The following is a 144,179-nucleotide window of genomic DNA, read 5'->3' as shown; positions in this document are numbered from 1 at the left end:
GCAGTACCATGAGATGGAATTTGCTGTGAGAATTAGGGGCTTAAATATATTGTAAAATTTTGTTTTTGTAAAACTCTTTAATAAAAAAAACCAACTCAATCGGTTATAGATTTAATGGAAATAATTTTACAATATGGACAAGTTTCTGGATTTAAGGTAAAAGGCAAAAATCTAAAATATTGTCTAAAAATATGACTAAAGAACAAAAGGAAGTTTTAGGAAAACTAACAGGATTTGAAATAGTTAAGAAGTTCAAATACTTGGGGGTATATCTTTCAGCTTCAAATGCAAAATTATATAAAAATAATTATGAATTGTTATGGTTAAAAATACAAAAAGAATTAGATAGTTGGAAAAAATTACAATTGTCCTTATTGGGAAGAATTGCAGCTGTGAAAATGAATGTTTTACCTAAATTCTTATTCTTGTTTCAAATGATACCTATAAGATTCAAATTTGGAGGAATGGCAGAGAGGTATTAATAAATTTATTTGGGCAGGGAAGAGACTGAGAGTTAAACTTAAGATAATGCAAGATGTACGTGAAAGAGGTGGTCTTAAAATGCCCAATTTTAAATTATATTATGAGGCTGCGGCATTATTATCAATTAGTAATTGGTTTAATTTAACACAAAGGAGATTATTGAATATTGAAGGATATGATTTGTTATATGGTTTGCATGCTTATTTATTGTATGACAAAAAAGTGGATAATGTTTTAAGACACATATATTAAGATATGCCCTGTTGCAAGTTTGGAAAAAATATTGTTATAAGCTGAATTTTAAAATTCCAATTTGGGCAATACCTAAACATGCGATAGAAAATATAAATGTGGGATTTAAGCATGATGTGACTACATATAAAGAAATTCTTAGATTGGAAAGAAATGTATGGCAATTAATCCATTTAATATTTTAAAAGAAGAAAAGATAGTACAAACTTGGTTTCAGTATGGGCAGTTACAAGCTAGATGGAAACAGGATCAGAAAATTGGTATTTCCATAGTAGATGAAAATTTGGTTAAACAAATTAGAGATCAAAGTCCTGCACATATAAGAAGGATATATAATGCATTGATAGAAATAGACTCAGAATTGGAACTTGTTAAAGATTGTATGATAAAATGGGCCCAGAATATTCAAGAACCAATAACGATGGATACTTGGGAAACAATCTGGGTCAGAAATGTAAAATTTACACAGGCACAAAATTTAAGAGAGAATTTTTATAAAATGTTTTATAGATGGCATTTGGATCCTAAGAAATTGGCATGTATGTATCCAAATTATCAGCCTAAATGCTGATGGTGTTGTTGTGATGATACAACCTATTATCATATATGGTGGACTTGTAAAAAAGTTAAAGCTTTTTGGATTAAAATTTGGTGGAATATGCAGAAGATTTTTAAGAAAAAGATAAAGTTTTCTCCACAATTATTTTTGCTGGGTATTACTATAGACTGTACTGCTATAGAAACTAAATTGATGTTGAATTTAATAACGGCAGCATGACCTTTGTTAGGCCAATATTGGAAGAAGGAGGATTTGCCTACTATAGAAGAATGGACTTTAAAAGTTTCGAACCTGGCAGAAATGGCGAAAATCTCAGCATATTTGAAAGACCATTCACAACAAAGATATATTTTGGAATGGAGAAGATGGATTGATTATATCCAGAATAAATATGGGACTAAAAAGTTTCATTTAGCATTTGAATGAGTATTAGATTTAGAAGATTTGTTATTATTTAGTTATTTTTAAGGAGAGTTAAAGTGCGATAGGACTCAAAGTGTTATTATAGTTAGTTTGCATATTATAGTTTAAGATTGTTAGGGTCAATACCCTGTATTTGCTCTGGGAAGTTGGGGGGGAGAGGGAGGGAGGGGTAATTGGGTGGGGGTGGGGGAGGGGTGGGTCTTATGTTTATAATGTATCTGTAAAACCTTTTAATAAAAAAAATAGTACACTTCTCTCAAGTCCAGTTTTGTGAACAACTTCCCCTTAGACCTGTGTCCCAGTATGTCTTACATATTTTCCACACACACACACACACACACACACACACACACACACACACACACACACACACACTAATCCCCTTAAAATCCACACATAGTCTCAATGATCCATCTTTTTTCTCTTTAAAGAGCACTGGTGCCACCACCTTGGATTTAGGTGGCTGAATTAAGCCCCTAGCTAAATTCTTGTCCACAAAGGCTCGGAGCTCCTCCATATCCCCCGGGGTCATAGAGTACATTTTTGGTTTGGGGAGTTTTGCCCCCAGCAGAAGCTCAATTGCACAGTCTGTGGGGCAGTGAGGGGAGAGCACATCTGATTCCTGCTTGCTAAACACTTCCGCTAGGTCTTGATACTATTTTGGAATACTTGGCTCTCCTAGGCTGCTCTCTGCTAGTGTATTAACTGGCTCCACTTTCATTTTTGTAGCAGATCACACTCTCCTAACTTTTGGTGGTTCCTCCACTCCCAGCACTTTCTCAGCTTTGCTCCTCAGTCACCACGTTGCTTCTCCAGTCAATTGACAGGTTCCACTTTTTTAACCATGACAACTCCAATATCATTGTCTCTGCCATCTTTGGGGCTACAATAAACCGGATAGTTTCTTTTTTTTTCTTTTAGAGAAAATTTTATTAAATGTGCATTTAAAAACAAAAGTGGACATGATTCAACTTCCCTGGCTACAACACTGCTATTAGTATTACCTTATGTTACAGAATAGGGACATGGTGGCTCAGTCGATTAGGACACTGAGCTTGTCGATCAGAAGGTCAGCAGTTTGGCGGGTGGAATCCTGAGTGCCGCATAACAGTTACTCGTCCCAGTTTCTGCCAACCTAGCAGTTCTAAAGCACGTAAAAATGCAAGTAGAAAAATAGGGACCACTATGGTGGGAAGGTAACAGCGTCCCATGTACCTTTGGCGTCGAGTCATGCCAGTCACATGACCATGGAGACATCCTCGGACAAGCGCTGACTCTTCAGCTTTGAAACGGAGATGAGCACCAGCCCCTAGAGTTGGAAATGACTAGCACGCATGTGTGGGGGAACCTTTACCTTTATGTTACAGAAAGAAAAACAGAAACTTAAAATACATTCTATGACGGGACAGAGTATAACAAAATGTACACATAACATCTGGAAGCAAGCTCTGGCAGGGCAGAACGGACTCTCTCTAGCGATTGGGGAGGAGCGCCTCCCCCTCTTTGGGTTGGCAGGTGTTTCTCTTGGCTCCATCAGGGGTGGTTCTCAGGTGCTGTGTGTCACTGATACTCCATTAGGTCCAATTCCATTGTAGTGGCTAGCTGGTACCACATCTGGAGGTTGTCAGGGATTCCCCTGGGCAGGCAATTCTGGTACACCTCTCTGCTTAGCCCATCTTGAAACTGGTAGACCAGTAGGTGTCATCCTCTCAGCTTCCTGGCCAGGCTGTGGAATTCCCAGATGTATTTGACCATGGACCAGTTCCTGTCTAATGGAGTGGATTTCGGATTCTGCCCAGCAGGCTTGTGTGGAGTCCCCAAATCTGATCCTGGGCCCCTCTAGGAAGGCATCGATGTTCCCCAACTCCAGAGCCTCCTCATTGTGGAGCTCCACCATCCACTCTGGCTTTTTCCAGATTTGCAGCAATGGCGTTCATACAAGCCCCTTCATCCAGGAACACCGCTCTGTGACCCTCCAGACAAATTCATACTTGGTTAAGGAAATAGGTGAGTTTCTCTGTCTATGTCAAATGTGGCTTTCAATAGCAGCAGCTCATGGTCATCATGGACCAACAAGTAACCCGGAAGTACCCCTACCACTTACTGGGTGGCATGGGCTGGAGCCCCTGCCACTGCCAGGGATGGCTGAGTCTGCAAGGCAGCTGCCGATTGGGTCCCAGCCATGCCCAGTCCTTTGCCACCCCCCTGGCCCACTCAAAAGCTCTTATTTCATCACCAGCTGTAGAAAGGAGCTGATAAGTTTGGTAAGATATTTCCCACAGAGCATGGATTTGTTTTTGAAACTCTTCCATTGTAAGCTTTCACATCTGATGTTCAAGGTTACTCTTTATCTTGTATTCTTAAATATTCTCTTGGTTTTTTTTAAAAGAGAAAGTCAGAATTGCAATTTCAAATTTAGCCACTGAGTGTCCCCCAAGTACTTTAAAAGTTCTTTTCTTTTGTTATTTCTTTCTTAAACGTTCTTTTGTTTCCAAAAAACACCCCTGAATTTGTTTGCCACCTTCTGAAGGGAGGGTTAAAATCCCCCTCCCTCTCCACAGGGGGAAAAGTACTTAGCAACTTAATTAGGTGAAAAAAGATGATTAAGGTACAAGAGAGGAATCTTACCCTCATCTCTTCCACGCTGCTTTAATGTTGCCTGATAGTGATTTGACTTCGGCTGTCTGCAGCCTAGGAGCTGGCCATATTCCTATGGTCAGTCTTTCGTCTGCTGGTACAAAGGGAATGCAGGCACTAACGAGGGGGTTGCTGTCCCACCGGAAAAGCCCCTTCTGTCTGGACACCCCTCCAGGGTGACTCTTCGGTCCTTTTAGGACCCCCCAGTGATGCGAATCTGGACGTGGAAGACGGGAGCCATCTTCCAGGTGTCCATTTACAGCTGTTGGCAAACCAGAAGCCCATATAGCTTTGGTTTGTTATGAAAACAGTCCACTTCTCTGTCAGACATCTGTGTTAGTGATCTTGGCATTCTTATAGGTTTTCACAGTCCATGGACAGCTTTTTAGACTCCCCTTTCCTCCTCTACCCTTTTCTCATTTCTATGGCAAGTTGAGCAGTGATAGAAGTTAGCAGGCATCTTAGTGATTCAACTTTGACAGGTTCACTTGCATTCCATAGCCTTCCTCCACCCTTAGTAATTCACCACTGTCGTCCTGTCTCTGTTTGGCAAAGCTGTGAGAGAAAGCAGTTACAGGCAACTATGGAGTTGAGTCAGGTTTGACATGCTGACCCTCCAGAAGAATGTTAGTCCTGGAAAATAAAACACAATAGTGCACACATGAGACATCACCATCCACTTCCAAGACCATCCTCACTTGGGCTGGCCTGGATGAAATCTGCGTGCTAACCTAGCTGCCTTCACAGCTATTGCTCTCACCCATTCAGCAGGCTACCATGAAATGCTGGGTGGACTTACTTATGGCTTTTTGGCAGCTGCAATTCTACAATAACTGGATTTACAGTCTGGGTAATTGGAAAAGCCTCTATATCAGACATGTCAAACACAAGGCCCGTGGGCCACAAATGGCCCTCCATATGATTGAATGTGCCCCACGCACCTGTCCTGGAAATAACAAAGGTCCAGCCCCTGCCACCTTGCCACCGGCCTGGCCTGGGTGAACACTAGCCCTTGGCATGTTTAAAGGAGGAGGCAAGCGCACGTGGGCTGGTGGAGCCCAGCAACAGTTGCAGCTCATTGGCCCCTCAACCACTCATTGGCCTGCAGTGATGGCCAGGGATGTCCAATAAGCTGCGCTTGGCCCCTGCAGCACATTCTTGCACCTCAGGACCCAGCAGTTGGGCTACTCCACCACTTAGCAGCAGCAGCAGCAACAGGAGCTCCACCGCCCCTCCACCCTCCTCTAGCCCAGAAAGGTTGTGAGCCTAGAGGTGAAGTTGCCATCACAGCTCGCTGGGCATATGGTAAGCCGCACTTGGCCTGTCCTGCCAAGTGCACATGGGGCCTGCAGCCAAGCCATTCTTTCCAGTGCTGCCTCTGGCAACAACCTTTCCACCCCTCCACTCCCCTCTAGCCCAGGAAGGCTGCCAAACCGAAGGAAGTTGCCATTGCAGCCCACTGGGCATCCCGTTAGCTGCAATCAGCCCATCTCGCCTGTAGCGCATTTGCGCACGTGGGGCCTTCAGCCAAGCCATCCCTGCCTATGCTGCCTAACCCTAACCCTAACCCTAACCCTAACCCTAACCGAAGGAAGTTGCCATTGCAGCCCACTGGGCATCCCGTTAGCTGCAATCAGCCCATCTCGCCTGTAGCACATTTGCACACATGGGTCCTGTAGCCCCATGGCGGCACTGACAGCAGCCTTGAGGAAGAGGTAAGCATGGCTGCACACCTCCTTGGGGAAGCGGAGCTGGGCTGGGCTGGAGGGGGCAGGCCAAGGATTTTCTTTCTCTGCAAACAGTTCTTAAAATTGCAGCTCAGTGTGTTGATAATCCCAGAAGGTCAACAGTTTCTAAACATATAGTTTCATTCTGTATTAGATAGCCCAATGCTTTGTTCCCAGCTGTTTTTTGCTATTTCTAGGTGTCTTGCCAAATTCTAAGTCTATGCAGCTATAGTTTTCTCTAGTCCTCCACTAGGGGTCAATAACTGTTTATTTTCCAACTTTAAAGCAAAGACATTTTTTTATAATTTCATCAATACTCTTTCAGTTTTAAAACTAATTTTAACAGTTTTCTTAGTTTTCAAATTTCTCCAGACTGTAGTATTTTTAACCTCATTTCAATATATTTTTGTTCCACACAAGAGTTTAATTCACTGCTTATGTCTATGGGAGAGTGGAGGTGTAGTTTCCTCCCTTCTCACTTTGGGAGGATTTTTGCTTCTTGGGCATTTTTTCCAGGAAATCAGATACAAAATAGGAGAGAGAAGATCAAATCTCTTGCCCAGTTTCAAGTATGTTCTAGTTGGTGCCTTTGGACTTGTTCAAGTTGGTGCCATTGTTCTAGTTGGTGCCTTTGGACTTCAGCTGCAAGTAGTTTGGGCTGGTCACTGAGGTGTGGTCAGCCTTTCTCCTGTTGGTTTAGAGGGCTTCCCTGGATCAAGTGGGAAAACCGCCATTGTTCCACAATCATCAGGGCATGCCTCTTTCTTTGTCACCTCTCTGGGATAACTTTAGACCCATTTAGGGTCCCCTGGCAGGGTGAAACGAGCCATGGGATGCGGAGCTCTGCAATCCCTTGGCTGTGCGCTATGGCACAAAACCGTACTTCCTAAATGTTAAATTTATTTGATCATCTTTTTTCTTTTTTTGTACAGTGGTTTTGTTGTTGTTGTTAATGTTGAATGTATGTGTCAGAACCCATATATTATTAAGGAAAACTTTCTCTCATTCTATCTCTTCTATTGCTCTGGGTTCTGTCATACTCCTGGAGGGAAGGGGGGAAAATCTCTGCGGGCTGTCTCTTAGTTTTCTCTGTTGCTACAATGTATCTCTTTTGCTCTCTCTACATTCCTGCTCTTTGAACTATTTCTCCCTTGATGTCACCATAGGAGGGGGAGAAAGAAATGAGTTTCCAGCCATCTGGCTTATCTCCCGTTATGGAAGGAAAGGTGCGAAGCCAAAACAACATCACTATGAGCCTGGGAATGACGGGTGTTATCAGTGACTTTCCCACAATGGACACCTGAGGATTGGACAGTTCGAACTGACTAGATGAACTATTGTGCTGGGGTTTGCTGGCGACTCTTTTAACCTATTGATCTGAGTGGGAAATCCTAAGATCCTGTCTATTAGGCCTACTATTAGTTTCTCTTAATAAAAGTTCCCTTTGGAATGAAGGGTTCTGGAACAAAGGGAAATTGTTTAGTCTAACTGTTGCTTTTTTGCTTTTTGTAATCAGCTTTCGCACGAGAGAAATTCCATGCAAGCTTGGGAAACATGTTGTCAGGTTCTACTTCAAACCCACATCTTAAGAAAGCAGAACTCTTGGAAACAATTTCTTCCAAACAGGAACTTTTATTAAAAGTAGGTGATAGCAGGCATAATAGACAGGATCTGAGATTTCCCGTGCAGTGCATTAGATTATAGTATTCCCAAGCAAGACCCCACCCCATAGATTGACTGCCCAATGTGGGATGGCCAATCTCCAAGTGTTAAGTCCATTGTGGGAACTGGGGAGATAACATTGGTCTGTCTTCAGCTCACACAGCGAGGTCATCAGCTTCTTCACACCTTCCTCTGAGAGCATAGACATAAACCAGGCACTGAGGCTACATTCCTTATTTCCTCCTTTGTTCTTAACTGACAGTTTAAAAGAAAGAGTTCAGAGATAACACAGGAAACAAATTGTTGAAGATACAGACCCAATAAACAAAGTAAAGAATTACATTTTAGCGAATAGAGGAAGTGAAAGTAATAGCCCTGCAGACACATCCCCCCTCCCCCTTGGGAATATGGCCAAACCCAAGGAAAGGTGGGATTTGTTCTTAGATCAGAGAGGATAGATAGAAATGAAATGAAGTGGGAATGGGTTCTGACACATGTACATGAATGGGATATACTGAAGGAGGGAATAAGGGAGTGTACAGGAATGATTGATGTCTTTCTTTGTTGTTGTTGTTGTTAGTTTCAAAGTCGTGTCTGACCCATCGCAACCCCATGAACAACATTCCTCCAGGTCTTCCTGTCCTCTACCATCTTCTGGAGTCCATTTATGCTCACACCTACTGCTTCAGTGACTCCATCCAGCCACCTCATTCTCTGTCGTCCTTCTCTTGCTCTCAACTTTTCCCAGCATTAGGCTCTTCTCCAGTGAGTCCTTCCTTCTCATTAGGTGGCCAAAGTATTTGAGTTTCAACTTCAGGATCTGGTCTTCTAAAGAGCAGTCAGGGTTGATCTCCTCTAAGACTGACCGGTTTGATTGCTTTGCAGTCCAAGGGATTCACAGGAGTCTTCTCCAGCTGTTCTGTACCAGCTTGCTACCGGCCCTGCAGAAAAGGCAGGGACAACCCCTTTACAAGAAGGCAAGAGGCTGGAACTAAGCCTGCCAAATTTATTGACACAAAAGCAAACAGAAGAAGACACGAACCATGAAACAGGAGCTATTCAAGCGGTTGCCTTCAGCAAACCAGCCCTCCCACGCATTCTTCTTTTATACAGTTCAGGGCGTGGCTTCTCTCTGCCTCCTTCCGAGGTGCCCCATTGTTTACTCCTGATTGACTGCCTCCTGCGTTGGCTATGTGGCCAGCTGTGGGTCATCTTCATCCACGCTGTCAGGCTCACACAGCTGGGTCTGCGTCGTGACCAGGTGGGAGGGGCCTGGCTGAGGGCTCTCATCAGCAAGCTCTCCAACCCCCTCAGCAACCTCTCCAACACCCCCCTCCTCCTCCTCTGAATCATCCGAGCCAAATGCCGAACCCACAGGCTGACCCTGAATCACAACACCAGCACCATGGTTCAAAGGCCTCAATTCTTTGGCGCTCAGCCTTTCTTATGGTCCAACTTTCACAGCCATACATTGCAACTAGCAATGGACCATAGCCTGGACTATGTGCACTTTTGTTGGCAGGGTGATGTCTCTGCTTTTTACTGTGCTATCTAGATTTCCAGAAGCAAGCTTTTAATTTCTTGGTTGCAGTCCCCATCTGCAGTGATTTTGGAGCCCAGGAAAATAAAATCTGTCACTACCTCTATTTCTTCCTCATCTATTTGCCAGGAATTGAGAGGGCCGGATGCCATGATCTTGGTTTTCTTAATGTTTAGTTTCAACCCAACATTTGCACTCTCCTTCTTCACTCACAACAAGAGGCTTTTTAGTTCCTCTTCACTTTCTACCATTAGAGTGGTATCATCTGCATATCTTAGGTTGTTGATATTTGTCCAAGCAATATTAATACTAACTTTTGATTCATCTAGCCCTACCTTTCTCATGATGTGTACTGCATATAAGTTAAACAGGCAGGGTGACAGTATACAGCCTTGCCAGACTCCTTTCCCAATTTTGAACCAATCAGTGGTTCCGTATCAGTTCTCACTGTTGCTTCTTTCTTATGATGTAATTTATGATGTCTTTCTTATTATGTAATAACTCTGTTGTCTGATTTTCATTGGCTAACAAAGTTTATAAAGCAATGCTACCAACTTTCTAATGCGTGGCACTTCTGGATGTAACTCTGCCAGCGTTCCAGATTGTTGGCCACCCAGCTGCTTAATTTGATCAGAACAAGTGCTGCTTGATCAAGAAATCTCCACTTGGGTTAACTGATTATATTGATATGGTATCTCAAATTTAAGTAAGTGACTGGGACCTTACAGGAAGAAACTGCTTCCATGAGTTCTGCTTTCTTAGGATGAAATAATGAAGTGGGCCCTGACATTAGACAGGATCTGCAGTAACAGTCAGCCCGGAAGGAAGTCCCTTACTGGGGAACTTAGCAAAACATGTCAGATATTTGAATGGAGAGAGAGGAGCCTGCAATGGGGGGGGGAACCTCCCACCAAGCAGACCCCTGCAAATACTCCAGCTCCGGATCCTTGAGCTCATCAGAAGAGGAAGCCGCCACAAGCCCAGGTGGTCAATGGGTGTTGGCAAGAAGAAGAAAGCCAGGAAGGTGTTCAGATGGAGTAGTCATCAACCAGGTTGGAAGGTTGAGATGGAGAGGCCCCTCCACCTTAGCGAAGATGAGGAGGACCAACTGATGTATTCCAACTGACTGTTGGAGCAAGCAATCGGCATGATGAAAATAGCTCTCAACTCCATGAGGGAAGAGAAAACTGAACCATACAGGGGCACCATTCCAGAACGCCAATGTGAATTGCACTCCCTTGTCTGATATGATGTGCTGGGGTGCTCCATGCAACCGATAAATGTGTTGGACAAACAGGGTTGCTAGGGTTTGCTAGGGTTTTTGCTGTAGGAATTTTTGTGCAGGGTATAAAATGTACTTGTTTGGAGAAGAGGTCTGTCATGACCCAGATAATGGTATTTCTGCTACTCTCTGGTAGTTTCACTATGAAGTCCATGGAAATCTCCTTCCAAGGTGCTGAGGGGGTCACTATGAGCTGTAGCAGTCCCAGTGATTTCCCTTGCAATCTTTTTGCTGCTGCACAATTCGGGCAGCTGGCCACATAGCTTTCAATGTCTTTTTTGATGGATGGCCACCAAAACTGTCTTTGGCTAAGTTCAATGTTTTCACAAACCGAAAGTGACCTGCCGATTTTGAGTTGTGGCAAAGCTGCATAAATGCAAGTCTCTGGCTTTTTGGTTTCTCCCCCACCCAGGGCAGTCCATCTGTGATGGTGCATAGGTTTTTGTGGCTGAGGAACCATTCGTCAGTTTGTAAGGCTTTTCTGAATTTAATCCCCAGATGGGTAGCTAACGGTGTTTTCAGCTTGGCTTGTGCTTGGGTAGTTATGCATGCTGCCAGCTGTGTTTCAGATGAGTGGTTTTGTTATGCTGGGTGGTATTGTATTGCGGCATTTGAGATAAAGCATTTGCTAGGAAATTCTTCCCCCACCCTAGTAGGTGTTTTATGGTGAAGTTAAACCAGTAGAAGTGTTGCAACCACCGGGCTTGTTTTTTTAATGTAAATTTAATTGTTTTTTGTAAGGGTTGGGAGGAAAATGAAGGGATAGGGTGTGGGGTTGGGATAGCAGGAAAGTTGGGGGAGGGGTTGGGGTTTTCCCCAATTACATTCAATATTTAGCAAATAGCATATTGTCTGGGTTGATATATATCAATAGAAGTAGTAAGAGTAATGATTGATAACAATAATAGATATAGCAAATTATAGGAAACAATGTTAAATTTTCAATCTATAATATTTTTCTTAGTAGAATAAAATCAGAAATAAGTATCACATTCCTTTTTCCCTAATTCGTTTGTCTAGCCATTGATAAAATTTATTCCAGGTTCTATAGTAGACTAAATGTTCATTTTTTTTAATCTCTAAACTTAATCTATCCATTTCTGCACAGTCTAATATTTTCTTGATTAGCATTTCTTCAGCTGGTAAACTCTCATTTTTCCATTATTGGGCATAAGTAATTCTCGCTGCTGTTAATACATATAAACTGATAACTGACTCGGGGAAAGGTCTCTTTCCTCTCTGGGTCCGAACTCTACCAGCTGGTGGGTCCAAATGGGATGAATGCTGCCCCAAAGGGTGAATGTCTGAGGACTGCGGTTACCTGGTAGCTAGACCGCTGGTCCCAACAGAGCCCCTGGAACTGGTAGGAAGAAAGGCAGATCGTACTTCATATGACCCGCCATTGCCAGCTGCTCAGCGGAGACAAAAGACTTCTAGTTTTCATGCAAATAGTCAGCTCAGTGAGGAATTTCCTTTTACTCTCTTTACAAGCCAAGACCCTTAGCGATTAGCACTTTTTCAGCCTTTGGGAGCAAAGCCCTTACTCGAGAAAGGGGGGTGGAATTCTCTTTTATCCCCCCTTCCAATTTACAAGCGGTGGTTTAAGCTTCCGGCAAAGTGAAAATGCTACTTTATCACAGGGCTGTTTTTGGCTAGAAGCTTGGGAAAGCTTTTGCTTCTATAAAATTGGGTGTTTGTGTGAAAGCCACTATGATTTTTACTTCTTATTTTTACTTTTACTTTTTACTTTTTAATTCTTTTTAAACTGGAAAGTTTTTTCCCCCTCCTCGCTCCTTCTTTTTTATTTTCCCTGCAAAGGGTGAGACTGGATAGATAATCCCATCTAGTGGTGAAACTTGAAAATTTCACCCACCCTCCTTGAACAGTTTTATCTCACACTGCAGTTTGGCTGTTTGCCCAGACATTGCCCTGAAGGTCTTTGGCATCTCTGTTTTCAAAAGAAGAAAGGACTCCCTTTGGTCTTTTTGGCCTGCTGTTTTTGAAGATTATTGTTTAAACAAGTCTGTCCTTGAAGCTATTTGATTCCCTTGGACTATACGTATACAGAGATTTGGAACTGCTACTACCTGCTTCTGAATATAACTTTTTGGATTATAACTTAGATACTTCTACCTAGTTTTATTGCATTTGATCAACTCATATCACTTTTACTATATTTTTATTGAAAGTTTTTGTTTTTTATTCTTTTTGTTGTTAGTTGCGAAGTCATGTCCGACCCATCGCGACCCCATAGACAATATTCCTCCAGGCCTTCCTGTCCTTTACCATCTTCTGGAGTCCATTTAGGCTCATGCCTACTCCTTCAGTGACTCCATCCAGCCACCTCATTCTCTGTCATCCCCTTCTTCTCTTCTTCTCTGTCGTCCCTTCTTTTATTCTTATCTCTTTTTATTATTAGCCCACATTTGTTCCATTTTGGTGAGTTTCCTGGAGGTATATGTGCAAGGTTATAATACCCGTTTGTCATTCTGTTGCTACATCACTGGCATCTGCTTGAATGACAAAAAGTTTGTTTGTGTCGGGGTTCAGCCAAGAACAGTCTCTTTAGTCTCTAAATTGTGGCTTGACATTCCACTGTCCACTTCAGTGGCTGGCTGGGTTTTGATTTGCCCTCCCCTTTGGTTTTTAGTAAATTCATGATCAGCAAGGCTATTTGAGCAAACAAGGGAATAAACTGGCAGTAGAAATTGGCAAACTCCAGGAAGCTTTGCAGTTGCCTTCTTGTGTGGGGTGGTGCCCATTTCAACACCACCCGGACCTTTTCCAGGTCAATTTCTATGCCCTCGGGGGAGATGTGGTACCCCAGGTAATATATTTTCTCTCTGTGGAACTCACATTTTGAGAGTTTGGCATAGAGATGGGCAGCTTGCAGCTTATTTAGGACTGCTCTAACCAGCTTCACATGCTCCTCCATAGTGTCTGTAAATATGAGGATGTTGTCCAAGTAAACTAGCATGCCCCTGTACAGGTGCTCCCATAGCACATCATTTATTAGTTGCATGAAAGCTATTGGGGCCCCCTGTAATCCAAAAGGTAGGACTCTGAACTGGTAGCACCCTAAGGCAGTTTTCAATTCATCCCCTTCTTTGATTCTGATTTGGTAGTAAGCTTCCCTCAAGTCTTCTATCTTGGCCCGTCTACCCTTCTGATTTGGTAGTAAGCTTCCCTCAATTTCTTCTATCTTGGCCCGTCTACCCTTCTGCCTGAATATATACATCTATTAACTTTGCCTACCTCCCCCTCTCCCCTTTGGATTCGGTCGGTCCTGGGTACCAGCCACGGTGGGAGAGTGGCTGACTTTTACATCTGCAGCCCCATAGAGGTGGGAGCTCTATGGGGCATGCCTACCCAGAGTATATCTTTGACCACCCCCAGGTACAGAGTTGCAACCTGCTGTGAGAGGGCGGGGGTGGCCTGTTTACCGGGGCACCCAACTGAGTGGCAGTGCAGTTGGGTGTGGATCCAGATATTTTCTTTTCCGGCCTTCGACCCTCCTATGGACATGATCACCTCCGGGACTGCCTATTCTGGACTTGCTGGACTAACATGCGACAATATACTAGCACGGACTTGCTCGCCCTCAGGGGTGCCCCCCTCGCCTGGGTGCGACCCGCCTCTTTAAATCCTAACCTCGATGAAGGGCCCGAGTTTTCGGTCTCTGAGAGATGGCTGGGCAGGGGCAGGGGCCGTCAACATAAATTTAATAAGAGGCCCCTGATTATGTTTTTATCAAAAATTTTTACGGGGTTGGGGAGAGGGGTGGGAGATGGGGGTTGTCTGGCTATGGGGGGCGGCCAATCAACCATAGTTCAGGCCAGACTTGGGTCTGACCGTGCGGGGGGAGAACGGGGGGTCGTTGTCTCCGGGGCTCATGAGCGGGTCGTGGGATTACCAATTCCCACGACGGGGAATGGCAGCAGGCGGATAGACAGGGGGCCATATCGTTACCGGGAGGGCCGTCTCCGCTATCTGCAAGCGGTGAGGCGCTCCGACCCTCTGCTTCTTTCCCGAGGTTCCGGGAGCGAGGATGTGCAGCCTCCTGAGCTCCGGCTGGTGTACCTGAATGCCAGGTCCGTGGTTAACAAAGCTCCCCTTGTTAGGGATTTAGTTGAGGGTGAGCATGCGGACCTGGCTTGCATCACGGAGACTTGGTTGGGCCCAGAGGGTGGGGTCCCTTTGGTTGACCTTTGCCCACCAGGCTTCCGGGTGCTACACCAGCCTCGAGCTCAAGGTAGGGGTGGGGGTGTGGCGGTGATCATTAGGGAGACCTTATGTCCGCGGGAGACCACCGTTCCTCAGATAGTCGGGTGTGAGTCTCTCTTTGTGAGATTTGGTTCTGGGGCGCAGTTGGGCTTGCTGCTCGTGTACATTTCGCCTAGTCGCGCAGCGGCAGCCCTGCCCGAGCTGCTCGATATCCTCTCGGGGTTGGTGGTTGAGTTCCCCAAACTTATAGTTTTGGGAGACTTCAATCTACCATCCCTGGGAGGCTCATCTGAGCTTGCTCAGGAGTTCATGGCTTCCATGACGGCCATGGACCTGACGCAGGTAATTTCTGAACCAACTCATGAGGGAGGCCACACCCTTGACCTGATTTTCTTATCTGGACGGTGGTTGGATGATCTTGGTGGGGGCTTTCCATTTATTATGCCCCTGTCATGGACCGATCATCACCTCCTGCGGCTGGTCTTCCATTTTGCCACCCCCCGCCGTGGGGGTACGGAGCCAATTAGATGGTACCGCCCCAGACGCCTAATGGATCCTGATAGATTCCAAGCGGCGCTGGGGTCCCCACCTGCCTCCATTGCTCACAACTCGGCGGATGCCTTAGTGGAAGCCTGGGAAAGGGCAGCCACTGAGGCACTTGACCGGGTTGTACCCTTGCGGCCCCTGACCCGGTGCAGATCCCAGCGAGCTCCATGGTTCTCCGCGGAGCTCCGGGAGATGAAGCGTCGGAAACGGGGCCTAGAGAGCTGCTGGAGGTCCAGCCAATCTGAACCCGACCGATTGCGGTTAAGAACCTACATTAGGTCTTATCTCGCTGCGATGAGGGAGGCGAGGTGTAATTACTTCTCCACCCTCATCGCGTCCGCAGATAATCGCCCGGCCGCCTTGTTTAGGGTGACTCGCTCCCTTCTTACTCAGGAGGTAAGGGAGGATCCCTTGCAGGGTCGTGCCGAGGAGTTTAGTCAACATCTGTCGGATAAAATCGCTCGGATTCGGACCGGTTTGGACTCCAGCTGGGCAGAGTCTGGCGATCAGGACACGGGCGGTCCTGTCAATGTTATCTGGGAGGAGTTTGATTCTGTGACCCCTGATGAAGTGGACAGGATTATGGGGAAGCTGAGTTCCACCACATGTTTATTGGATCCGTGCCCTTCTTGGCTGGTTTATGCAGCTAGGGAGAGGACACGAGGCTGGCTCCAGGCGGTTATATCTGCTTCTTTGAGCGAGGGTTATTTCCCCACCGTCTTGAAGGAGGCGGTGGTGAGACCTCTCCTCAAGAAGCCTGCCTTGGACCCAGCTGTATTGAACAACTTTCATCCAGTCTCCAACCTTCGCTTTCTTGCGAAGGTTGTTGAGAGTGTGGTGGCGCATCAGCTCCCTCTGGTCCTGGATGAAGCGGATTATCTGGACCCTTACCAATCGGGTTTCAGGCCCGGGCACAGCACGGAGACGGCATTGGTCGCTCTGGTGAATGATCTCTGGAGGGCTCGGGATAGGGGATATTCCTCTGTCCTAGTCCTATTAGACCTCTTGGCGGCTTTTGATACCATCGACCATGGTATCCTGCTGCGGCGTCTCAGGGGATTGGGAGTGGGAGGCACGGTTTTTCAGTGGTTCTCCTCCTATCTCCTGGGACGCTCGCAGTCGGTGTTGGCAGGGGGGCAGAGGTCGACCCCTAGGACTCTCGCTTGTGGAGTTCCTCAGGGGTCGGTCCTCTCGCCTCTCCTGTTCAACATCTATATGAAACCGCTGGGTGAGATCATTCGTGGTTTTGGAGTTGGGTATCATCAATATGCTGATGATACCCAACTTTTTATTTCGACCCCAAACCACCCCAGTGATGCCCTCGCTGTGATGTCCCGTTGCCTGGAGGCGGTTCGGGTCTGGATGGGGAGGAACAGACTTCAACTCAACCCTGACAGGACTGAGTGGCTGTGCATTCCGGCTTCCCGGGACACCTGGGATGTTCCATCTCTTTCTATGGGGGGTGAGCTTTTACCCCCTGTGGATAGGGCTCGCAACTTGGGAGTCCTCCTAGATTCACGACTCACTTTGGAGGATCATATAGTGGCCGTGACTAGGGGGGCTTTTGCCCAGGTTCGCCTGGTGCGCCAGTTGCGGCCCTATCTGGACCGGGAGGCCTTATGTACGGTCACTCATGCGCTCGTGACCTCTCGCCTAGACTACTGTAATGCTCTCTACATGGGGCTTCCCTTGAAGACTACTCGGAGGCTCCAACTGGTACAGAATGCGGCCGCGAGAGTTGTCTTGGGAGTTTCCCGGTACTCCCATGTTACACCTTTGCTCCGTGAGCTGCATTGGTTACCAGTTGTCTTCCGGGTAAGGTTCAAGGTTTTGGTTATGATCTTTAAGTCCCTACATGGCATGGGTCCGCGATACCTCGAGGACCACCTGCTGCCGGCGTCGACTCCCCTCCGCCCTGTGCGTGCCCACAGAGAGGGCCTCCTCAGGGTGCCTCCGGTCAAGGAATGTCGACTGGTGGCCCCCAGGGGGAGGGCCTTCTCTGTGGGTGCTCCGGCATTATGGAACCAACTGCCGGTTGAGCTCCGGACGGCATCAGACCTCCGATCCTTCTGTCGCGGGTTGAAGACCCATTTATTTGAACTAGCGGGTCTGGCCTGATGGGGGTATATGGGTTTTTATAGGCTTGTTTTATCATTCTTGTTTTAACTTGGGCATTGATTTAATTGTTTTTTAATTTTTGTATTGTTATTTATATATGCCCTGTGAACCGCCCTGAGTCCCCTAGGGAGAAGGGCGGTATAGAAATCTCAATAAATTAAATTAAATTAAATTAAATTAAAGTCTAGCTTAGTAAAGATCTGTTGTGATTCAGGGTCAGCCTGTGGGTTCGGCAGTTGGGTCGGACGACTCAGAGGAGGAGGAGGGGGGTGTTGAAGACCTTGCTGAGGGGGTTGAAGATCTTGCTGATGAGAGCCCTCAGCCAGGCCCCTCCCACTTGGTCACCACGGAGACCCAGCTGTGTGAGCCTGACAGCGTGGATGAAGATGACCCACAGCTGGCCCTGTTCAAGGACGCCCGACGCAGGAGGCAGTCAATTAGGAGTAAACAGAGGAAGGCAATGGGGCTTCTCAGAAGGAGGCAGAGAGAAGCCACGCCCTGAACTCTATATAAGGGGAATGTGTGGGGAGGGCTGGTTTGCTGAAGGCAACTGCTCGGATAGTTCATGTTTCTTAAAGCTCCTGTTTCTTGGTTTGTCTTGTTCCGTTTGTTTTTGTTGCAATAAATTTGGCAGGTGTAATTCCAGCCTCTTGCCTTCTTGAAAAAGGGGTTGTCCCTGCCTTTTCTGCAGGGCCGGTAGCAGGCTGGTACAGAACAAGATCTTTCCTTTTGAAAGATGGGACAACATGTCTTTCATGAGGGGGAGAGGGTACAGATTGCTTTCACTTATGGCGTTCAGAGCCCTATAGTTTATGCAAAGACGAAGAGTTCCATCTTTTTTCTCTTGGAACAGGACAGGAGCAGCTACTTTTGGTTTTGCTAGTTGGATGAAACCCCTCTCTATATTTTTATCTATAAACTTTTGCATCTCCTGTAATTCCTCAGGGCTCATGGAGTACAGTCTGGATTTTGGGAGTTTTGCCCTGGGTCTGATCTCTATTGCACAGTCTGTGGGCTGGTGCACAGGTAATTCATCTCATCTCTCCTTGCTGAACACTTCTGCTAGATCCCTGTATTTCTCAGGTATTTTGGGCAGTTCCTTCTAATCCCCTACTGCTGCTTTCTCAGTTGGGGTCTCTTGGAAGGGGTCCTGGGTTGGTGCCTTGGTTGATTACCCTTTGGGGAATCTAAGCTCTGCTGTTCTCCAATCCACCTGTGGGTTCCATTTAGCCAGCCACACCATGCCCAGGATTATGGGACATAATTATGGGTTACCATGAACATTACAGTCTCTATGTGGTCGCTTAGGGTGAGTTGAAATGACAGTGTGGCATCTCCCCTGCTATGGACCCAACTAATTGACTGAAAAAAATCAGTTTCTTCAGCCTCCTCACCAGAATGCCTAGGTTCCCTATTAGCGTTGGGCTGATAAGGCAACGAGCGCACCCAAAGTCAATTAGTGCCCTGACTTGTACAACTTCGGGCATGGAGGGGGCTAGTATGGTTACTGTCCTGGTGAGGGACATGATGGGTCCACTTACCAGGGGTTCATTTTCAGAGTTGCCATCAGACAAGTTGGACATTCCTGCAATGTAGGCTGGAGTTCCCTTTCCTCGTTGGGCAGTGGCAGGGAACTCAATAGTCTCTGTGCCCTTCATGGCTGGCTCCTTTGGCTTGGCTGGTGATCTCCAGGATTTCCCAGCCAGAGTCCAGTCTGCCATCTCGATTGGGGTGCAGGAGTGGCATTCCCTGGTGCGGTATTCCTTCTTCCCACATCTGAAACAGCCGGTGGGTCTTTTGGTAGTTGGTTGCTGTTTCATGGTCTCGTGGGGTGGCTTCGATGGTGTTTTCCCCCAGGGCTTCTCTCTGCGGTGTCTCTTGGCGAGGTCGATCTCAGCTTCCTCAGCCCAGATGTACCATTCCTGCAGCCAGTGAGGATCTCCTCAGGGGAGGAGGTGTCATATAGGTCGTAGTTCAAACCATCTTTGAAATGACTGAGTAAAATGTCCTCTGGCCAGTTCAGCTTGCTGGCGATGGTTCTGAACTCCTGGGTATACACTGCCACTAGTCACCTGTCTTGCTTCACAGTCTTTATTCTTTCACAGTCTTTTCGATTTGCCAAAGGGTCCTCGAATCTGCACCTGAGGGAGAACATGAACTGATTGAAGTTCAGCAGCCTTGGTGCATCAGCATCATATAGATCCACAACCCAGTCTGCTGCGATGCCATCCAGGGTGGCCTGCACGATGCAAATTCTGTCCCGGTCAGTGGGGATGTCTCAACTGTATTCTTCCATATAGTTCAGGACATGGGTTAGGAAAAATCCCAGCCATCATGGCTCCCCCTGGAACTTCATGTCATGTGGTGGGAACTTTTGGATAGAGCATTGTCTCTTCTTGCACTTGTGGCGTGTGCCCTCTCAGTTTGCTGCTTTCACATGTCGGGGGGTAGGAGCAGTGGTAGCAACTGTGGCAGGTTCCATTGTTTCACTGGACCATCCTGGGGCCTCAGCTTCAGACTCGCCCTCAATGTCCTTCTTACTGACACTCAGGCGGATGGTTCCAGTGTAGGGTTCAGGTTTCTCCTCCTTCAGGGAGTCCAAGGCTATTTTCATCATGTTGATCACTGATCTAGCATCCAACTTGAATTCCCTGGGCAATCTTCATCATCCTCACTGAGATGGAGGGATCTTTCCATCTCTTCCTTCCAACCTGGCTGGTGACTGCCTTGCTGGAGGGTCACTTTTCTTGCCTTCTTCTCCCAGTCGTCCTTCTTCCCAACACCCATCAACCACCGAGGTTTGTGGCTATGCACCTCCACTACTTCTTCTTCCAATGAATAGGAAGCCTCAGAGCTGGATAGTTTGCAGGGATCCGACCAGCAGGGGAGCTCCCCCTTTGTGGTGGATTCTTCCTTTCCTGCTCCATTGACATGGTCTTGCAAAGTCCCCCGGTAAGAGCTTTCCTTCTGGGCTGACTATTACTGCACATCCCGTCTAATGTCAGGGCCCACTTCAAAACCTCATCCCAAGAAAGTAGAAGTCATGGAAGCAGTTTCTTCCAAAAGGATTTTTTATTAGGAGAAGTTGATAGTAAGCATACTAGACAGGATCGGAGGATTTCCTGCTCAGATCGATAGGTTAAAGTGTCTCAAGCAAAACCCCACCCCATAGTTCATCCAGTCAGTTCAAACAGGCCAATCCCCAGGTGTTAAGTTCCTTGTGGGAAAAGGGAGATAACATCAGGCATCTCCATTTGCAGCAGCGATGTTTTGGTGGCTTTTCACACCTTCTTCTGGAAGCGCAGAGATAACACAGTTGCCGGAGGTTGCATTCCTTTCTTCTCCCCCCCTTTACTAGCTGAAAACAAGGGGAGAGATGATTCACAGAAGAAATCTGCAGGAAATATGTTACATTGTAGCAATAGAGGAAGTCAAGGCAATAAGCCACAAGCACTCCCCCTCCCCCCAGGAGCATGGCAGAACCCAGGAAGAGAAGAGTGAGTGTCAATGCTGCTAACATCAAATGTTCATGCTTAACAAGAGATGAAGAAGCAGCTATTTCATATGTTAAACTTGTGTATTGCTTTAAGAGATAGGGTTAAGGCTGGAAGGAAGGAGGAGGAAGATTGTGCTTCAAGGCCATATGACATTAAAGAAGATAAGATCTTGGTGGGTTGTCTAATGGAAGGGAACTGATTCTTTAAATTAATTGGAGAATACGATTAATGACAAAATTAGAAAGGTGGAGAATTGTGTTTAATATTTATTTATTTTATTTTAATTCCATTTGTATCCCGCCCTTCTCCGAAGACTCAGGGCAGCTTATATATTGTGCAAGGGGGCAGAGATTTCAGATTCCAGCTTCCGTCGAGCAAGCATTTGCTGGTGTATTAGGCTAATAAAGGACTTTTAAGGTAAACAATGCCTCAGAGTCACTTGAAAAGCCAATACGTTGGAAACTTGACATGAAGTTGGAATCCTTCTACTTTTTAAACTAATTAGGGAGTCCTGACCTCCTGTCGCTGTCTCCAAGTTTGGGAGGCAGTCTGGCAAAGAGTTGGGGAAGATCCCATCATGGAGGAAGAAAAATTGCCTGAAGCCAGTTCCCCGGCACCAGCAGCCATCCCAGCAGGGGAAGAGCCAGTGAAGAAGCTGGCAGGGAGAGTTTCAGCAATCCTCCCAGCTGGGAGCTAGACCCAAACAGCCAGGAGAATTGGTTTGGTCGTCAGGGTGGATTAAGCCCAGTGGAGACTCCAGGTGCCTCGAAGCAGCCTTGCCATCCCCAAGGGCTTCAAAGGCAGAGGAGGTGGGATAAGATCTTGGTGAGTTGTCTAATGGAAGGGAACTGATTCTTTAAATTAATTGGAGAATATGATTAATGACAAAATTAGAAAGGTGGAGAATTGTGTTTAATATATTGTGCAAGGGGGCGGAGATTTCAGATTCCAGATTCCTTCGAGCAAGCATTTGCCAGTGTATTAGGCTAATAAAGGACATTTAAGGTAAACAGAGTCACTTGAAAAGCCCATAAGTTGGAAACTTGATATAGAGATTCGGGTCAGGATGAAAAGAGGGAAGAAAAGGATTGGGTTAGGAGGGGGAAGGGGAACCCTGTGGATATGGGTTCTGACAGTCGATTGAGGACTACTCACTGAGTACAATTTGTCAGCCAGGTACAGATACATCTAGTGGTGATGTCGTCTATTCCACCTTTTTCTAGCTTACTAAGCAGCATGTTGTGATCTACTTTGTCAAATGCCTTACTGAAATCTAAGTATACTATGTCCACAGCATTTTCCTGGTGTACTAATTTAGTCACTTTATCAAAGAATGAAATAAGATTGGTTTGGCATGATCTGTTTTTAACACACCCATGCTGGCTGCTAGTTATAACTTTGTTTGCTTCTAGTTGTTTGCTAATCTGTTTTTTAATTATCTTTTCCAGGAGCTTCCCAGGTATTGATGTTAGACTGATTGGTCTGTAGTTTCCTAATTCTGTTTTCCCCCCCCCTTTTTTTGAAGATGGAAACCATATCAGCCATTTTGCAATCCTCAGGTACTCCCCCGTGCTCCAGGATTTTTGAAAGATATGGTACATATCTGATAACATCTGCCAGCTGATTCAGAACTCTGGGATGTAATCTGTCACGTCCCATCGATTTATATTCATCAAGGTTGGATAGTTCTCTTACCATTTTCTTGCTTATTTTAATTTTTGTTTCTGGTTTGTCTTTTGCAGTAGTTTTTTTGGTATGTTGGGCTATAATTTTTTTTGTGTGAAGACTGATGCAAAGAATGAGTTAAGCAGCTCTGCTTTCTCCCTACTGCCTGTTACTTTCTTGCCATCTTCTCTCTTTAGTGAACTTACAGTTTCCTTGACTTTCTTCTTGTTATTAATGTGTTGAAACTTTGTCCTTGATTTCTGTTGCAAGTCTTTGTTCATTCTGGACCTTTGCTTCATCTTTGCATGTTCTGGCTGTCTGCTGATAATCAGCCTTAGTTTCATTTTTTTGTACTTGTCCCTACCCCCAAAATAGGCTCTAGTTAAGACCCTGGCACTCTGTCCCACTGTCTGATTGCACAAGGTGGAGCAAGGCGCACACATAAAAATCAAGTTATGACAGGGGTGGGGGAGGTGGAGCTGCCTCATGCATCTTGCATCCACTTACCTCAGAGACCCCGTAGCCAGGCCTCCCATGCCTTGTCTCATGGCAGCAGCCCCAGCAGCAGCAGCCCCATCCAGGAGCCTCCGTGGTCACTGGCCAACTTCTAGTTGCTGATGGCTGCTCGTTGTAGGCCACATGGCACATCACGCTGGTGCCACTGCTCTCAGCAGGAGGCCACGTGGTGCATTGTGCCACTGCCACTACTCATGGCAGGAGGTCACATGGCATGTTGTGCCAGTGCCACCACTCATGGCAGGATGCCATCTGGTGCATTGCACCAGTGCCACTGCTTGTGGCAAGATGCCATGTGGTGCATAGCACCAGTGCCTCTGCTCGCAATCACCATAGCGCAATGTGCCATGTGGCATCCTGTTGCAAGTAGTGGCACCAGTGTGACATGCCATGTGGCCTCCGGCCTTGAGCAGCTCCTGTCCTTTGAAACTATATACCCTGAGATTAGATTGGTCTTGATCCCTGCCATTGTTTTAAAAAGTTTTAAAGATTTGGACATATTTCTGAGAATGTGGCTCAGGAGGTTAGTTGGGAGTCTCCAGGATTTTCTTAGCTTATTAAATTGGATTTTACCTTGGTTATCATTATAGACTTTAACTATTGATTAGTTTTTGTTGACATTTTGTATACAGTTTTTATATGTTGTTAGCTGCTCAGAGTTGCTATAGTAAGTATATAAATTGAATCAATCAATCATCTGTGCTAGTGGCTCAAATCTAACAGTTTTAGGAAAAAATATACAAAAATTGTGCTGTTTTTTGATATACTTAATGTGTAAATAATTGTAGCCTGAGTTAGCTGTATTATTAAACACCATTCCAGACTGAATTTCAGATTTTCAATTGTGTATTTATTTTACTAACAAAACTCTTACAAAAATCTAAAGCTGTCTTGGTTCATCACAGAGAAAGAATACATAGCACTATCTTTTACAAGCTGAAGCTAAGCAATGATGCCACAAAGCAATTAAACATATAAACACAGTAATTTATACATATGAAATGAGCAAACTAAAATTTCAGTAACATCCTTTAATGATTAGCAGCAGCATAGGGGATGTCAATGAACAGATGAGCATTTTATGCATTATGATTTAGATCATATGAGAAATAAATATAGAAAACTATTTAATGATTGATGGATAGCAATGAGAAGTATGTTAATTTAGATAAGAGATAGTATGTATTAAAGGAAAAAAAGAGAGAGGAAGTATTGGTTACAATAATTTGGAGATTTGTAATAATATATATTTGTCTGAAATGGAAATATTGTAACCCGGACACCACGTTGCTTTTTAAAGATACTACAGGTGAAACTCGAAAAATTAGAATATCGTGCAAAAGTTCATTTATTTCAGTAATGCAACTTAAAAGGGGGAACTAATATATGAGATAGACTCATTACATGCAAATGTTGGACAGGATTCACAACATGACTCCTAAAGATTCTCTGAATAATAAAGATGAGCAGTTTACTTCTGTTTGCTCATCATTACCAATCTGGAATTGGTACTGAAGGGAAATAATTCAGCATTAGAACAGAATCAACTATAGAAGTGGTATCCAGTTTTATTTTATTCTGAACCAAGCAAAAAAAAACTTAGTCCTCTGTCTAGCTCTGAATGTAGCACATTCCAGCAATTTCTTCTAGCAGTTTTCATCCTAAAGTTCTCTCAGCTCTGCCACTGTCCACTGCTATTTCCAAAAGTTATTAGAGTGATACTTTGAAGCAGGAGAAACAAAGAGTGTGTCAATTTCTATAATTTTACACACAGATACAATCTTTTAATATCCTCCAAGTTACCCTAAAACTAAGAAACATAAGATTCAACATAAAATGTCCTAGTTTTTCATTTTACTTGCCATTATAGAGTATAGGGAATACAACTATTAATTGTTTTAGAAACTGCTTTGCTTAGTTGAGCAAAATTTTTCTCAGACTTTAATCAGATTATGATTAAGCAGAAGTAGAGAAGTGTATGGAGAATAATTATCATAAAAGAATTATGTCATAAAAAAGTTGCAGGATGTATATTTCAGCAAGACTGTGGGTAAGTTAACTTCAGAAGTTTCATTCATAACACAGGTTTCAGTTGCTGTAACTGCGACCTAGATGGGTATAGTCTATACTAACAAAGCAAGGACACAGAACATCACAGAACAGTCATGCAATTAGTGAAGCTGTGTTAAGTATTGAATACCAAGGTCCAAATTCTGATTATATTGAGAGAAGAATGTGCTGTATACTTGAAGTTCATTTGAAATAACTAGGTAATTACTATGCACAACTTTCTTGATAACAAGAAGCAATAATATTTACTAGTGCAATATCTCAACTGAATTAAGGACAAGGGATTGTAATGTTTGTAATGATTTTAGAAAACAATAATTGATGATATGCCTCTTTTAAGCATTTGATGGATAGACAGGGCAGGAAAAAATATATTAAAATAAAGAACATTAATTCTGGGATGTTGAAGGAAAGGCCAATTGAGGTTGACTTATGCTATTATGGTGTTATGACTTGGCCTGGAAAATAATGGATTATATTGCTAGGGAATTTCTTGCCCACTCCTGCCTTTTCCTTATTCCTTCATGGTAAACTTATAGACATACCAGTTATAAAAATGGAAGTTGATGGAACATGACAAAATACCAACCATCAGATGGCTTTAAAACCCTTGCTCTTTTCTTATGATTCAATAATAGTAATTTATTAAAAAGTGCAAGAAATGATGACATGAAATACATGGTTTGTCATCCAGTTTCTTCTCCCATTTCTTGTTTTTGCTGGACACAAATTCCTTCCACAATAACCTTTCAGTCCAATCCATCTGTAAGGCTAGCAATGCATAGAATCACTTGCCATAAACACTTTCATCACTGTAAGCCACATAGAGAAAGTAATCTTCCTCATGATTATCCTATTGAAAGATTAAAAAGGGAGATAAGGAGAAACAGAAATCATAATCAGCCAAATACATAGAAGTAGGGATAGCATGTCAAACTTGGCATGAAACAGCTTATAACAATTTAAAATGTTTTTTTAAAGAATTTTATTTTTTAAGAAAGGTAAAGCAAGAATAGATTGGTGAAGCAGCTATAAAGGAAAATATCTATAAGGAAAATTTCCAGCCAGAAATGCAGGCTAAAAAAGAGGAAACTTTTTAAATGTTCTAATGTGTCCTGTTTTTACACTTTTCTTACATTAAAATCTTGTTTCTTAAAATCCCTGTGGCATCTGATCAACCCCGACTGATTTTGAAGACACTAAAGCAGTTTGGACTTAGTAGAGAAACAACCAGAAAATCCCAGCACTATGGAGTGACAAAAAAAAAATCATCCTGGAATATGGTGGGCTAATCACTTCCATATCATGCCATGAATAGAGGACAGGTCTACATAAGTCATTATAGGTGGAGTCTATTTTTTTTTAAAAAAATGTATATATCCCCTTCATGGATTACTGCCTTGTAATTGCATAATTCAATGAAGCTACGAGCTATGCTGTGCAGGGCCACCCAAGACGGACAGGTCATAGCAGAGAGTTCTGACAAAAGGTGATCCACTGGAGAAAGAAATGGCAACCCACTCCAGTATCTTTGCCATGAAAACCCTATGGACAGTACCAAAAGGCAAAAAGATATGATGCTGGAAGATGAGCCCCTCAGGTCGGAAGGTGTCCAATATGCTACTGGGGAAGAGCAGAGGGCTAGTACTAGTTGCGCCAGAATGAAGCGACTGGGCCAAAGCCGAAAGGACACTCAGCTGTGGATGTATCTGGTGGTGAAAGGAAAGTCTGATGCTGTAAAGATTTTTTCTCCGTAGGAACCTGGAATGTAAGATCCATGAATCAAGGGAAGCTGGATGTGGTCAAACAAGAGATGACAAGACTGAACACTGACATCTTAGAAATCAGCGAACTAAAATGGACAGGAATGGGTGAATTTAATTCAGATGACCATCAGGTATACTACTGTGGACAAGAATCCCTCAGATAAAATGGAGTAGCCTTTATAGTCAATAAAGAGTAGGAAAAGCAATACTGGGATACAATCCCCCAAATGACAGTAAGATCTCAGTTCAAATCCAAGGCAAACCATTCAATATCACAGTAGTCCAAGTCTATGCCCCAACCACTGGTGCTGAAGAGGATGAAATTGACTGGTTCTATGAAGCCCTACAGCACCTTATAGTACTAACACCAAAAAATGATGTCCTTATCATCATGGGGGATTGGAATCCTAAAGTAGGAAGCCAAATGATAACTGGAATAACAGGCAAGTTGGGCCTTAGAGTACAAAATGAAGCAGGGCACAGGCTGAGAGAATTTTGTCAAGAGAACATGATGGTCATAGCAAACAATCTTTTTCAACAACCAAGAGAAAGCTCTACACATGGACATCACCAGACGGTCAACACAGAAATCAGATTGACTATGTGCTCTGCAGCCAAAGATAGAGAAGCTCAGTATGAACTAAATCATATCCCTGATGAATATGCACCAGGGGTGACAAATAGATTTAAGGAATTAGATCTGATAGACAGACTGCCTGAAGAACTATGGACGGAGGTTTGCAACATTGTACAAGAGGTAGCAACTAAAACCATCCCAAAGAAAAAGAAATGAAAGAAAGCAAAATGGCTGTCTGAGGAAGCTTTGCAAATAGCTGAGGAAAGGAGGGTAGCGAAAGGCAAGGGAGAAAAAGATACACCCAATTGAATGCAGAATTCCAGAGAATAGCTAGAAGAGATAAGAATGCCTTCTTAAATGAACAGTGCAAAGAAATAGAAGAAAACAATAGAATAGGGAGGACCAGAGATCTCTTCAAGAAAATGCTTAAAATCCTACAAGCTAGACTCCAGCAGCATGTGGATCAAGAACTACCAGGCAGGATTTCGAAGAGGCAGAGGAACTAGAGATCAAATTGCCAACATAAGCTGGATCATGGAGAAAGCTAGGGAGTTCCAGAAAAACATCTACTTCTGCTTCATGCTAAAGCCTTTGATTGTGTGGCAAGTTCTTAAAGAGATGGGAGTACCAGACCATCTTATTTGTCTCTTCAGAAACCTATATGCGGGTCAAGAAGCAACAGTAAGAACTGGACACGGAACCACTGATTGGTTCAAAATTGGGAAAGGAGTCTGGCAAGGCTGTATGCTGCCTATTTAACTTATATGCAGAGCACATCATGAGAAAGGCAGAGCGAGATGAATCAAAAGTTGGAATTAAGATTGCCGGGAGAAATATCAACAACTTAAGGTATGCAGTTGATACCACTCTAATGGCAGAAAGTGAAGACGAACTAAAGAGCCTCTTGTTGCGAGTGAAGAAGGAGAGTGCAAAAGTTGGATTGAAACTCAATATTAAGAAAACCAAGATCATGGCATCCAGCCCTCACAATTCCTGGCAAATAGATGGAGAAGAAATGGAGGTGGTGACAGATTTTATTTTCTTGGGCTCCAAGATCACCACAGACGGGGACTGCAGCCAAGAAATTAAAAGACGCTTGCTCTCGGGGATGAAAGCCATGGCAAATCTAGAAGCACACTAAAAAGCAGAGACATCACCCTACCAACAAAAGTTCGTATAGTCAAGGCCATGCTCTTCCCAGTTGCAATGTATGGCTGTGAAAATTGGACCATAAGAAAGGCTGGTAGCCAAAGAATTGAGGCCTTTGAAGTATGGTGCTGGAGAAGACTCCTGCAAGTCCCTTGGACTGCAAGGTGATCAAACCGGTCAGTCCTAGAGGAGATCAACCCTGACTGCTCTTTAGAAGGCCAGATCCTGAAGTTGAAACTCAAATACTTTGGCCACAATGTGAAGGAAGGACTCAGTGGAGAAGAGCCTAATGCTGAGAAAGATTGAGGGCAACAGAAGAACAGGATGACAGAGAATGAGGTGGATGAATGGAGTCACTGAAGCAGTAGGTGTGAGCTTAAATGGACTCCAGAAGATGGTAGAGGACAAGAAGGCCTGGAGGAACATTGTCCATGGGGTTGCGATGGGTCAGACACAACTTCACAACTAACAACAACATTAGTATATATACATATATTTCAAAAATGGTTTATACAATAATACATTGGCATATAAAGTAGTTTTTAGATTAGAGGTCCCAACGTAAGCAAGCTTGGAATAAAACTGGGCTTTATACACTAGCCAAAATTTGCTCAAATTGATTGATACTATTGTTATTTTTAGCAGAGAATACTATGTGTGGCATGAATATGATTGAAGCTGATAACCAGAATAATTTACTTTCACTTTATTATTAAAAACATTGCAAAACTAAAAAATAACATGAGTTGGAAGAGACCTTGGCAGTCTTCTAAACCAAACCCCTGCTTAAGCAGGAGGTCCTATATGAATCTGGACAAATAGCTGTCCAATTTCTTCTTAAAAACCTCCAGTGGGGGAGTATCCACAACTTCTGCAGGCAAGCCCTTCCACTGATTAATTGTTCTCATGAACAATTAGATCTCTCTTTGATAAGCTTTCATCTGACACTTTTTCTATTGCCCCAGGTACTTAGGAGAATAGATAGACAACCCTCTTCTCTCTGACAGCCTCTAAAAATATTGGAAGATTGCTATTGTGCCACCTCCTAGTCCTTCTCTTTGTTAGACTAGACTTAGCCGGTTCCTAAAACCGTTCACCGTACATTTTAGCCTTCAGTCCCCTAATCATATATGTTGCTGTTCTCTGCACCCATTCTAGAGTCTCAACATCTTTTTTAAAAAAATGGTGACCAAAACTGGACTCAGTATTCCAAGTGTGGTTTTAGTATAAAGCAGTACTAACACTGTATTGGATTTTTGGCAGCTGCAGCACATTGCTAGCTCATACTTAGGTTAGTGTCCACTAGGATTCCTAGATCCTCTCACAATTAGTGTTCAGCCAGGTACCACCTATTCTATATCTACACATTTTGGGTTTTTTACCTGTGTAAAACCTTACTTTTCACACAACTGAATTTCATTTTGTTAGATAGGACCCAGTGTACAAATCTGTTGAGATCTTTTTGGATCTTGAGCCTATCTTCTAAACTGTTGGCTATTATCAACAGCTTTCTGTCATCTGGAAATTTAATGAGTTCATCTTACATCCCATCATCTGAATCATTTATGAAGATGTTGAAAATTACTAGGCCTAAGACAGAATGTTGGGGTACCCCACTGTATGCTTTCTTCCATGTAGATGTAATTCCACTAAAGACCACATTTTGAGCGTGGTTAGTCAGCCAGTTATAAGTCCATCTGTCTATCCCACATTTTTCTATCTTACCAAATAGGTTGTTGGTCTACTTTGTCAAATGCCTTACTGAAGTCCAAGTATATTATGTCCACAGCATTTCACTGATCCACTAATTAAGAATGCAGCAAGATTTGTCTGGCATGATCAGTTTTTGACAAACCCATGGTGGCTTCTAGTAATAGGATTGCTTGTTTCTAGGTATTCAGAGATCTATTGTTTCATTATCTTTTCCAGGCCTTTCCCAGATATTCATGTCAGGGTAATTGGTCTGTATTTTCCTGGATCCAGTCTTTCTCTTTTTTGAAGACTGGAACCACATCAGCTCTTTTCCAGTTCTGTGGCAGTTCTCCAGTGCTTCAGGATCTTTGAAAAATATGGTAAAGTGATTCTGAGATAACTTCTATCCGCTGCTTCAGATGGTCCTGGTGATTTGAACTCATATACTGTAGAGTGGATAGATGTTGTCTTACCATTTTCTTGCCTACTTTGACTTGTGTTCCTAATCTGTCTTTTATGGTACTGCTTTAGATACATTTGACTATTTTTTTCCTTTCTCCCTGCTGCCCATCATCTCCTTGCTACCTTCTCCCATTAGTGGATCAATTGTTTCTCTGACATTTTTCTTGTTTGTTACATGTTGAAGAATTTTAAATCATTGTGACATTTGTTGCAAGTCATAATTCATTCTGAGCCTTAGCATTCCTGACTTCATCTTTGCAGATTTGGGCTCTCTGTTAGTATTAAGTCCTCAAATTTCCTGAAATTTCAACCCCTTCTATTATGTCATGTGTTAATAAGAATTATAGCTGACCCTCTAGTTCCCTCCTCCTCCTTTGGGATGACAAAATTGTCAGCTAGGCAGGAACCTGTTTGCTGCAGAGTTTATCTCCCAGTTGATGTCAGGATAGTTAAAGTCCCCCATTACCACTGTGGTTTGTTTCCTACACCTATTAGTTAATTGATTAGCAAAAAGTTCATTTGTTTCCTCTGTTATCTGGAAAGCCTTGACTGACAAAGATTATGATCTTGACAGATCTTGACAGACTTGAACAATGAGCCCTATCCAACAAAACAAATTTAATATGGAGAAAAGCAAGGTTTTACACCTAGGCATGAAAAACCAAAGATACAAGTACAGATTAGGGCAAAACCTGGCTCAAAAACAGTAACTGTGAGAGGAACCTTGGAGTCCTAGTGGACAATCACTTAAACATGAGTCAGCAGTGTGCGGCAGAACTCAAAAATTCTAATAAAATATTTGGTTGTATAAACAGAGGCATAGAATCAAAATCATGTGAAGTATTATTACTGCTCTATAAAAATATTACTAAGACCACACCTGGAATACTGCATCCAGCATCCATTACAAAAAAGACTTTGAAAAAAAAGTGCAAAGAAGAGCAACTAAGATGATTAAGGGCCTGGAGACATAAACATATGAAGAATAGTTGTAGGATTGGGCATGGCTAGTCTAGAGAAAAGGACTAGGGGCGACATGATAGCAGTATTCAAGTATTTGAGGCGCTACCACAAAGATGAGGGGGTCAACTTATTTTCCAAAGCACCAGAAGGTAAGACAAGAAACAACAGATGGAAACTAATTAAGGAGAGAAGCAACCTGGAATTAAGGAGAAACTTCCTAACAGTGAGGACAATTAACCAGTGGAACCGCTTCTCTTAAGAACTGTAGGTGCTCCATCACTGGAAGTTTTTAAGAAAAGACTGGACAGCCATCTGTCTGAAATGATATAATGTCTCCTGCTTGAATAGGGGGCTGGACTGTAAGAGCTCCAAAGTCCCTTCCAGCTCTATTCTGATAAATAGTGGAGACTAAGATATATATCTCAATCTGGAGAAAAAATATGGACATTGCAGCTTGGATTATAAAAGATGTAAAAGGCAAAGTGTATGAAATAATAAATTTTATAAATTTATAAATAAATAAATTTTAAAAAGTATGTTTTGAATTTGTTAAACTCACAAGAAGGAAAAAGATGAAGAGCTGAATGAAGGTTACCCCATCTTATGGAGTCAATAAATATATTTCTGGAAATGAAATTTCATTATGAAAGAGGTAAATCTAATGTCAAAAATCAACTTATGACTACAACTGAAACCAGATTTTCTATTGTTAAGCATGGTGAGTTGCATCCAATCTTATGACCTTCTTTGCCACATTTGTTAATTAAGTCACTGTACTTGTTAAGTGAATCACACAGTTGTTAAATGAATCTGGCTCCTCCCATTGACTTTGCTTGCCAGAAACCAGCTGGAAATGTTGCAAATGATGAATATATAACCCCAGAACAGATAGATAGCATTGCCATCCATCACTAATATAATTCAGTTTAGCAAAAGAATAAGAATAGAACAGAAAATAGCCATATATAGTAAAGACAGGAAAAAAACTTGCTTATTAATACAATTTGGAACATTATCCTGTTACCAATCAGCAACACCTGGCCTTTTATTTACCCTCACACACACACACAACCAATAGGCATATATAGTAAAGACAGGAAAAAAACTTGCTTATTAATACAATTTGGAACATTATCCTGTTACCAATCAGCAACACCTGGCCTTTTATTTACCCTCACACACACACACAACCATTTTTCCCAAATATTTCTTCCTGTCAGATCATGACAGATTTACACAAGTAGTTGCAAAAATTGGGAATGTCCTTTGCTTCAGCCAATAAATAATATCGTATATTCTTAATTAAGCCATAATTATGATTGCACAATTCAAAAGGCCCTAAAGATTGAAATTTATCTTAGTGCTAGGCAGAATACTGCTCATAGGATTGACTTTCTTAATCTCTTTACTGCTTGAATAATCACCATACTTCAGGCATACAGAAGAGATTCTATTTGGAGGGCCAGCCCCTAATAGGCCTCATATAAGGTACATATATGTAATGAACCATAATTAGGCTCTGAAGCATAGACTGAAAAGGCCTTATTCCTGTCCTTTCTGGCTCTTAGCTCTCTTAGTTTGGTTTTAGTTTAGTATAGTATAGTTCTTAATAACATTTTAATTCTGTGTTGCTTTAATCTTTTAACTATTTTTACTTGTTTTATAACCTGTAAGCAGCCCAGAGTCACCTTGTAAGGGAAATGGGCAGCATAAAAATTTAATAAATAGATAATAAAAAGCTGTGGATCTGTAGATAAGAGACTGAGTGAGTCTTCCAGCACTAGATGCTTGAAGGTCCCTCAGAAAAAAACAGAAAAAGTTCAAAAATTAAACTTAAAGATACAATGGGGCAATGGGCAAGTGGAATTTAGTTTCATGTAGCAAGCAAAAGCACTGTACAAAAGATACAAATTCGTATTATTTACTATGCACTATTTCATCATTTCTATCATTACAAAAGAAGAAATTCTGGTACTTACTTCATACAGCTGACCCATTGTAGCACTGGTAGGAGGAATAGTGTTGTTGACAAAGAAGAACAGAGCATCCTCTGGCCTCAAGTGGATTCGCTTTCGAATCAAGAAATAGAATTGACCAACTAGAAAAGGTAGAAGAGGTAGGAAAGAGTGAAGAAAAAATGCATCAGATATAGATAACTGATAGATCTTTTTCCCACACACAGAAATCTTCCATAGAATAGTTGGTCTGGTTGCCTTTTCCATCTGAAATGAAACGAATGAGATATCTTTATGGTACTAAGTAAAGTATTTTAATTATTCTCTTTTATCATGAGCTTAACTAGATTGATGTAGTGGTAAGGCACCAGACTAGAAACCAGGAGACTTTGAATTCTACTTATGCCTTAGCCATTGAGGCTAGCTGGGTAACTTTGTGCTAATCACTGTTTTTTTCCCTTAGGAAGAAAGCAATGGCAAACCATTTCAGAAAAACTTTGTGTCAGAACCCACCTCTTCCCACTTCTTAAGAAAGCAGCACTCTTGGAGACAGGATTTTCCAAGCAGGATCTTTTACTAAGAAATAGGAGATAGCAGGCATAATAGACAGGATCTGAGGCATTCCCTTACATCTCAATAATTTTAAAGTGCCCCCAAGCAAACTCCACCCCACAGTTCACTTGGTCAGTTCCAGATCAGGCAATCTCCCGGTGGTAAGTCCATTGTGGGAAAAGAAAGATAACAATCTGTTTGCAGCACTATCATTTCCAAAGCTCCTCACACTTCCTTTGGAGAAACCAACCACATCCCAGAGGGTTGTAATTCTTCCACCCGTCCCCTTTTCTAGTTGCCCAGTAAGTTCAGAGAGAATGCCTAGTAAGAAGCAATTGGTTACATTGTAATGGATAGCAGACAGGCGGAATAAACAAATGGTTACATTTAATGGAGGAAGACAAAGCAATAATGCATGTTCCCTCTCCTCCTTGGGAATGGCAGAATCCAGGGAAAGATGAGATTGAGTTTTTCCACAAAGCAGATAGTAAGAAATGAAATATAAATGGATTCTGATATCCTGCCCCCCTTAAAAATAGAAAAGATCCACCTCCTATTGAAACAAAAATATATATGTTAGCCTGGTTTGCTGGGATATTCTGTATGAAACTTCTTTAGCAGCTTCGGTGCTCTGATGTGACGTTTATGGACCCACTCATTTTCTGAGGAGGGAAGGTGTTTCCAACCTACTAGGTATTGAATTGCTCTGTGATACTTTCCAGAATCTAGGATTTCTTTTAACTCAAAGTGTTGTTCCCCATCAACCATGATTGGAGGTGGTGGTTTTTGGCTGTAAGGGAGACTGTTGTTCCCTTTTCCGCAAGCTACAATAAAAATTGGGTGTATTTGCCTAAGACTTTTGGGTAGTTTTACTTCTACTGTTACTGGGATCTTTTAATTGGAAAAGGTCCTATATATTTTGGTCCAGGTTTTTAACAGGGCTGTAGGGATTTTAAGTATTTTGTAGATAAATATACCACACTGGTGTGAGTTTGACTCTCTTTTTGTCTGCTTGTGCTTTGTATGCTTGCCTAGCTTGGTCCAAAGCTTTCCTAACGATTGGCCAGGTGTTTTGCAATTGTGCAATCCATTCTTTCAGCGATGGGATTTCCGGTTCATTTGGGATTAGTTCTGGCATAGGGTTGAAACTTTTGTTGATGTTGTTCTTAGTTGCGAAGTCGTGTCCAACCCATCGCGACCCCATGGACAATGTTCCTCCAAGCCTTCCTGTCCTCTACCATCTTCTGGAGTCCATTTAGGCTCATGCCTACTGCTTCAATGACTCCATTCAGCCACCTCATTCTCTGTTGTCCCCTTCTTCTCTTGCCCTCAACCTTTCCCAGCATTAGGCTCTTCTCCAGTGAGAACTTCCTTCTCATTAGGTGGCCAAAGTATTTGAGTTTCAACTTCAGGATCTGGCCTTCTAAAGAGCAGTCAGGGTTGATCTCCTCTAGGACTGACCGGTTTGATCGCCTTGCAGTCCAAGGGACTCGCAGGAGTCTTCTCCAGCACCATAGTTCAAAGGCTTCAATTCTTTGGCGCTCAGCCTTTCTTATGGTCCAGCTTTCACTGCCATACATTGCAACTGGGAAGGCCATAGCCTTGACTATACGCACTTTTGTTGACAAGGTGATGTCTCTGCTGATCGCATTGCAGTTCAAGGGACTTGCAGAAGTCTTCTCCAGCACCATACTTCAAAAGCTTCAATTTTTTGCTGCTCAGCCTTTCTTATGGTCAAATTTTCACAGCCATACATTGCAACTGGGAAAACCATGGCCTTGACTATACGCACTTTTGTTGGCAGGGTCATGTCTCTGCTTTTCAGTGTGCTGTCTAGATTTGCCATGGATTTCCTCCCCAGGAGCAAGCGTCTTTTAATTTCTTGGCTGCAGTCCCCGTCTACGGTGATCTTGGAGCCCAGGAAAATAAAATCTGTCACTACCTCCATTTCTTCCCCATCTATTTGCCAGGAATTGAGAGGGCCAGATGCCATGATCTTGGTTTTCTTAATGTTGAGTTTCAATCCAACTTTTGCACTCTCCTTCTTCACTCGCAACAAGAGGCTCTTTAGTTCTTCTTCACTTTCTGCCATTAGAGTGGTATCATCTGCATATCTTAAATTGTTGATATTTCTCCCAATCTTAATTCCAACTTTTGATTCATCTCGCTCTGCCTTTCTCATGATGTGCTCTGCATGTAAGTTAAACAGGCAAGGTGACAGTATACAGCCTTGCCGGACTCCTTTCCCAATTTTGAACCAATCAGTGGTTCTGTGTCCAGTCCTCACTGTTGCTTCTTGACCCGCATATAGGTTTCTCAAGAGACAAATAAGATGGTCTGGTACTCCCATCTCTTTAAGAACTTGCCACAGTTTTTTGTGATCCACACAATCAAATGCTTTAGCATAATCAATGAAGCGAAAGTAGATGTTTTTCTGGAACTCCCTAGCTTTCTCCATGATCCAGCGTATGTTGGCAATTTGATCTCTAGTTCCTCTGCCTCTTTGAAATCCTGCCTGTACTTCTGGTAGTTCTCGATCCACATGCTGCTGGAGTCTAGCTTGTAGGATTTTAAGCATAACTTTACTGGCATGTGAAATGAGTGCAATGATGCGATAGTTTGAACATTCTTTGGCACTGCCTTTCTTTGGAATTGGAATGTAAACTGATCTTTTCCAATCTTGTGGCCACTGTTGAGTTTTCCAAATTTGCTGGAAAATTGAGTGTAGCAAAGTGTTGGAGTCATGCAGGTTCACCACCCAGTCTGCAGCCAGTCTGTTGAGGGTGGATTGCACAATCGGGATGTGGGCTTTGTCACTGGAGATGTCCTGTCCATATTCTTCCATATAACTGAGGACTTGAGTTAGGAAAACCCCCAAGTGTGGCGGCTCCCCCCTGAATTTTGCTTCCAGAGGCGGGAATCTTTGAATGGATTGGTGCCTTTGCCACTGGTGGTATTGCCCCCCATCCTGATCCCCATCTGCGGGTCGGTGGAAGGGGTGTGCTGCAGAAGTGGTAGCTCTAGGTTCAGCAGATGCCTCCATTGCTACAGGTTCCGGATCCCCCACACTGTCTCTCCAGCTGCAGCTCCAGGTGCTGATGCAGCTGTGGGACTCAGGTTTCTCCTCCCTTAGAGATCCAAGGTTTTTTTTCCCATCAGGATCCAGTGTGAGTGTGGTGCATAACTCCCATCCTCCCCACTGACGTGCAGGGAATTCTCCATCTCTTGCTTCCATTCAGGTTGGTGGCGGCCCCATATCAGGGTCACTTTCCTCCATGCCTTTTCCCACTCGCTTTTCCTTCCAATGCCCATTAACCATCGCGGTTTGTGGTTGCACGTCTCCACCACCTCTTCCCTGGAGGAATATGATACTTCAGCTCCCAATAGTTGGTGGGATTTCAGTCAGAGGGAAAGCTCCCTTTCCATGGGGTTTCCCTCTTTCCCTGCCTCATTGGTAGACATTCTATTTTTTGGAAAGTTCCCCAGTAAGGTTCTTCCTTCCAGGTTTACTCTTAATGCAGATCCTATCTAATGTCAGAACCCACTTCAGCCCATATCTTAAGAAAGAAGGACTCTTGGAGACAAGACTTTCCAAGCAGAAACTTTTACTAAGAAATAGGAGATAGCAGGCATAATAGACAGGATCTGAGGAATTCCCTCAGAGATCAATATTTTTAGAGTGTCCCCAAGCAAACCCCACCCCACAGTTCATTCCGTCAGTTCCGGATCAGCCAAGCTCCAGGTGGTAAGCCCATTGTGGAAGAGGAGAGATAACAGTCCGTTTGCAGCAGGATCATTTGCACCCCCCTCACACTTCATTCAGAGAAACAAACCAGATTCCGGAGAGTTTCATTCCTCCCTTTTCCACCCCCTTTCCTAGTTGCTGTAAGATGAGAGGGAATGCCTAGTGAGAAAGCAATTGATTATATTGTGATGGATAGCAGGCAGGCAGAATAAACAAAGGTTACATTTAAGGGAGGCAGTGAAAGCTGTCAAGCTCCATGCTTGTTCCCTCTCCCCCTTGGGAATGTCAGAATCCAGGGGAAGATGAGATTTGGGTTTAGCTCAGAGGATATAGTTAGAAATGAAATATAAATGGATTCTGACAGATATAATAAGTACAATTATTAAAACCAATTGTGGTTTTAAGTCAAGGGCTACCTGTATATATAATGGGCATCCTATAACTATCTTTGAAAGTGTACAGAATACAAAATAACAGTTGGAAGGGACCTTGGAGTCTTCTGGTCCAATCCACTACTCGAGGTGAAGACCCTATACCATTCTGAACAAATGATTGACCAATCTCTTCTTTAAAACCTCCAATGATGGACAGATAGAAAATCTTTATTGTCATTTTTTACTGTGAATGCACTGGAACACCTTAAAAATGAAATTCTGTTGCCTGCTCTCACAAGTATACACATACATAACATACATATAAATACAGACAACTTCTATAGGAGCACCCACAACTTCTATAGGCAAGCAGTTCCACTGATAAATTGTTCTTAATTTCTCCTTGATTCTAGGTTGGATCCTCTTTGATAAACTTCCATCAGTTACTTGTCCTGCCTTTAGATGCTTTGGAGGATAGGTTGGCTGCCCTGCAAATGTTAGAAAACTGCTATCGTATCACCCGTAGTCCTCTTATTCATTAGTCTAGACATACCCAGTTCCCACAGTTGTTCATCAAACATTTAGCCTCCATTCTCCTTATCATCTTTGTTGTTCTTTTCTGCACTCTTTCTAGAATCTCAATAACTTTTTTGTATCATGGTGACCAGAAATGGACACAGTATTCCAAATGCATACTAATATTGCTAGCCAATTATGATAGATTGAGAGAGGTTACTATTAAAAGAAGAATCTTTCAAGGAGACTCACTTTCATCATTCTTTGTCATTGCACTAATTCCTCTGTCAACAATACTGAATAAGTCAGGTCATCGCTATCAGAAACCAAAAACATCTGCCAGACTCTCCCACCTCCTTTACATGGACAATCTGGAGCTGTATGGAAAAACACCATCTGAAATAGAATCACTGCTCATTGTTGTCACTATATACAGCCAAGATGTTGCAATGGAATTTGAATTGGACAAATTTGCCATGTTTCTCATCAATCAGGGAAAAATAGTGAAAACTGACCCGTTTGCTGCTTTTATAGACCTTACAGCAGCATTTGATATGGTAAATAGAGACGCACTATGGAGTAAATTGACATCTCTTAAAATAGAATCCAGACTCCTGGCCTTGATTAAAGCCCTTTACACAAGTACCTGTTTGAGGGTGCGGTATGGGGTTAATGGGGCCCTGACTAACAGGATTCACACAAATAAAGGGATAAGGCAAGGGTGTATCCTGGCCCCATTATTATTTAATTTATACATCAATGACTTGCCAGGGTTAATGAAGGATACCATTGTACACATGCCAATGATCCTAAATACTTACTGTATCAGCTTGCTTTATGCTGATGATATGATTTTATTATTGTCACTGCACGTTTTTTTTTTGTTCGTCAGAAAAGTTCATTTCTAACTGTACATTTTCCCCTGCTCTCTGCACCTGTTGTGATAACTTATCTGGTAACCATAGTGAATCCCATATGACTAGTTATGTTATGGTTTCAGTCTGTTTAGTGCGCATGTCTAGAAAAAGTTCCCAGTGTTTATCTTTATTGTTTTATTCACTTTGCTGTTACTGTCTGTTACGTTAGGATGTAGTGAGCTAGCTCTCTTTATAATATATATTTGGTTTTTATATTTTTGTAAGTAAAAGGTATTTAGTAAGATTATGCGTCGTGTTTTTCTCGCCTTCCTGCATGCACATCATGCATTCTCTGAAGCAAGGTCCTTCGCCCTCTACAAAGGTGATTTTTACCTTGACATTTTGGTAGCAGAGGATGGTTTGATTTATGTTTTAGAGATGCATGTTTCTGCGGCTGTTACCAGCTAGTTAGTGCTAGCGAGGCAGCGGTGATTAACTGCTGAAACATGTCAGGAAGGAAGCCACGGCTGAAAAGGAGTCTGTCTGTTGGGCATCTCCCTTCAACTTTAAGAACTCTGATAGCTTCAGCCACACGCCTTGGAGAAGACACACCTGCTCCTGTCGACGATGCAAGGTCAGTCACTTCTTTTTTCTACTTTTCCAAGCTCCCTGGCAGCTGCTTTTGAAAATGTTCACACTCCAGGGGCTCAGGATGAAGTAGAAAAAAGAAGTGACTGACCTTGCATCGTCACGCCCATCATTGAGTGTCATGCAAGACGAATGGGAACCGGAGGCTCCTATGTCACATGATTATGGGCTGTCCCAAAGGCCATACAGAGCCACAGTGATGCCTGAAGCAAATGTTATAGCACCATCTACTGGTGAAGCTGCATTAAGACATGAATTGGAGCTCTCACTCTCGCAATTGTCTATGGAGGAGTCTTTGCTCAGAGATACAAGATTTCTGCCATTATCTGAGGCTCCAGCCCCTGATGGTGCTAGGATTCCTGTTACTATTGCTTCTCCTGTTAATATTGCTTCTATGCAAGCCCCTCTACCTGGCAGAACACAGCCATATTTAACCCACATGCAATTGCCACCGGGTTCTTATATGCGAAGGCCAGTGTCATCTGCAGGTTATGCTACTGCACCAGCCCCAGCGCCAGCGCCTCCTGCTGGCCAGGGTGGAATAGCAGCTCAAAGACAGTCACAGCCAGCACCAATACTACCGGCAGCTTCAATGCAACTGCCGCATGTCCAGGCACAGACGCCACTGGTGCCCCCTGCAGGTTATGGTCAGATTGCACAACCTGCACAGCCAGTACCTCAATTGTATATGCCTCATCAAACACCTTCCATTGTACCACTGCCTGGTGATTCAAAATTAAAGAAGTCAGGACAGAATTACAGGGCATGGGTCAGTGAGGTTGGACTTTTGCTACGCAGAGAAGGTACTCACATGATGGTGTTTAATCCTCCTGCCCAGCCATGGACTCCTGACATATGGGACTTGGATAATAGAGCATGCACAACATTATTGATGTCAATGGACACTGAATTGCAGCTCACCTTTTCACAAGATGCAACTGCCCAACAAATTTGGACTCAGTTAGAGACATGTTATCGGCCTACATCAATTGAGTCTACATGTTTACTTTTGTCTGAGTTCCATGGTTCCAGATTAAAACCTGGTGAACATATTGGAGCACATTTGACTAAAATGAAAGGCATTAGAAAAGAACTGGGTGAAAAAGGCTATCCTATTGATGATTTTCCAATGATCAGCATTATCATTAACTCTTTGAATCATGAGTGGAAAGATGCTATTTCCAAGATTAATCAAGTGCCTATTGCTCAACGCACAGTGGATCATGTATGCAGAATTTTAGCCGAAGAAGAGGCACTTATGCAAGCTGCGCCACATTTAAGGGAACCACCTGCATCAAGAGCTCCAGCGAGGCGTGCCTTCCGTGGAAGGACCTACGTTCCAAGGATGCCAAGATGCTACATCTGCAATCGTGTGGGACATGCCACCCGGGATTGTCCCCAACGAGTTCCAGCGCCCGTCACATACCAGCCCAGAGGAACAGATTCCAGAGGAGGCAGAGGTAGAGGCGGACGACAAGGTCGTGGTCGTGGTTCCAAGCGTGATCCACAAGCTCCACTTGTCACATTGGTTGTGGCCAACAATCCACAGCCTCAACCAGAGTACGACAGACGACTTCTTTGGACTTTGGACAGCGGAGCAGCATTACATGTTACCTACAGAAAAGAGCTTTACACAGAGATGCACGAGCCTGAACCTGAACTTCGTGAACTTTACTCTTTTTCCAATCATCCTGTTCAGGTCATGGGAAAAGGAACTGTTTATATTGAAGATCTTGGTGCTCTCATTCCAGACGTTTACTATGTTCCGTCTGCCAGTAGTAATTTGCTTAGTCAGAGTCATTTGTCTAGGTTTTCTCATTTTCAGGTCCACCATCTTGAAAAAGCAAGTTATATAGTCAAAGACGGAGATATTGTTGCTGAAACCATGTTGATTGGTGGTGTTTATTACTTAAAACCAAAGTCTAAGCAGCAAGAGCAGGCAAGTATACACGTTCCAAAGAGCACAGGCCCAGAGAGAGACGTCCCAGAGAGAGATCCTGTTGCTACTCCAAAGGTTCCTAATAATGATAAAAATAGAAAAAAGACACAGGTTGCTCACAGCAAGCCTGGGGTCCCTAATAAAAATGCTAATGTTGAGAATTCACTAACAGGTAAACCTTTGCATTCCAGGTGTATCCATAAGTGGCACAGAAGATTGGGTCATGCCAGTTTCCGTGTTCTGAAGAATATGCCAGAGTTCGCAAGAGGTTTGGATCTAAAGGGGTGTAAGGTGTTCTTGGACTGTGCTGTCTGCAAGAAAGCCAAATCTAAAGCAGCAGCAATTCCAAAACGCGCTACAGGCCTGTCAACACGCATTTTTTATTTGGTACACACTGACATAGTTGGTCCTTTTGCACCAACACTTGGTGGTAAAAGATATTTCTTGACAATCGTTGATAATTATTCTAGATATGGATATGTATATCCTATGAAAGAAAAATCTGAGACCTTTCAGATCTTTAAAGACTTTGCTAGTCTTGTCTATACCCAATTCGAGGTCAACATTGCCAGAATCCAGAGTGATCGCGGTGCTGAATTCATGTCTCAGCGTTTCCAGGACTGGATGCGTGAGAATGGGATAGTACATCAGACATCTGCTCCTTATACTCCAGATGAAAATGGGGTGGCAGAACGCAGAAATGGGGTTTTGCAAACCATGATGCGTTGCCTTCTTGAAGATGCTAACCTCAGTCTTCCATACTGGGGTGAAGCTATCAAATATGCTAACCATATCATCAACCGCACTTGGAGTAGTGTGATAAATCAGACCCCTTATTTCATGTTGTATGGACACAAGCCTGATCTCTCACATCTCCATGTTTTTGGTTCATATGCTATGGTGAATATTCCTTTAGCCCAAAGAAAGAAAGGGAGTCCTGCAGCAAAAAGGATGAGATTTATGGGCATTGATGATAATTCAAAATGGAGCAAATACATTGACTCTCATCATGTTATTGTGGTTTCACAATCTGCTACTTTTGAGGAAGATGCTGACTGGTCCAGGATTCATTCTAACGATCCTGGAGTTTATTTTCCTAGAGATGATGCTGCTGATGCCACACAACCTGATGATCAAGATTCACAGGAGAATGTTCCTTCCACGAGTTCTTCTCAACCTACTGTTCCGTCTTCACAAGCCGCTGATGTTGCTGCTGGCGACAATGATGAAGACGAGGACGACGCGGAAGAAGAATGGACGGTTGTCCCGAGACGTTCCAAGAGGACCACAAAGGGAATCCCTCCAAAACGTTATTCGTGGCAAGTGACAAAAACACCTGTACCTTTGATTTGTAATGTTACACTTCCACCTGAGAGGTTCACACAGATCAAACATCTTCCTGAATCAGAACAAGATAAATGGTTTGAGGCAATGCAGGCTGAAATGGACAGTCTAAAGAAACTTCAAGTGTTTACGCCTGCAAGCCCTCCAGCAAACAAGAAAGTTATTGGTACTCGATGGGTCTACAGGATCAAAAAGAAGCCAAATGGTGAGTCGTTGTACAAGGCCAGACTTGTAGCCCAGGGTTTCGCTCAACGTTATCCTGAGGACTATACAAATACATACTCACCCACAGTGTGGACTGAAAGCGTGAAGATTGCTTTGGCCACTGCAACTATCCTTGGCCTAGAGGTTTTCCAGTTCGACGTTGAAACGGCTTATCTACACGCTGATCTTGACGAGGACATCTACGTGAAAAGTCCTCCAGGTTTCAGACAGCAAGAAGGGGATACCTGGTTTCTACACAAAAGCCTTTATGGTCTGAAACAGTCTGGTTTAATGTGGTACTTATGTCTTTCTGACAAACTAAATTCAATGGGCTTTATTAAGTCCGAAACAGATGAATGTGTGTTTACTAAAAGATCCGGTAATAGGTATGAGATAATTCTTGTTTATGTCGATGATATTGTTTATATTGGTCCAAATAAGCAGATGAGTGAGGTTTTTGCTAAAGCTTTACAAAAGTTTTTCACATTGAAGTCTTTAGGATGTATTAACACTTATTTAGGTGTTCAAATTGCCAAAACTCAGAAGGCGTTCAGTCTTACACAAGAAGAGAAGATTGAACAACTGTTACATCACTGTAACATGGAGGACGCTAAGCCTGTGAGTATACCCATGCAAACTGACTTTCACATTTTGGCACATGAACCAAGTATCTAAAACACACCAAAGACATGAAGTTGTTGTTGGACCCAACACATACTGACTATGCAGAGTTATGTTGTTATGCAGATTCAGATTGGGCGAGTGATAAGAAGTCACGGAAAAGTACATCAGGTTACATGATGTTCTTAAATGGATGTCCTGTTTACTGGCATGTGCGTAAACAGAACTTTGTTTCTTGTTCCTCTACAGAAGCTGAGTATGCTTGTGTGTCTGATGCATGTAATTCTCTAACGTGGTTTGATGCCTTAGTCACAGATATCTGGACACCTCCGATTCAACCAATCACTGTGATGGAGGACAACGAATCTGTGGTTTATATTTCTGAAACACGTTTTACAGGTTCAAGGTCCAGACACATTGACATCCAATATCAAAACATAAGGCAACTGGTTAAACAAGGTTTTGTGACATTACAGTATGTGCCTACACGTGATCAAATTGCTGACATGCTGAACAAACCACTTCGTACAGCCCAGCATGAGTATCTGCGTGAGAAGATGTGCCTTACTTGAGTCTTCACTTTGCTGACGAAAGAAGGGGAATGTCACTGCACTTTTTTTTGTTCGTCAGAAAAGTTCATTTCTAACTGTACATTTTCCCCTGCTCTCTGCACCTGTTGTGATAACTTATCTGGTAACCATAGTGAATCCCATATGACTAGTTATGTTATGGTTTCAGTCTGTTTAGTGCGCATGTCTAGAAAAAGTTCCCAGTGTTTATCTTTATTGTTTTATTCACTTTGCTGTTACTGTCTGTTACGTTAGGATGTAGTGAGCTAGCTCTCTTTATAATATATATTTAGTTTTTATATTTTTGTAAGTAAAAGGTATTTAGTAAGATTATGCGTCGTGTTTTTCTTGCCTTCCTGCATGCACATCATGCATTCTCTGAAGCACGGTCCTTCACCCTCTACAAAGGTGATTTTTACCTTGACAATTATCATACTCACAAGTAGGATTACGTAGGCTATTAAGAAGATTCAGCTCTTATTGCCAGCATAACTCCCTAATCATTAGCAAATTTAAATAAAAAATAATGGTGTTTGGAAGAAACCATCAGAGACATAAGTGGCAATTAGATGGTGAACCAATTGAGCAGGTTAATACCTTTGTATATTTGGGCGTAACTTTTTCCAAGACTGGATCTTGGGCCTGCCATCATCAACGGAGTACATTTAGAGCAGACATGTCAAACACAAGGCCCGGGGGCCGGATCCGGCCCGCGAAGTGGTTGCATGCGGCCCGCGAAGCCATCCTGGAAACAGTGAGGGAACGGCCCCCACTGCCTTGGCCCTGGCCCAGAGACCCTCCTTCTGCCAGAGACCCCCAGATCTGTCCCACTCCTGCCCAGGCCCCCCTAGGCACCCTTGATGCCAACGATGTAGAGCTGGCCACGCCCACCCAGTAGGCCATACGCACTCTAGCCACGCCCACCCAGTAGGCCACGCCCACCCCTACCACACCCACCCGGCCCCCTGAGGGCAACCGCAATGCTGATGCGGCCCTCAATGAAATTGAGTTTGACACCCCTGATTTAGAGCAAAAGCCCATTTGAATTTATTGCTCAAACTAAAGAACCATAGTTACCCAAGGTCCCTAGCTCCATTACTCAAGGTTTATAAGGCTAAGGTTACGACAATGCTCTTGTATGGAGCAGAAATTTGTGGTCTTTATTCAACCACAGTTTTAGAACAAACACAGTCCCAGCATCTGAGATGTATTTTGGGTGTAGATCCAAGAACATTTGCTGCAGCAGTTAGAGCTGAATTGGGAATTCATACAATTCAGGCATTATCTAAAATTAGAGCTTAAAACTACTGGTGCAAAGTTAATGAAATGGAGACTGATAGATTCCCCAAATTATGCCTACTAGAGCAAATAAAACTACAATCACAAATCTCCTGGATCACCAAACTAACAAATTTTGTAAGAAGCTGTGGCCTTCCTGTTTCTTGCGTAACAGGAGAACAATCTAAAAAAAGAGTTGCCCAAAGAATTAAGGATATAGAAGCACAAACTGATATAGCTATCCTTAGTAAGGTGGGTAACTTGAAATGGCTGAGTAAATACAAATGTACTTTTCAAGTGGACAGTTATTTGAAGTTACAACTCCCAAAACATCTTAGGGAGATATTTACGAGAGCGAGATTCAAACAGCTTGATACAATGGCCAGATATGGGAGATTTCAACCTATACCGTACAATGAGCGTCTCTGCATTTGCGGAGCGGAAAAGGTAGAGGACCTGGCTCACATCCTATTTGACTGTTGTCTGTATAAGAGGGTGAGAGACAGGTATCTTGGTCTATATACCAAACGAATGACCCATTGGGATCCCCATATCAAAATAACTTATCTTATGTCCGGTCAGAACTTGAAAATAACATTTAACATAGCACAGTATTTAAACAAAATGATCCGGTTAAGATCTGCATATGTGGGACTGATTGGGGTAGATTGCAAGGGTGACGCCGAAATATAATGTTATCATATTTTATCTATATCTTAAATTTGTATTTTATTACTATTTCATCTTAAATTGTATTTTATTTTAATTCCATTTTAAATTGTATTTTATCAAATTCCATTTTGGATTGCTTTTATCAAGTTTTGGTGATGGTTTGTTGCTGGAACTTTGCACTTTGATATGGCCCAAGGGCTAATCAATAAAGTTGTTGTTGTTGTTGTGAAAACTGAAGGAATCAAGATGTCTTATAGAAATAACATCAAGAATCTGGATGATCACTATAAATATCTGGGCATCCTTGAAGCTGACAACATCAAGCATAGTGAAATCAAAAAAAAGGTTAGACATGAGTACATCAAGAGATGAAGAACATCTTAAAGTTCAAACTCAGTGAAGAAAGTACCTGGCCAATTCCAGTCATTAGATATACAGTTGGAATAGTGGACTGGACTCAAGCAGAATTAAAGGGATTGGATAGGAAGACTAGAAAAATAATGACAATGAATTGTGTCTTTCATCCTCAGAGTGATATTGTCAAACACTTCAAAGGAAAATGAATTGGTATAGAATATTGCAAGTATATCAGACAGATGAAGAAGTAAAAAGGGCGTTGGAAGAATATCTGAAGGTCAGTTAAGAAGAAACAATGATCAGAATTCTGGAGAGACCAAAATGGCCTACAAGGAGGACCAAATGAACAGAAAAGTAGCATGGGAAGATAAAAGTATTACATAGCCAGTACATTTAAAAATAACTGGTCCTTGAATGCACAGCATTGTTGTAGGCTACTTCAGCAAATGGTAGCAAGTCTTGTTGCTAGTTGATGAACAAAGGTACTGTTCTAGACTAGAGTTCATTCATTCTGTTCCCCCATTCATTTGAGGATGACTAGATGGCAGGCCTTGATCAGTGCCCAAGATGTTCAAAAAGGCTTTTCAGAACTTTGAAGTGAGTTAGTATAGTCACTGTCTTGAGGATGGGTGTGATGGGTCCACTTACCAGGGGTTTGCCCTCCGAGTTGTCGTCTGAGGCATCCACCAGACCTGTGGTGTATGCTGGAGTTCTTTCCCTGCGTTGATCAGAGGTTGGGGATTCCACAGCCTATATCACTCTCATGGCAGATTATTTTGTCTTTGCTGGGAACTTCCCAGATTTGCTGGCTGGTGATCTGCCTGGGTTGTGCTGGGGGGCTTTTGAGAGGCATTCTATGGCCCGATGCCCCTCTCTCCCACATTTGAAACATCCCGTTGGCTTCTTGGCCATAGCTGGTGGCTTCACTGGCTCACACGTTGGCTCAAGTGGTGAGTGGCTTCATTGTTTTCCTTGGTGCTGCCTCTTCAATAGGTCGATCTCTGTTTCCTCTGCCAGGACGTACCATTCGTTGAGTTGGTGTGGGTCCCCCCAGGGCGGGCAAGCATCATACAGGTCATAATTTAGGCCGTCTTTGAAATGTCTAAGGAGGATGTCTTTCGGCCAGTTCAGCTTGCTGGCGAGGGCCCAGAATTCTTGTGTATAAGGCATTTGCCTTATGGAAATAACATCAAGACTCTGGATGATCACTATAAATATTTGGGCATCCTTGAAGCTGACAACATCAAGCATAGTGAAATCAAGAAAAAGGTTAGACATGAGTACATCAAGAGATGAAGAACATCTTAAAGTTCAAACTCAGTGAAGTAAGTACCATCAAGGCAATTAACACCTGGGCAATTCCAGTCATTAGATATACAGTTGGAATAGTGGACTGGACTCAAGCAGAATTAAAGGGATTGGATAGGAAGACTAGAAAAATAAAGACAATGAATTGTATCTTTTATCCTCAGAGTGATATTTATTTATTTATTTATTTATTTATTTATCTATTTATTTATTTATTTATTTATTTATTAAATTTTTATACTGCCCTTCTCCCGAAGGACTCAGGGTGGTGTACAGGGCAATAAATATAAAAATGAAATACAAAAGTTAAAAAACAATTAAATATTATGCCCGAATATAAAACAGTAATTAAAAGGCATATTAAAACCCCAACCCTAACCCATCAAACCAGGTCAGATTGCTCGAATAAATAAGTTTTTAGATTGTGCCGGAAGGAGCGAAGGTCGGGGGCCATCCGGAGGTCAACCGGCAAGCGGTTCCACAGGTCTGGCCAAACATAGGACCAAATGAACAGAAAAGTAGCATGGGAAGATAAAAGTATTACATAGCCAGTACATTTAAAAATAACTGGTAAAGCAAATAATAACAAAATCTAGCAATGGCTAAGAGCAGAAAGAGACAAAGAGTCTAATTCTGACTGCACAAGACCAAACCTTAAGAACAATTGCGTACAAAGCCAGAATTGAGAAGACAGCAACGAATAGCAAGTGCCTCCTCTCCAAAGAAGATGAAGAAAAACAGTGGACCACCTGGTTAATTGGTGCAAGAAGGTCACATATATTGACTACAAACAACAGCATGACAAAGTAGCAACAATGGTGCACTAGAAGATCTACAAGAAATACTATTTGCTTGCAAGCTAGAATGGGTGGGACCATTAAAATAGCAAAAATAATCAAAAATGAAGAAGCTAAAGTGCTCTGGGACTTTAGACTACAGACAGACAGGCATCTGCCACATAACACCCCAGATGTAATAACTGTTGATAAGAAAGACAAAAAAGTCAGGAGGGTGGACATAGCAGTACCTGGAGACAGCAGAATAGAAGAGAAAGAACTGGAGAAGAAAACAAAATACAAAGACCTGCAAATAGAAATACCACCACTATGGCAAAAGAAAGCCAGTATTAATAGACAATCCCAAAACAACTGGAGCACCACTTGAACACCATTGACATTGACAGAATCACATTCAGTCGGTTGCAAAAGGTAGCTTTATTGGAACAGCTTACATCCTACATTGTTTGACAATACCTTTAACACCATCAAACATCCACCTTTGCCTATTCCAGGTTCTTGGGAAGGACTCAATAAGTCCACATCCAGTCTGAACATCTGGCTGACTCTGCACAAACTATAGTATGATGATGATAATAGTATTCCTAGTCTTTCTGGATAGCTAACAGTGGAAAGTGCTTATATAAAGTCATTTCTTGTATGAATCAATATCTGAAGGGGAAGGAGTTTCAGTGAGCACAGAGGAAGAAATAAGCCTTGTAAATGTTGGTTCATCTATATCAGGTGTGTCAAACTGCCAGCCCATGAGCCGGATGCTTCATGCCAAAACTGTGCCCACCCCATTGCTGGCAATGGGAAAAAAGTCACGATACATCACGACACTTCACGTGATGTCATGAGTTTGACACCTGTGATCTATATATTCCATGTAGATTTGTCAGAGTAAACAAATAATTGTTCAGAGAAATTCTGGCTTAATTGTGATTTCTCAAATAGTTCTGCATGCTCTCAGGAATGATTGGGTGGGAACTTCTGAATAGTGTAAACTGAGCCAATACAAGGATTCTAACATTGTATTTGAGACTGAAATATAGTGAAATGAAATGAATGAAATGAAAGCATTGTATTTCAGACAATGCTATAGAACAGCCTAAAAGCATTATCAGAAGGACATCCATAGAAAAAGTACCTCTGGATCTGCAGGGTCAAAGGTTGAGAATGTTAATGAAACTTTGCAGTAGCTTGCCCTGGATCTTTATTTAATATATTGACCTTCAAATACATTCTGAGACAGTAAGCATTTTTTAAGAAAAAAATCAGTATTAAGAATTAAGAATTAAGTATGTCATAAAAAGCAGCAGAAAAAGTAAGTTTCAACCCTATGCCAGAACTAATCCCAAACGAAATGGAAATCCCATCGCTGACAATTGGCCATGTGTTTTGCAGTTGCTTTACCTATTCCTTAAGGGAAGGGATGGTAGGTTCATTAGTGGACAGTTTGGGCATTGGGTTGAAACTCTGTCCTGTAGCCACTTGGAAAGGGGTATATCTGGTTCTTGAATGCACAGCATTGTTGTAGGCTACTTCAGCAAATGGTAGCAAGTCTTGTTGCTAGTTGATGAACCATCGAAGGTACTGTTCTAGACTAGAGTTCATTCATTCTATTCCCCCATTCATTTGAGGATGATGACTAGATGACAGGCCCTGATCAGTGCCCAAGAGGTTCAAAAAGGCTTTTCAGAACTTTGAAGTGAATTGGACCTCTCTATCTAAGATTATGTGTTTCGGGTTCCCATGCAATCAATAGATGTGTTGTACGAACATTTTAGCCAAATCTTTGCAGTTAGGATCTTTTGACATGGGATGAAGTGAACCTGTTTTGAAAATAGGTCAGTCACTACCTAGATGACAGTGTTTCCCATGCTTTCTGGCAAGTCTACACTAAAGTCCATAAAGATCTCTCTCCAGGTTGCTGAAGGGTTTGCTACCAGCTGTAAAAGGCCAGTGTTTTCCCTTGCTTTCATTTTGCTGCTGCACAAATGGGGCAACTGGCCAAGTAGCTTTCAATGTCCTTCTTTAAAGATGGTCACCAAAACTGCCTCTTCAGGAGTGGAGGTTTTTCACAAATCCAAAATGTCCTGCCAATTTTTAATCATGGCAGGCCTGCATGGTTTTCAGTTTCTGAATGGCTGGAATGTACAATTTCCCTCCCACCCAGGCCAACCCCTCTTACATTAAACAGAGGGCTTTATTGCTGAGGAACCACTCATCTTTCCCCAGAGCTTGTTTGAATTCAATGGCCACTGCATCGTCCAATAGTGGGGTGCTTTTTGTTTGTGCTCTCATGATCACTGGGGCTGCCAGTTGCTGCACAAGTAGCAGCAGTTTGACTATTTCTATTTTTCATTTATTGTATTGTGGCATCCTTGACAAAGCATCTGCTAGAAAGTTCTTTCCCCCTAGTAAGTACCAGAGGATAAAATTGAAATGGTGGAAGTGCTGGGCCCATCGTGGCCTGCTTTGGAGACAGTTTCCTGGGGGTTTTGAATGCTTCAAGGTTTTTATGATCAGTCCATACTAGGAAAGGGATATTGCTCCCTTCTAGGAAATGCCTCCAGGTAAGGAGGGCCCACTATACAGCATAAGCTTCTTTCTCCCAAACCACCCAGCATTGCTTGGTCTCTGTTAATTTCTTTGAGGCATAAGCACAGTGCTGCAATTGTCCTTTCTGGTTCTCCTAAAGTAGTACCATGCCTATGGCTACATTGCTGGCATTGGCCTGAATGACAAATGGTTTTTCTAGATCTGGGTGTTTCAATGGAGAAAAGTCTCTCTAGCTTTTCAAATGCAGTTTGGCATTCCATAGTTCATGACTGGGTTTTCAGTTTATTTTCCTCCTTGGTTTTTAGCAAATTTGTGATGGGTAGTGCAATCTGTGTGAAGGATGGGATGAATTGCCTGTAGAAGTTTGCAAAGCCCAGGAAACTCTATAATTACTTTCGGGTGCAGGGTGGGGCTCATTCCAGAATGGCCCACATCTTTCCTGGGTCTATCTCCACCCCCTTGTATGAAACCCAGTAGCCTAAATAATCAATCTTTTCCTTGTGGAACTCACATTTTGAAAGCTTGGCATACAGTTTAGCTGCACAGAACTTGTTTAAGACTGTTTTGACTAATTTCACATGCTAGCTTTTGTTTTGGTATAAATTAATATATCACCAAGTACACCAAAAGCATCTCATTTATCAGTTGCATAAACACTTCTGGGGGTCCTTGTACTCCAAATGGAAGCACTTTAAATTGGAAGCAGCCCCGGGGACAGTTGACAATGGTTTTCCACTCATCTCCCTCTTTGATCCTGACCTTGTAATAAGCCTCTCACAGGTCTAGCTTAGAAAAGATACTCCCTTTTAAGAGATGGGCTAGCATTGTCACTGCACGTTTTTTCCCTCACAGTTATTCTTTATTGTCTTTCACTTTGCTGTTACTGTCTGTTATGTTAGGATGTAGTCAGCTAGCTCTCTTTATAATATATATTTAGTTTTTATATTTTTGTAATTAAAAAGGTATTTAGTAAGGTTATGCGTCGTGTTTTATTTCCTTCCTTCATGCACATCATGCATCCTCTGAAGCACGGTCCTTCGCCCTCTACTAAGGTGATTTATACCTTGACATTTGGTATCGAGGATGGTTTGATTTATGTTTTTAGAGATGCATGTTTCTGCGGCTGTTATCAGTTAGTTAGTGCTAGTGAGGCAGCGATGATTAACTGCTGAAACATGTCAGGAAGGAAGCCATGGATGAAAAGGGAGGCTAGGAGCCTGTCTGTGGGGCATCTCCCTTCAACTTTACAAACTCCGATCGCTTCAGCCACATGCCTTGGAGAAGACGCACCTGCTCCTGTCGACGATGCAAGGTCAGTCACTCCTTTTTCTACTTTTCCAAGCTCCCTGGCAGCTGCTCTTGAAAATGTTCACACTCCAGGGGCTCAAGATGAATTTCAAGGGCTTGGAGTGAAACCTAAAGTTAAGCCGAAGAAAATTCCTTCTGCTCCTTCAAGCCCCAAGCGAACTATGCGAGGCTACTGTGAACAAATTGGGGTTTTTGAAAAGCGTTTGCAGCAGGCAAAGGAATATGTATCAATGGTTCAGCAATATGAGAGGAGTTATGAGCAAGAACCGGCCATATTGCCACACCCACAAGAAGAAGCCATATTGCCTCCTTCTTCCCCAAAGCCAAAGTCACGCCCATCATTGAGTGTCATGCCAAACGAATGGGAACTGGAGGCTCCTATGTCACATGATTATGGGCTGTCCCAAAGGACATACAGAGCCACAGTGATGCCTGAAGCAAATGTTATAGCACCTTCTACTGGTGAAGCTGAATTAAGACATGAATTGGAGCTCTCACTCTCGCAACTGTCCATGCAGGAATCTTTGCTCAGAGATGCAAGATATCTGCCGTTATCTGAGGCTCCAGCCCCTGATGGTGCTAGGATTCCTGTTACTATTGCTTCTCCTGTTAATATTGCTTCTATGCAAGTTCCTCTACCTGGCAGAGCACAGCCATAGTTAGCCCACACGCAATTGCCACCGGGTTCTTATATGCGAAGGCCAGTGTCATCTGCAGGTTATGCTACTGCACCAGCCCCAGCCCCAGCGCCTCCTGCTGGCCAGGGTGGAATAGCAGCTCAAAGACAGTCACAGCCAGCACCAATACTACCGGCAGCTTCAATGCAACTGCCGCATGTCCAGGCACAGGCACAGACGCCACTGGTGCCCCCTGCAGGTTATGGTCGGATTGCACAACCTGCACAGCCAGTACCTCAATTGTATAAAGGTAAAGGTTCCCCCGCACAATGTGTGCTAGTCGTTTCCGACTCTAGGGGCCGGCGCTCATCTCCGTTTCAAAGCCAAAGAGCCAGCGCTTGTCCAAGGACGTCTCCGTGGTCATGTGGCCGGCATGACTGGACGCCAAAGGCGCACGGAAAGCTGTTACCTTCCCACCGTAGTGGTCCCTATTTTTCTACTTGCATTTTTACGTGCTTTCGAACTGCTAGGTTGGCAGAAGCTGGGATGAATAACAGGCGCTCACTCTGTTACGCGGCACTCAGGATTCGACCTGCCAAACTGCCGATCCACTAAACACCTTCTATTGTACCACTGGCTGGTGACTCAAAATTAAAGAAGTCAGGACAGAATTACAGGGCATGGGTCAGTGAGCAGCCATGGACTCCTGACATATGGGACTTGGATAATAGAGCATGCACAACATTATTGATGTCAATGGACACTGAATTGCAGCTCACCTTTTCACAAGATGCAACTGCCCAACAAATTTGGACTCAGTTAGAGACATGTTATCGGCCTACATCAATTGAGTCTACATGTTTACTTTTGTCTGAGTTCCATGGTTCCAGATTAAAACCTGGTGAACATATTGGAGCACATCTGACTAAAATGAAAGGTATTAGAAAAGAACTGGGTGAAAAAGGCTATCCTATTGATGATTTTCAAGTGATCAGCATTATCATCAATTCTTTGAATCATGAGTGGAAAGATGCTATTTCCAAGTTCAATCAAGTGCCTATTGCTCAACGCACAGTGGATCATGTATGCAGAATTTTAACTGAAGAAGAGGCACTTATGCAAGCTGCGCCACATTTAAGGGAACCACCTGCATCAAGAGCTCCAGCGAGGCGTACCTTCCATGGAAGGACCTACGTTCCAAGGATGCCAAGATGCTACATCTGCAATCGTGTGGGACATGCCACCCAGGATTGTCCCCAACGAGTTTCAGCGCCCGACACGTACCAGCCCAGAGGAACAGATTCCAGAGGAGGCAGAGGTAGAGGCGGACGACAAGGTCGTGGTCGTGGTTCCAGGCGTGATCCACAAGCTCCACTTGTCACATTGGTTGTGACCAACGATCTACAGTCTCAACCAGAGTACGACAGATGACTTCTTTGGACTTTGGACAGTGGAGCAGCATTACATGTTACCTACAGAAAAGAGCTTTACACAGAGATGCACGAGCCTGAACCTGAACTTCGTGAACTTTACTCTTTTTCAAATCATCCTGTTCAGGTCATGGGAAAAGGAACTGTTTATATTGAAGAGCTTGGTGCTCTCATTCCTGATGTTTACTACGTTCTGTCTGCCAGTAGTAATTTGCTTAGTCAGAGTCATTTGTCTAGGTTTTCTCATTTTCAGGTCCATCATCTCGAAAAAGCAAGTTATATAGTTAAAGATGGAGATACTGTTGCTGAAACCATGGTGATTGGTGGTGTTTATTACATAAAACCAAAGTCTAAGCCGCAAGAGCAGGCAAGTATACCAGTTCCAAAAAGGGAGAGCACAGGCCCAGTGAGAGATGTCCCAGAGAGAGATCCTGTTGCTACTCCAAAGGCTCCTAAAGATAACAAAAAGACAGCTAAGACACAGGTTGCTCACAGCAAGCCTGAGGTTCCTAATAAACATGCTACTGTTGAGAATTCACTAACAGGTAAACCTTTGCATTCCAGGTGTATCCATAAGTAGCATAGAAGATTGGGTCATGCCAGTTTCCGTGTTCTGAAGAAGATGCCAGGGTTCGCAAGAGGTTTGGATCTAAAGGGGTGTAAGGTGTTCTTGGACTGTGCTGTCTGCAAGAAAGCCAAATCCAAAGCAGCAGCAATTCCAAAACGCGCTACACGCCTGTCAACATGCATTTTTTATTTGGTACACACTGATAGTGGGTCCTTTTGCACCAACACTTGGTGGTAAAAGATATTTCTTGACAATCGTTGATAATTATTCTAGATATGGATATGTATATTGTATGAAAGAAAAATCTGAGACCTTTCAGATCTTTAAAGACTTTGCTAGTCTTGTCTATACCCAATTCGAGGTCAACATTGCCAGAATCCAGAGTGATCGCGGTGCTGAATTCATGTCTCAGCGTTTCCAGGACTGGATGCATGAGAATGGGATGGTACATCAGACATCTGCTCCTTATACTCCAGCTGAAAATGGAGTGGCAGGACGCAGAAATGGAGTTCTGCAAACCATGATGCATTGCCTTCTTGAAGATGCTAACCTCAGTCTTCCATACTGGGGTGAAGCTATCAAATATGCTAACCATATCATCAACCGTACTTTATCAACCGTAGTGTGATAAATCTGACCCCTTATTTCATGTTGTATGGACACAAGCCTGATCTCTCACATCTCCATATTTTTGGTTCATACACTATGGTGAATATTCCCTTAGCCCAAAGAAAGAAAGGGGGTCCTGCAGCAAAAAGGATGAGATTTATGGGTATTGATGATAATTCAAAATGGAGCAAATACATTGACTCTCATCATGTTATTGTGGTTTCACAATCTGCTACTTTTGAGGAAGATGCTGACTGGTCCAGGATTCATTCTAACGATCCTGGAGTTTATTTTCCTAGAGATGATGTTGCTGATGCCACACAACCTGATGATCAAGATTCACAGGATAATGTTCCTTCCACGAGTTCTTCTCAACCTACTATTCCGTCTTCGCAAGCCGCCATTGCTGCCGCTGGCGATGATGATGAAGACGAGGACGACACGGAAGAAGAATGGACGGTTGTTCCGAGACGTTCCAAGAGGTCCACAAAGGGAATCCGTCTAAAACGTTATTTGTGGCAAGTAACAAAAACACCTGTACCTTTGATTTGATTTTAGTTCAAATGATACCGGTTCTTAAGAAAGATTCTAATCTGGAGGAATGGCAGCGAGGTATCAATAAATTTGTATGGGCAGGGAAAAGGCCACGAGTTAAACTAAAGATAATACAGGATACTCGTGAAAGAGGTGGTCTTAAAATGCCTAATTTTAAATTATATTATGAAGCTGCTGCTTTAGCAGGAATAAGTGATTGGATCAATTTGACACAAGAGAGATTATTAAATCTTGAGGGCCATGACTTGTTGTTTGGCTGGCATGCATATTTGTTGTATGATAAGAAGGTAGATAATGTTTTTAAAGTGCATATTTTAAGACAGGCATTGTTGAGGGTTTGGAAGAAGTATAGACATAAATTAGATTGTAAGATACCATTGTGGGCAATCCCAAAACACGCGATAGAAAACATACATGCTGGTTTCAAACATGATGTGACTACGTACAAGGAGATTCTAAGCTTGGAAAGAAATGTCTGGTGTTTGAAACCATATAGTCTCTTGCGAGATGAGAAGATTGTTCAGACTTGGTTTCAATATATTCAGCTACGGGCCAGGTGGAAAGAAGATCAGAAAAATGGTTTTACAGTGTCAGATGAAAACCTGATAAAGCAAATCAGAAATCAGGGTCCAGCACATATTAAACGGATATATCTTGCCTTGATAGAAATTGACTCAGAAACAGAACTCGTTAAGGATTGTATGATTAAATGGGCCCAAAATATCCAAGAAGTTATTACAATGGACACATGGGAAAGGATTTGGGTGAGGAACGTAAAATTTACACAAGCTCAAAATTTAAGAGAAAATTTTTATAAAATGTTTTACAGATGGCATTTAGATCCTAAAAAGCTGGCAAGTATGTATCCGAACTATCAGCCTAAATGCTGGAGGTGTGGTGAAGAAGATGCAACATATTTTCATATATGGTGGACTTGTAAAAAGGTTAAGGCCTTTTGGATAAAAATTTGGTGGAACATGCAGAAGATTTTCAAGCAAAGGATAAAGTTTTGTCCGCAACTTTTTTTGTTGGGTATAATTACAGATGCTACGGTTGTGGACATTAAGCTGATGTTGAATTTAATTACGGCAGCAAGACTCTTAATAGGCCAATATTGGAAGAAGGAGGAACTGCCGACTGCAGAAGAATGGACTTTAAAGGTTTCTGACCTGGCAGAGATGGCAAAGATCTCGGCTTATTTGAAAGATCAATCGCAAGAACGTTATGTTATGGAGTGGAGAAAATGGATTGAGTATATCCAGAACAAATATGGGACTAAGAAGTTTCATGTAGCATTTGAATAAGTCTTCCTTTTTTTCTCCTCTTTTTTTCTTTTTTCCTTTTTTTATATATCTTATATTAATAGTGTTTGTAATTACCCTATATGAGCTAGAGAGAGATGGATTTCAGAGTTTATGGTTGTTAGCATATGAATGTTTACGATTGGGTTTTTTTTCTTGTTCTTTATACCTTGTACTTAGCTCTGGGAAGTCGGGGGGGAGGGGGGAGGGGTAGGGAGGGAGGGATAGGGGAAGGTTAGGGGGGATTGTTAAAGATAAAATGTATGATAAAACTTTTCAATAAAAAAAAAGAAACTTCAAGTGTTTATGCCTGCAAGCCCTCCAGCCAACAAGAAAGTTGGGTCTACAGGATTAAGAAGAAGCCAAATGGTGAGTCGTTGTACAAGGCCAGACTTGTAGCCCAGGGTTTCGCTCAACGTTATCCTGAGGACTATACAAATACATACTCACCCACAGTGCGGACTGAGAGTGTGAAAATCACCTTAGCCACTGCAACTATCCTTGGCCTAGAAGTTTTCCAGTTTGATGTTGAAATGGCTTATCTACACACTGATCTTGATGAAGACATCTACGTGAAAGGTCCTCCAGGTTTCTGACAGCAAGAAGGGGATACCTGGTTTCTACACAAAAGTCTTTATGGTCTGAAACAGTCTGGTTTAATGTGGTACTTATGTCTTTCTGACAAACTAAATTCAATGGGCTTTATTAAGTCCAAAACAGATGAATGCGTGTTTACTAAAAGATCCGATAATAGGTATGAGATAATTCTTGTTTATGTCGATGATATTGTTTATATTGGTCCAAATAAGCAGATGAGTGAGGTTTTTGCTAAAGCTTTACAAAAGTTTTTCACATTGAAGTCTCTAGGATGTATTAACACTTATTTAGGTGTTCAAATTGCCAAAACTCAGAAGGGGTTTAGCCTCACACAAGAAGATAAGATTGAACAACTGTTACATCACTGCAACATGGAGGACGCTAAGCCTGTGAGTATACCCATGCAAACCGATTTTCACAATTTGGCACATGAACCAAGTCCTGAGTTCGAAGATCAAACACTATATCGCTCAGTCATTGGGTCGCTGCTGTATATTAGTAGTTGGACTAGACCCGACATTGCACTTAGCGTTAATCTTTTATCTTGACATGTAGGTAAGGCAAAACAGTTTCATTGGACATGTGTTAAAAAGTTATTGAGGTATCTAAAACACACAAAAGACATAAAGTTGTTGTTGGAACCAACACATACTGATTATGTAGAGTTATGTTGTTATGCAGATTCAGATTGGGCAAGTGATAAGAAGTCACGGAAAAGTACTTCAGGTTACATGATGTTCTTAAATGGATGTCCTGTTTACTGGCATGTGCGTAAATATAATTTTGTTTCTTGTTCCTCTACAGAAGCTGAGTATGCTTGTGTGTCTGATGCATGCAATTCTTTAACCTGGTTTGATGCTTTAGTCACAGATAGCTGGACACATCCGATTCGACCGATCACTGTGATGGAAGATAATGAATCTGTGGTTTATATTTCTGAAACACGTTTTACAGGTTCAAGGTCCAGACACATTGACATCCGATATCAAAACATAAGACAACTGGTTAAACAAGGTTTTGTGACATTACAGTATGTGCCTACACATGATCAAATTGCTGATATGTTGAACAAACCACTTCCTACAGCCCAGCATGAGTATCTGCGTGAGAAGATGTGCCTTACTTGAGTCTTCACTTTGCTGACGAAAGAAGGGGAATGTCACTGCACGTTCTTTTTGTTCGTCAGAAAAGTTCATTTCTAACTGTACATTTCCCCTGCTTTCTACACCTGTGGTGATAGCCTTATCTGGTAACCATAGTGAATCCCATATGACCAGTTATGTTATGGTTTCAGACTGTTATGTGCGCATGTCTAGAAAAGGTTCTCACAGTTATTCTTTATTGTCTTTCACTTTGCTGTTACTGTCTGTTATGTTAGGATGTAGTCAGCTAGCTCTCTTTATAATATATATTTAGTTTTTATATTTTTGTAATTAAAAAGGTATTTAGTAAGATTATGCGTCGTGTTTTATTTCCTTCCTTCATGCACATCATGCATCCTTTGAAGCACGGTCCTTCGCCCTCTACTAAGGTGATTTATATCTTGACAAGCATGTCCTTCATGAGGGGCAAGGGGTACACATTGTCAACGCTCATGCCATCCAAACATCTATAATCCAAACACAGATGAAGAGACCCATCTCCCCTCCCCCAAAACAGTACTGGAGCAACCATTTTCAGTCTGGCTGGTTGGATGAATCCCTGAGCCAAACTTTTATCTTTGAATTGACAAGTTCTTCTAACTCCCTGGGGGTCATCAAGTAGAGGTTTGGCAGTGTGGCCCTGGGGATAATCTCAATCATCCATGGGTCGATGGGGGGGGGGGTAGTCATTGGAGCCCTTTTCATTGAAAACTTCAGCTAGGTCATAGTACTTTCAGGGTATGCCTTGCAGCTCCTCATAGCTCATTGCCACCACTACCTCGTGGTTAGGTTCCTTTTGGGGGCTGCGATGGCTACAAGACAGAAAACTGTGTTCCCTGGGGAACTTCAAGCATCCTGTTCTCCAATCCACCAAAGGGTTCCATTTAGCCATGCCAATCCTAAAACAAGGGGCCATTCCACCCCAGGTGCCACTATAAAGGTTAGAGTCTTGGAGTGGTTCCCCATAGTTACCTTCACGGGTGTTGTGGTGAAAGTGCTGGGACACCCCCTGCAACAGACCCAGATTGGCTATTTTAACCTCCTTACATGGATCTCTAACTTTCCCACTAGGGTTGGATTTATTAAGCATCTAGTGCAGACATGTCAAACACAAGGCCCGGGGGCCGGATGCGGCCCGCAAAGTGGTTTCATGTGGCCTGCGAAGCCATCCTGGAAACAGTAAGGGAACAGCCCCCGCTGTCTTGGCCCCGGCCCAGGCTGGCCAGGAGCTAATGTACAATTTCGTGGTGGTCATCTATGCTGAAATACATTCAGTCTTAGTTCCACAAGGCCATCTGGAAACAGTGAGGGACCAGCCCGTGCCATGTCGGCACTGCCCCCTTGCCGCATGCTGGGGAGGTATCACCTTTTGTGAGGAATGAAGAAATGCACCATCGCTTGGAAGTAGCCAGCACATGGCCCTACTTTGGGCAGGCTAGGGGTTGGGTCAGCATTGTGCTTCTCTTCAGATTCATGCCACCCGGCTCAGCCTCTTGGCACTGTGAGTAGAGCACCCCGCTACCTGCCTAAACCAGGCAGGCTAGGGGCTGGGCAGCATTGCGCAGGTAACATCAACTCTCACGCTGCTCATGGCATCCCCTCCCATAGAGCCCACCAAGCCAGATATGTGAAGTAGGCGAGGGCCGTGTGCTGGCCATTTCCAGGCAATGGTGCATTTCTTCATTCCTCATGAAGGATGACACTTCCCCAGTTGTGTTACTTGCCTGTTTTTCTCCCTCATCTCAAATATTTTCCCACCACTCTGTTCTTTGGAAGGAAGGAAGGAGAGGGAAGGTCTGAGGGAAGTCCTACCTTAGTCATGCCCTGCTGCCCTTTCACCATCCCCTTGCCCCCTCCTCCTGGTTTATGCTGGGGGGGTCTCCCTATTGCTAAGGAAGCTTTGGATACAAAGCCAGGTCTCATCACATGGAGAGGGAATGGGCCTCCCTCTTGATTTTGCCTTCGTACCCATCATGAGCAACCTGGCTAAGGAGAATAAGCACAGCAGCAGCAGCAGCCTTGAGGAGGAGGTAAATGCAGCTGGGCACCCTCTTGGGGAAGTGGGGCTGGGCTTAGTGCCATGGGTGCTTGAGGGCTGGGCTAGGCATTTGATCTCTGCGCCACCATCCATTCCCCCCCCCCATGGCCTAAGGGGAACAGTGAGGCTCCTCCAGTGGACCATGCCTTGGCCCTTCCCTGGTCCCATCTCCTTCTGCCAGAGACCCTCAGATCTGTCCCACTCCTGCCCAGGCCCCCATAGGCACCCTTGACACAAATGATGTAGAGCTGGCCATGCCCACCTAGTAGGCCATACGCACTCCAGCCATGCCCACCCAGTAGACCACACCCACCCTGGCCACACCCAGTTGGTCCCCCGAGGGGGGGGAAGCCCTAATAAGCAGGCATATACATAGAATGAAGGCTATTGCTAAGCACATTGATTTGTGCTTCTTAGATTGTAAGCCGCCCTGAGTCTTCAGAGAAGGACAGGATATAAATGGGATTAAAAAAAAGTGAAAGTAGTAAAAACCCCATGCATACCCTTTTGTAGTATGACAGAATCCAGGAGATAGTAAAGATTGGTTTAAATCAGAGAAGATAGATAGAAATGAAATATAACTGGATTCTGACACGATGCCTCTGTGCGGCCATAAATCAATTGAAATTTTGAAGGTCAGGCACATCGGCATTGTACAGGGTTACCATCCACATAGCTGCTGCACCCTCCAGGGCCAGTGTGACAACTCTGACCTGGACTCCCTTGCTTGGGAGATCCTGGCCATACTCCTGTATGCAGGTCAGGATGTGGGCCAGGAAGAACCCCAATTGCTGAGGGTCCCCATCGAATTTAAATGCCAAGGAGGGGGACCTCTTCCACTTAGGCAGGTGGGTTCCTCGGGCTCTGCAGGCATCTCCTCCAGCTGGTGTGGCTCGAGCTGGGGTAGCTGGTACCATTGCCCCCTCGTGGAGTCCATGGCACTTGTTTATGCTTCAGGGATGGATAGTTCACTTTCCCCCTTCCAGCTTCCTCCTCACTTGTTTTCCACAGGTGTTGACTTCCTCCTCCTTCAGGTTTTTGGAGGCTTCCACCATCAGGTCTATGGCCTGTTTTAGAAAATGATCGGCCTGGCTCAGCGCTTCATCCTCTTCCTCAGCCAGGTTGAGTAAGTGCTTCATTTCGCATTTCCACCTTCTCTTTCGGCTGGCATGGGCAATGGTCCACTTTCCGAGATCTCCCTTCCCAGTCTTCCTTCTTCCCTATGCCAATCAACTATCTCAGTTTCAGGAGGGTTTCCATGGCTGCTGCTTCCTCTCTGGAATTGGAGGATCTATCACTCTGCCCAGCGATCGGCCTCCTCTCATTCACTGCCATGGTTAGACATCATGTGCATGGTTCCTACGGTAGGGCTTTCCTTCCCTCCAGGTTTATCACTTTGCAGATCTTGCCTAATGTAAGGACCTGCCTCAGCTAATACTCTCAAGAAAGCAGAACTCTTGAAACTGGCATTGTTTCAACAGGAACATTTATTTAGAGTTAGTGATAGCAGGAGAGCTAAGCAAGATCTAAATTTTTTCCGTGTGAAACATTACATTAAAACTGCCCCTTCAAACCCTTCCCAGTGTTCAACTGTCCCATTTGATTTTAGCCAATCCACAGGTGTGAAGTTGTTATGGGAACCAGGCAATAAAGTGCAGTTCCCAAGGTTTCAGTTCCTCCATGGTCCCATCTCATCAGACTGGAGATACAGCAGATGGCTGCAAGCGCATTCCTCCCTCCTTTCACACCCAGAGAGAGTTACTTCAAAGAAGATAGAACAAAGCAAAGGAAAGATATTCCAGAGCCTGCAAAACTTTCCCCCTTAGCCACAGAGCAAAGAGCAAACCTCCCTCCTCCCAACAGAATGGCAGTACCTGAAAATGAAATGCATAAGTAAATGAAAGGGGTAAAACACATTGAAGGTCTGATAATTGGCCTTAAAAGAACACTGAGAGTACTAGGACAGTACTAGATCTATTACTATTGCAAGAAAGTCCACCTAAACCTCTACTATCAGAAAATCAAAATCACAGCATTTGCAAAATGCCAAGGACCAGTCTTGGAGGATAGATGGCCATAAAACTGAGCAGATCTCCCATTTCAAATATCAGGAAGTAGTTCTATATGCTGCCAACAGTAGAAAACACCATGTGGACTACATTGCTAAAAATGAACATGGGATCTCACTTGCCATTCTTAAATTCCTCAAGACAAAACAGTGGCTATTAACTTCCTGCAGCAATTAAATTATTTGAATCTGAGTCATTGCGATAACTTCTTTAGGGTGCCCAGCTGGCTCCCTTGTCCAATTTTGTACCAACAAAACTTGTTCAGTACAGATTCGTAAGATTAGCCTTCAAACCCCAAAATGTGGTTCTAATGTCACAGTAGACTAGAAACAGGCCTCATAAAAGTAGTGGCTAGAGTATGGATGACATACTCAGCTACTGGCTCAAACTATCCTTTTTGTTCCTTGGCCTTGCTCCACTAATTATGAGGGATGATTTTCAGTCCACATGGGAAAAATTAGTAAAAATAAATTCTCATCCTTGGGCTTCTCTCCAGCATGATAGGGAGAAAGCTTTCATTAAACAGCTAGTAATGGTCACAGAGTGCTAAACTGGATTTAGCCAGGTCTGCAAATTTTATTGACAGTGAACCCAATAGTTTCTCTGCCTCTGCTATAGCATACAGTACTTAACTAATCTTGAAGTACCTGATCATTGAAGGGCCTTTACTTAGCTACAATGTCACACCCTCTTCACAATGTCTTTGAAAGTTGATACAAAGATACATTGTTTACCTAGAAAAACAATGCTCCAGTGACTCTGGACACATAGAAACGATAGAACATATACTATAGAATATATTACAGATATATTCATATTAGCCTCATCTCACCATTATCACATAAATACCCAGGACAGACAGGACAATTCTACACCTCCCTGCTGCTCTCAGATACTAAACCTATCACAACATAAAATGTTCCCTGGTGCTGGGCAGCCGCATTTGAAATTTGTCAGAAGATGATCTCTGGCACAAACCAGTTTTAATGAGCAGCTAGTTTATCACTATAGAGTGCTCTACATTATTTAGTCTGTCATGTTCCCCTAACCCTCCTTTTAGGCTCCTTTTAGATTCTTTTTATATTTTTGTTTTTACACTTTTTAGCTTTTCATATATAATTTTATTCTGTTGCACTTTTTATGCTTTTAAATTTATTATACTCCATCCTCCTTACATTGGTCTTTGACTTTAATAAAGCTTTATTTGAAATCCTGATCAGTTTGGCTGAAGTAAAAGAAAGGGTTTGTCCCAAAGTCACTAACACCAAGACTGAAATTGAAATTAGTCCAACTACTACTTAGCAGGTAATATAGTTAAAGCTAATGAAACAAGATACACTTACCCGTGAGATCTGATGGGACAAGATACTTCCTCTTGTCTAGATCAGATACTCTAGCTTTGGGTGCCTTCTCCACTATAACCTGGAGAGAAAGGAACACAAAATAAACAAATCTCTTTGGAAGAGGCCATATTATCTATTGATCCTTATAAAACAAGTATGGGACTTCTCATTACAATATACATTCATATCTCTCCCATTATCACTATGTTCCCCATCTTTTTTCACACGTACATGAAAAATATTACTCTAATATTTGAAAGAAAAAAGTCAAGAGTCATTAGGCCCAGTACTCTTCAATATCTTCATATGCAACAGATGAGGGAATAGAAGGGGAACTCATCAAATTTGTAGATGACATTAAGCTGGAAGGACTAGCTAACACCCCAGAAGACAAGCTCAGGATCCAAAATGATCTTGACAGACTTGAACAATGGGTCCTATCTAAAAAAATGAAATTTAATGTGGAGAAAAGTAAGATTTTACATTTTGGCAAGCAAAACCTGGCTAAAAAACAGTAACTGTGAGAGGGATTTCGGAGTCCTAGTGAACAATCACTTAAATGTGAGACAGTAGCGTGCGGCAGCAGCCAAAAAGGCTAATACAATCCTTGGTGTATAAACAGAGGCACAGAATCAAAATCACATGAGTTATTAGTACCGATCAATGCAGCTCTATGTTGATTGGCTGCTGCTATTGCCTTCATACCTAATCTCTGAAGCTACTCATTCAAACCTGTCATTCAGCAGCAAGCATGAGGCTGCTGCAGTGCCACCCAGGCTGGATGCTATCCTGTTTGCTATGGAGTTTGTTTCCATTGCCTCATTGGGCTGAACTGCAAGCTCCATGTTGACTGGCTATAACTGTTGCCTTCACACCCCAATCCCTGAAGCTGTTCATTCAAACCAGCCACTCAGCAGCAAGCAGGAGATTGCTGTGGCACTGCCCAGGCTAGGACCAAATGAGGCCTGCAGGGACACTGGCCTAGTGGCAGAAAAGCAGAAGTTTTTTGCTCAGCTGCTGGTGAAGCTTTTTTCTTTAGATCTCATGTTCTTCCAGCTTCACCAGCATCTGAGTAAAAAACTGCTGCTTTTGTCCATGTGGGCCAGCCTGTTCTGGAACTCTGGAGTTCTTAGAAAAGTAAGCAATCAGAAATGAGGTGGGGAGGAGCAAGTGGAATCTGGGAGGCTAGCAAAGCAGGCCCAGTGCCTGTGGAGACCTGGCAGGGCACAATCGGGGAAAAATAGGTAGACAGCATGTTGCAGCATCTCTGCGGTCAGTCGTAAGGGTGAATGACCACTGTGGTGCTGCAACATATGTAACTTCCAGACCAGATCATAAGTATTTTATTGGGGGGGGGGGTGTCATAATTTTGAAAAATTGCTAAGTGAACTGTCGTAACTTGAGGAATACTTTTATTACAAGGACAAATTATGCATTGTAAAGATCACCTGAAGTTGGGAGATACTTCCAATGTAATCTACCAGATTCCCTGCATGGATTACTATTATAAGGACAGACTGACTATGACTCTCTCTCTCTCTCTCTCTCTCCCCCCCCCTCTCTCTCTGTGTGTGTATCTTGCTCTCTCTGTGTTTGTGTATTATGATCGTAAGCCACCCAGAGTCACCTTATTTATTATTTATTTTATTTTTTGGATTTGTATACCGCCCCTCTCCCGAAGGACTTGGGGCAGTGTACAGGGCAATTAAAACACTATATACAACACATAATATATAAAAATTAAAACAAATTAAACAAGTAGCCTTGAACAATAAAACACTTTCTAAAATTTAAATTTTAAATTTTAAATCTAAAATCCCAGTCCCTCAGTCCAGGCTGGCAAGTTCGAATAGCCAAGTCTTCAGGTCGCGGCGGAAAGAGTGAAGGTCGGGAGCCATCCGGAGCTCAACAGGGAGCTGATTCCAGAGGGCAGGCGCGCCCACAGAGAATGCTCTCCCCCTGGGAACTGCCAGTCAACATTCCCTGACTGACGGCACCCTGAGGAGGCCCTCTCTGTGGGAGCGCACAGGACGATGGGAAGTTAACGCCGGCAAAAGGTACTCCTGTAAATAACCCGGACCCATGCCATTTAGGGCTTTATAGGTCATCACCAGCACCTTGAATCTTACCCGGAAGACAACTGGAAGCCAATGCAGCTCGCGGAGCAGAGGTGTTACATGGGAGTATCAGGAGACCCCCATCACAACTCGTGCGGCCGCATTCTGCACCAGCTGGAGCCTCCGAGTGGTATTCAAGGGCAGCCCCATGTAGAGAGCGTTGCAGTAGTCTATCCGAGAGGTCATGAGCGCATGAGTGACTGTGCGTAGGGCATCTCGGTCCAAGTAGGGCCGCAACTGGCGCACCAGGCGAACCTGGGCAAAAGCCCCCCTGGTCACAGCTCCTATATGATTGTCAAAACTGAGCTGTGAATCAAAGAGGACACCCAAGTTGCAAGCCCTATCTACGGGGGGGGGGTAACACCTCACCCCCTATAAAGATGGAATAGAATGGACAACCCGAGATGCCGGTATGCACAGCCACTCGGTCTTGTCGGGATTTAGACAAAGCCTGTTCCTCCCCATCCAGACCCTCACCACCTCCAGGCAACGGGACATCGCGGAGAGGGCATCACTGGGTTGATCTGGGGTGGAAATAAAAAGCTGGGTATCATCAGCATACTGATGATACCCCACCCCAAAACCACGAATGATCTCACCCAGCGGCTTCATATAGATGTTGAACAGTAGGGGCAACAGAACCGACCCCTGAGGAACTCCACAAACGAGAGGCCTCGAGGCCGACCTCTGTCCCCCTGCCAACACCGACTGCGAACGACCCAGGAGGTAGGAGGAGAACCACTGTAAAACAGTGCTCCCCACTCCCAACCCCCTGAGATGCCGCAGTAAGATACCATGGTCAATGGTATCAAAAGCCACTGAGAGGTCTAATAGGACTAGGACAGAGGAGCAAACCCTGTCCCGAGCCCGCCAGAGATCATTCACCAGTGCGACCAATGCCGTCTCTGTGCTGTACCCGGGTCTAAAGCCCGATTGGTAGGGGTCCAGATAATCCGCTTCCTCCAGGAACAGAGGAAGCTGATGAGCCACCACACTCTCAATAACCTTCTCTAAAAAGCGAAGGTTGGAGACCGGACAATAGTTGTTCAAAATGGCCGGGTCCAGGGCAGGCTTCTTGAGGAGGGGCCTCACCACCGCTTCCTTCAAGGCAGCGGGGAAGCTACCCTCTCAAAGAAGCAGTTATTACTGCCTGGAGCCAGCCTCGTGTCACCTCCCGAGCTGCAAAAACCAGCCAGGAGGGGCACGGGTCCAATAAACAAGTGGTGGAACTCAGCTTCCCCATGATCCTGTCCACTTCTTCCGGAGTCACAGGATCGAATTCTTCCCAAGTAATATTCCCAAGACCACTTGATTACCCATCGTCAGACCCTGCCCAGTCGGTGTCCAAGCCGGCCCGAATCTGAGCGATTTTATCTGCCAGATATTGACTGAATTCCTCGGCACGACCCTGCAGGGGCTCTTCCCTCACCTCCTGATTCAGGAGGGAGCGAGTCACCCCAAACAGTGCGGCCGGGCAATTATCTGTGGACGCGATGAGGGCAGCGAAGTAATTAGACTTCGCTGCCTCCATTGCTGCAAGATAAGACCTCGTGAAGGTTCTTAATAGCAATCGATCAGACTCATACCGGCTGGACCTCCAACAGCTCTCTAGGCTCCGTCTCCGACGCTTCATCTCCTGGAGCTCCACAGAAAACCATGGTGCCCGCCAGGATCTGCGCCAGGTCAGGGGCCGCATGGGAACAATGTGGTCGAGTGTCTCCATGGCCGCCCTTTCCCAGGCTTCCACTAAGGTATCGACCGGGCTGTGAGCGAAGATGGCAGGCACAGATCCAAGCACCTCCTGGAACCGTTCAGGGTCCATTAGGCGCCTGGGACGGAACCACCTGGTCGGTTCCATAGCCCCATGACAGGGGGGGCGAAGCGGAAGGCCAGCCACAGGAGGTGATGATCGGTCCATGACAGGGGTGAAATAGCTGGAGATCCCCCTCCCAGATCATCAAGCCACCGTCCAGATAGAAAAATAAAATCGAGTGTGTGACCCCCCCATGAGTCGAGCCCCAGGTCCATGGCCGTCATGGAGGCCATAAACTCCCAAGCCAACCCCGACGAACCTCCCAGGGACGGCAGGTTGAAGTCCCCCAGAACCATAAGTTTGGGGAACTCAACCGTCAACCCAGAGAGGGTGTCGAGGGCAGGGCTGCTGCTACACAGGTAGGTGAAAGATACGCCAGCAACAACCTCAACTGAGCCCCAGGCCCAAATCTCAGGAGGAGCGACTCACACCCTAATATCTGAGTAACGGTAGCCTCCCGCGGACACAAGGTCTCCCTTACAACCACCGCAACACCCTCACCCCTTCCCTGAGCCCGAGGCTGGTGAAGCACACGGAAACCTGGTGGGCAAAGTTAAGTCAGAGGGACACCTCCCTCTGGGCCCAACCAGGTCTCAGTAATGCAAGCCAGATCGGCACGCTCCTCCTCAACCAACTCATGGATAAGGGGAGCCTTATTAACTACCGATCTGGCATTAAAATATACCAGCCTGAGCTCAGGGGCCTGCTCATCCCTGCTCCCGGGAATACGGGGTACATCTGGGGGGTTGGAGCACGCCACCTCTCGGAGATAACGGGGGTGCGCTCCCGAATATTGATGCGGCCCCCCCGTGTAACCACCTATTGCCATTCCCAATCGTCGTGGGGATCCACAACCCCACCCCCCTTTCTGGAGACCCGGAGGCGCCCAACCCAAGCCTAATCCCACCGCGACCTGTCACAAGCCTGGACTGAACCTCGGTTGGTGGAAGCCCCCCGATTTCCAACCCAAACTGCAATCCAACCCTCCCCCTTAACCTCTTAAAAAATTAGCTAAAAAACAGATCAGGGGTCTCTTCCTAAAAATAAACCGGAGACCCCAATCCATGCCTAACCATCTTACCTTGATGGTAAGATGGTGGCCAATAAAATTTATAAATAAATAATAAATAAATAAGACTATCATGTCACCCCTAGTTAGAAAGAAGAGGGCTAGAAAGGGCCTTTGAGGTCTTCTCGTCCTTCTCTTTGCTAGACTAGACATTACTAGTTCCTGCAATTGTTCATTTATTTATTTGATTTCTATAGTCGCCCATCTCAGCAAACAACTCTGGGCATCTCACAATTCAAATCATATATTACAAATACAATCTTAAAAACTTTTTAAAACAATAAAACACTATATTTCTACTCTTGGTGACCAAAGTGATGCTGTGGCTGCCCAATTGCTCTTCACAAATTTGGGCAGCTTACAATTTAAAAAAAATTAAAAAGAAAATATATCTCAAAGAAAAGAGAATGCAAAAGACTAGAAAAACCAACTCTATAACACACAAGACCAAAAGGATAGAACCCCCACCCCCCCCTGAAAAAAAAATTCAAACAAAATAATATCTTTACAAAATTACTTTGGCCAAACCTCAGAGTCTTTTGGTAACGTAGATCTCACCTCTTTTGGAAAGATAGTTTCTCCAACATTTCGTAGTCTAGCATCTAAATAGTATACTGTATACTGAAAATAAACATGAAATGGACATTATACAGTACACCCCATTAGGTTTATAAAGCATACATGCCTTATATGCTTTTCTGAAGATGAAATATTCAAACACATCAGGCCATTTCTCTTCGAGCTACAGATAATATTAAACATTATACATAAAGCAATAAAGTCATAGATGACCTCCATCTATCATTCATCCTATCACAGAATGATCTGGTAGAATAAATATAATAGCTCAAAATCCCTGCTATCCCATTGTTCTCTTATTCAAACTTCAGCCTTTTCCTATGACATCTCTGTACATATACTTTTTTTTTATTTAAAAAGTTTTACAATACATTTTGACTTTAATCCCCCCTCCCCCACCCCTATCCCTCTCCCTCCCTCCCTCCTCCCCCCCCCGACTTCCCAGAGCTAAATACAGGGCATAAAATCAAAAAACAAACATAAGCACCCCTATGTTATCAACAATAAACTATAAATTCTATCTCTCTCTAGCTCATATAAAATGAGTACAAACAATATTAATATTACAAATAAAGTAGAAAAGAAGAAGAGGAAAACAGAAAAAGATCTTTACTCAAACTAAATTTTCTTAATCCCAATCATTCATATTAATTTCAAAAAAAGAAAAAAAAGGAAAAGAAAAAAAACTTTCACCTGCTATTTGCATTCTCCCACCTTTCTCTAATTTCCAAACAAATTCTCAGTTACGCGCCAAAAGCGCTTATCTCTGTTAATCTTAATAATCTCCGACCAAACTAAACTATAATCAAAAATAGTTCTTGCATATATCACGCCAAATGTCTCGCAGTTCCAAATCATCCTTAAGTTCAAATAAGTTCAAATAAAAAGAGTATATATAAAAAAAAATTAGGCAATCTCTAAGACAACTTGTTGTTAATTAGGAGCTTACATACCCATTCTTAGTTCAACACATACTTTAAGTCCATAACCCTAATATACTTTTCTAGCAAGCAAATAACATCAATCTTAAATTGTGTAAAATATTAAAAAAAAGAAAAAAAACTTTCTTTCTCCTCTATAATAATTTTACTCCATTGACATTCTAATCTAAAAATTTAATCAGCAATCTTAACACCCCAAAACTTTTGGAGCACCTCTGTCATGACCCCCAAAACTTCTTTAGACCGCTCTCCTCCCACATCTTCACTGTAAGCACACTTTGAAGATTCCATAACTTTCTGCTGGTCTTGCTCTTGCTCTCGTCTCGCTCTTCTTAGGGCGGCACGCGTCATCTTCTGGCCTCCTGCAGCAACCGATGAGACTGTGGCTTGATCCCCTCCAACACCATTGTCCTCTGTCTGTCTATCTGCAACATCTTGAAGCTTTCCCACACCGTATCCTTTTGCAGCTTCCAAAAATGATAGGGGGGTTGCTTTTAACACATTACTATAAAAATCACGTGCCTGAGCCACAGTAACCAAACGATGTCTTTTACCTTCGTGCGTCGCCACCAACCCAACTGGAATCTCCCATCTAAACTTAATATCACGTTTCTTAAGTTCCTGTACTAGAAATGCAAAATCTTTCCTTCTCCTTAGGATCTTCGGAGGGATCTCTTTTAAAACCAAAACTTCTTGCTCAGCCACTACCAAATTAGTATCATAAGCAGCTTGAATGACTTCATCTCTAATTACTCTCTTTGTAAAATAGACCACCACATCTCTGGGTAACTTCCTCTGTCTTGCAATCCATGAATTTACACGAAAAACTTTGTCCATATTTCCCTCAATTTCAGATGCTGACTGGCCCAGTACCCCTTCCAGAGCCTCAGAAATCAGCTGCTTTAAATCTTCTTTACCATTCTCCTTTAAACCCCTAATTCTAATAGCATACTGCATCTGATTATACTGAACAAGGCTCAATTCTTCGTCCATTTTATCCCTTATATTTTCATTTCCTAATACCTTTGCTTCTAATATAGAGTTCTTTTGACTGAGATCCTCCACTTTTATATCCAGCTGTAGCACGCATTCAGCTACGGATTCAACCTTAGACAAGATGTCCACCCTCATTGCTCTCAGCTTCTCTTCCATCTTCTTCTCCAATTTCTCCATTTTCTCCTCCAATTTCTCCTCCAGCTTTTTCAACTTTTCATCCATCATATCAGACATCAATTGTGCATGCTTTCCAAGAGCGTCTTGTAAATCCTTAAGCGTCAATACCGGGGGAGATGCAGGAGGAAGCAAAGCTTGCAGTGAGGTCTCTTGCACCAGGGAAGACCCCGCATTCCGAAGAGCTTTAGAAGTTTTAGCCGCCATCTTCCCCCACTTTCACTTATTACGCACTTTCACTTTAAAGCTATAAAATCCATTGAGCTAGAGAGTAAAAATAAAGAGTCCACTTCACCTTGACCTCCTGTACCACTCTGCCTGCATCTTGATAATCAAAAGTATTTCCTTTTGGCAGGGGTGGTTGCTAATGCCTGGCTCTGCTCCAAAAATCCCAGAGCAGAGGCACTGCGCAGCTCGGAGCAACCCAGGCTTCGGGGGGGCTCATCCTTCAGCCGCCCAAGCTCTCAGCTCAGGCGGCCCCGGAGAGCTCAACCCCTACCTGGGGCCTCACCCCCTCCTCTTCTCCCGAGGAGGGGGCTTCAAATCCATCTAAACAGCTGATCGGCGCTGTTTACGATGGAAAAACACAGCTGCGGAGCGGGCAGCCCGAAAACGGCTGTCTTTCGACGTCGCGTCGCCACCGGAAGTTACTCTGTACATGTACTTGACTTACAACTACAATTGAACCCAAACTTTCTGTTGCTAAGCAAGGCAGATCTTAAGTGAGTTTCCCCCCATTTTATGACCTTTTTCCCACAGCTGTTAAGCAAACCACTACAGTTTTTTTAAAAAAAATTCCATTTATATCCCGCCCTTCTCCGAAGACTCAGGGCGGCTTACAAGCTTAGCAGTAGCCTTCATGCTATGTATATGCCTGCTTATTAGGGCTTTCATACACCCCCCAAGTGGCATTATTACAAAGTCAGCTTAATTACCCCCAACAATCTGGGTCCTCATTTTACCTACCTCGGAAGGATGGAAGAATGAGTCAACCTTGAGCGAACCTGCACTAATTGCAGGCAGCTGGTGTTACTTAAGGAGGCATTAGCCCACTGCTCCACCAAGGCTCTGCATGATTCATGTTAAGTGAATCATGCAGACATTAAGCAAATCTGGATTCCCCCATTAATTTTGCTTGTTAGAAGCTGGCTGGGAAGATCGTAAGTGATAATTGTATGACCCTACAACAATAACAGAGTGAGCGCCTGTTACTCGTCCCAGCTTCTGTCAACCTAGCAGTTCGAAAGCATGTAAAAATGCAAGTAGAAAAATAGGGACCACTACAGTGGGAAGGTAACAGCGTTCTGTGCGCCTTTGGTTTCTAGTCATGCCGGCCACATGTCCACAGAGACGTCCTCGGACAAGTGCTTTGAAACAGAGATGAGCACCAGCCCCTAGAGTTGGAAACGACTAGCACGCATGTGCGAGGGAACCTTTACCTTTACCTTTTTACAACAATACAGGTAATCCTCGACTTATAACGGTTCATTTAGTGACCATTGAAAGTTACAACTGCACTGAAATAAGTGATTTATGACCATTTTTCTCATAACAGTTGCAGTATCCCTATCACATGATCAAAATTCAGATGCTTGGTAACTGATTCATATTTATGACTGTGGCAGTTGTCAACATTGTGACAATGGATGCTCCCGCTCTGACAACTGAGGGAAATTGCAACCATTTTTCACTCTGCTTTCAGCATGCTTTTTCTGCTGATTAGGAATCTGATGTAGAAGGGGGATGGGGTGAATGCTTGAGCTCAGCTAGCCATAATAATAATGCAGCTCCATGGGAACACAAGGACACAAACTAACAATGTTTTGGTGGGCTGAGTAGCTGGAGAGGTAGCCTGCGCTTCAGACTAATCAGAGAATATGATTTATGACTGCTTCCAGGGGGGTGGGAATTGCAATTTGTTACTTTGTATCTGAGGGAAGGGAATTTAGTTTTGGGTTCAACTATGTAGTGCTGATACTGTGTATCATAAAATGTTCTTTAAGGAAGAATTCTTGCCTTGAAGTTCTTTTTTTAAAAAATTCCATTTATATCCCGCCCTTCTCCGAAGACTCAGGGCGGCTTACAAGCTTAGCAATAGCCTTCATTCTATGTATATGCCTGCTTATTAGGGCTTTGCCCCCCCCCCAGCAGCATTATTACAAAGTCAGCTTAATTGCCCCGAACAATCTGGGTCCTCATTTTACCTACCTCGGAAGGATGGAAGGCTGAGTCAACCTTGAGCCTGGTGGGATGCGAACCTGCACTAATTGCAGGCAGCTGGTTTTACTTAAGGAGGCATTAGCCCACTGCTCCACCAAGGCTCTTTTGATGGGTTTCATTTTTCAGAACCATGACATTAACCCAAAACTACTCTCTACGTTAAGTATCTTGGGGTCCTGAGCTCCAGTCACCTTCCCAAAATCAAGGGATAGGCTGACAATGACTCGGGGAAGATCTCAGCATGGAGGAAGAAGAAGCACCTGTAACCAGCACCCCTGCCTTGGCTGCTGCCTCAGCAGAGGGAGTGCAAGCCATCATACCGGCAGGTAAGGGAAGTTCAGAACTCTTGATGATGGGGGCAAGACCAAAGACGCGGGAGCTGCTGTGGTCCTCAGAGTGGACCCTGCCCAGCAAAGACTCCAAGCGTCCCAAGACAACCCTGCCTAAGAAGAGCTCTTCAAAAGCATCTGAGGCTGATTTGCAAGCGGGGGCCTCACAAGAGTCACACTCCCCGCACCACTGGAAAGCCAAGAGATTAGCAGCCACCGAGGACTCTGAAGACTGGAAATACCTGTCTGCAGTCCGCAGCCAATCGGTAGAGAAGTTAATGGAGAGATTCAAGGGGCTGGAAGTGAAGAGTGGGGAACAGCTCTCCCACTCCTCACATGCAAGTGAGTATGATGACTGGCAGGATTGACACCAATCTGTACCTGAGAAGCCGTAGCCCCACAGACAGATCGTGAGTGGCTTCTCCACATCCAAAGCACCAGTGATAACCTCAAGCCTGGTGAGAAAGAAGAGGCCCGACCACAACTCAGGACGCAGCAGTCTGGGTTGTTACCACTCCTCAAGGACTCTGGAGAGCCGCTTGCAATGCATGAGTCCAGCCACCAGAGAATCCCTGACCAGCATTGCTCATCACAATCTCCTGACAGACGCCACCGCTATGATAGCTCCAGATGGCAAGACTATGATGACAGCCTTGATAGATGACCTCATTACCAAAGCCCAAGGCATCACCGATACCATTGAAGCCCAGATCATTACCGGCACTATGAGAGCCCTGACCATTACTACTATCGGTCACACAGTCCCAAGCATCACCATAGATGCCACACGAGACCGAGACCTATGTGGAGAGAAGACCCAAATGTGGATATTCAACACAATTTTATTCAGCAGCTGGGAAGACTCTGTGACCTGTTGGACAGGCAGCCACAGGTTGGGACACAGCAGCCACTGGGGGGCCTGCAACAACCGACCTCATTCAGCCAGTTAGATGGATCCATAGCAGGGGGAGTGCCACTTTACCAGTCCATCTATCCCTGGGGGACCACAAAGAAGACATAATATTTGTAGTGACCCCAGGTATGGAATGCCCAATGATCCTGGGGTTGGAGTGGCTAAAGAGATGGAACCCCTGGATAAATTGCAGAATGGCAGAGCTCAATTTCTCAGAGGGGGATTGCGCAAACTTAACACCTCAAAGGCCCCGACAAACCCTAGGAGTGGAGAAAGCATCAGTGGGAGAAGAGAAGGGGTTACCAGAAATACTGGAAGTCTTCAGCGAGGAACAGCTGGATGAGCTCCCTCCTCACTGACCCATGGACTGTGCTATAGAAATCAAACCTAAGGCAAAACTCCTGAAGTCCAGACTATACTCCATGAGCCCTAAAGAGACGGAGATGGAAAGATTCATAAATAAAAACCTAGGAAGGGGATTTATCGAACCTGCCAAACCCAATGTGACCGCCCCGGTCCTCTTTAGGGAGAAGAAGGACAGCACTTTGCGTTTGTGCATGGATTACCATGCCCTGAATGCAATAAGTGAAAGTAACCTGTATTCCCTACCCCTCATGAAGGTCACATTATCCTACCTATTGAAAGGAAGGATTTTTACCAACTAGACCTAAGAGAAGCGTACTACCGCGTTAGCATCAAGAAAGGGAAGACCGCATTTAATTGTCCAATGGGATGCTACCAATTCAAAGTTTTGCCATTTGGACTATAAGGGCCCCATAGTATTTATGCAATTAATTAATGAAATACTAAGGGAGCACCTGTTTAAGGGGGTCCTGGTTTATTTAGATGACATCCTTATCTTCACAGAGTCCAAAGAGGAGCATAACATTCTAGTCAGAGCAGTTTTTAAAAAACTGTGAGCTGCCCACCTATATGCCAAATTATCAAAATGCAAATTCCACCAGGAAAGAATAGACTGCCTGGGGTAAATGAAGGGGTGGGGCTCAGTGAAACCCAGCCAGCCACTGAATTGGACAATGGAATGCCAAGCGGCATTCAAGAGGTTAAAGAGACCTTTTCCTGCTGAACCCGTAATGAGGCACCCGGACCCAGATAAACCTTTCATAATACAGGCCAACACAAACGATGTGGAAGTAGGGGCAGTATTATTACAGGAAAATGATGAGAGGCACTGCAACCATGTGCGTATACATCCAGGAGACTCACTGAGACAGAATAATGCTGGGCTGTGTGGGAGAAGGAAGCATACACTGTGAGGTGGTCATTACGTATGTGGCGTCATTTCCTTGAAGGGAATAAAATCCCCTTCCAGGTCTGGATGGATGACAAAAACCTGAAAGCACTAAAAACACGCAGAAATCTCACTCCTAAGCAAGCCTGCTGGTCTCAGCACTTTCACCAATTCCGTTCACACTCAAACATTTGCTGGGGGGAAAGAACTTTGTGGCAGATGCGCTGTCTCGCATGCCCCAATATAACAGCACACAAGCCACCAATTCTAAACTACTCATGTCCAAACAACAACTGGCAGTGCCAGTAACCACCAGAGCCCAGGCCAAAATAAAGCCACAGCTGAATAGCCAAATTGAATTCTGGAAGACTTTAGAAACAGATGAATGGTTCCAGAAAAATAGGCACAATCAAGGATAGGCTGCCATGGGTGGGGGAGAAGTTATATATACCAGCCACCCAGAGGGTCAATTTCATGCAGCTGTGCCATGATAGAAAATCAGCAGGGCATTTTGGATTTGTAAAAAATTTACATTTACTTAAAAAAAAATTTGCCCAACATTGCGGCGGTTGTGAGCTGAGCTCCGTAAGCTCCGCAATGGGCTGCAACGAATTGGGCAGTTTAAGAAGCTCCATGGGGGCATGACATCTCTATCAAGGTTCGGAGTGGGGAACAGTTGCTGGGCACTGTTTTCTGTGGTGTGGAGGTCTTCTTTTTCCCCCCTGAAGCTTCCGTGTTGATTAAGATCCTCACTGCCGCGGATCAGCTGTGGATGCCATTTTTCGGGGGTGCAGAGGTCTCTCCTTCCCTCTGGAATGGTGGGGGTTGAGAGGCTTTGGCAGTTGTAGATTTACACTGCCGCCTTAGGAGAACTGGTGGATGCTGTTTCATGATGCTGTGGCCTCCACACACCCCCACCCCCGAGTAGCAATGATAGCGAGAAGATTATGGTGGCTAAGATCAATTTTGCCGCCTTGGAATCAGCTGATAGGCGCAGTTCTGTGGCACGAAGACTCTTCTTTTCCAGAGTGATAATGGTGGCTGGGAGGCCTCCTCTCTCCCTTCTCAGAGTGGCAGCTATGGATTGGGGATTGGGATCTTGCACCTTGGAATAGCTGGCAGTCGCTGTTTTGCTGCCCTTCCTTTTGGAACAGTGACAATGGCCGGGATATCATGGCGGCTTGAGGACTGATTGTGGCTGCAATTTGCGCCTTGTAACTGTTTATGAGTACCACCTTATGGTGAGGCTCCCCCCCTCCGGAAGCATGTCCCTGGAACATCTCCACCAATTACCATCTTGCCACCCATTGGGTTGGCTTGGCTGGACATGGACATGGTTGATATATTCTTGCTCCCGTGACTTTTCTTTGAATAGCCTGGAATGGACCCGGGAATCGACCGTGGTGAGAGGGCGGTTGAATTGACCATCAACCCACCCCACTGATGTGAGAGATCAGTAGGGGTAGGTTTATCCCGGAAGTCCGTGATCAGTCTACCTCAGATTTGATACCTCAACTGTTGTGAGAGGACAGTTGTGGTTCCTTTGTCTGGTTGCCGGCTTGGGTGAGAGCGGGGCCGGTTTGGTGGATCTGAGACACTCTCTGGACATCATATTTTTAACATCATTTTAATATTAATTGACCATCTATCTGCTCATAACTGCCCTATGCGGACATTGTTGGTATATGGTTCGGTTCTGTTATTCTAGCGCGGACTTGTATGCCCTCAGGAGGGTTCCTCCCTCCTGGGTACGACCTGTTGCTCTTTCTTTTGCTTCCCTTAAGGACAGGCCCAATTATTGGGATCCTGAGAGGTGGTTGGGCATTGACAGGGGCCATTGGTGGAAATGTATTAAGAGGCCCCTGGTATGTTTTTTAGCCGGTTGTTTTAAGGGGTTAGGGAGTGGGGGGAATGGTAGGGTTGGGAGGGATAGGGGGTGTATTTTATCAACTGGTTGTCAGTCCAGGCCTGAGATGGTTCCCGGCGAGGCGGGGCTGGGGTTGGGGACTTCTGGTTTTCCCAGTAGTGGGGTGGGGTCTCAAATCCCCACGACGATTGGGAATGGCAGCATATGGTTACACGGAGGGCCATATCAACATCTGGGATCACGCCCCTGCTGTCTTCAAGCGGTGGTGCGCTCTTGGTACCCGCTTATCCGGGGGTGAGGGGGATCAGGCCCCTGAGCTCAGGCTGGTATACTTTAATGCCAGATCCATTGTGAACAAAGCTCCCCTCATCTGTGACTTGATCGAGGAGGAACGCGCGGATCTGGCATGCATTACCGAAACCTGGTTGGGCTCAGAGGGAGGTGTCCCTCTGACTGAGCTTTGCCCTCCAGGTTTCTGTGTGCTTCACCGGCCGCGGGCTCAGGGTAGGGGCGGGGGTGTGGTGGTGGTTATACGGGAGACCTTATGTCTGTGGGAAGCCACTGTTGTACAGATGGGCTTCTGAGGTGTGGCCCTGGGGCTCAGTTGGGCTTGTTCCTGACATAACTGGTGCCCAGCAGTGTAGCAACGGCCCTGCCCAGGCTTCTCGACGCCCTTTCAAGGTTGGTGGTTGAGTTTCCCAAACTTATAGTTTGGGGCGACTTTAACCTTCCTTCCCTGGGGGGATCGTCAGAGTTAGCTCGGGAATTCATGGCCTCCATGATGGCCATGGACCTGACCCAAATAATTCAGGGTCCGACTCATGAGGGGGGTCACACGCTCGACCTAGTTTTTCTATCTGGACAGTGGTTTGATGATCTGGGAGGGGGCTCGCCAACTATTGTCCCCGTCATGGTCTGACCATCACCTCCTGCGGTTGGTCTTCCGCTTTGCCACCCCTCGCTGCTGGGCTGCGGAACCAACCAGGTGGTTCCGCCCCAGGTGCCTAATGGATCCGGATCGGTTCCAGACGGCGCTTGGGTCTATACCTCCCTCCCTCACTCACAGCTGTGTCGATGCCTTGGTGGAGGCCTGGGAGAGGGCTGCCACCGAGGTGCTCGACCGTGTTGTACCCTTGCGACCCCTGACCCGGCGCAGATCCCGATGGGCTCCATGGTTTTCTGTGGAGCTCCGGGAGATGAAGCGTCGGAGACGGGGTCTGGAGAGCTGTTGGAGATCCAGCCAATCCGAATCTGACCGATTGCGGTTGAGAGTTGCTACGAGATCTTACCTCACGGCGATGAGGATGGCGAAGTCTAATTACTTCGCTGCAGATAATCGCCCGGCCGCCCTGTTTAGGGTGACTCGCTCCCTCCTTAATTGGGAGGTGAGGGAGGAGCCCTTGCAGGGGCGGGCTGAGGAGTTTAGTCATCATCTTGCGGACAAAATCGCTCAGATTCGGGCTGGTCTGGACTCTGACTGGGCAGAGACTGACGGGGAGGAAACAAGCGGTCTTGAGAATGTCATTTGGAGTGAATTCGATCCTGTGACCCTGGATGAGGTGGACAGGACCATGAGGAGACTGAGCTCCACCACGTGTTTATTGGACCCGTGCCCCTCCTGGCTGGTTTTTGCAGCTCGGGAGGAGACACGAGGCTGGTTCCAGGCAGTAATAACTGCTTCTTCTACTGCCTTGAAAGAGGCGGTGGTGAGGCCCCTTCTCAAGAAACCTGCTCTGGACCCAGCTATTTTAAATAACTCGTCTGGTCTCCAACCTTCGCTTTTTAGCGAAGGTTGTTGACAGCGCGGTGGCACATCAGCTTCCTTTGTTCCTGGAGGAAACTGATTATCTAGACCCGTACCAATCGGGTTTCAGGCCTGGGTACAGCACGGAGACGGCATTGGTCGCGCTGGTGAATGATCTGTCTCTGATCTCGGGACAGGGGATGTTCCTCTGTCCTAGTCCTGTTAGATCTCTCATCAGCTTTTGATAGCATCGACCATGGTATCCTACTGCGGCGTCTCAGGGGGTTGGGAGTGGGGAGCACTGTTTAACAGTGGTTCTCCTCCTACCTCCTGGGCCGCTCACAGTCGGTGTTGACGGGAGGGCAGAGATCCACCCCGAGGCCTCTCATTTGTGGAGTTCCTCAAGGGTCGGTTCTCTCTCCCCTCTTGTTCAACATCTATATGAAGCCGCTGGATGACCTCATTCGTGGCTTCGGGGTAAGGTATCATCAGTATGCTGATGATACCCAGCTTTTTCTTTCCACCCCGAACCAACCCAGTGATGCCATTGACGTGATGTCCCGTCGCCTGGAGGCGGTCCGGGTTTGGATGGGGAGAAACAGGCTTCGACTCAATCCCACCAAGACTGAGTGACTGTGCATACCGGCATCTCGGGAGAACCAGTTTTGTCCATCGTTAACTATGGGGGGGTGAGGTGTTACCCCCTGTTGATAGGGCTCGCAACTTGGGCGTTCTCCTGGATTCACGGCTCAGTTTGGAAGATCATATAGGAGCCGTGACCAGGGGGGCTTTTGCCCAGGTTCACCTGGTGAGCCAGTTGTGGCCTTATCTGGACTGAGATGCCCTACGCACAGTCACTCATGCGCTCATGACCTCCCGGTTAGACTACTGCAACGCTCTCTACATGGGGCTGCCCTTGAGGACCACTTGGAGGCTTCAGCTGGTGCAGAATGCGGCCACGCAAGTTGTGATGGGAGTCTCCCGATACTCCCATGTAACACCTCTTCTCCACGAGCTGCATTGGCTTCCAGTTGCCCTCCGGGTGAGATTCAAGGTGCTGGTGATGACCTATAAAGCCCTAAATGGTATGGGCCCAGATTATCTTAGGGAGCACCTGCTGCCAGCATCACTTTCCCATTGTCCTGTGTGCTCCCATAGGGAGGGCCTCCTTAGGGTGCCGCCGGTCAGGGAATGCCGGCGGGTGATCCCCAGAGGGAGGGCATTCTCTGTGGCTGCGCCTGCCATCTGGAATGATTTACCTGTGGAACTCTGGACTGCCCCCGACCTGCACTCGTTTCGTCGGGATCTGAAAACCTGGCTTTTCGATCTATCTGGCCTGGACTGGGGGGTTTTTTAGTTTCAAGATTTTAACATTGTTTTATTGTTGGGCTATTAATTAATTTAATTCTTTTTAATTCTGTTTTTTATCTTAATTTTATATTGTCTTTTAAATATTGCCCTGTAAACCGCCCTGAGTCCTTTGGGAATAGGGCGGTATAGAAAACTAACTAACTAACTAACTAAATAAATAAATAAATGGCAATTTTGGTGGCCATCCATGAAAAAGGACATAGAAAGCTACGTGGCCAGCTGCCCAACTTGCGCAACTGCCAAGAGGTTGCAAGGGAAATCACCCAGACTGCTACAACCAGTGGTGAATCTCTCAGCTCCATGGAAGGAAATATCGATGGATTTCATAGTGGAATTACCAGAAAGCAATGGTTGGTTACGGACCTGTTCTCAAAAGTGCAATTTATCCATTGCCAAAAGATCCCCACTGCAAAAACTTTAGCAAAACTATTTGTGCAGCACATCTACACACTGCATGCGGCACCCCAACACATCATATCAGATAAAGGTAAAGGTAAAGGTTCCCCCGCACATGCGTGCTAGTCGTTTCCGACTCTAGGGGCTCATCTCCGTTTCATAGCCGAAGAGCCAGCACTTGTCCGAGGACGTCTCCGTGGTCATGTGGCCGGCATGACTAGCACGGAATGCTGTTACCTTCCCACCGTAGTGGTCCCTATTTTTCTACTTGCATTTTTACGTGCTTTCGAACTGCTAGGTGGGCAGAAGCTGGGACGAGTAACAGGCGCTCACTCTGCTATGCGGCACTCGGGATTCGACCCGCCAAACTGCCGACCTTCCGATCGACAAGTTCAGCGTCCTAACCCACTGAGCCAGGGGAGTGCAATTTACATCAGAATTTTGGAAAAAGTTTTTATCCCTCTTAGGAACCACTCAGGGACTAGTCATCATCTAGTCATCATCCTCAATGTAACGACCAGACTGAATGTTCCAACTCAGTACTTGAACAATACTTAAGATGCTTTATTAATTTCCAGCAAATGAACTGGACAGAAGTTTCCTATAATAACACAGTCCACTCTAGCACAGACTACACTCCCTTTCAGGTAGCCGCTGGTCAAAGTTTCAACCCTATGCCAGAACTAATCCCAAACGAACTGGCAATCCCATCACTGAAAGAATGGATTGCACAATTGCAAAACACCTGGCCGATTGTTAGGAAAGCTCTCGTTTGTGGAGTCCCTCAGGGGTCGGTCCTCTCACCTCTCCTGTTCAACATCTATATGAAGCCGCTGGGCGAGATCATTCGTGGTTTTGGGGTGGGGTATCATCAGTACGCTGATGATACCCAGCTTTTTATTTCCACCCCAGATCAACTCAGTGATGCCCTCTCAGTGATGTCCCATTGCCTGGAGGCGGTGAGGATCTGGATGGGGAGGAACAGGCTTCGTCTAAATCCCGACAAGACCAAGTGGCTGTGCGTATCGGCATCTCGGGTTGTCCGTTCTATTCCATCTTTATCTATAGGGGGTGAGGTGTTACCCCCCCCCCCCGTAGATAGGGCTCGCAACTTGGGTGTTCTCCTTGATTCACAGCTCAATTTTGACAATCATATAGGAACTGTGACTAGGGGGGCTTTTGCCCAGGTTCGCCTGGTGCGCCAGTTGCGGCCCTATTTGGACCGGGACGCCCTACGCACAGTCACTCATGCGCTCGTGACCTCTCGGATAGACTACTGCAATGCTCTCTACATGGGGCTGCCCTTGAATACCACTCGGAGGCTCCAGCTGGTGCAGAATGCAGCCGCGTGAGTTGTGATGGGGGTCTCCCGATACTCCCATGTAACACCTCTGCTCTGCGAGCTGCATTAGCTTCCAGTTGTCTTCCGAGTGAGATTCAAGGTGCTGGTGATGACCTATAAAGCCCTAAATGGCATGGGTCCGGGTTATTTACAGGTGGATAATGTGTTTAAGATACATATTTTAAGGTATGCTCTGTTGCGAGTTTGGAAAAAGTATAGACATAAGTTAAATTATAAGATACCTATTTGGGCAATACCTAAACACGCAATAGAAAATATAAATGTTGGATTTAAACATGATGTGACTACATATAAGGAAATTTTAAGTTTTGAGAGGAATGTATGGCAATTAAAGTCATATAACATTTTAAAAGAAGAGAAGATTGTACAAACTTGGTTTCAGTATGGGCAATTACAGGCTAGATGGAAAGAGGACCAGAAAACTGGTTTTTCAATGATTGATGAAAATTTGGTAAAGCAAATTAGAGATCAAGATCAAGCACATATAAAAAGGATATATATTGCATTGATAGAAATTGATTCAGAGACGGAACTTGTTAAAGATTGTATGATAAAGTGGGCTCAGAATCTTCAAGAAGTTATTACAATGGATACTTGGGAAAAGATCTGGATTAGAAATGTAAAATTTACACAGGCCCAAAATTTAAGAGAGAATTTTTATAAAATGTTTTATAGGTGGTACTTAGAACCTAAAAAATTAGCAAGTATGTATCCGAACTGCCAGCCCAAATGTTGGAGGTGTGGTTGTGAGGATGCAACGTATTTTCATATATGGTGGACTTGTAAAAAGGTTAAAGCTTTTTGGATTAAAATTTGGTGGAACATGCAAAAAATATTTAAGAAAAGGATAAAGTTTTCTCCGCAACTGTTTTTACTGGGTATTATTACAGATACCACCGTTGTGGACACTAAGTTGATGTTGAATTTAATTATGGCAGCGAGACTTTTAGTAGCGCAATATTGGAAGAAGGAAGAACTGCCGACTATAGAAGAATGGACTTTAAAAGTTTCTAACTTGGCGGAGATGGCAAAGATCTCAGCGTATTTGAGAGATACATTGTGGAGTGGAGAAGATGAATTGATTACATCCAGAATAAATATGGGACTAAAAAGTTTCACTTAGAATTTGAATAAGTAGCGGATATATATGATGTATAACTAGCTTGTAGTTATTTTACCAAGAGTTAAAGTGCGATAGAATTTAATATTTTATTGTTGTTTGCATATTTTAGATTATGTTTGTTTGTATTGTTATACCCTGTATTTTGCTCTGGGAAGTCGGGGAGGGGAGGATTGGGGGGGTTGGGGAGAGGGGAGGGGGAGGGGGGTTTGTATTCAAAAATGTATTGTAAAACTTTTCAATAAAAGAAATACCACTCGGAGGCTCCAGCTGGTGCAGAATGCAGCCGTGCGAGTTGTGATGGGGGTCTCCCGATCCTCCCATGTAACACCTCTGCTCCGCGAGCTGCATTGGCTTCCAGTTGTCTTCCGAGTGAGATTCAAGGTGCTGGTGACGACCTATAAAGCCCTAAATGGCATGGGTCCGGGCTATTTACGGGAGCACCTTTTGCCGGCGTTAACTTCCCATCGCCCTGTGCACTCCCACAGAGAGGGCCTCCTCAGGGTGCCGTCGGTCAGGGAATGTCGACTGGTGGCTCCCAGGGGGAGAGCATTCTCTCTGGGCGCGCCTGCCCTGTGGAATCAGCTTCCAGTTGAGCTTTGGATGGCTCCCGACCTTTGCTCGTTTCGCCGCGACATGAAGACTTGGTTGTTTGAACAGGCCGGCCTGGACTGAGGGATTGGATTTTAGAGTTAAATTTTAAAAATTTTAAATTTTAGAATGTATTTATTACTTAGGGCTATTGATTTAATCTTATTTTAATTTTTATACCTTGTGTGTTGTTAGTGTTTTAATTGCCCTGTACACCGCCTCGAGTCCTTGGAGAGGGGCGGCATATAAATCTAATAAAATAAATAAATAAATAATTATTGTGAGTGGGCAGGAGAGAAACCAAACTTTTCAATAGGCATGTTACTGTTTATACTCTGAAGGGCAAATATCCCTACCTTTCTTCTTTCCTTCCTTTCTTCCTTCCCTCCCTTTGTCCCTCCCTTCCTTCCCTTTCTCCCACTCTCCCTACCTTTCTTCTTTCCTTCCTTCCTTGTTTTTTTTCTTTTAACTTGATTGTATTTGAAGAAGTTCTTTTTATTCCTCCACCAACCTCGGTTCATTCTCAGCAGTTCACAATTCTGGGCTTCTTTTGTCCCCCAGTTCTTCCCTAAGATTTTTGGGTCACTTCTTCTCTTCTTTTCTCCTCCATTCTCCAAGCAATTGTGCTTTCAATGAGCCCAACTCCCCCACCCCACCCCGTCTTCTTTCCCCATTATTTCCTCTTGCTACCAGGCACTCTCGATTTAGGAAAACTGCTTTCTGAAGTCCAAGATAGGGAGGTATCAGACACAGTCAAGACTTCCATTGCAGTTGCCCTTAAAGTCCCGAAATTGGGCTTTTTTTGCTTCCATAAAGATCGTTCTTTCCCACGTGTGCTTTGGCTGCCTCAGAAGGCCCAAGAGGCTTTGCTCCTTATTGGAAATGTGCAGGGGGAGCCAGAAATCCACCTTCAGATGGTGGTGTCGCAGTGGGGGCAGAGCCTGGGGCTTTGCGAGTGGCACCCAATGGCCTCCTTAAGGATGCACCCATTGGAAAAGGACGGTGGCTGCGGCCACATGGAAGACAGGTGTGGCGCTGAGGTGATGGATGGAGCATGGTCTGGGAGGATGCGGCATCTCTGCAGCCTCACTTCGGCGGCGACTCGCTACCCACTGACCCACCTTTGCAGCTCCATCCCCAGGCATTTCACATCCAGCTGTACAGCAGGCCTGCAAAGGATGATGGGAGAGGAGCGGGCCATGTGTGCCTTGGACAGCGCCATGCTTTTCCTGTGGGAGGTGTCAGGGCACAGGGCCAAGCAGGAGCCCTGTGAGGGGCAAGCACTGGGAGCCGTAGTTGTCAGAAACGACTTCAGCTGTAACTACTCGCATGTGTTTGTGTGTGTGAGAGCAGGGATCAATGCTGCTTTCCAGCTGATAAGTGCTTCTTCAAGGATCAGCGCTGAGCTCCAGCTGGAGCCTGGTGCTGATCCTGGTACTTCCACTGAGCCCTGACAGCCCCAAAGAAGCACCAATCAGCTACAAAGCGGCTGTCGAGCCCTGTGGGCCCGACACACAATGGAGGGGCAGGGAAAGCTCAGGGTCAGCTTGCCGCCTCCCTCCTGACCCTTCTCAGCATAGAATTGGGTGCCATTGCCGCCGGAGGCTCACCGCAACCCAGAGCTCACCAGCAGAGGCAAGGGCCAGTTGCTGTCTCCCCCCTCCCCCCTCCACCATCTTACCCCGACGAAGCTGCCGACACCATGGGGGTGGACGCCGCCACCACCGGGGCTGTCAGTGGTCCAGAGCTTGCCAGTGGAGGCTGGGGTCGGTTGTTGCCTCCCCTCCAATGCCTTCTCGCCGGTCAGAGAAGCTGCTGCTGCTGCACGAGTGGATGCAGATGCCGCTGGGGTTTCTCCATGGTCCGGAGCGAGCCAGCCTTCCCTTGTGCACCATCTCACCAGCTGATGTCAGCGGAGGCCAGGGCCGGTTCCAGGGAGTTGCCGGCTAATGGGCAATGTGGCGACGGGTGGAATGGCAACTGGGGGGGAATCCCCACAGGACGTGGCCTGGCCATGATGGCTGGCTAGGCCTGACCTGCCGGGGGGGGAACAGGCCTCTGGCCTGCCACATGTTGTTACTGGATGCTGGTTGTGGGCTGGGGATGGGGCTACATCTCTATGCAGCTATGATCCCGGCGCTTGAGCCCTGGCAGCCCCAGTGCCGGGCCGCCACCTCCCTCCCAGCCTCCTCACTGGCAGAGGTTGGGGCCGGGCCTATGGAGTCACCTGCTGATCAGTGCGTACGGCCTGCCCGACTTCTGCGGAAGGACTCTAGTCCACGGAGAGCTCCCGGCGGGCTGACACAGCAAGGCTGATGTATGGGCATGTATGGGGGGGAGGGAGGAAGGCGATACCGCATACCACCAGTGTGGTGCTTGTGTACCACCAGTGGTACACATACCACCAGTTGAAATGCCCTGCTTTAGACAAAGCTAGGCAAGCATACAAAGCACAAGCAGACAAAAAGAGAGTTGAACCCACACCATTCAGTGTAGTTAAAATGGTATTTTTGTGTATAAAATACCTAAAATCTCTACAGCCCTGTAAAAAACTTGGTCCAAAATACATAGGATCTTTTCCAATCAAAAGAATCATAAACCCAGTAACAGTAGAATTAGAACTACCCAAAACCCTCACTGCAGCTTGCTGAAAATAGAACAACAGTCACGCTTAAGACCAAAACTCCCCTCCCTACCACCTCCAATCATGATTGAAGGGGAACAACACTTTGAGATAAAAGAAATCTTAGATTCTAGGAAGTATCATGGGGTAACACAATACCTAGTAGACTGGAAACACCTTCCCTCCTCACAAAATGAGTGGGTCCTCAAACGTCATGTCAGAGCACCCAAACTGTTAAAGAAGTTTCATACAGAATATCCCAACAAGCCAGATTAACTTCTATACCTGTTTTTGTTTCTCTGCAGGTGGATCTCTCCTGTTTTTAAGGGGGGCAGGATGTCAAAACCCATTCCTATTTTAATTCATTTTATTTCTATTTCATTCCATCTCTCCTGGGTTTTGCCATGCTTCCAAGGGGGAGGGGGAATGTGCCTGCAAGTCTATTGTTTTCACTTCCTCCACTCGCTACAATGTAATCCCTTATTTTGTTTATTGTGTCTGTATCCTGTTTCCTGCATTATCTCTCTCTCTCTGAACTCTATCTTTTAAACTGTCAGTTAAGAACAAAGGAGGAGATAGAACAAAGGAGGAGATAGGAATCTAACCTCAGTGCCTGGATTTTGTCTACACTCAGAGAAAGGTGTGAAGAAGCTGCCGACCCTCACATGAGCTGGAGACAGGCTGATATTATCTCCTCGGTTCCCACAATGGACTTAACACTTGGGGATTGGCTATCCCACATTGTGGGGGGGCACAATCTATGGGATGGGGTCCTGCTTGGGGACACTATAATCTACTGCATTGTGCAGGAAATCTCAGATCCTGTCTATTATGCCTGCTATCTCCTACTCTTAATAAAGGTTCCTGCTTGGAAGAAATTGTTTCCAAGAGTTCTGCTTTCTTAAGATGTGGGCTTGAAGTGGGTCCTGACAGAAAGCTTTTATCTGGTGGAAAAAGGGGATGAGGACTGTGAGATTACCAATAGGGCCCAAAGCCCCTCTTGATTCCACTGACATTACAGGAGGGCCTAAGCCATCAGCATTACCAGCAAAATTAACCGCCATTCCCTGGCCAGGTGAACCACTCATCCCCAGTGAGTACTGGGATCTAGCAGAGGTGCTTAGTGCAAAAGAATGTAACATTCTGCCGCCGCATCGACCAAATGACTGTGCAATTGAACTATTGCCGGGGCTAAACTCCCAAGACCAAGGATGTATGCTATAACTTTCAAAATGGAGGAACTACAACAGTACATGAATAAAAACCTAGTGAGAGGCTTCATTGAACTGGCTAAGTCCCAGGTGAGGGCACCAGTGTTATTTAAAGGGAAAAAAGATGGGTTGCTTAGGCTCTGCATGGATTATAAGGGGTAAAATGCTGTAAGTGTAGAAAACAAGTACCCCCTCCACCTCCTGAAGGACTTACTAATCCATCTGGCAAATGGACGTGTCTTCACTAAATTAGACCTAAGAGAAGCATACTACCAAGTAAGAATAAAAAAGGGAGATGAACGGAAAATCACTTTTAACTGTCCTATGGGCAGTTATCAGTTCAAAGTTATGCCGTTTGGACTACAGGGGCCTCCAGATGTCTTCATGCAGCTGATCAACCAGGTGCTACACGATCATCTGTACAAGGGGTTTTTAGTGTATCTTGACATCCTGATATACAGCAAGAATATGACTATGTAATATTAGTGCAAGAGGTATTAAAGAAATTGCTAAATGCCAAACTATATGTCAAATTGTCAAAATCTGAATTCCACCAAACCCGACTGGATTACTTGGGTTACAGAATTTCCTGCGATGGCATTGAAATGGACCCTAGAAAAGTGAAAGCCATAATCGAATGGCAATCCCCAAAGACTTGAAAACAGCTTCAAAACTTTCTAGGGTTCGCAAACTTTTACCATCAATTCATCCCCTCATTTGCCGAAATTGCTTTACCTCTCATGGACTTATTAAAAACAGGCAAATATGGGACTTCCGGGTGGCAAGGCTCCATTGATGGTGGCCGTTTCGGCCGTCAGCCCCGCTGTTTTCCATAGAGCTGCCAAAAACAGCGACGATCAGCTGTTTGGCGGCTCGGAAACCCGCTCCTCAGGAGAAGAGAAGGGGTGAGCGCTTAGGCAGGGGTAGAGCTCTCCTAGATCGCCAGAGTTAAACTCTGGTGGTTGAAGGGTGTGAGCCCCCCCCCCCGAAGCCTGAGTGTGCTCCGGACTCCGGGATGCCTCTGCTCCAAGGCTTTGGAGCAGAGCAGGACGCTGCAACCATACCTGCCATCGATAGTTAACTGTGGATTACTTGGATGCAGGCAGAGATGTGCAGGAGAATGCTGTAAAGCACGTATTTGAACTTTAACTCAGAGTACTTTGTGGAAAAAGTTGCAAGCGGTGCAGAAAGTGAAAGTGCGCAATAGAATTAAGTGGTGTTAAAATGGCTTCCAAACCAACTAAAGTTCCTAGAAGTGCTGGTGCCTCGCCAGTTCAGCAGTCTTCATTACAGGCTTTAATGCCCCCCCCCGGCACCTGCACCCTTGACAATAAAAGATCTGCAGGATGCTTTGCAAGAGGCTTTGAAAAAACAATCTCAACAAATAGCTGAACTTATTGAGGAGAAGAATACAGAAATAACAGCAGACATATTGGTTGCATTTCAAGGGCTTGCTGTTTGTATTGAGCGTCTGGATGAGAGAGTGGAAGAGCTTAGCCAAAATAATATGAGATTAGATGCTAAAATGATGGATGCTGAAAGTGTGATGGAAAAGATTGATGATGACTTAATAATGGTACAGTACCACGAAATGGAGTTTGCTGTGAGAATCAGAGGTTTGAAAGAAGACCCTAAGGAAAATTTGAAAAAAGTATTGTCACAAGCTCTTGAACAGGTTCTGGGGCGTTCAGCAGAAGATATTATGGTGGATATAGATAAAATATTTCATGTTAACTCCTGGATTGCAAGACAAAGGAAGTTACCTAGAGATGTGGTGGTTTATTTTACGAAGAGAGCAATTAGAAATAAGGTTATTCAAGCCTTTCATAATAACAAATTTACAGTTGCAGAGCAAGAAGTTTTAATTCTGAAAGAGATTCCTCCAAGAATTTTAAGGAAAAGGAAAGAATTTGTTTTTTTGGCAGAAGAATTAAGGAAACGGGATATCCAGTTTAGATGGGAGATCCTAGTAGGCATGGTGGTGATGCACGCAGGCATGAGATATCGTCTGAACACAATTTTACAGGCACGAGATTTTTATGCTAATATTTTGAAGGCAGGCTCCCCACCATCCATGGAATTTAAAAGGAGGAATGGCAAAGGAGAGCATCAGCCACGAAGGGAGAGCATACAAGGAGCTGAAGGAGTTATTCAGTTGAAAGATGGAGAATCCCAGCAAACTACAGGAGTGGATCAGAGTCCAGTACCAATGGAAGAGGTTAGAGATCAAAGAATGACACGGGCTGCAACCAGACGAATGAGACAAGAGCTAGAACAACAGAAAGCCATGACTACATCTCAAAAACTTACTTATAGTGAAGCAGTGGGAGGAGAGAAGCCGAAGACAGTGCAGGTGATTCTGGAAGAGGCGCTCCAAAAGCTTCAGGTCGCAAAAGATGGCGACAAAGCTTCTAACTTGGAATATTAATGGACTAAATTCTCCGCATAAAAGAAAGGAAGTATTTCAATATCTAAAACAATTTAAAAATGATGTTATTTGCTTACAGGAAATGCATATTTGAGCAGCTGATCAAAAGTATTTGATAAACGTTAGGCTGGGTACACAGTTTATTGCTTCTGCTCCTGACTAGAAAAATGGAGTTGTTATTTATTTATTTATTTATTTTTATTTAATTTTATTTATATACCGGCCTTCTCCTGAAGGACTCAGGGCGGTGAACAGGGCAAGCATAAAAAATACAGACTTACAAAAGTTAAAAAAGGATTAAATATATGCCCACTGAAAACAGTAAATACAAATATTAAAATAACAATAAAAAAAACCCACCCATCCCCCATCAGGCCAGGCCGGCTTGATCAAATAAGAATGTCTTTAGATCGCGACAGAAGGAGCGAAGATCGGGCGCCATCCGGAGCTCAACCGGTAACTGATTCCATAGCTCCAGGGCACCCACAGAGAAGGATCTCCCGCTGGAGGCCACCAATCGACATTCTCTGATCGGTGGCACCCTGAGGAGGCCCTCTCTGTGGGAACGCACAGGGCGAAGGGAAGTTGATGCCGGCAGCAGGTGTTCCCTAAGGTACTCCGGACCCATGCCATGTAGGGCCTTAAACACCATTACTAGTACCTTGAATCTCACCCGGAAGACAACTGGCAACCAATGCAGCTCACGGAGCAGAGGTGTGACATGGGAGTATCGGGAGACTCCCAACACAACTCTCGCGGCTGCATTCTGTACCAGTTGGAGCCTCCGGGTGGTCCTCAAGGGCAGCCCCATGTAGAGAGCGTTGCAGTAGTCCAGACGAGAGGTCATGAGCGTGTGAGTGACCGTGCATAAGTCATCCTGGCCTAGATAGGGCCGCAACTGGCGCACCAGGTGAACCTGGGCGAAGGCCCCCCTAGTCACAGCCGCTATGTGGTCTTCCAAAGTAAGCCGTCAATCTAGGAGGACTCCCAAGTTGTGAGCCCTATCTACGGGGGGTAATAGTTCACCCCCCATAGAGAGAGATGGAATATCCGGAATAACCCGGGATGCAGGTATGCAAAGCCACTCAGTCTTGTCAGGGTTGAGTTGAAGTCTGTTCCTCCCCATCCAGACCCGAACCGTCTCCAGGCAATGGGACATCACGTTGAGGGCATCACTGGGGTGGTTTGGGGTCGAAATGAAAAGCTGGGTATCATCAGCGTACAGGGCGGCCGGGCAATTATCTGCGGACGTGATAAGGGTAGCAAAGTGATTAGACCTCGCCACCCTTATCGCAGCGAGATAAGACCTAATTTAGGCTCTTAGTCGCAATCGGTCGGATTCGGATCGGCTGGATCTCCAACCACTCTCTAGGCCCCGTCTCCGATGCTTCATCTCCCGGAGCTCCACGGAAAACCATGGAGCTCGACGGGATCTGCATCAGGTCAGGGGCCGCAAGGGTACAACTCGGTCAAGAGCCTCCGTGGCTGCCCTTTCCCAGGCTTCCACTAAGGCATCCACCGAGTTGTGAGCGAAGGAGGCAGGTGGGGACCCCAGCGCTGCCTGGAACCTCTCAGGGTCCATTAAGCATCTGGGGCGGTACCATCTAATTGGTTCCAAACGCCCACGGTGGGGAGTGGCAAAACGGAAGACCAGCCGCAGGAGATGATGATCGGTCCATGACAGGGGCGTAACAATTGGGGAGCCCCCACCAAGATCATCTAACCACCGTCCAGATAAGAAAATCAGGTCAAGGGTGTGGCCTCCCACATGAGTCGGTCCCGAAATTCCCGAGCTAACTCAGATGATCCTCCCAGGGATGGTAGATTAAAGTCCCCCAAAACTATAAGTTTCGGGAACTCAATCACCAACCCAGAGAGGATATCGAGAAGCTCAGGCAGGGCTGCTGCTGCGTGACTAGGTGAAAGGTACACCAGCAGCAAGCCCAACTGCGCACCAGGGCCGCATCTCAGGAAGAGAGACTCACACCCGACTATCTGGGGAACGGTGGCCTCCCGCGGACACAAGGTCTCCCTCATAACAACCGCCACTCCCCCACCCCTACCCTGAGCCCGAGGCCAGTGTAGTACCCGGAAACCTGGTGGGCAAAGATCAACCAGAGGAATGCCGCCCTCTGGGCCCAACCAAGTCTCCGTGATGCAAGCCAGGTCCGCCTGCTCACCCTCGACCAGATCCCGGACAAGAGGAGCTTTATTAGCAACAGACCTGGCGTTCAAGTACACCAGCCGGAGCTCAGGAGGCTGCACATCCTTGCTCCCAGGACCTCGGGGCGGAGACAGAGGGTCAGAGTGCCTCACCGCTTGCAAGCAGCGGAGAGGCCTTCCCTGAGATCGATACGGCCCTCTGTTCCTACACCTGCTGCCATTCCCTAACGTCGTGGGAATGGGTAATCCCACGACCTGCCCTGGAGCCCCGGAGGCAACCGCCCCCCGCTCCTCCCCCCCGCGATCAATCCCGGACCAGGCCTGAACAGCGGTTGGACTGTCCCCCATGTCCAAACGACCAAGAGAAATTCCCTCCCCCCTCCCTAACCCCCCCAAAAAAATTAGATAAAAAACTAACCAGGGGCTTCTTATTAGATTTATGTCGAAGGCCCCTACCCGTGCCCAGCCATCTCTCAGGGTCCCAACAAGTGGGCCCTTCATCAAGATTATAGGTGGCTAGAAAGGCGGGTCGCACCCAGGAAGGGGGGGCACCCCTGAGGGCGAACAAGTCCGTGAAAGTATAATGGAAACAAGGCATAAGGAGCAAATCCAGGTGAAAGGCAGTCCATAGTTAATAAGGAGGGTCCAAAACAGAGGATAAATGGGTGTCCAGACCCTCCACCCAGCTTCACTGCCACTCAGCTGGGTGAACCCCCAGGACAGGCCGACCACCGTCCTCTCACGATGGTCATGGAGCCTGTTCCCGGGGGTGGTCTGGAACACACACTTTGGGTATAGCATGCCCCATAGAGCTCTCACCTCTAGGGGCAGCAGGTGTAAGTTCAAGCCACCCTCTCACGGTGGCTAATACCCAGAGTCCTCTGAGTCCTTTGGGGATGATGTGTAGGCAATAGGAAATAGTTCGTAAAGGCAAGAATATAATAAGCCATGATAGTCCGCTCTGCTAATAACCAGGTCTTCCGCCGCTCCACCACTCCAGGGGATTGTTCCTGGCCACAGCTCCATGGGCCCCCAGTTCTACAGTAATTGGGGCCTTCCAGAGCGTGGTCTGCAGAGTCTAACTCCTCCAGGCTTGCTAGTTTCCTCCAGGCCCCGTCGGGATCCAACGGCACCAACCAGTTAACAATAGGTGCCGCAAAGAGCACGGGTCTTTCGGGCTCCTCCGGAACAACCAGTCCGCTGGGCTCCACTGGGCTTCACCGGGGTTAACCGGCTAACCCAGGATCCTTCGGGGCCACCAGAAACACTGAAGGTGCCTGGGCATCTGGGGTAAGCAGAGCAACCAGGGGACAAAAACAGGTTAACAGCCATGCCACTGCCGAGCTACCGAGACTGCTGCTGCTGCCGAAAACGCCGCTGCAAGCACCGTCGTCGCTGTTGTTGCCGAAACGCTTCCGGAGCCGAGAACCGTCTAGAAATGCCACCGCCGCTGGAGGAGAATGGGCCGAAAAGGCCCAGACATGCCATCGCCATCAGCGCAAGAGGCCCAAAAAACGGCCCAAAATGCAGCGGACGATGTCAAGAATACTTTAACAGCTAGTTTAATTGAAGCAGATAAACAAGGAAGATATGTTATAATTGAACTATTAATAGAAGGCAAGAAAATACTTCTGGTCGGATTATATGCTCCTAACCAACAGCAAGGAGAATTTTATAAATTATTACACAGCAAGATTATTCAGTGGGATTACAAATCTTGTATTCTTATGGGAGATTAGAATGGTGTTTTGGATGTACAAATGGACAAAAGAGGTTTTTTTAGAAGTACGCCAAGTCATGCTAGACTGCCTAAATCATTTTTTGAGATTAAGGATGACTTGGAATTGAGAGATGTTTGGAGAGAAAGGAACTTGCAAGAAAAAGACTTTACTTTTTTCTCTGATAGGCATCAATCTCTATCCAGGATTGATTTTGTATTAATTACTAATGATTTTTTTTCTAGGATTAAGAAGATCAAGTTATGTCCAAGAACTATATCTGATCATAGTCCAGTATGGTTGGAGATAGAAAAAAATAATGGAGATAGATGGTCTTGGCGACTAAATGAAAATTTGTTTAGATATCAGGAAAATGTGGAAGAGTGTAAAAAACAGATGAAAGAATTTTTTAAAATTAATATGCATAAGGGTACTCCTATTGAGATGGTTTGGGATGCGAGTAAAGCTTATATGAGAGGAGTGTTAATATATTTGAATAATAAACATAGACGTAAATTGGAATTTAGGCGGAAAGAATTAGAGAAGGAAATTAAGAGAAAAGAAGAGGCTTTAATTTTGAATCCATCTGATGGGAAGATCAAAGAGGTAATTACTCTATTAAGAGGTCAGTTTGATATGTTGATGGCAGATCAAGTGGCAACTAACTTACGGTATGCTCACTGCAGATGGGGACTGTAGCCAAGAAATTAATTCCTCCTTGGGAGGAAAGCAATGGCAAATCTAGACAGCACACTAAAAAGGGACTATAACTCCATTTATATCCCACCCTTCTCCGAAGACTCAGGGCGTCTTACAAGCTTAGCAGTAGCCTTCATTCTATGTATATGCCTGCTTATTAGGGGTTTCATACACCCCCCAAGCGGCATTATTACAAAGTCAGCTTAATTACCCCCAACAATCTGGGTCCTCATTTTACCTACCTCGGAAGGATGGAAGGCTGAGTCAACCTTGAGCCTGGTGGGATGCGAACCTGCACTAATTGCAGGCAGCTGGTGTTACTTAAGGAGGCATTAGCCCACTGCTCCACCAAGATCAAGGTCAAGTACATATAAGAAGGATATATAATGCATTGATAGAAATTGACTCAGAAACAGAACTTGTTAAAGATTGTATGATAAAGTGGGCTCAGAACATTCAGGAGGTTATAACAATGGATACCTGGGAAAAGATTTGGGTTAGAAACTTAAAATTTACGCAGGCCCAAAATTTAAGAGAGAATTTTTATAAAATGTTTTATAGGTGGCATTTAGATCCTAAGAAACTAGCAAGTATGTATCCGAACTGTCAGCCCAAATGTTGGAGGTGTGGTTTTGAGGATGCAACGTATTTTCATATATGGTGGACTTGTAAAAAAGTCAAAGCTTTTTGGATTAAAATTTGGTGCAATATGCAAAAGATATTTAAGAAAAAGATAAGGTTTTCTCCGCAGTTGTTTTTGTTGGGTATTATTACAGACTTTACTGTTATAGACACTAAATCGATGTTGAATCTAATCACGGCAGCAAGACTTTTAGTAGCGCAATATTGGAAGAAGGAGGAACTGCCTATAGAAGAGTGGACTTTGAAAGTTTCTAACTTGGCGGAAATGGGAAAGATTTCAGCATATTTGAAAGAACAATCGCAACAGAGATATATTGTGGAATGGAGAAGATGGATTGAATATATTCAGAATAAATATGGGACTAAAAAGTTTCATTTAGTATTTGAATAAGTAGTGGTTTTATATGATGTATTATTAGTTATTAGTTATTTGTTAGTAATATAATTATGACTATGGAGAGTTAAAGTGCGATAGAATTTAATGTTTTATTTTTGTTGTTAGCATATTTTAGCTTAGGTTTGCAAGTTTATACCCTGTATTCAGCTCTGGGAAGTCGGGGAGGGGGGAGGGGAGGGGAGGGTTGGGGAGAGGGGAGGGGGAGGAGGGAGATTTTTCTATTTAAAAAATGTATTGTAAAACTTTTCAATAAAAAAAACAACAGGCAAATATGGAGGAAATATGCAACTGGGCCAGCTGCTAACATGGACTATGAACTATCAAGCTGCTTTTGAGAATTTGAAAAGTCTATTTGCAGTCGAGCTGGTCTTAAAGCAGCCCTGCCCAGGGAAACCCTTTGTGATTCAAGCCAATGCCAGCGATGTAGCAGTTGGAGCAGTACTTTTGCAGAAGAACCATGAGGAGGACCTGCAGCCCTGTGCCTACACCTCAAAAAAGTTCACAGACTGTGAGAGAAGATGGGCAGTTTGGGAGAAGGAAGCCTTCACAATTTGTTGGGCTCTGTTAAACTGACGGCACTACCTAGAAGGGAGCAAGGTGTCTCTTGAAGTATGGATTGATCACAAAAACTTAGAGGCACTGAAAACTCCTCACAAGCTTTTCCCTAAACAAGTACGTATTTTAACTGGTTTAATTTCACCCTAAAATACATACCAGGGAAAAAAACTTTTTAGTTGATGTTCTATCAAGATTTCCTCAGTACAAGAGCCAGCGTGAAGAGGTCAATGAATCAATCATACCTACACCGCAAGTTGCATCTCAGTTAACACCGTGAAGAGCCCCACCTTCTAGAGTCCCAAACCCTGATGATCCTGGGACAAGAAAGCTAAAGCAGGAACTCCTCAACAATCGATGGTTCAAGGATAATCAAACTACCCTGACGTGTAGGGACGGATTAGCCTACAAAAGGGGAAATTGTATTTGCCCGAAATCCTCCTCCTTCATGCTCTCCAGGACAGTCACAATGTGAAACAAGCTGGACACTTTGCTATTTAAAAACACTGCATTTGATTTGTTGGCAGTTTTGCTGGCCAGGTTTGAAACGGGATGTAGAGAAGTACGTCAAAAGCTGTGCTGTATGTGCCACCATGAAGAAAATTCCTGGGAAGCCTCCTGGACTATTACAACCAGTAGTAGACCCTTCCCAGCCATGGGAAGAGATCACTATGGATTTTATAGTGGAGTTACCTGAAAGTAGAGAAAATATGGTGATATGGACTGTGATTGATCTCTTTTCGAAGCATGCTCATTTTATTGCCTGCAAAGGACTCCCGTCAGCCCAGAGACTGGCCAAAATGTTTCTTAAGCACATCTAAAGACTGCACAGAGCACCAAAGTGGAAAGTAGAAAATCCCAAAAGAGGGTAAGGGAAATAATTGCTTAACAAGATGGCAGCCGCGGTTGGGAGCTGAGTTTGTGAGCTCCGCAATGGGCTTTTGTTTGAGCAGCTGAACAGCTGAGGAACTTGCTGTTCCTGGATGGAGTGTGGGTAGTGTGGTTGCCAGGCACCGTTTCGTGGTGTGAAGGCTCTCTTCGAACTGGTTGTGGCGCTGGCGAAGCTGGGCTGGTGATTGAGGATGTGTTTACTACCTCGCCACGATTTCCAGCTGGCGGCGTTTCGGCTCGTGCGTTGCTGCAGCGAGGAAACTTCTCCTGCTTCGTTCCTCCTCCCCCCGACTGAGATGGTGATTTTCAAGGTCTGTATCATCTATGGGCTGCTGTTTCGCGCCTGAAGACCTCCTGTTACTTCGCCGCGATTTCCATCTGGCGGCGTTTCAGCTTGCTTGCTGCTGCAGCGAGGAAACCCCCCCTCTCCCTTCCTCCTCCCCCCCTGACTGAGATGGTGATTTTGAGGTCTGTGTCAACTATGGGGTGCTGTTTGCACCTGAAGACCTCCCCCCCCTCTTGGAGTTTTAAGACTGGGGAATGATATGGCGATTCAAACTAATTGCCGCCTATTAACAGCTGATTAGTGCTGGTTGTGGAGATGTAGGGAGCTCTTTGAGCAGTGATCATGGTTTGCCTGCTGTTTTACTACACGTTTCAGCTGGCGTCTGAGCTGGTGGAGTTTCAGCTAGCACAGTATATGCCGCAACGAAGAGATTTCTCCTTCCTTCCCCCGACTGAGATGGTTATGGTTCCAGGCCCTGGATCATCTGTTGGACTGCTGTTTTGTGCCGTGGAGACCTTCCCCTCTTTCGGAGTTGCAAGATACTGTGGGATACGACGGCTAGGAACCAACTCTGATGCTTCAGAGCAGCCGACCGGCACCCCCTCTCTCTCTTGCTTATGGAGCATTAGCTGCAACTTTAAGAGTTATTGTTGGCCAAGAATTGGCCCTGACAGATCTGGGACTTGTCTGCAGTGAGAGGGCAGAACAATTAACTATCAATCCACCCTCTGATGTGAGAGATCAGCTGAGGTGGATTTATCCCGGTTGTCTTTAGCCAAGTTTTGCCCAGATGTATCGCCATTTGTTGTGAGAGAACTGTTATGGCTTTATATCTGTTGCCAGCTCGGCTGAGAGTAGAGCTGGCTTGGCTTGGCTGGCTTGGCTTGGCTTGGCTTGGACTGGCTTGGACGGGCTTGGCTTAATGGTTTTTTATGTTTTGCCGCCCTGACTTGACAAGGTCAACAATATTCTTTAACATCTCTATTCTTTAACATCTCTAGTGTGGGGGCCTAGAGAGCTGCTGGAGGTCTAGCCGATCCGAACCCGACCGGTTGCGGTTAAGAACCTACATTAGGTCTTATCTCGCAGCGATGAGGGTGGCGAGGTGCAATTACTTCTCCACCCTCATCGCGTCCGCAGATAATCGCCCGGCCGCCTTGTTTAGGGTGACTCGCTCACTTCTTAATCAGGAGGTGAGGGAGGATCCCTTGCAGGGTCGTGCCGAGGAATTTAGCCAACATCTGTCGGATAAAATCGCTCGGATTCGGACCGGTTTGGACTCCAGCTGGGCAGAGTCAGGCGATCAGGACACGGGCGGTCTTGTCAATGTTACCTGGGAAGAGTTTGATTCTGTGACCCCTGATGAAGTGGACAGGATTATGGGGAGGCTGAGCTCCTCCACATGTTTGTTGGACCCGTGCCCTTCCTGGCTGGTTTATGCAGCTAGGGAGAGGACACGAGGCTGGCTCCAGGCGGTTATATCTGCTTCTTTGAGTGAGGGTTATTTCCCCACCGTCTTGAAGGAGGCGGTGGTGAGACCTCTCCTCAAGAAGCCTGCCTTGGACCCAGCTGTTTTGAACAACTTTCGTCCAGTCTCCAACCTTCGCTTTCTTGCGAAGGTTGTCGAGAGTGTGGTGGCGCATCAGCTCCCTCTGGTCCTGGATGAAGCGGATTATCTGGACCCCTACCAATCGGGTTTCAGGCCCGGGTACAGCACGGAGACGGCATTGGTCGCTCTGGTGAATGATCTCTGGAGGGCTCGGGATAGGGGATATTCCTCTGTCCTAGTCCTATTAGACCTCTCGGCGGCTTTCGATACCATCGACCATGGTATCCTGCTGCGGCGTCTCAGGGGATTGGGAGTGGGAGGCACAGTTCTTCAGTGGTTCTCCTCCTATCTCCTGGGACGCTCGCAGTCGGTGTTGGCAGGGGGGCAGAGATCGGCCCCTAGGTCTCTCGTTTGTGGAGTTCCTCAGGGGTCGGTTCTCTCGCCTCTCCTGTTCAACATCTACATGAAACCGCTGGGTGAGATCATTCGTGGTTTTGGAGTTGGGTATCATCAATATGCTGATGATACCCAACTTTTCTTTTCGACCCCAAACCACCCCAGTGATGCCCTCGCTGTGATGTCCCGTTGCCTGGAGGCGGTTCGGGTCTGGATGGGGAGGAACAGACTTCAACTCAACCCTGACAAGACTGAGTGGCTGTACATTCCGGCATCCCGGGACATTCAAAATGTTCCATCTCTTTCTATGGCGGGTGAGCTCTTACCCCCCGTGGATAGGGCTCGCAACTTGGGAGTCCTCCTAGATTCACGGCTTACCTTGGAAGATCATATAGTGGCCGTGACTAGGGGGGCTTTCGCCCAGGTTCGCCTGGTGCGCCAGTTGCGGCCCTATCTGAACCGGGATGCCCTGTGTACGGTCACTCATGCGCTCGTGACCTCTCGCCTTGACTACTGTAATGCTCTCTACATGGGGCTTCCCTTGAAGACCACTCGGAGGCTCCAACTGGTACAGAATGCGGCCGCGAGAGTTGTCTTGGGAGTTTCCCGGTACTCCCATGTTACACCTTTGCTCCGCGAGCTGCATTGGTTACCAGTTGTCTTTCGGGTGAGGTTCAAGGTTTTGGTTACGATCTTTAAGTCCCTACATGGCATGGGTCCGGGATACCTCAGGGACCACCTGCTGCCGGCATCAACTCCCCTCCGCCCTGTGCGTTCCCACAGAGAGGGCCTCCTCAGGGTGCCGCCAGTCAAGGAATGCCGACTGGTGGCCCCCAGGGGGAGGGCCTTCTCTGTGGGCGCTCCGGCATTATGGAACCAACTGCCGGTAGAGCTCCGGACGACATCAGACCTCCGAACTTTCCGTCGTGGCCTGAAGACCCACCTATTTGAAATGGCTGGTCTGGCCTGACGGGGGATTATGGGTTTTAATTTGTTGTTTTAGATTTGTATTACTGTTTTAATTGGGCATGGGTTTAATCTTTTTTAATTTTTGTATTGTCTTTTTTATATATGCCCTGTGAACCGCCCTGAGTCCCTACCAAGGAGAAGGGCGGTATACAAATTAAATAAAACTTAAACTTAAACTTATTCTAACTTTATTCTAACTACCTAGCTGCCTACAAATAGCCCAATGTGGACCGTTGGATTTATTTAATTATTATTAAGTGCCTTAGTTACCCTAGTACCATTCTGTTCGCCCTCAGAGGTGCCCCCTGATCCTGGGTGCGACCTGCCTCATTTTCCACTCTGCCTCTTGATGAAGGGCCTGATTGTTGGGACCCTGAGAGATGGCTGGGCAGGAACAGGGGCCTCAGGTTTAAATTTAATAAGAGGCCCCTGGTTACTTTTTTAGCAAAATTTTTTGTGGGGTTAGGGAGGGGGGAGGGTCGTGGTTGGTTGGAAATGGGGGGTAATCCACCAACCGTTGTTCAGGCCAGGCCTGGGACAGATTGCGTAGGGGGGAGCCGGGGTTAGTTGCCTCCGGAGCTCCGGAGCGGGTCGTGGGATTACCTATTCCCATGACGTTAGGGAATGGCAGCAGGTGTATGAACAGAGGGCCGTATCGATATCCAGGAGGGCATCCCCGCTATCTACAAGCGGTGAGGCGCTCCGACCCTCTGTCTTCACCCCAAGGCCCCGGGAGCGAGGATGTGCAGCCACCTGAGCTCCGGCTGGTGTACCTGAACACAAGGTCCACCGTTAATAAGGCTCCTCTCATCCAGGATCTGGTCGAGGGTGAGCAGGCGGACCTGGCTTGCATCACGGAGACCTGGTTGGGCCCAGAGGGTGGTATCCCCCTGGTTGATCTTTGCCCACCAGGCTTCCGGGTGCTACACCGGCCTCAGACTCAGGGTAGGGGTGGGGGAGTGGCTGTGGTTATGAGGGAGACCTTATGTCCGCAGGATACCACCGTTCTTCAGATAGTCGGATGTGAATCTCTCTTACTGAGGTGTGGTCCTAGGGCGCAGTTGGGCTTGCTGCTGGTGTACCTTTCACCTAGTCGCGCAGCGGCAGCCCTGCCTGAGCTTCTCGATATCCTCTCGGGGCTGGTGATTGAGTTCCCCAAACTCATGGTTTTGGGTGACTTCAATCTACCATCCCTGGGAGGATCATGTGAGTTAGCTCGGGAGTTCATGGCTTCCATGACGGCCATGGACCTGACGCAAGTAATTCATGGACCGACTCATGTGGGAGGTCACACCCTGGATTTGGTTTTTCTATCTGGACGATGGTTAGATGATCTTGGTGGGGGCTCCCCAATTGTTATGCCCTTGTCATGGACCGATCATCATCTCCTGCGGCTGGTCTTCCGTTTTGCCACTCCCCACCGTGGGGGTGCTGAGCCAACTAGATGGTTCCGCCCCAGGCGCTTAATGGACTCTGAGAGGTTCCAGGCAGCGCTGGGGTCCCCACCTGCCTCCTCTGCTCACAGCTCGGCAGATGCCTTAGTGGAAGCCTGGGAAAGGACGGCCACGGAGGCACTTGACCGAGTTGTACCCTTGCGGCCCCTGACCCGGCGCAGATCCCAGTGGGCTCTATGGTTCTCCGCAGAGCTCCAGGAGATGAAGCGTCAGAGACGGGGCCTAGAGAGCGGTTGGAGGTCCAGCTGATCTGAATCCGACCGATTGCGACTAAGAACCCATATTAGGTCTTATCTCGCAGCGATGAGGGTGGCGAGGTCTAATTACTTCACTACCCTCATCGCGTCCGCAGATAATCGCCCGGCTGCCCTGTTTAGGGTGACCCGCTCCCTCCTTAATCAGGAGGTGAGTAAGGAACCCTTGCAGGGGCATGCCGAGGAGTTTAGTCAACATCTGTCGGACAAAATCCCCAGGCTTATAGTCCTGGGTGACTTCAACCTGCCGTCACTGGGAGGGTCGTCGGAGTCAGCTCGGGAGTTCATGGCCTCCATGACGGCCATGGGCCTGACCCAAGTTATTGAGGGCCCGACTCATGTGGGGGATCATACTCTCGACCTGGTGTTCCTATCTGGACAATGGTTGGATGATCTGGGAGGGGGTTCTCCGTCTATCACCCCCCTGTCATGGTCAGATCATTACCTCCTGAGGCTGGTTTTCCGTTATGCCACCCCCCGCCGCTGGGCGGCGGAACCGACCAGGTGGTTCCGCCCCAGGTGCCTAATGGACCCGGAGCGGTTCCAGAGGGCGCTTGGGCCTATACCCATCACCCTTACCCACAGCCCAGTCGATGCTCTGGTGGATGCCTGGGAAACGGCGGCCGCCAGGGCACTTGACTGCATTGTACCCATGCGACCTCTGACCCGGCGCAGATCCCGTTGGGCTCCATGGTTCTCTGTGGAGCTCCGGGAGATGAAGCGTCGGAGACGAGGTCTAGAGAGCGGTTGGAGGTCCAGCCGATCCGAATCCGACCGATTGCAGTTAAGAACCTTTATAAGGTCTTATCTTGCGGCGATAAGGACGGCGAAGTCTAACTACTTTGCTGCCCTTATCGCGTCCGCAGATAATCGCCCGGCCGCCCTGTTTAGGGTAACTCGCTCCCTCCTTAACCAGGAGGTGAGAGAGGATCCCTTGCGGGGACGAGCCGAGGAGTTTAGTCATCATCTGGCGGACAAAATCGCTCAGATCAGGACCGGTCTGGACTCTGACTGGGCAGAGTCTGATGTGGAGGAATCGGGCGGTCTTGAGCACGTTATCTGGACTGAGTTCGACCCTGTTTCCCCTGATGATGTGGACAGGATCATGGGGAGACTGAGCACCACCACCTGTTTGTTGGATCCGTGCCCCTCCTGGGTAGCTTATGCGGCCCGGGAGGGGACACGAGGCTGGTTCCATGCAGTAATAACTGCTTCTTTGAAGGAGGGTGTCTTCCCTGCCGCCTTGAAGGAGGCGGTGGTGAGACCCCTCCTCAAGAAGCCTGCTTTGGACCCGGCTGTTTTAAATAACTATCGTCCAGTCTCCAACCTTCGCTTTTTGGCGAAGGTTGTTGAGAGTGTGGTGGCGCATCAGCTTCCTCTGTTCCTGGAGGAAACTGATTATCTGGACCCGTACCAATCGGGTTTCAGACCCGGACACAGCACGGAGACGGCATTGGTCGCGCTGGTGAATGATCTCTGGAGGGCTAGGGACAGGGGTTGCTCCTCTGTCCTGGTCCTATTAGATCTCTCAGCGGCTTTCAATACCATCGACCATGGTATCCTGCTGCGGCGTCTCAGGGGGTTGGGAGTGGGAGGCACCGTTCTACGGTGGTTCTCCTCCTACCTCCTGGGCTGCTCGCAGTCGGTGTTGACGGGAGGGCAGAGATCCGCCCCGAGGCCTCTCATTTGTGGAGTCCCTCAGGGGTCGGTTCTCTCGCCTCTCCTGTTCAACATCTATATGAAGCCGCTGGGCGAGATCATTCGTGGTTTCGGGGTGGGGTATCATCAGTACGCTGATGATACCCAACTTTTTCTTTCCACCCCGAACCAACCCAGTGATGCCCTCGCCGTGATGTCCCGGTGCCTGGAGGCGGTCCAGGTCTGGATGGGGAGAAACAGGCTTCGTCTCAATCCTGCCAAGACTGAGTGGCTGTGCATATCGGCATCTCGGGCTAACCAGACTATTCCACCTCTAACGATGGGGGGTGAGGTGTTACCCCCCGTTGATAGGGCTCGCAACTTGGGCGTCCTCCTGGATTCACGACTCAATTTTGAAGACCACATAGGAGCCGTGACCAGGGGGGCTTTTGCACAGGTTCGCCTGGTGCGCCAGTTGCGTCCCTATCTGGACCGAGATGCCCTACGCACAGTTACTCATGCGCTTGTGACCTCCCGTTTGTACTACTGTAACGCTCTCTACATGGGGCTGCCCTTGAGGACCACTCGGAGGCTTCAACTGGTGCAGAATGCGGCCGCGCGAGTTGTAATGGGGGTCTCCCGATACTCCCATGTAACACCTCTACTCCGTGAGCTGCATTGGCTTCCGGTTGCGCTCCGGGTGAAATTCAAGGTGCTTGCTATTACCTATAAAGCCCTACATGGCTTGGGTCCGGGGTATTTGAGGGAACACCTGCTGCCGGCATCAAATGCCCTTCGTCCAGTGCGCTCCCACAGGGAGGGTCTGCTCAGGGTCCCACCGGTAAGAGATTGCCGGCGGGTGACACCCAGGGATAGGGCCTTCTCAGTGGGGGCGCCTGCCCTCTGGAACCAGCTGCCAGTGGAGTTGAGGACTGCCCCCGACCTCCGCTCATTCTGCCGGGTCCTGAAGATCTGGCTCTTCGAGCTCTCGGTCCCGGGCTGAGGAGTAATTTATTTTAATCAGGGTTTTAATTGCACAGGGTTAGTTTAATCTTTTTTAAATTGGTTTTAACTTTTGTATTGTTGGTTTTTAATTCCCTGTAAACCGCCCTGAGTCCTCAAGGAAAGGACGGTATATAAATGTAATAAAATAAATAAATAAATAAATAAAATCGCTCGGATTCGGACCCGTTTGGACTCCGACTGGGCAGAGTCGGACGATCAGGACACGGGTGGTCTTGTCAATGTTATCTGGGAGGAGTTCGATCCTGTAACTCCGGACGAAGTGGACAGGATTATGGGGAGGCTGAGCTCCACATGTTTATTGGACCCGTGCCCTTCCTGGCTGGTTTATGCAGCCCGGGAGGGGACACGAGGCTGGTTCCAGGCGGTTATATCTGCCTCTTTGAGTGAGGGTAGTTTCCCCGCCGCCTTGAAAGAGGCGGTGGTGAGACCTCTCCTCAAGAAGCCTGCCTTGGACCCAGCTGTGTTGAATAACTTTCGTCCGGTCTCCAACCTTCGCTTTCTTGCGAAGGTTGTTGAGAGTGTGGTGGCGCATCAGCTCCTTCTAGTTCTGGATGAAGCGGATTATCTAGACCCGTACCAATCGGGCTTCAGGCCTGGGTACAGCATGGAGACGGCATTGGTCGCGCTGGTGAATGATCTCTGGAGGGCTCGGGACAGGAGATATTCCTCTGTCCTAGTCCTATTAGACCTCTCAGCGGCTTTCGATACCATCGACCATGGTATCGTGCTGCGGCGCCTCAGGGGACTGGGAGTGGGAGGCACGGTCCTTCAGTGGTTCTCCTCCTATCTCCTGGGACGCTTGCCTTCGGTGTTGGCAGGGGGGCAGAGGTCGACCGCGAGGCCTATCGTTTGTGGAGTCCCTCAGGGGTCGGTCCTCTCGCCTCTCCTGTTCAACATCTACATGAAACCGCTGGGTGAAATCATTTGTGGTTTTGGAGTTGGGTATCATCAGTATGCTGATGATACCCAGCTTTTCATTTCGACCCCAAACCACCCCAGTGATGCCCTCGACGTGATGTCCCGTTGCCTGGAGGCGGTTCGTGTCTGGATGGGGAGGAACAGGCTTCGACTCAACCCTGACAAGACTGAGTGGCTGTGCGTACCGGCATCTCGGGATATTCAGGATATTCCACCCCTCGTTATGGGGGGTGAGTTATTACCCCCCGTACATAGGGCTCGCAACTTGGGAGTCCTCCTAGATTCACAGCTTTCCCTAGAAGACCATATAGTAGCTGTGACTAGGGGGGCCTTCGCCCAGGTTCGCCTGGTGTGCCAGTTGCGGCCCTATCTAGACCGGGATGCCCTACGTATGGTCATTCACACGCTCGTGACCTCTCGTCTTGACTACTGCAAGGCTCTCTACATGGGGCTACCCTTGAAGACCACTCGGAGGCTCCAACTGGTACAGAATGCAGCCGCGAGAGTTGTGTTGGGAGATTCCCGACACTCCCATGTCACACCTCTGCTCTGCGAGCTGCATTGGCTTCCAGTTGTCTTCCGGGTGAGATTCAAGGTGTTAGTAATGACCTACAAAGCCCTACATGGCATGGGTCCGGAATACCTTGGGGAGCACCTGCGGCCAGCGTCAACTTCCCTCCGCCCAGTACGCCCCCACAGAGAGGGCCTCCTCAGGGTGCCACCGGTCAAAGAATGCCGACTGGTGGCCCCCAGGGGGAGGGCGCTCTCTGTGGGCGTGCCGGATTTATGGAACCATCTTCCGGTCGAGCTCCGGATGGCGCCTGATCTCCGCTCCTTCCGGCGCGATCTTAAAACCTACCTCTTTGAACAAGCTGGCCTGGCCTGATGGGATGGGGTTGGGTTTTATAAATTGATCTTAACCTTTTAATCTGTATTAATTTATTATGGGCATTGCTGTTTAATTACTTTTTAATTTTTGTACCTTGTTTTTATTATGTATTGCCCTGTTCACCGCCCTGAGTCCTTCGGGAGAAGGGCGGTATACAAATTAAATTAATAATAATAATAATAATAATAATAATAATAATAATAATAATAATAATAATAATAATAATAATAATAATAATGTGAATAATCATAAGGGAGTGCAATTTACAGCCATTTTTGGAGAGGTTATCTCAAACTAATTGGCTGATCATAGGGGTTGTCATTAGCTTTTCACCCGTCTACAAATGGGGCAGCTGAAAAAGCGAACTCAACAGTGGAGCAGTACCTTAGATCAGGGCTTTTCAACCTTTTCACCCATTGTACCACTTTAAGATATGGCAATATCTGAGTACAACCAGTCGCCTACCAAGATGTCAAAAACATGATGACCAAGAAAAAAAAGGAAAAAAGTGATAAAGTACAGGTAGTCCTTGACTTACAATAGTTTGCTTAGTGACTGTTCAAAGTTACAACGGCACTGAAAAAAGTGACATGACCATTTTTCACACTTATGATTGTTTCAGCATCCCCAGGGTTTTGTGATTTACATTCAGATGCTTGGCAACTGATTCATATTTATGATGGTCACAGTGTCCCAGGGTGACATGATCCTCTTGTGCAACCTTCTGACAAGCGAAGTCCATGGGGAAAGCCAGATTCACAACCGTGTTACTAATTTAACAACTGCAGTGATTCACTTAACAAATGTGGCAATAAAAGTCACAAAATGGGACAAAACTCATTTAACAAATTTCTCACTTAGCAACATAAATTTTGGACTCAGTTGTGGTTGTAAGTTAAAGACTATGTGTACACCCACTTACCACACTTTTAATGGGAAACTTGTGCCTGTTTCTCTGACATTAATCTTTGCACTGTTCTATCCCCTTCTCTCCTTCGGGTTGACTAAAAGAAGCTGATAGCTGATTGCAGGGGGTTTGGAGTGGGGGTGCGGCTTCTGCACTTGAAGTGGGGACATGGGGGGCATGTTGGGGTGTTAGTTGGCTATCCCCCAAAGATCCCCTAACTTTTGGGTGGTGACAGTTACCCAGCACAAGGGGCTCAGGAGAAAGAGATGCCAGCAATGCTGCTCCTATTTTGCAGGGAGCAGATCCCCATCATCCCCAGCCCAGCAGGGATCTTCCTGGCCCATCATTGCAGACAAAGGGAGGCTCCAATGAAAAGGAGGAGGAAGAGAGTTTAAGCAAGTTTAGCAACCGGAGAGGGGATCCCCCCAAAAACATGATTCATAGATAACCACCCAGCAAGACAGAAGTGACCAAAACCTGCTGCAACCACCCAGCATACAGGGGTGGGGTGGGGTGGTAAAAACCAAACAGCCCATCCCCCGGCCAATTCTCAACAGAAATGCTTATGACAATGAAAACCTTGGACAGGGGGAAGAGCGCAGGCAGGCGGCATCCTGCTTGGCTGGTGGCTTTGGGGAGGGTAAGGGACAGCTTCAACCCCCCTCCCCCAAAAGCTGCCCTCTCATGAAAGGAGGATGAAAACTCTGAAAAACGACCAGGAAAAAAGGTTAAAACAGAAGAGTGTCTCTTCTGAACAAGAAAAAAAAAGATCACATCCGCATCCAGCTCTTGAGGGTGGAGTGGGGGATTTTTATTTTTTTGCCTTGTTTTGCTCTTTTAAAAAGACCGCCCCCCTGAACACCAGAAGCCATGCACCATCACCAGCCACTTGTTGCACCCAACACAGACCCAAATCTCCTTTCCCTTCCTTTGAAACAAACAACCCCCTCCCCCCAATCCTCCCGTTCCTGCCTTCTGAATTACAATGAAAGAAAGCCAAGTTTGTTCTTTTGTGGTCTTTACATATTTAAATTGCTAGAAGGTAGTGGGGAAGCAAGCCATCATGGCTTGTTTTAACCTTTTTCCCTGGTTATTTTTTGGAGTTTTCATCCTGCTTTCATGAGAGGGCAGCATTGGGGAGTTGAACCTGCCCCCTTCCCCCCCAAGCCACAGCTGAGCAAGATACCTGCCTGCCCGGCCACGCTTTTCCTCCTGTCCTAGATTTTTTTTGTTATTAGCATTTTTGTTGAGGATTGGGAGCTGGGTGTGTGTGTTTTGTTTTTATTCCCCCTCCCTGTCTGCTAGGTAGATGCAGCAGGTTTTGGTCACTTCTGTCATGCTGGGAGGTTACCCACGAAGCACATTTGTGCTTAAGTCCTCTTCCTCCACCTCCTCCTCACCGGAGCCCGCCTTTGTCTGCAATGGTGCAGCAGGAAGACCCCTGCCAGGCTGGGGATGATGGAGATCTGCCCTCTGCAGAGTAGGGGCAGGGCTCTAGCTGATCAGTACTTCTTCAGGGCTCAGCAGAAGTGCTAGGATCAGTGCTGATCCTGGAGTTTCTGCTGAGCCCTGACAGTCCCAAACAAGTGCTGATCAACTGGAAAGCGGCACTGATCCTGGCACTTCTGCTGAGCCCCAAAGAAACTCCAATCAGCTGGAAAACGACACTGATCCTGGCGATTCCGTTGAGCCCTGAAGCACCGATCAGCTGGAGCCTGGCGCTGATCCTGGTGCTTCTACTGAACCCTGACAGCCCTGCAGCTCCAGCCATCTCTCGTTCAGGCTTGTGCAGTGCTGCTGCCAGTTCAGCTCATTCCCCTCCCACACTACTTCTCTAGGATGGTCAAGTACCACCTGCCAGGTGCCAATGTACCACAGGTGGTACATGTACCACTGGTTGAAAAGCCCTGCTTTAGATGCTATGTGGACTATCAACAAACAAACTGGACCGACCTCCTCCCTTTCGCGGAGGTGGCTTACAATAACACTGTTCAAAGCAGCACCAGTTTTATGCCTTTTAAAGTCACCACAGGGAAATAATTTAACCCAATATCTGAGTATCCTCATGAAGCCTCTACCTCCAAAACCTTTGACCAATGGGTGAAGGGATGGGGAGGTTTGGAACAAAATGAAACTTGCTCTCAAAAAAGCTTCTGAAGAATATAAAAAGAAGCAGATAAAAAAGGGCTCCCCAGAGGTCATTCCAGGTTGGGGGGAAAATTACTTATCCACAAAATATTTACGACTCAGGTTGCCTGGTAAGAAATTGGGATTGAAATACCTTTGTCCTTTCCTTTCCCAATCATAAAGTTCATAAATCCAGTTACGGTGGAGTTAAAGCTTCCCCGACTTTTAGGGAAAGTCCACCCGGTAGTCTACTAAAACCTTTCTGGGGTTCCAGTTTATGACCTCCCCCTAAGAAGGCACCTGGCCCTCTGGTAGTAGCTAGACAAACGCATTACGAAGTGAAGCTTATTCTTGATCCTAGGCTTTATAAGGGAAAGTTACAGCATTTGGTACAGTAGAAAGGATACTAAAAAGAAATTGAAAGATGCTTGCTCCTAGGGAGGAAAGCCATGGCAAATCTAGACAGCACACTAAAAAGCAGAGACATCACCCTGCCAACAAAAGTGCATATTGTCAAGGCTATGGTCTTCCCAGTTGCAATGTATGGCTGTGAAAGTTAGACCATAAGAAAGGCTAAGCGCCAAAGAATTGAGGCCTTTGAACTATGGTGCTGGAGAAGACTCGTGCAAGTCCCTTGGACTGCAAGGTGATCAAACTGGTCAGTCCTAAAGGAGATCAACCCTGACTGCTCTTTAGAAGGCCAAATCCTGAAGTTGAAACTCAAATACTTTGGCCACCTAATAAGAAGGAAGGACTCACTGGAGAAGAGCCTAATGCTGGGAAAGGTTGAGGGCAATAGAAGAAAGGGATGACAGAGAATGAGGTGGCTGGATGGAGTCACTGAAGCAGTAGGCGTGAGTCTAAATGGACTCCAGAAGATGGTAGAGGACAGGAAGGCCTGGAGGAACATTGTCCATTTAGTTGCGATAGGTCAGACATGACTTCGCAACTAACAACAAACAACAGAAAGGATACCCATTATCTGAGGCCACTTTGGTGAAATCTAGTGATGTAAAAGCCAACAGACTCATTTGTAAATTTTATGACAAACACCCTAATAAGGGGAGAGGCAACCTCTAACCGATGGTTTTGTTTGAATTGCAGGATTTATCCTTTTTGTTAAGGGGGTGGTGGATGTCAATGTTGTGACAATGAATGTTCCCGCTCTGACAACTGAGGGGAATTGCAATCATTTTTCACTCTGCTTTCAGCATGCTTTTTCTGCTGATTAGGAATCTGATGTAGAAGGGGGATGGGGTGAATGCTTGAGCTCAGCTAGCCATAATGCAACTCCGTGGGAACTCAAGGACACAGACTGACAATGTTTTGGTGGGCTGAGTAGCTGGACAGGGAGCCCGCACTTCAGGCTAATCAGAGAATGTGATTTATGACTGCTTCCAGGGGTGGGTGGGAATTGCAACTTGTTACTTTGTATCTGGGGGAAGAGAATTTAGTTTTGGGTTCAACTATGTAGTGCTGATACTGTGCATCCTAATAAAATGTTCCTTAAGGAAGAATTCTTGCCTTGAGGTTCTTTGATGGGTTTCATTTGTCGGAACCATAACAGCAGTGTCCTGGGGTCATGTGATCCCTTTTTGTGACTTTCTGACAAGCAAAGTCAATAAGGAAGTGACTTAAAAATTGTTACTAAATCAGCAACTGCAGTGATTTAGTTAACAACTGTAGCAAGAAACTTTTAAAATGAAGCAAAATTCAGTTAACAACTATCTCACTTAGCAACAGAAATTTTGGGCTCAATTGTGGTCATAAGTCAAGGACTACCTGTATAATTGTCATAAATGCACACTAGTAGCCAAGCACCCAAATTTTGATCACATGACTATGGGATACTGCTGTAAGTTTGAAAACTGATTATAAATGTATTTTTCAGTGCCATTGTAACTTTGAACAGTCATTAAAGAAATGGCTGTATTCCTGAAGCCCTCAACCTATCTCACTTTTACAGTCTCAGAATTGTTTCCTGCTGTATTATTTCTTCTTTGCAGTCAATATTGCTCATTTGAAAAATTCAGTTATAGGCCCTCTACATTAAGTTGACATATGCTGCTTATTAACCCAAAACAGTTACATTGTATTGCAGTTCATCTAGTTCAAACATAGCAGTCTTCTCTTGTACATGAACAATGTTAGCTGATATTTAAGGAATGCTGACACTTCCAGTATTTCTATGATTTAGTAGGAGAAAAATGCCTGAAAAAAACCCACAAGATTGGAAAACCCAGCTGTGTGCCTACAAGTGTCACCCACATTTCTATTTATCACATCCCACACTTTACATTTTAAAAAAGTACTGACCCATACCAGTATCAAAATAACCAGTATCAAAATAACCTCAACATGCTGGAAAAGATATTGATAAATCACAAGAATAATTTTGACAGCACTGTCAGTGCTGCAACAGATTTATATTATTTTAGTTCACCATTCATCAAACCAAAATATTAACTTTATGAAAGAATGTTGCAAAAGTAAATAAGGAACTATCATTAGAAAATCATGATATAATCAAGCAAAATCAAGACACACGTTATAATTAAATTCCAACTGAAGGCTTCCTACTTAATCAGGTGATACTGGTTGGACTTAACTCCTGGTGACTGTATGATCAAATACTCTCTATCTTGACCTGTCTTAAACAAATATTTTGAATCATGCTGCATTGATGGGTGGGAAATGCAGGTTTTACTTGGAAGTTAGCCCCATTGATATAACTGCAATTTACTGCCAAGTAGCAGTGCAAAATATAAGCCTACCAAATCACTATTTTTAAGTGCAACCCTGTGTACAGTTTTGTAAACAAGCACAATGTTAAAAGATTAGCAGTACCTTTCAAAACTGGGGTGGAGACAATTGTTGGTAATCTCTGGGAAAGATGGGGAGAATGAAGACCAAAAATAAAATCAGAAAATGGAGCAACCATGAGGTTGCTTTCCTGCAGTTTCTCCCTCATATTAAAGGAGTAGACCATGGTCTACTTCTCTGAAACAAAAAATACCAAAAATATCCCAGGATCAGAGAAAAAAAGATAAGGCTATGATTCATCTTAGCAAATGGACACTTTCAGAAGCATAATTAGAGACTTAAAATTTGCATTGATGGTTATGTTACTAACACTGTAGTGATCCTTTTACTTCCTTCGTTTTTAGGGAAGATACCGGAATGAGGCAAATAAACTCCTAAGCAGCATATAGGACAAATCATAAAAAAAACAGGAAAAGACATGAAAAAGGCACTATATCAACAAAGGCGCGATTTTTACGCCTCCCTACTCACAGGAACTCGATCTGGGTATTTCTTTCGAATTTTCTCTCCTTCTTTTTTTCTGTATTCAAAAGGATGATCTTCCTTGTACTGGAACTTCATGGCTTTACCAGATATGAAAATGTCTTCTACTATCCCTGTCTCCTTAATCGTCCGTTTCAATCGCGATGAGAAAACGCAGCTTGCCGAGAACTTCAACTTTCGGGACGATTCGCTTGCTTCTAAACCAACTGATTAAAAGACATACAATAAACATGCACCGCCCAAGACCTGTATTGTGACGTCATTCTGAGTAAAATCCGCATCTGCCTCCGCCAGTTCCGTAGACTGCACCACGTCAACTTATGGGTAAAGACAAAAGGCGACATGTCTGATGTCGTCATTCAGAAAGTTCGTTCCCAGACGATCAATGGGAACACTCCCACTGCCGTTAGTGACGAAATCTTTGCAGATGGAAAGGCAAGAGTGAGATTTTACAAATCATTCTGCGTTTCACAGGAATAGAAGGAACTAAGAAAATGTTGACTCCAATAAGAATGCAATTCTACATAAGATTGAATCAGATAATTTACTCGTTCTATATACAATGACTTTAGTGTATATCCTAAAGTTTAGTTTATATAAACTATAAATCAGTGAATAAAATCAAAATATTTAAAGTCACATGATACTGTGTATACTACATTTTTCCTAATTCAAAGAGCAGTATGAATTATTCAATTTATAGGATCTGCTTTAAAGTTTGGCAATCTCAACGGAAACAGAGTTGTGACGCCATTCCTGAGAAAGTCCACTCTCTGCAGCCCATCAGCTGGATTGCCTGTTCCAATGTGCACATAGTGGGATTTTAGCAGTCAGTACTATCTTTCCTGATAATTGGTTGCCAGAAGTAAAGTGGAATTAAAGGGGTCAGGTTTTGTGTACTGTCCTCTTTAAGTGGTAAAGGTGATGTGATAGAAATAAATGAAAGGTCTCCAAATTTTAATATTGAAAGAGAAATTTAAAACTGAATATGCTCCAGTGGAAATTTACTAGGTGAATGGAGAAGATGAGAACCAGGAAAGGAGAGCACAAAGAAAGGATGTAAATGAAACATGTAGGCAAAAATTAGCTGGGTCTTAAGAGTGGGAAAGAAAGAAGACAAGCTGTAAAAACGTCTGTAAGAGAAGATAACTAGCAAAAGAGGAAAGAACCTATTTTTTTTCTAAGAGGTCACAAAAAGGGGGCCAGAACCCAGGCAACTGAGCATGTGCAATTAGTTGATTAATATTAACTGATACACCTTGCATAAATTATCTCTTAATTTTAATATACATGGGATGTATGATTTAGTATGTAGCAAGAAATATGTAGGAGGCAGTCGGAAAGAGTGTAACCTCATAGTACCTCAGCCAATGGGGAAAGAGGAGGGATGTGCAGCCGGGGCCAGGGATCTATAAAAATGGGAATATTTTGGGTTGAAACTTTGGAGAGAACCACGTTTTGATAGCTTCTCTCCCCATTTATTGCAATAAACGAAACAAAAGGCCTTCACTGTGTCTTGGCTGGTTATTGGTCAGGCAAGCTTGTCTCTGGTCATGAAGGAAAGTGGCCAGGAGCACATAACAATCGTCTTCCCCAGATAAAACTGTTCACTGTGCATAAGAACTCCTCCTACCCCCTCCATCACAAACACCTAGAATTGTTCTGATATTTTACAGGTGAAACTCAAAAAATTAGAATATTGTGCAAAAGTTCATTTATTTCAGTAATGCAACTTAAAAGGGGAAACTAATATATGAGATAGACTCATTACATGCAAAACAAGATAGTTCAAGCCATGATTTGTCATAATTGTGATGATTATGGTTTACAGCTCATGAAAAAGCCAAATCCACAATCTCAGAAAATTAGAATATTGTGAAAAGGTGCTATATTCTAGGCTCAAAGGGTCCCACTCTAATCAGCTAATGAAGCCATAACACCTGCAAAGGGTTCCTGAGCCTTTAAATGGTCTCTCAGTCTGGTTCAGTAGGAATCACAATCATGGGGAAGACTGCTGACCTGACAGTTGTGCAGAAAACCATCATTGACACCCTCCATAAGGAAAGAAAGCCTAAAAAGGTAATTGCAAAAGAGGTTAGATGTTCCCAAAGTGCTGTATCAAAGCACATTAATAGAAAGTTATGTGGAAGGGAAAAGTGTGGAAGAAAAAGGTGCACAAGCAGCAGGGATGACCGCAGCCTGGAGAGGATTGTCAGGAAAAGGCCATTAAAAAGTGCTGGGGACTTTCACAAAGGAGTGGACTGAGGCTGGAGTCAGTGCATCAAGAGCCCCCACACACAGATGGATCCTGGACATGGGCTTCAAATGTCGTATTCCTCTTGTCAAGCCGCTCCTGAACAACAAACAACGTCAGAAGCGCCTTACCTGGGCTAAAGAAAAACAGACCTGGTCTGTTGCTCAGTGGTCCAAAGTCCTCTTTTCTGATGAGAGCAACTTTTGCATCTCATTTGGAAACCAAGAACCCAGAGTCTGGAGGAAGAATGGAGAGACACACACTGCAAGATGCTGGAAGTCCAGTGTGAAGTTTCCACAGTCTGTGTTGATTTGGGGAGCCATGTCATCTGCTGGTGTTGGTCCACTGTGCTTCATTAAGTCCAGGGTCAACACAGCCATCTACCAGGAGATTTTGGAGCACTTCATCCTTCCTTCCACAGATGAGTTTTATGGGGATGCTGACTTCATTTTACAGCAGGACTGCCAAAAGCACCAAAACCTGGTTCAATGACTGTGGGATTACTGTGCTTGATTGGCCAGCAAACTCGCCTGACCTGAACCCCATAGAGAATCTATGGGGCATTGCCAAGAGAAAGATGAGAGACATGAGACACTGATAGCTTCTATGCCATGCCGCATTGAGGCAGTAATTGCTGCAAAGGGGCCCAAACCAAGTACTGAGTATGTATGCATGCTTATACTTTTCAGAGGTCCGATATTGTTCTATGTACACTCCTTGTTTTATTGATTGCATGTAATATTCTAATTTTCTGAGATTGCGGATTTGTGGTTTTCATGAGCTGTACGCCATAATCATCACAATTATGACAAATCATGGCTTGAACTATCTTGCTTTGCATGTAATGAGTCTATCTCATATATTAGTTTCCCCTTTTAAGTTGCACTACTGAAATAAATGAATTTTTGCACGATATTCTAATTTTTCGAGTTTCACCTGTATAAACTTATTAGAGAATAATTTGAATTCCTTTCATTAGAATTTATTCACAGTTGCAGCTATGATGGTGTAGAACTGTGACTGCATTTGGCAATTTTGTTGTTAGCTGCGAAGTCGTGTCCGACCCATCGCGACCCTATGGACAACATTCCTCCAGGCCTTCCTGTCCTCTACCATCTTCTGGAGTCCATTTAAGCTCACGCCTACTGCTTCAGTGACTCCATCCAGCCACCTCATTCTCTGTCGTCCCCTTCTTCTATTGCCCTCGATCTTTCCCAGCATTAGGCTCTTCTCCAGTGAGTCCTTCCTTCTCATTAGGTGGCCAAAGTATTTGAGTTTTAGCTTCAGGATCTGGGATTCTAAAGAGCAGTCAGGATTGATCTCCTCTAGGACTGACCGGTTTGATCGCCTTGCAGTCCAAGGGACTCGCAGGAGTCTTCTCCAGCACCATAGTTCAAAGGCCTCAATTCTTTGGCGCTCAGCCTTTCTTATGGTCCAACTTTCACTGCCATACATTGCAACTGGGAAGACCATAGCCTTGACTATACACACTTTTGTTGACAGGGTGATGTCTCTGCTTTTTAGTGTGCTGTCTAGATTTGCCATGGCTTTCCTTCCCAGGAGCAAGCGTCTTTTAATTTCTTGGCTACAGTCTCCATCTGCAGTGATCTTGGAGCCCAGGAAAATAAAATCTGTCACTACTTCCATTTCTTCCCCATCTATTTGCCAGGAATTGAGAGGGCCAGATGCCATGATCTTGGTTTTCTTAATGTTAAGTTTCAACCCAAGTTTTGCACTCTCCTTCTTCACCCGCAACAAGAGGCTCTTTAGTTCTTCTTCACTTTCTGCCATTAGAGTGGTATCATCTGCGTATCTTAGGTTGTTGATATTTCTTCCGGCAATCTTAATTCCAACTTTTGATTCATCTAGCCCTGCCTTTCTCATGATGTGCTCTGCATATAAGTTAAATAGGCAGGGCGACAGTATACAGCCTTGCCGGACTCCTTTCCCAATTTTGAACCAATCAGTGGTTCCATGTCCAGTTCTCACTGTTGCTTCTTGACCTGCATATAGGTTTCTCAAGAGACAAATAAGATGGTCTGGTACTCCCATCTCTTTAAGAATTTGCCACAGTTTGTTATGATCCACACAATCAAAGGCTTTAGCATAGTCAATGAAGCAGAAGTCGATGTTTTTCTGTAACTCCCTAGCTTTCTCCATGATCCAGCATATGTTGGCAATTTGATCTCTAGTTCCTCTGCCTCTTCGAAATCCTGCCTGTACTTCTGGTAGTTCTCGATCCACATACTGCTGAAGTCTAGCTTGTAGGATTTTAAGCATGACTTTACTAGCATGGCATTTGGCAATAGGACCTTGTTGATTAGTGTACAGTAGTGAAGTAGTTGCCCTTAGTAGTTGCCCTTAGCAACTTTCATCCTTCAGTACTTCTACACTTGGGGGCAAAAGACAGAAGTAGCCATCTGCTTCTGAGCACTACTATTCTGAATCGAAGCTCATTGTGCTAGTGATTTAATTCCTTGTTAAGACACTTGCACTGGTCTGTTTAAGCGAATTTAGTCACATTTAATGGCCCTTTCCAGACAGTGAACTCGTAAAGTACCTGGTTCATCTGAAATACCTTTATTTTGCATGTAGAAGATTACAGCAGAGAAGGTGTGGTCAGGTGAAGTCTGGACGGTACTTTAAGGTCAAAAGACAGTAACAGGATTACTGTCCGCATGGCTTGTGTTCAGATGTTACAATGGAGGATGGAACACAAGGGAACAAGGAGAAAGGGGGAAGTCCAACCCAGAAGGGGTGGATCCTAGTACAGCATCATGAGCAGGATAGGAAATACATCACAAAGGGGGAAGGTGCTGGTAGACCCAATTAACATATTATAATTTCCCAAAACAGCCACGTGGTGGCAGCACAACTACAAAGTAGACTTTTTTCACCTTTTTTTCCCCTTTGAAGCAGAAAACACTTGTCCTCTCCTGGTTGCTGTTGAAAGAAAGTCTTCATCAGGGTCCAATCCAAGCTGGGAATAAACAAAATGGAGACTGTTTTAGAAAGAAGGTTGTAGTTTATTGAGGAGCAGAGCCAGATAGAAGCATGGCTCTGAGAAAGCTGACCACATGTAGCTGGGAATGATGGGTTTTTATACCTTCTTGGGCTTTTGAGGTTGTTTCCTGCTCCTTTTTAGGGCTTTGTATTTCCTGTGTCATGTACTTTGACCTGATCTGAGTGTGCCCTTTTAGTATTGGTGGGTTAATCCTATTATGTCCCCAAAGGTCATGTCTTTTAGAGTTTGGGTAGGGTATGTAGATTTTAGGGGTCTTTTCCTAATCTCATCAGCTTCTAGCTTCTTGGCTCCAACCTTCCTGAATGGATTATTACATCTGCATTTCTAAAAGAGTTTTCTGGCTTGGGGGGAGGGAGAAGTCTGTCTTTTTAAAGATCTTCTCCATTATTCTTTTGGAGAAATATATTCTGCCTTTTTAATGTTCCCCAAAATATTTCTTTCTCTAGATTCTTCCCAGAGTGCCCAAGCAGGTAAAGAAGCAGCTGTAGTTTAATTGCTGATAGGGCTTGGTTGCTTCTTTTGCTTTCTTAAAGAAGAAAAAAATGGCAACGTTGTCCATTTACAAATGTAGGAACCGATCAATGTCACTCTTCTCTTAAAGGGAGGTGCCTCTACAATGGCAATGTTTGGCCACATTGATACCTGATGCTCTGAGGTTTGCCTGCCTTTCCAGACACCAAAAAAAGGACATTCTGCTTAGTTTGCATTTACCATAAGCCTAAACATAATTGTCACTTCTATATTCATTTATTTGTATTTAACTTTTTCTTCATATACACTAGCTAGTTTAGAATAACACTGCATGCATCCAAAAACAATGCTTTATATAAGAAACATTTGCAAGGGTATTGAGCTTTTTTACTATACTTTTTCTGCATAATTCATTGAATTGAGAGCTAGATGTCAATATTTTCATTTTATGTCCCCCTCCCCCACTTTCCCCTTATAGTGCTGCTGGATGGATTAAGTTCTTTTTTTATTGAAAAGTTTTACAATACATTTTTGAATACAAAAAACCCCTCCTCACCCTCCCCTCTCCCCAACCCTCCTCTCCCCTCCCCTCCCCCCTCCCCGACTTCCCAGAGCTGAATACAGGGTATAATAATACAAACAAGCATAATCTAAAATATGTTAACAACAATAAAACATTAAATTCTATCACACTTTAACTCTCCATAGTCAAAATATTAATAAAATAACTACTAACTAATTATACGTCATAAAAATCCACTACTTATTCAAATGCTAAATGATACTTTTTAGTCCCATATTTATTCTGAATATATTCAATCCATCTTCTCCATTCCACAATGTATCTCTGTTGCGATTGATCTTTCACATATGCTGAAATCTTTGCCATTTCCGCCAAATTAGAAACTTTCAAAGTCCACTCTTCTATAGTCGGCAGTTCTTCCTTCTTCCAATATTGCGCTACTAAAAGTCTCGCTGGATAAAGCGCCAGGCACGGATGGACTGACTGCGGTGTATTATAAAAACTTACAATTGGAGATGATAAAGCCATTAAGGGAATTGTTTCATACAATTCAAAGGGGAGGAGGGGTGCCTCCGTCTTGGAGAACTGCTTTTATTTCTCTGATTCCTAAGGAAGATCAGGATGTCACTCAAGTAAGAAATTACAGACCAATATCACTTTTGAATACGGACTACAAGATATTTGCTAAGGTTTTAGCTAACAGATTGATGAGGGTTTTGCAACAGATAATTCATGGTGATCAAACTGGGTTTATTAGTGGCAGACAAATGAAAAATAATGTGAGGCATATAGTAGATTTGTTGGAATTTTTGGAAAGGAACAACCAGATCTAGACGCCGAAAGAGCCTTTGATCAACTGGACTGGCAATTTTTGATGAAAGTATTAGATAAAATGAATTTTGGGGATAAATTCTTACAACCAATTAGGGCATTATATCAAAAACAAACAGCCTGAATAATAGTAAATAATAGTTTGACTGAAGTATGTAATATTGAAAAGGGCACAAGACAAGGGTGTCCGTTATCACCTTTATTATTTGTTTTAACATTGGAGATATTATTGATTAAAATACAAAATTCGGAAAAAAATAAGGGAATTCAAATAAGAGATCAGGATTATAGATTGAGGGCGTTTGCAGACACAAGGGAGATTATTAAATCTTGAAGGCCACGACTTGTTATTTGGCTGGCATGCATATTTATTGTATGACAAGAAGGTAGATAATGTGGGGCTTCCGGATGGTAAGGTGATGCCGGAGGCAACCATTTCTTGGCTGTCAGCCTCGCGGCTCCATAGAGCCGCCGAAAACAGCACCGATCAGCTGTTCGGCGGCTCGGAAGCCCCCCACCTCGGGAGAAGAGGAGGGGGTGAGTGTCCAGGTAGGGGTAGAGCTCTCCGGGGCCGCCAGAACTTAGAGTTTTGGTGGTGGAAGGATTGAGCCCCCCCCGAAGCCTGGGCATGCTCCGGACTGCGAGGCGTCTCTGCTCCGGGTTTTTTGGAGCAGAACAGGGCGTTCGCAACCATCCCTGCTAGCAAGGAAGAGCTTTTGAGAACGAGGACGCAGGCAGAGCGATGCAGGAGATTTTGGTGAAGATGATGTTTTGATCTTTAACTCAATGGACTTTGCTGAATCTGCATGTGAAAGTGCGTAGTTAACAATAGAGGGTGAAAATGGTGGCTATATCTTCTAAAGTTCCTGCCCTGAGGCAGCAGTCTTTGGTGAAAACTTCATTGTTCTCTGCATCTGAATCTGTATCAGCTTTTACAGTAAAAGATTTGCAGAGTTTGCTGCAACAGACTATGGAAAAGCAAATGCAACAATTTGTTGAGATAATGGAGAAAAAGTTGGAGAAGAAGTTTACAGAGAAATTAGCAGAAATGAGAGCAGACATCACATCTGTAATGTTAAATATGGCTAAAAGCATTGAGATTTTGGATGAAAGAGTGGAAGATCTTGTTCAAAATGATATTAGACTGGAAGCCAAAATGACAAAAACTGAAAATGTGATAGAGAAAATGGATTATGATTTGATTTCGACACAGTATTCTCAGATGGAGTTTGCTTTGAGAATCAGAGGCCTAAAAGAAAATCCTAAGGAAAATTTGACGAAAATGGTTTCTGAGGTTTTGGAAGGGGTGTTGGAGCGACCAGGAGATGTAATAATGGAAGATATAGATAAAATCTTCCGTGTTAATTCGTGGATTGCAAGACAAAGGAAACTACCCAGAGATGTGGTGGTTTATTTTACAAAGAGAAAGATTAGAAATGAAGTTATCCAGGCCTCCTATAATATTGATTTTGTAATGGATGAGCAAAAAGTTTTGATTTTAAAAGAGATTCCTGCAAGAATTTTAAGAAAAAGGAAGGAATTTGCTTTTTTGACACAAGAATTGAGATGACGTGATATTAAGTTTAGATGGCAAATACCAGAGGGAATGGTGGTGACTTATGAAGGTACGAGGCATTGTTTTACTACGGTGATTCAGGCACGTGACTTTTACAGTAATGTTTTAAAAGCAGTCCCCATACTGTCTTTGGAGTTTACAAAGAAAAAAGGTGACAGAGAGCCTCAACGTTCCAGAGAGAATCCACAAGATGTTGAAGGGTTAACGCAGACAGATGTGAAAGCTACAGAAGTGGGTCAAATTTCATCACCACGAGAGAAGGCCAGAAATTGGAAGAGGTGTGCTGCTTCTGGAAAAATGAAGCAAACCTGAGGATTTAGTTGCATAATTGCAAGAGATAATAATGTAATAAGGATGCTAGAAGGATTAAGTATTTGGGGATAGAATATAAGAATATAGAATATAAGAATATAAGAATGATGTGGTTTTTCAATGACTGATGAAAATTTGGTAAAGCAAATTAGAAATCAGGGTCCAGCACATATCAAACGGATATATCTTGCATTGATAGAAATTGACTCAGAAACAGAACTTGTCAAAGATTGTATGATAAAGTGGGCTCAGAATATTCAAGAAGTTATCACAATGGATACTTGGGAAAAGATCTGCGTGAGGAACATAAAATTTACGCAAGCCCAAAATTTAAGAGAGAACTTTTATAAAATGTTTTATAGGTGGCATTTAGATCCTAAAAAGCTTGCAAGTATGTATCCGAACTATCAACCTAAATGTTGGAGATGTGGTGGCGAAGATGCAACGTACTTTCATGTATGGTGGACCTGTAAAAAGGTTAAAGCTTTTTGGATTAAAATCTGGTTGAATATGCAGAAGATATTTAAGCAAAGGATAAAGTTTTGTCCGTAATTGTTTTTATTGGGCATAATTACGGATACTACTGTTGTGGACACTAAGTTGATGCTGCTTAATTACGGCAGCAAGACTTTTAGTAGGTCAATATTGGAAGAAGGAGGAACTGCTGACTATAGAAGAATGGACTTTAAAAGTTTCTGACCTGGCGGAAATGGCAAAGATATCGGCTTATTTGAAAGACCATTCGCAACAACGTTATATTATGGAGTGGATTGATTACATCCAGAACAAATATGGGACCAAAAAGTTTCATTTAGCATTTGTATAAGTTTTGATGTGATATTAGTATTGCTTGTAGTCATTTTATACGAGCTAGAGTGCGATAGACTTAATAGTTTATTGTTGTTAGCATATGGTTGTTTATGATTGTTTTTATTTTTATACCCTGTATTTCGCTCTGGGAAGTGGGGGGGGAGGGAAAAGGGAGGGTGGGGTTGGGGAGGGTGGGAGGGAAGGGGGTTGGGGGGGTTTCTTTTTCTTTTTTTCTTTTTTTTTGTTGTTTGTTAAAGATAAAATGTATTCTAAAACTTTTTAATAAAAAAAAGTCTCACTGCCGTAATTAAATTCAACATCAACTTTGTATCTATAACAGTAGTATCTGTAATAATACCCAATAAAAACAATTGTGGAGAAAACTTTATCCTTTTCTTAAATATCTTTTGCATATTCCACCAAATTTTAATCCAAAAAGCTTTAACCTTTTTACAAGTCTACCATATACAGTATGAAAGTACGTTGCATCCTCACAGCCACACCTCCAACATTTGGGCTGGCAGTTCGGATACATACTTGCTAATTTTTTAGGGTCTACGTGCCACCTATAAAACATTTTATAAAAATTCTCTCTTAAATTTTGGGCCTGTGTGAATTTTACATTTCTAACCCAAATCTTTTCCCAAGTGTCCATTGTTATAACTTCTTGAAAATTCTGGGCCCACTTTATCATACAATCTTTAACAAGTTCCGTTTCTGAATCAATTTCTATCAATGCATTATATATCCTTTTTATATGTGCTTGACCTTGATCTCTTAATTTGTTTTACCAAATTTTCCTCAATCATCGAGAAACCAACTTTCTGGTCCTCTTTCCATCTTGCCTGTAATTGCCCATACTGGAACCAAGTTTGTACAATCTTTTCTTCTTTTAAAATATTATATGGCTTTAATTGCCATACATTCCTTTCTAAACTTAAAATTTCCTTATATGTAGTCTCATCATGTTTAAATCCCACATTTATATTTTCTATTGCATGTTTAGGTATTGCCCAAATTGGTATCTTATAATTTAACTTATGTCTATACTTTACCCAAACTCGCAACAGAGCATACCTTAAAATATGTATCTTAAACACATTATCCACCTTCTTATCATACAATAAATATGCATGCCAACCAAATAACAAATCATGACCCTCAAGATTTAATAATCTCCCTTGTGTTAAATTAAACCAGTCACTTATTGATGACAAAGCAGCAGCCTCATAATATAATTTAAACTTAGACATTTTAAGACCACCTCTTTCAAGCGTATCTTGCATTATCTTAAATTTAACTCGTGGCTTTTTCCCTGCCCAAACAAATTTATTAATTCCTTTTTGCCATTCCTCCAAATTTAAATCCTTTTTAAGTATAGGTATCATTTGAAATAAAAAATAAAAATTTTGGCAAAACATTCATTTTCACTGCTGCAATTCTTCCCAATAAAGATAATTGTAATTTTTTCCAACTATCTAATTCTTTTTGTATTTTTCCCATAACATTTCAGAATTATTTTTATATAACTTCACATTTGAGGCTGACAGATATATCCCCAAATATTTAATCTTTTTAACTATTTCAAATCCCGTTAGCTCTTCTAAAACAGCCTTTTGTGATAGTCATATTCTTAGACAATATTTTAGTTTTTTGTATGTTTATCTTAAATCCAGAAACTTTCCCATATAACATTATCTCCATCAATTCTACAACTGAATAATCCGGCTGAGTTACTGTAATAACCAGGTCGTCCACAAACTCCCTCAATCTATAATCCTGATCTCTTATTTGGATTCCCCTGATTTTATTTGAATCTCGTATTTTAATCAATAATATTTCCAATGTTAAAACAAATAATAAAGGTGACAGCAGACACCCCTGCTTTGTACCCTTTTCAATATTACATGGTTCTGTCAAACTGTTATTTACTATTATACGGGCTGTTTGCTTTTGATATATTGCCCTAATAGGTTGTAAAAATTTTTCCCCAAATTCCATTTTCTCTAATACTTTCATCAAAAATTGCCAATGTAATTGATCAAAGGCTTTTTCAGCATCCAAAAAGATCAGCGCTGCAAGGATCTGATTATTTCTTTCCAAAAATTCCAATAGATCTACAATGTGTCTCACATTATTCTTCATTTGTCTACCACTTATAAATCCAGTTTGATCACTATGAATCACTTGTTGCATTACCTTCATTAATCTGTTAGCTTAGATTTTTGCAAATATCTTATAATCCGTATTTAAAAGCGATATTGGTCTGTAGTTTTTGGCTTGGGTGGCATCCTGATCTTCCTTCGGGATCAACGAAATAAAAGCAGTTTTCCACGATGGAGCTCCTCCCAATTGAATTGTCTTAAACAATTCCCTTAAAGGTTTCACCATTTCTAACTGTAAATTTTTATAGTAAACAGTGGTCAAACCGTCAGTTCCCGGTGCTTTACCCAATTTTAATTGTTTGATTGCTAAAAGAATTTCTTCATCAGTTATCAATTGATTCATCCCTTCTTTTTGTTCTTGCGTAAGAACAGGAATATTGGCTTTTATCAAATATTCATCTATATCTACATCTCTAATCTTATCTCTAGCATACAACTTAGAATAAAAATCAACAAAAGTCTTTTTAATAAGATTCTGCTGATACACTACTTTACCCTTATGTTCTATTCTATCTATATTACAAGCTCTTTGCTTCTTCCTTAACAAGTAAGCTAACCATCTACCCGGTTTATTAGCATTACAAAAAGTGTTATGTCTAGAATACCGTAAGTTAGTTGCCACTTGATCTGCCATTAACGTATCAAACTGAGTAATTACCTCTTTGATCTTCCCATCAGATGGATTCAGAATTAAAGCCTTTTCTTTTTCCTTAATTTCATCCTCTAATTCTTTCCTCTTAAATTCCAATTTACGTCTATGTTTATTATTCAAATATATTAATACACCTCTCATATAAGCTTTACTTGCATCCCAAACCATCTCAATAGAAGTACCTTTATGCATATTAATTTCAAAAAATTGTTTCATCTGTTTTTTACACTCTTCCACATTTTCCTGGTATCTAAACAAATTTTCATTTACATGCCAAGACCGTGTATCTCCATTATCTTTTTCTATCTCCAACCATACTGGACTATGATCAGATATAGTTCTTGGACAAATCTTGATCTTCTTAATCCTAGAAAAAAATCATTAGTAATTAATACAAAATCGATCCTGGAGACAGATTGATGCCTGTCGGAGAAAAAAGTAAAGTCTTTTTCTTGCAAGTTCCTTTCTCTCCAAACATCTCTCAATTCCAAGTCATCCTTCATCTCAAAAAAACATTTAGGCAGTTTAGCATGACTTGGCGTGCTTTTAAAAAGGCCTCCCTTTTCCATTTGTACATCCAAGACGCCATTCCAATCTCCCATAAAAATACAAGATTTATAATTCCACTGAATAATCTTGCTGTGTAGTAAATTGTAAAAATCTCCTTGCTGTTGATTAGGAGCGCATAGTCCAACCAAAATCGTTTTCTTGCCTTCTATTAATAATTCAATTATAACATATCTTCCTTGTTTGTCTGCTTCAATTAAACTCGCTGTTAAAGTATTCTTAACATAAATAACAACTCCATTTTTCTTATCAGGCACAGAAGCAATGAACCGTGTGCCCAACCTAAAGTTTACCAAGTACTTTTGATCAGCCGCTCGAATATGTGTTTCCTGTAAGCAAATAATATCGTTTTTAAATTGCTTTAGATATTGAAATACTTTCTTTCTCTTATGTGGTGAATTTAGACCATTAACATTCCAGGTTAGAAGCTTTGTCGCCATCTTTTGCGACCTGAAGCTTTTGGAGCGCCTCTTCCAAAATCACCTGCACTCTCTTTGGCCTCGCTCCTCCCACTGCTAAGTAGGTTTTTGAGATGCCGTCATAACTCTCTGCTGTTCTTGCTCTTGCCTCATTCGTCTAGCTGCAGTACGTGTCATTCTTTGGTCTCTGACCTCCTCCGTTGATACTGAAATCTGATCCACTCCTGTAACTTTCTGGAATTCTCCATCTTTCAGCTGCGTGACTCCTTCAGCACCTTGTGTACTCTCACTTTGTGGTTGACACTCTCCTTCACCATTCTTCCTTTTGGCTTCCAGAAGTGGTATGGGGACTGCCTTCAAAATGTTGGCATAAAAATCACGTGCCTGTAACACTGTGAGAAGACGATATCTTGTGCCTGCATACATCACCACCATACCTACTGGGATCTCCCATCTGAACTGGATATCCCGTCTTCTTAATTCTTCTGCCAAAAAAGCAAACTCTTTCCTTCTCCTTAAAATTCTTGGAGGGATCTCTTTTAAAATTAAAACTTCTTGCTCTGCAACTGCAAATTTGCTATTATAAAAGGCTTGAATAACCTCATTTCTAATTGCTCTCTTTGTAAAATAAACCACCACATCTCTAGGTAGTTTCCTTTGTCTTGCAATCCAGGAATTGACACGAAATATTTTATCTATATCCACCATAATATCTTCTGCTGAGAGCCCCAAAACCTCTTCAAGGGCTTCTGAAACTACTTTTTTCAAATTTTCCTTAGTGTCTTCCTTCATCCCTCTAATTCTCACAGCAAATTCCATCTCTCTATGCTGAACCAATAATAAATCGTCGTCAATCTTTTCCATCACCGTTTCAGCATCTGTCATTTTAGCATCTAATCTCACACTATTTTGGCTAAGTTCTTCCACTCTCTCATCCAAACGTTCAATACAAACAGCCATGCCTTGAAGTGCAAGTAAGATGTCTGCCCTTATTTCTGTGTTCTTCTCCTCAATAAGTTCAGCTAATTGTTGAGATTGCTTTTTCAAAGCCTCTTGCAAAACATCCTGCAGATCTTTTATTGTCAAGGGTGCAGGTGCCGGGGGGGGCATTAAAGCCTGTAATGAAGATTGCTGAACTGGCAAAGCCCCCGCGCGTCTAGGAACTTTAGATGATTTGGCAGCCATTTTCACCCACTTAATTCTGTTGCGCACTTTCACTTTTAAAAGTCTCGACAAAATCTACTGAGTTAAAGTTCATATACTTGCTCTGACAACATTCTCCTGTACAGCTCTGCCTGCATCCAAGTAATCCAAAGTTCACTCTCGCTGGCAGGGATGGTTGCTGTGTCCTGCTCTGCTCCAAAGCCCTGGAGCAGAGGCGTCCCAACGTCCGGAGCAAACTCAGGCTTCGGGGGAGCTCAATCCTTCAACCACCAGAGTTTCAACTCTGGCGGTCTGGGAGAGCTCTACCCCTGCCTGGGTGCTCACCCCCTCCTCTTCTCCCGAGGAGTGGGCTTCTGAGCCGCCAAACAGCTGATCGTCGCTGTTTTTGGCGGCTCTACGGAAACAACAGGGCTGACAGCCAAAATGGCTGCCGGCAATGGAGCCTTGCCACCCGGAAGTCGATGGATTAAGTTCTGACTACCTTAACTTTCATATGGCCACAAGATTTTATTCTTTTCCTTCAAAAGATGTTTGTGATGTAGGAAAAAATCCAAAAATGATAAATGTGTAATATTTTTATTAGCACCAATCCAAATGACAGAATTACAAAACCTTCTGTTACATTTTGCATTATTCTGATTGGTCCTAATAAAAATGTAACCTAGCCATGACTTTCCTATTTTACATTAGTCATTATAACCTTACCAACTCCCAGAGACTTACATGTTTTATCACATCTTGGTTTTAGTCATACTAGAAGAAATAATCTGTAAGTTGATTTTTTTTTAACATTTAAGGGTGTTTTAGTATTGCTATTCTGCAGCCATTGCTATTCTGTCTACTTTTATTTTTCATACAAATATAGCCTAGTAGTAAATTAAAGTGACTGGAATGACATGTATGTATAAAAGAGGAATGTACTTGAAGTGAAAGTGGGAGGAGGCCAATTGCAATGTCCTATGTACCAGCAACAACAGCATGACTCAGGAATGTGACTCTCCTCATCCTTAACTTTGGGAGGCAAGCTTTTCCATTGACTAATTGTTCTAACTGACAGGAAATTTCTCTTTAGTTCAGGGTTAGAGCAATCTTTAATGAGCTTCCATTCATTCCTTATTGTCCTATCCTCAAATGGTTTGGAGAATAAGCCAGCCCCCTCTTCTCTTTGGCAGCCCTTCATATACTGGAGCAGGGCTTTTCAACCTTTTCCCCATTGTACCACTTTTAGGATATAGCAACATCTGAGTACCACCAGTCGCCTAGCAAGGTGTCAAAAACTTGATGACCCAAAAAAAGGAAAAAATGATGAAGTATAGGTACTCCTCAACTTACAACAGTTCGCTTAGTGACTGTTCGAAGTTACAATGGCACTGAAAAAAGTGCCCCCCAAGCCACAGCCAAACAAGAAACCTGCCTGCCTGCCTGACAGCGCTGTTCCTCCTGTCCGAGGTTTTCATTGTTGTGAGCATTTCTGTTGAGGATTGGCAGCAGAGGTAGGGTGGGGGGTGTTTGGTTTTTTATTCCCCCTGTCTGCTGGGTGGTTGCAGAAGGTTTTGGTCACTTCACATGACCCTGCGACACTGTGACTGTCATAAATAGGAATCAGTTGCTAAGCATCTGAATGTAAATCACAAGATCCTGGAGATGCTACAACATTCCAGCTGATTGGCACTTCTTCTGGGCTCAGAAGCACCAGGATCAGTGCCGGGCTCCATCTGGAGCCTGGCACTGATCCTGGTGCTTCCACTGAGCCCTGACAGCCCTGCAGCTCCAGCCATCTCTCACTCAGGCTTGTGCGGTGCTGCCACCAGTACAGCTCATTCCCCTCCCCAGCTAACACTTTTCTAGGATGGTCGTGTACCACCTGCCAGGTGCCAATGTATCACAGGTGGTACCCCTACCACTGGTTGAAAAGCCCTGTACTAGAGGATAGTTATCATATCTAATCCTTTACTTTGTTAGGCCAGACATATCTACCTGTCTTAACTGTTTATCATAAGGTTTAGTCTTCAAACCCCTTAGAAAGGGGGGTGTCAAACTACCAGCCCACAGGCCGGATTCCATCCAAATGCCAGCAATGGCAAAAAAGTCACAATACATCATGACACATCACGTGATGTTGCTGTTAGATTGTGAGTTCTGGACCGCATGGTCAAGACTCAGGACAACAGGATTCAACATAGACACTTTATTGCTTTAGCACAGACTGGCGGGGAACAAAGGGCAACTGCCCCTTTTATATACCTAGCCAGGTATGCTTCGAACCAATCCCAATATCCTGATTTCCTGCCAAAGGATGCCCTGCCAATCCTGACAGAGCACCCTGCCACCTGGTGGTGTCAGTGGCTTAGCTTTGTGTGACATCACCTATGTACATAACACCCCTTCCCCCATACAAGAAAAAGAAAAATAATAAACAACAACAAAAACAATAATAAAAAATAAAGAATAACAATACAACACCCACAGTGTGAGGCTTGATTTGTTACCCAATAATAACCCTAACCTCAAGACCTTACATAATCATTGAGGTACCCGGGAAGCCTATGTTCTCTTCTTGACCTTCTCACAAATAGCTCTGTGTCCAGGTCCCCTGGATCAGTTGTAGAGTCATCAATTAGGTCACCTGCTAACAAAAAGTCATCAATTGGGTGGCCAGCTAGGCCCTGATTCCTATCATTGTTTTTTCCTGCCTGATTCTGGCCTGAGGACACCGTTTGTGGCTTTTCCGGTTGACACTTCCTCAACTGGTCAATGTGTCTTCTCACCTCATGGCCCTCCTCCACCTCAACAATGTATGATACAGGACCCGTTTTGTCAACTACCACTCCCTGAACCCAGCGGTGTCCAGGACTATAGTTCCGAACCCAAACCATATCACCAATGTGCAGCTCTCTGGTGGTGTTCATGTGGGTTTCGTCCTCTTGTGCTGCCACTCTGTCAGGGTGAAGTCTGTCCAACTTAGTTATGAGTCGCCGACCCCAATGTAATTCTGCAGGACTCTTTCCTGTCGATGTGCACAGTTATTTATTTAGCATATGGCTGGTCACACACAGAATTAAAAGCACTTCATATTTACAAGTTAGAACAGTTAAAAAAATTTTTTTTAAAAAAAGAAGCAATTATAAAACCCAAGAGGGAAACAGAAATAACATTTCAGAGTTTAATGTCGAGTTTGGAGATCCAGTCAGTAGCTGCTGTTGTTACGCAGAGGAAGTCCTTAAAATCTCCTGGGTATCTTCTATTAGTGCATTCCCTCACTATATGTTGGATAGTCTGTCGGGGAGCCCCGCAATCACATTGTGCTGAAGGTGTCTTTCCCCATTTATACAGAGAATCGGCACACACCCCATGAGTCGTTCTAATTCTATTGTATGTCACCCATATGTGTCGGGGTAGATTAAATCCTGGAGGTATACTATTAGGATTAATATGCTCAGAAATATCTTGGGAGGTATAGCTACTCCATGCTTCCATCCACTTTTGTATAGTGCTCTGATGTTCGTCCAGCAGCTTAAGCGCTGTGAGGAGTGGTGGATTTCTTGACTTTAATCGACATCTTAAGAGATCAGAGGTATAGGGATGAATGGGTAGAGAGGAGTTTAGCAGGATCTTACTATACTCCCAAATGAGAGCTTCTTGTCGTCGTAAGTGTGAGGGAAGTATGTGGCTAAGAACTGGTAGCCAGTGAATAGGTGTAGATTTTATGCACCCAGTAATTAATCTCATCGTATGGTTGAGTTGAACATCAACAAGTCTTGTATGTGAGCTGTTTATCCATACAGGTGCGCAGTATCCGCTACAGAGTAGCAAAGCCCAAGGGCTGCGCATCGAAGAGTTGGAGCTGAAGCTCCCCAAGTTGTTCCGCATAGTTTTTGCAGAATGTTGTTTCTGCTGTTAACCTTGGCAGCCATATTCTGAATATGTTTTTTAAAAGACAGGGTCCTGTCTAAGGTGACCCCTAGATATTTTGGAGTTGCCTCATATGGGAGTAATTTGTTATTTAGGTATACATTGAGTTCTCTTTTTGCCAGTTTATTATTAAGGTGGAAACATGATGTGACTGTCTTACTTACACTTGGGATTAACCTCTATTGGTGGAAGTATGTGCTCAGAGTTGTAAGGTCGGCTGTAAGTACACCTTCTGTAACTTCGATGTCCTTGTGGCTATATGCTAATGCCAAGTCATCAGCGTAAGAGAACTTTGTTGATAGCGTGGGTGGTATATCGGAAATATATAAGTTGAATAAGGATGGGGCCAATACAGAGCCCTGAGGGAGTCCATTATTCAGATGTCTTTGCTTACTAATTTTATTGCCCATGATGACTTGAAAGGTCCTTGCTGAGAGCATGTTATTTATTAGGTGGCCCATGGTACTACAAGGGACAGCGTGGAGGAATTTGCTTAATAGACCATCCCTCCACACTGTATTGTATGCTGCTGTGAGATCCACAAATACAACAGATGTTTTCAATTTATTCTGATAGCTGCTTTCAATGTGGCTAGTAAGACTAAGGACTTTATTGGCACAGCTCCGATAAGATCTAAACCCAGCCTGTTCAATCGGTATTTGTTCGTTAATTTTCTGTCCAATTCTGTTAAGTATCAGCCTTTCAAGTAGTTTATAACAAACACTTAACAGAGCAATGGGGCAATAGTTTTCTGGCTTGTTGCTTTCTTTCCCAGATTTTAATATGCCGATTACTTTGGTTCTCTTAAATTCTGGAGGGAGCTTACTGGAAGTTAGGATGTCTGTGTAGAATTTTGCCAGCCATTCTCTTGTGCGAGGCCCAGAGTGGATGATAAATTCAGGCATTACTCCATCAAAACCAGGAGATTTTCCAGCTTTGACATTCTTCAGGGCAGTATCTATTTCAGCCACTTGGAAGGGTCGAGCATATTCCTGGCTAGGTGAGCACAAAGTTTTTAAGTGCTTTAGTTCTCTTTTCACTAATTTAGTATGTTTCTTATCATGGGGTACTCTAGTTAAGTTGACAATTTGAGTTGCTACTTGATCTGGAGTAACCTCTTGTTGTTTGCATTGAGCTAGTTGGTCTCCTCCCATTTTTTTCAGTAGGCTCCATGCCTTCCTGCTTGAGTGTTTAAAGTCTAGTCCAGATGTAGTTTTCTCCCATTTCTGCCTGCATGCCAGGTCAAGGTTATGAAGAAGTTCATCGGCTATCTCAGCATCACCATTCTCTAGATGTTTTTGGTACAGGTTTTCACAGGTTTCATTCCATCCTGGGATATATTCTTTGCGGAAGCCATGTGGGATGGATTTTTTAGCTGATGTGCACGGTGTAGTATGTTGTGCTAAAAGAAACTGAGCCAACCTTTGATGCCAGTCGCCATTGATGATGCACCTCAGTGCGTCCTTTGTTGTTCTCACCATTCGTTCTGCCATCCCTTTAGACGATGGATGGAAGGGCGCTGATGTGATGTGTCTAATCAAGTTGGCCTTGGTGAATGCCTGGAAATCAGCAGATGTGAATTGTGGGCCATTGTCAGAGACCAACACATCAGGCAACCCATGAGTGGCAAATTGCCCCCTCAGCACTTGAACAGTCTTTGCAGTAGTCATGCTAGAGTCTGGAACCACTTCTAGCCATTTAGAGTGACTGTCAACTACTACTAGGAACAATTGTCCCTGAAAAGGTCCAGCAAAGTCAATTTGCAACCTAGACCATGGTGTGTGTGTTGCTTCCCATTTGTGAATAGGGGCCTGAGGCTGATCTGGCCTTGTTCTCTGACACATGTAACACCCTGCTACCTGCTCCTCTATGGCTTTGTCCAGACCAGACCACCATAAATAGCTTCTAGCTAGTGCCTTCATCCTTACAATGGGCTTATCCTCAATAAAATGTGTGATGATTGAGTCACTGGACAGTAGTAGTTTGAGGCTAGTAAAACTGTTCGTGGATCTTGGTCCAATTCCATGGGGTTTTTTTATCTAACAGTCTGTGTAAAGGTTCTGCGATTGCAGCTTTGTGGGGCAAAAATGCATGATAAAAATTAAGTAACCCCAGGAAAGCCTGCAATTCTGCCTTGTTGGTGGGTGTGGGAGCCAATTTAATTGCCTTTACCTTGGAGTCAGTAGGGTGAATTCCCTTAACATCAATCCTGAACCCTAAAAATTCAGTGGAGGCAACTCCAATACTGCACTTATTTTTTTTAAGCTTGAGCCCAGCAGTGCAAAATCTGCTTAACACAGTGTGCAGCCTGTCAGCCAAGATCTCCTCAGATTCCCCAGCAATGAGGACATCATCAAAATAAGGACACACGCCAGGAATATCCTTCAAAGTCCTCTCCATGACTTCTTGGAAAATTCCAGGAGCTACTGAAATGCCAAACTAAACGGTTAACGTGGAAAGCTCCTCTATGTGTCACTATAGTTTGAGTGTCTGCTGTTTCTTTGGAGACAGTCAGCTGCTGGTACGCTTGCGCCAAATCAAGCTTAGCAAAAACCCCGCCACCTTGGACAGCGGAGAGAACCTGCCGGACCATCGGAACTGGGTAAGCATGCGGATTCAAGGCCCGGTTGATTGTAGCCTTATAATCAGCACATATTGTGGTCAGTAAAAATTGTGAACTCTCTACCATACAGATAGTCATGGAATTTTTTGACTCCTGACACAATTTCCAGAGCTTCTTTGTCAATTTGTGCATAATTTCTTTCTGCCTTTGACAGTGTCCGGGAGTAGTATGCAATTGGTCTTTGTTCCCCATTGTCCTCAGTGTGACTTAATACTGCGCCCACTCCATAATAATAATAATAATAAGTTGGAAGGGACCTTGGAGGTCATCTAGTCCAACCCCCTGCTCAGGCAGGAATCCCTATACCATTTCAGACAAGTGGCTGGCCAGTCTCTTCTTAAAAACTTCCAGTGTTGGAGCATTCACCACTTCTGGAGGCAGGTTGTTCCACTGGTTAATTGTTCTAACTGTCAGGAAGTTTCTTCTTAGTTCTAGTTTGCTTCTCTCCTTAACTAGTTTCCATCCATTGCTTCTTGTCCTGCTTTCAGGTGCTTTGGAGAATAGCTTGACTCCCTCTTCTTTGTGGCAGCCCCTGAGATATTGGAACACTGCTATCATATCACCCCTCACCCTTCTCTTCATTAAACTACACATACCCAATTCCAGCAATTGTTCCCTATATGCTTTAGCCTCCACTCCCCCAATCATCTTTGTTGCTCTTCTCTGTACTCTTTCTAGAGTCTCAACATCTTTTTTACATCGTGGTGATCAAAACTGGATGCAGTATTCCAGGTGTGGCCTTACCAAGGCATTGTAAAGTGGTATTAGTACTTCACCTGATCTTGATTCTATCCCTCTGTTAATGCAGCATAGCACTGTGTTGGGTTTTTTTGGCAGCTGCAGCACACTGCTGGCTCATATTTAAGTGATTGTCCACTTGATGGGGGGACCCATGTACTTTTCCAGCCTGTCATCAAACACGTCTGCAAATTCATTGCAAACGGATTCGAGACGCTTGGGCTGGATGCTATTCACTCCCCCCAACCAAATACCCAGGGCATCAAACCAATCCAACCCCACTAAACTAGTTCTCCACCCGTCAGTCACCAAGATGTCCAAGGGACCCTGAAAATCCTTAAACCCCACGAACACATTCCCCTGAGTTTAATGGGAGCGTGTTGGAAATCTGACAGTTTTAATGTTGTGGGCTTCAAAGGAACCCTCTTTCTGCTCCTATCACAAATTCCCTTAACTGTCTCATAAGAAATGATTGAGACTGTGGAACCGGAGTCCCTTGCAGATGGACCTGTATTGTTATTTTTGGCTTGAGTAGCTGATGGACTTCCATGTGAGACACGGACTGCCTGCTCTTTCCAGGATTGAGGGGGTTGAGCCGGCTTTTGCGCCAAGGGGTAACAGTACCTTCAAGTGCTGATGCCATCACTTGTAACTTGTTGAGGCTGTCCCAGCTTAGGTTCCGGCAGACGGCTGCGATGTGACCCGTTTTGCCACAGGAGCGACACTTTGCGGATCTGAACCTGCAAGTCGCCCGCGGATGATTTTCCCCACAGCTGGCACACTTCAGGTTGGGAGAGTTGGCTTTCTTTTGTTCCTTGCTGTTGTAACTGCCCACTGAGCCTCTGCTGGTCAGTGCATGTCTCCTGTGACCTCTGTTGTTCTCTCGCCGTAATGGATGTTTCACCGATCTTTGCTGTACCTCATCTAACTCAGCCTCTCCATCCATGTCTCCGCTTCCGCTGCTCAAAACGCCTTCATGATGGATCATCACACCTGAGCTGTTGCTGGAGCGGTGTGCGGGCTTGCCAGGTTCCATGGCTGCCTCGAAAGCCCTCACCTCGGCCAAAACCTCCTTTAGAGTCATCCGCAGTTTGGCAAGCAGCATCCGTCGGCACTGCTGGTCCCTCAGCCTGAACACCACCCGGTCTCTGAGTCTATCATTGAGATCCGGGAATTCACACTGGTGGGCAGCCAGTCTCAGTGCCGCGACAAAGTGCGAAGTCAAGTGGCCGGGCTGCTGGATGCGCTGGATGAATTGATACCTCCAATACATCGGAGCTCTCTCTGGCATGAAATGCTCAAACAATTTGGCCTTGAGGTCATTATACGAGACGTTCTCAACTGGCGTTGGTGAGCACAGACCCACGGCTGCATCATATACGTCTTGACCGCTGAGACACAGAAGCACCGCCACTTTCATCTTGTCTTCTGTAATCTTGTTGAGCATTAAGAACCCTTCGATCCATCCAAGATGTGCTTCCCATCGCTCAGGTTCATCGATGTCGAAATGGAATTCAGTGGTCCCGAATTTGGCCATATTTCTGGTCCTTGAATGCTGCTTCGTTAGGGATGTTCGGAAGATTTTTTTCTTCTGCTCCATGCGTCTGCAGCATTAGGAGGTTTCCCTGGGAAAGATTTGCCTTTCCCTCCTTCCTATACTTCCGCGCTATTTGAAACACATCCCATCCTCGTCGCCAGTGTTAGATTGTGAGTTCTGGACCGCATGGCCAAGATGGACTACTCAGGACAACAGGATTCAACATAGACACTTTATTGCTTCAGCACAAACTGGCGGGGAACAAAGGGCAACTGCCCCTTTTATATACCTAGCCAGGTATGCTTCGAACCAATCCCAATATCCGGATTTCCCACCAAAGGATGCCCTGACAATTCTGACAGAGCACCCTGCCACCTCGTGGTGTCAGTGGCTTAGCTTTGTGTGACATTCCCTATGCACATAACAGTTGCAAGTGTGACACGCTGCCTTAGAATCTTTGTTGCTCTTCTCTGCACTCTTTCTAGGGTCTCAACATCTTTTTTTGTATCCTAGCAATCAAAACTAGATGCAGTATGCATCTGGGTCAATATAAAAGGGGGGGGGGAAATGACCACCCAACAAAGCAGAGGAAATAGATGAACCTTTTGCTAGTCAGCTAACTAAGGTACGTAGGGAGCACATCACAATAGTAATGGGGTCTTTAACTACCCTGTCATCAACTGGGAGACAAACTCTGCACCAAGTGGAAGATCAAACAGATTCCTGACAAACCTATCAGACAACTTTGTCTCCCAAAAAGCAGAGAAGGGAAGTAGGGGATTAGCCATTTTGAATCTAATTCTCACTAACAGAAAAGAAATGACAGAAGATGTTGAAGCCACAGGAACCTTGGGAGGAAGTGATCATGCAATATTGGAATTCAACATTATGAAAGCACAAGTAACAGAACACAGTCAAACTAGAGTCTCGGACTTTAAGAGAGCTAATTTCAATAAACTTAGACAGGGCTTGGGAAGGATTCCATGGATGAGAATCCTCAAGGGAAAATAACTCAAGAAGCTTGGGAAATTTTGAAAAGTAAGATAATAAAGGCCCAGTCTAGCACAATACCAACAAAGAGGAAAAACAACAGCTCTCAAAAGAAACCAGCATGGTTTCTTTTCTCTCTGATAAATTGAAAGATAAAAAGGACAAATTTCTCTCTGATAAATTGAAAGATAAAAAGGACAAATATAGAAAGTGGAAAGAGGGGCACATAACTAAGGCAGAATATCAGCAAATAGCTCAAGCCTACAAAGTTGAAGTGAGAAAAGCTAAGGCTCAAAATAAACTAAGGCTTGCGACCAAAGTCAAAATAAGAAAAAAAGCTTCTTTCATCATGTAAAAAACAAGAAAAAAGTTGAGGAAATTATTGGTCCATTAGTGGATGAAAGTGGCAAGAAGGTGACAAGTAACAGGGAGAAAGCAGAACTATTTAACTCATTTTTTGCATCTGTCTTTACACAAAGGGGAAAAAAACAGAGCAACCTATCAAAAATAGTGCCCTAAAAAGCAGAATAGAAACACAAGCTAAGATAGGCAAGAAAATGGTAAGTGAGCACCTGTGCAGCCTAGACGAGTTCAAATCACCAGAACCAGATGGATTACACCCCAAGGTTCTCAAGGAACTGGCAGATGTGATCTCAGAACCACTGAACTATATTTTTCAAAGATCCTGGAGCACTGGGGAAATACCAGAGGACTAGAAAAGAGCTGATGTAGTTCCCATCTTCAAAAAAGGAAAAAAAAATAGATCCAGGAAACTACAGACCTATCAGCCTGACCTCAATACCTGGGAAGATTCTGGAAAAGATAATCAAACAATGAATCAGTGAACACCTAGAGGCAAACAAAGTCATTACTTAAAGCCAACATAGGTTTGTCAAAAACAGATCATGCCAGACAATCTTATTGCATTCTTTGACCAAGTGACAAAATTAGTAGATCAGAGGAATGCTGTGGATATAATTTACTTGGACTTCAGTAAAGCATTTGATATAGTAGATCACAACCTACTACTTGATAAGACAGAAAAATGTGGGTTAGACAGCATCACCACCAGGTGGATTTGTAGCTGGCTGACCAGCCATACTTAGCATGTGGTCCTCAATGGAACCACATCTACATGGAGGGAAGTGTGTAGTGGGGTGCCCCAGGGCTCTGTTCTGGGCCCAGTGCTCTTCAACAGATGGGGAACTTATCAAATTTGCAGATGACACCAAGCTGGCAGGAATAGCCAACACTCCAGAAGACAGGTTTAAGATACAGAAGGATCTGGACAGACTTGAACACTGGGTACTATCTAACAAAATGAAATTCAATGGTGAAAAAAGTAAGATTCTACATTTAGGCAAGAAAAACCAAATGTACAGGTCTTGTCAGAATCCAGTTATATTTCATTTCTATCTATCTTCTCTGATATAAAACCAATTCTTACTATCTCCTGGATTCCGTCATACTACTAAGGGGGAGGGGGGTATGCATGGGGTTTTTACTACTTTCACTTTCTCTATTTGCTACAAATTAACCTTTTGTTGATTCACTTTTGGTCTGCTAACCATAACAATGTGGCCATCTGCCTTTTATCCTATGCCCTTCCAAAGCTCTTCTCTTTACCGACAGTGAGGGAAAAGGGGAGAGGGAAAGATGCAACACCTGGGATCTGGGTAATAAGAGGATTGAATTATTGTGCCAACAGAGCTGGACTGATGTTATTTTTCCTGGAAACACCTAGAAATCTGCCAGTTTGAATCGCCTGGAAGAAGTGGGGGGTGGGGGGCTGCTTGGGAGCACTTTAAAACATTGAATGGTGGGAGGATCCCTCAGATCCTGTCTAGTATGCCTACTATCAATTTCTCTTAATAAAAATTCCTGTTGGAAGACACCATTTACAAGAGTTCTGTTTTCTTAAGATGTAGATTGAAGTGGGTCCTTACGTTAGACAGGATCTGCATTAATAGTCAACCTGGAAGGGAGAACCTTGCCGGGGGACTTTGCAAAAAATATAATGTCAGGTGACGAGGCAGGGAAGGGAGAAACCCTCATGGAGATGGAGCCTTTTCCCTGACCGAAAACCTGCCAGCTGTTGGGATCTGAAATGTCATACTCCTCAGGAGAAGAGGTGGTGAGAGACACAGAACCACAAACCTCAGTGGTCAATGGGCATTGGAAAGAAAAGCAACTGGGAAAACAAATCAAGAAACATGACCCTGAGACGGGAGCCCAACCAACCAGAATGGAAGCAGGAGATGGAGAAATCCCTGCACATAAGTGAAGAGGAAGGAAGTTGGGCATAGCACTCAAACTGGATCCTAGAGAAAGCTATCGACCTGATGAAAAGAACCCTCGGCTCCCTAGGGGAGGAGAATTCTGAGCCCCACGGCCGCACCTGCACCTGGAGCTGCAGTTGGAGAGACACGGAGGGGGAATTGGAACCTGCAGTCATAGGGACATCCACTGATCCAGTAGCAACCATTTCAGCAGCCCCCACTCCCCACCAACCCACAGATGGTGATCTGGATGGAAGACAATAGCACCTACAATGAAGGCCTGATCCATTCAAAGATTCCTGCCACTGGACGCAAAATTCAAGGGGGAGCTGACATGCTTGGGGTTTTTCCTAACCCAAGTCCTCAACTACATGGAAGAATATGGCTGGCACATCCCTAGCGACAAAGCCCGTATCCGGATTGTGCAATCTGCTCTGGATGGACCAGCCACAGATTGGGTGGTGAATGTGCATGACTCCAATGCCCCAGAGCTCAACGACTTCAACCATTTCATGTCCTCTTTGAGAAGGCAATTTGATGACCCCCTAGCTGATTGCAAAGTCTGCGAAAGAATCAGAATGATGAGGCAAGGTAGACAGCTGGTAGCCGAATATATGCAAGAATTCCAGGCTATTGCCAGCAAGCTAAACTGGCCAGAAGACATACTCCTTAACCATTTCAAAGGTGGCCTAAATTACGATCTACACCAACTCAATGAATGGTACGTCCTGGCAAAGGAAGCAGAGATAGACATACTGAAGAGGCACCACCGAGGAAAACAATGGAGCTGCTCACCGCCTGAGCCAACGTGCGAGCCAGTGAAGCTATCAGCTATGGCCAAGAAGGCAGTGGGCTGTTTCAAATGTGGGAGAGAGGGGCATCAGGTCATAGAATGTCTCTCAAAAGCCCCCCAGCACAACCCAGACAGATCACTGGCCAGCAAATCCAGGAAATCCCCAGCAAAGCCAAAATAATCCACCATGAGAGTGATAGAGGCTGTGGAATCCCCACCCCTGCCCAACATGGGGAAGGAACTCCACTCTACACTGCAGGTCCGGTGGACACCTCAGACGACAGCTTAGAGGGCAAACCCATGTTAAATGGACCCATCGCACCCATCCTCAAGACAGTGAAGTAGATTAATTCCCTCCATGCCCGAAGCTGTCAAGGTGAAAGCATTAATAGACTCTGGTTGCACCTGCTGCCTCATTAGCCTGACACTAGTGGGAAATCTGGGCATTCCATTGAGGAGGCTAGAACAACCAATTTCATTTGGCCAGTTAGATGGGTCCATAACACGGGGGGTGCCAGCTACCCTAGCCACTTTACCAGTCCACCTATCCATGGGGAACCATGAGGAAGACATAATGTTCGTAGTGACCCCAGGCATGGAATGCCCAATGATTCTAGGGATGGAATGGTTAAAGAAATGGAACTCCTAGGTAAATTGGAGGACAGCAGAAATCAACTTCCTGTAGGGGGACCCTATGGACTTAAAACCCCAAGGGGATCAACAAAATTTAAGAATGGAAAAGCATTCATGGGAGAAGAAAAGGGGCTACCTGAAATACCAGAGGAATACAGATATCTTGCTGAAGTTTTCAGCGAGGAGAGGGCGGATGAGCTCCCCCCCCCCCACACCAATCCATGGACTGTGCCATAGAATTCAAGCCCGGGGCAAAACTCCCAAAGCCCAGATTATACTCCATGAGCCCAAAGGAGAAGGAGGAAATGGAAAGATTCATAAAGAAAAACCTAGAAAG

At 44.5% G+C, this 144,179-nt stretch overlaps 1 protein-coding gene across 2 annotated transcripts; it reads right to left on the bottom strand.

Annotated features, from left to right (window-relative positions):
- Positions 1-24,027: 24,027 nt before the first annotated feature.
- Positions 24,028-115,768, bottom strand: GABARAPL1 (GABA type A receptor associated protein like 1). 2 transcript variants are annotated; one of them, XM_081317608.1, is made up of 5 exons: positions 115,557-115,768; positions 71,225-71,287; positions 65,668-65,746; positions 33,790-33,908; positions 24,028-26,054 (listed from the first exon to the last, which is right to left on the bottom strand). In XM_081317608.1, the coding sequence occupies exons 1-5, from the start codon at positions 115,644-115,646 to the stop codon at positions 25,989-25,991; spliced, it is 417 nt and encodes a 138-aa protein (XP_081173734.1). In that variant the 5' UTR covers positions 115,647-115,768; the 3' UTR covers positions 24,028-25,988. The 2 variants fall into 2 exon arrangements, with proteins under 2 accessions (XP_081173734.1, XP_081173735.1); XM_081317609.1 differs by lacking the exon at positions 71,225-71,287.
- Positions 115,769-144,179: the final 28,411 nt, after the last annotated feature.

Source organism: Vipera berus (genome assembly GCF_964194415.1).
Source record: "Vipera berus genome assembly, chromosome: 2".
Lineage (NCBI taxonomy): Eukaryota > Metazoa > Chordata > Lepidosauria > Squamata > Viperidae > Vipera > Vipera berus.
This window is presented reverse-complemented; position numbering and strand designations above follow the sequence as displayed.

Excerpts from the sequence above, each read along its gene's own strand:
- GABARAPL1 (XM_081317608.1), bottom strand. The coding sequence starts at position 115,646 with ATGAAGTTCCAGTACAAGGAAGATCATCCTTTTGAATACAGAAAAAAA. Across the intron at positions 65,747-71,224 it reads AAACTATCTTTCCAAAAGAG|GTTATAGTGGAGAAGGCACC; the intron begins GTGAGATCTACG and ends CTTTCTCTCCAG. Across the intron at positions 26,055-33,789 it reads CAATGGGTCAGCTGTATGAA|GATAATCATGAGGAAGATTA; the intron begins GTAAGTACCAGA and ends ATCTTTCAATAG.